The sequence below is a fragment of the Calypte anna genome, chromosome Z, assembly GCF_003957555.1.
Source record: "Calypte anna isolate BGI_N300 chromosome Z, bCalAnn1_v1.p, whole genome shotgun sequence".
Taxonomy (NCBI): domain Eukaryota; kingdom Metazoa; phylum Chordata; class Aves; order Apodiformes; family Trochilidae; genus Calypte; species Calypte anna.
In genome coordinates this window covers 9,052,060-9,196,238 of record NC_044274.1, presented here as the reverse complement: position 1 = coordinate 9,196,238, position 144,179 = coordinate 9,052,060, and the positions used below count along the sequence as shown (strand labels likewise).

General features: G+C 39.0%; 1 protein-coding gene across 1 annotated transcript; it reads left to right on the top strand.

Moving 5' to 3' along the window:
- Window positions 1-29,631: 29,631 nt before the first annotated feature.
- On the top strand, window positions 29,632-130,447 carry LOC103532472 (protein hinderin). Its single transcript, XM_030467382.1, has 7 exons — window positions 29,632-29,753; window positions 73,444-74,129; window positions 76,758-76,853; window positions 96,547-96,731; window positions 102,613-102,721; window positions 127,844-130,364; window positions 130,404-130,447. Exons 2-6 carry the CDS (start codon window positions 73,645-73,647, stop codon window positions 128,055-128,057), a joined length of 1,089 nt encoding a protein of 362 aa, XP_030323242.1. The 5' UTR covers window positions 29,632-29,753; window positions 73,444-73,644; the 3' UTR covers window positions 128,058-130,364; window positions 130,404-130,447.
- The last annotated feature ends 13,732 nt before the right edge of the window (window positions 130,448-144,179 follow it).

Below are 144,179 nucleotides of genomic sequence, written 5' to 3'. Positions count from 1 at the left end.
TGCATGTGTGCTGACCTCTATGCAGAGTCTTTTCAGTAATCCATATTGTTAGCATTGCGTTGATTTAAAAATCTTAACCTGCACACTCTGAGCAACATGGTGGTAAACAAGCTTTGTTACTTAGCTTTACTTTAGACTTTATGTGCAAACTTTTTTTTTAATACCTTATTTATACAAGGTCTGACCTTTTCTGCAGTTGCAAACAAGCCTCCAAATAAATCTTGAATTATTAAACTACTCTTTATATGTTAACGCTATGCAGTTACCATACTACTACATATTTCTTTAGCTTCCATCCCTCTCTTAGAGAAGTGCATCCAAATGGCAAATCTGTCCTTCAGACTGGTTTTGTCTTTTACTCATTAAGAAGAAAATTTAGTCTGAAGTTTCTGTTTGAACAGAAGTGAGATCCTGTAATAAACATTGTGGATGTAGAAGAAAATTCCATTCACTTGTTAATAGGCATATAAGAATCTGTTTCAAGCCATATTAGAGGACTCCTGAGATAATAAAAATTGGGGATTGTCTTCTAAAATGGTAACACCAATCTTGGGACAGAAGCTCGTGTTAAAGTAACTGTGCTGCTTCTGTTTGTGTGAAATCTTGTCAGGTTGCAGTACGTATTTTTATTTGCATTATATAAGGAATCCATGATAGTAAGGGGAAACCCAACAGTCATGGGCTGAGGATCTGCTGTGCCAAGCATAAGTTTATCTTTCTTTAAAGATGTCCATTCACTGGGCTGGAAGTCAGCCTCATGAATTCTTAAGCATGAATTGCTAAGAATCACAAATGAGAGTTTGTATTTTGCAGGTGGAAGGAGAGGAGCTATAGGGATTGGTAAGTAGGAGAGGGATGGGAATGCTTGTTCTGCCTTAAAAGCTAAACTTGCTGTAGATTTTCAAAAAAATTTTGGCTGGGGAAAAAGAAAAGCCCCATTTCAACTTGTCATTTTCGGTTTGCCCTTAAATGCTATCCTGAATCACATTTGCAACTGTTTTTTGTTGAATATTGCAAAGGTTTGACTTGTATCGTTTCCAACAGCTTTTGAAGGATTTCTGTGCTCTCTGAGGGCGTGCTGCATTCATTTATGATATGGCATATATACAGGAATGGAGATGGCCTTTATTTATACTGCTTTACTACATGCATCTCCTTGCATGAGTTCAAAGTCACAGTTTTAAGAATTCAGCCAATCTCCTGATTATAAAGGCATATACAGCCACAGGAAAATGGTGGGTAGTATTTCCCAGTTTGCCATGACTTTTGTTGGCCATAGAAGTTGAGATGCCTTTTAATAGAACATCTCAAAATTTGGGACAGGATACAGCAAGTATTAGATGTTAACTAAATATAATGACAAATATAAGATTGATCATGAATATCTGGTTGCTTACCTGAATATACTGTAATACAGACCAAAAATGTCCCGAATGAGGGAGGAGTTATTAGTGGAACCATTGCTGGAATTTTAGACCTGTTTACAGTTTTTTGTTTGCAGTGTTTATACACTTATTGTATATTTTTGTGTTTCTTTTTTTCGGTTATACTTGAATTTATTTTATTACTTTTAGTGAACAATATGCTGTAAAACATACAGAATATGTGGCAGCATTGGAGTAATGTTAGTACAGAAATCTGAAAGTAACACTGCTTCTTCTTACTTTCCTATTTTGAACCTTAGAAGTGGATTAAATTTTTGCATTTATTTTGACTTAGGTTTTGATGTATTTCAGTGAAGTTGACAACCCTTACATTATTGCCTTAAGAGCCACAGGAAAATGTCTTGAAAGAGACCACTTTAATGTATCGCACTGAAATGCTTGAGAATATACAAGAATTTATATTCTAAAACTATAATTCTCGGCTTGTCATTATTGCTTGTCTAGGTAATAATTCTAGGCTTGTCATCATAGAAAGGCACCTTCACACATCTTTAATTTCTGTAACTAGTTTTAATAATTTCCCTGGGACCATCCTGAAAATAGACCTTTTCTCAGTTATACCCTGGTTATGCAGGTCAAATTGATTTATTTTTTGCTATCACTTTTTTGTGTGATCTGGATAAGCATACATAAACATGAAATTGTGGATATTAAACTGTACCTAGCATTTTATGTTCTTTCCCATGCAAGTTCTTCCTTTTTCAGAAGTGAACTATAAAAACAACCTGATGCATGACCATACTCTCTGGACGTAGTCAGCCCTGTGCAATTTAGATTGCTAGTATAGAAACTTAGGTAATTTTAGGGATTGTTCAGGTAGTAATAATGTCATCTAGAACTCTACATGAACTGGGAAATTGTGTATTGTTAAATGCAAAATTACACTGATGTCTTGAGGAAGAGGGGGAGTCTTGTTGAGGACATGGGAAATCTTGGGGTTTTTTTTTGTTTGTTTTGTTGTGTTTGGTTTTTTTGGTTTGCTTGTTTGGGTTTTTTTGGTGTGTTGGAATCAAATTGTGTTTTTTCCCTTCAGTGATTCTAAAATGCATTAGAATGGCAGTGTGTATGTGTGTGTCTTTAGAAATGTTGCATGCTTTATGAGAGGATTACTAAATTAAAATAATGTAGTTGCAACTTCATTGAATGCCTGCCTTCTTTTGGAATGTAACAAGGAAATGCAGAAATTTCTACTTTGTGTTTGCAAACAGCAAACATGTATATGGAGCCAGTGTATCTACTAAATGGTATACTGTCTTTATTCAACCTTTCAACTATATTTTTGAATAATCTCCTAATTTCTATTTTCTGGTAAATAATTTACGTAATGATGCTGCTCACTTTAAATCAGCTCATTCTGAAGGCTGAAATAATGTGTTGTGTCTGATCTCCTTTCATTCAAGATCAGGGTGGTTTGCAAGTGATCATTATTATGTCCTGATCCTATGAGTTAAAATGTATTTCTGCCATTTCATCTTCATAAAAATGAAGAAAATTAGAGTAGAAATTTAAGAATATGTTCAACAAATCAAAGGAAGGCTGTAGCATAACTGTGTTTAAGACTTGGTTATCTGGATTCTGGCACTTGTGTTTTCCTTTTTTTTTTTTTTTTTTTTTTTGTCTAGTCTCTGAGCTTCCCCAATAAGGACTTTGTGAAAATTGCCTTTACTGAATGCAAAGGGGACTTAATTTAAAAACTCTTCATGGAAGATGGATTTATTGTAAATTGGGGCAACCAGCAGTAGTCTAAAAAATACACTTTTTCTCACAAAAAGTGTCAGCTTGATATTACCTGTTCTGTATGCCTAAGTTCTAAAGATGCTTTGCTTGTATTAAACCTGGTTGTGTTCTTTGCTACTGCTGCAGCCATCTGACAATGTCTCTTGAAAGTTACTGCTGATTTTGTCTCCTTACATTTTCATTTCAGTCTCAGACTTAATCTCCTTGAGCAACATTTGGGCATTTTTCTATTTGTCTGCACATGGACATTAATTCCTTGGACAGCTTTAGGCTTTCTACACAATGAAATGGTGAAAACTGAAGCAGTGTCTTTTGCCCTTTCCATGTTAAGTATCTGTTTGGATGCGTGGATGCTGGTATTTTGTCTTGTTCTTGAACAGCTTCATATTGCAAACTCGATTTGTTATCTGGCTGAGATGCAGTAAGTGCAACATGATACCTGTCACTTTTGGTAACATGGCCATTCTGAATAGGTATAATAATTTACATTACAAACTTTCCAAGGAGGAAAGTCATTTTAAAGCAGCGAGGCTTCTGAGGGACTTCTTTTCCAGTTTCTACCTACTGATCTTGGGTAACTTTGCTTAAATGAAGTTACTTTAGAGTAAGAAACTGCAAGAGTGAGCCCTTTTTATGTTTCAGTCACTACATTTTAATTCCTTCTGTTGAGGTGGGGTTTTTTTCATTGGTTGCAGTCTGTATTATGAAGCTGCATACAAGCTATGTCCTAAGACTTGGAACTGTGTAGTTGTCATAAAAATTTTTATCAATCAAGAGAAAAGTAGTTTTCACTTGCTGATTTTCTTTTCTTGCTTTTTCTATTTTATTTTTTATTTTATTTTTTTTCCTTTTAGAAAGATGCCATTCCTAACTCTGTAGGAAAATTATCTAAATAGAGGGATTGGCTTCTTGCAAATGATTATGACTACTCTATTGAGTTGTTCTGTTTGGAGTATGCTTTTGTAATTGCTTTTTGTACATACATTTATTGTATTCTGTCAATGATTAAGAAGCATTGCTTCCTTTTTTTCTGCCTAGGGAAGGAAAGAAAAGCCTTACATACCATCAGGGAGGGGTTTATGACCCAGTCTGCTGGGTCGATGGGAGATGCACAGATTTTCTGTTTGAGCTGTAAATACCTAGTGGGGAAATTGATCAAGTGGGTAATGCCAGGCCACTTTTCCACACTTAGTTCTCTGAGGGGAGCTACCATGGCAGGCAGACTGGGGTGAGACCCACACCTAACAATAAAAACAAATTATAGACATCTAATGGAGCACTATAAAATTCAAAAGTCTCAGTTTGGCAGAGACAAAGATGTGGTAGTTTTGGGGTATGTAGACAGTTAAAGTTATGAAAAACTTGAATTATCTTTAAAAACAGATTCTCAGCAGGACTTCTTTGCAGTATCAAAACCACAGAATGATTGATTTGGTCTGGCTCTTAGGAGAGAAGGGAGCCAGCTGTGGATAAAAAGTGATCTCAACTGTGTCTAGTTCTGGGGCATCCAACGGAAGAAGAACATGGAGTTCTTGGAGTGAGTCTGGAGGAGGCTGTGGAGATGGTCAGAGTGTTGGACCATCTCTCCTATGGAGACAGGCTGAGAGAGCTGAGGTTGTTAAGCCTGGGGGAGAGAGGGCTCCAGGGAGACCTTATTGCACCTTTGAGTACCAGCTGCAGGAAAGCTGCAGGAGAACTTTTTACAAGGATGCACAGTGAAAGGACAAGGGAAAAGGGCTTTAAAATAGATGTTACATCTAGTCTAGACATTAGGAAGAAATTCTTCAGTGTGAGGGCTTTTGCTGGAAGTGTTCAAAGCCAGGTGTCACGGGGATTTGAGCAACCTGGTCTAGTGGAAGGTGTCCCTGTCCATGGCAGGGTTGTTGGAACAAGATGATCTTTAAGATGCCTTCCAACCCAAGCCATTCTGTGGTTCTTTCCTTGACATCTAGGAAGGATCTCCTTTTCTTCTGGTTGTTAGAGCTTTTTTTGTATGGAGATAAAACCCCATGTATGAATCCATTTTGTGTGCACTTAAGTCCATGAGGATGAAATTTCTGGCACAGAATTGGTGCTTTTTGGGATGTTTTATAGTTAAATGAAAACATGCCTGAATTCTTTTGTTAGCAGTTCTTCTGTACAAATGGTAAGGACAATGACATCCAGTGAAGTCCTTTCAAGTAGTGGAATCCCTGAGTTAATGCCAAAGATGCATCTCGCATAGACTATGGAGTTACTAAAGTTGCAGCCAGTCTTGTTCTGGAAGGAGAAGGGGAGTGACACCTGAATATTGGTTGAGTGAAAATAGTGAGGATGACAGGGTATTCTTCTCTGAAGAGTGAGAAGTGAAGGGGAGTAGGCAGTCCCTGTGCCCTCAGCTTTTCTCTGTAGGTTATGCTTGTAGAAACCATAAAGCACCAGGGGCGAGAGATTATTTGAGGGGAAAAAAATTGCCTCTGTTGCCTTATTGTTCTTTCCCCAAAAGTACCATATGCAGTGGTTGAACAAGAATGCTGTGTTGTATGCTAGAGGCAGGATGTTCTCTTCAAAGGAACAGCTTTTTTTGTTTTGTTTAAAGTAGTCAGTTATTCTGAAATATTAGTTTGGAGGTTAATACAGGAAGATATACTCTGTCTTGTGCTAGATATTGAGAAAAAGCATCATCTGAGGGATATGTTATTCCTCTTAAAAAAAGACTTTCCATGCATTCCAACCTTGCTTTCCATTTGCAGATAGCTGTTATGAAAATAATTGAAGCTAGGATATTTAATACTTGTTTTTCCTATAGTTTTTCCTATAATTCTCAAGACAGTTTTTTACCTGAGAATGATCTTTATCGTTCTTCGTCTAATCATTAAAGATGATGGTCATAGTTCAGGACTCACAAGCAAGTTGCTGGCTATTATAGCTTCACCTGTGTCCATCCTTACTTTCAGCCAAATCTCAGTTATTTACTGAAGCCTAATTTCCCATATTGTGTCCTCATCTCTGTGGCAGATTGTTTTCAGAATGAACAGCTTTGGCTTTATTGCTTTGGATGATGATATCTTCTAGAAAAACAACCAAAGATCTGCTCTTCTTCCCATTCCAAAGTTGGGTCCTGTGTTTACTTCACGCAAAGACACTCACTTCAGAAAGAATTTAGCTTTCCATTGCAGTGGAATGACCCAGTAAGGTCAGCCACGCTTAGCTAAAATTATCCATGCCTTTCTATGTCAAATATTAGAAACATTACGTCCGTGATGCATTAAGTTTATGGAACTGAATTCCCTTTGTAAGAATCTAGAGAGTGGAAGTAGATAATGTGGTAGTATTAAATTTGGAAAAAAACACAGACCAATACATTTGGGAAAAATAAGTTGTATAGTAGGTATATACTAATGGTATCAAAAGTATTGAACACTTGATATTTGTAATAACCTTGAAGGGCTTAGAATGTAAATAGATACTGTAGGTGGAATTTGAGGGCTGAAATGTGACAAACTGCCCCAAACTATGAGGTGATATTTGTCATAGATCTTGTTATTCTGAGTTTGAATCAATACCTCTGGTTATGCTTATCTTCCTGGCAAAGTTAAGTGTTGCAGGACTAACGGGAAATCTGCATTTTAAGAGTAACTTGAAACAGGATGACTGCATTAAACAGAAAAAAGAAAAAAAAAAGAAAGAGGAATGTGCTTAACAAAATGCATGAAGATACTCAGCTGAAATGAACTGCAGCTTCCTAAAGAAGTCGAACTGGGATATGAGAGATACAGATTTTTGCAGCATCCAAGGAAGTTCTTTGTTTGCAATTTAGTGTATGCATTGGGGGAGAAAAGAATTTCTGATCTTTATAATTTAGTATCATGATGGTGATTAGCCACAGAAGAAATCAATACATTTCATGTTCAACATGAGTTTACCGACTTGATTATTACACCCTCTATTTATGATTTACTTTGAAAGCCAATTGGAATATTCTGCTAAAGCACTGCTTGCTGCTTATCATAGCAATGTGAGCTATATTGAGCATGGCACACTGGAGATCTCTGATCTACTGCCTTGTTTCATCTGAAATTTAATTTAAAGTACTGGTATTTTACTTTTCTAGCCTTATATTTTCTGGTTCAAATGTGTCTTGCTTGGGACTGTATTTCTGCTTTTGTGTTAATCATGTGTATTTACAGTTTTCTGTAAGTACATTTGCCTTCCAAAAGATCTTGCAAATCACAATAATTAAAAATGGCATCTTAATATATGAGACTGTAGAGTAACCATTAATGAAGAGAGCAAGCTGATGTTAATTCCCATGCAGAACGTCTTAGAAAGCAGATGTAGGTTCTCTCTGAACTCCAAAGAGCAATTAGAGTCAAGGCTGAAAAAAATGTGGATAGGAAGGTAGAGAAGCAAAGTACTGAAGTGAGAGGAAGGGGTGGAGGAGCTAAGAAGTGACAGCTGAGACAGAGACACAATTGCAATTGAGCATTATATTGAGCTAAGGTAATGGATTCCTTTAGATGACTTAATTCAGGATAGGGTTGGTTCTCTCTTTTTCAGAGAAGGTACAAACTTCAGGAATTGTCTTTATGATCATGATGAGGTGAGAAACAAGATTTACTGCAAAGTTTACATGCAGGTGTAAATTATTTGGAGGAAGTACCATCTTTCTGCTTCATGTCTGAATTTCTGAGGTAATAGAACTTGAACATAGTGAAGCAGGCAGTGGAGAGTGATAGAAGATAACTTCAGTCTCACGGGCTAGTAGAAGAGTGGATGGGGTGTTAGAAATCTGTGTTTAGTGAGTGTGATAAAAAACCCTAAAACTAAACAGTGGTGGAAATGGTTGCATCAAACTAGCAGACCCTATGGAGTAAAACATTCAGTAAGAAGACCATAGTGGTACAGGGTTCCCAAGAGGGAGAACAATTGCTTGTCTTGAGGTTCCAATTACAAATTGAAGAGGACATTACAGGTGTAAAACAATGGAAAACACAGCAAGCTGAATGTGCTATGGAGACCTGCTGAGGGAAAAGTGATTTTATTTTGATTGTTCTCCTGACTTGTGACATTTTTGAAAATAGAATCCTCCAGAATGTGGGTGCAGGGACGTGTGCTGTATTGAAACATGCAGTGAGTTCATAAAGAAAAAGTGTTCTGTTTCACTTAATGAAGAGAAGGATTTTAAAGACCAAGGTCAGCCTGTTTTTTGAGAATTAGAAAAAGAAATAATTAAAACTGCTCAGTGATATTTGCTAGACATAAGGAACAGAAATCAGAATTAGATAGGCCTGTATTGCACCAGTATGGCCTTTCATATCTGCAGTATTTAAATTACTTAGAAAATTCTGTGTGTGCTTTCCCAAGCCCTTCCCTCCATACTGCTAAAGGAATAAGCCTGGCACAAGTCATCTTATTTGTATTTTTTGAAGCTGCAGCTAAATCACAGGATCTCAGTTTTTATTATTTTTAATTTATTTTTTCACTCGGAGTGCTTCAGGCTTGCCAGGCCCCTTCACTTAAAATTCCAGTAGAGAACAGTTGAAACTTAAAAGTTATAGTTGCTTGGAGCCAAGCTTCGAAGAGGATTTTGTGGCTTCAAAGCTTTGTCATTTCTGACAATCTTTGTGGCACCACTGCTGTAAAACTGACTGCGTCAGTAATTTTAAAAATTTGATACTTCAGCTGTGGTATAATTCTTACTACTTTCTTCTTCTAACTTTTGTTCTAAAGTGTACTCTCTGTTGGCCAAAGGGATTTTTAAATAACTATCTTATAACTATGTTGTATTTGACATGAAAAGTGCTTTGCAGAAAGTGGGGAGCTGGGTCTAAGCATCATCTAGAGAATAGGCCTGGGATGCTGCTTAGCTGTCTTTTAACTAAACACTTCATATAACTTTATACTTCATATGAAGCCTGTAGAACATTTTCCAAAAACTTTAACTGGCTGTGGGTTTTGCAGGCTTTTGTTTCTCACTTTCCTTGAGCAGCAAGGATGTGGATGCTGTGAATCCAGGAGGATTGCATGCCTTAGCTGTGGAATGGAGTATTCCAGCTTTTTGCCCCTGTGAGAGGAAAGGGATCCTAAGGGTGCCTGGGGCAACGTGGAGAGAAGCAGGTATGTTGTTCAGGTTAGAAACATGAGCATGAGGTGGGAAAGGACATTGATGTGGCTAGTTGAATTCCTTTGGGAGTCTGATAAAATGCTGAGTAGTGCAACAGTCAGGTGTAATGTTGCTAAATAATACCTCTGAACCTGCCCTTAAGCTAAAACTTCCAAGGAGGAGCTGGACTATAGGGGTTACCAGAAGACAGAATGGCAGTGTATACCTTTTCTTATAGGTAGGTGGAGAGTTGCTGTTCTTACATTTACAGATTAAAGGCTGGAACCTGGCTACTGACCTCTCTTTGATCTGGGTTTGAAGTAGTGTTCTGATGTACACAGCTCTCTGTTCTTAACATGCAGTTCTTGCGTTCTCTCTGTCCTGTCCTCAAAGAACCATCCATTTCCCCTGATCATTTCACTCAGAAGTATTTGTTAAGGTTTGAAGCCCGTTCTGTTGATTCAAATGGTTATTTCATCTCGCTAAGTTTCATGTGGCTCTGTAGGTAAGGTTTGCGTATGTTCTTTTTAAAAAGCTAGCAACTATACCTAAATTCCTTGGATTGTATTTGGATAATCTTTGTGCTGCAGTGTTGCTTGTGACTTTCAGGAATTTTTGTTAATTGATCTTGAAGAAAGCTAGGTGACTTTAGTTCAAATTAATTTTAAAATTGCTTTTTACGTATTTCCTGAAAGTAATGTGCAGCATATTATTCTGTTGAAAGTAGCTGTGTTTGGGGGTGGATTTTTGATTTTTTTGTTGCTTTTCCACCCCCCCAGCCTCCCTTTTTTTTTTTTTTTTTTGTTCATCTTCCCTCAGAAACAGTTTATTTAGACACTTATGCATATCTCTTTATAAAAATTGTGGAAAACAATTTTTTTTTTTTCCAAAATGGTGATCCAAGAGGTAGTAGCTGTTGAAGAAACAGTCTGGCTAATACTCTTGAAAATTGTTTCCTTTGACAGCTAGAATTGCATTGCCATTACAATTGGACAGCAGATGGCAGCATTAGACAACATGTGCTTTGTCCAGGTAGCCAGAAATCAAATGATTGCTTTTTGGGTTTCTTTTGTTCTCCCAGTTCCAATTTTTTTCTTTTATTTCTGCATTATACAAAGTAACCAGGAGCTCCAAATCTGAACAAGCTACAGGCTTCATCCTTCTCTTAAAAATTAATCTGTGAAAGGTTCTGTGTGTGTGGTGCAGTGTGCTAAGGAATTGTTCTCTGGAGCGAAAATGAAATTTCTTTGCAGGAGGGTGCAAAGTGAGGGGAGACACTGCTATTTCACTTGACTCAGGAGGTTTTGTCTTATCCCAAATCACATATATCTGTCCTTCCTCTGCCTACTTACAGCACAAAATGTCATCTGGAAAAAAAAAAATCAGTCATAATGTAGCAGCAAAACTGTTGCCTGGAGAGTGTGCCTGCTGAGAGCCAGACGCAATTTGGAAACAGTAATAAGTTTCCCTTGATATGATTATTTTCACTCTGCTTTAAGGGGGAGAGAGGATGGAGAAGTGTTTGTTCCTAATGGGAATGCCCTTGAAAGAACAAGTAGGCGCAATCAAGGGAAAAATATACATATTGTGCAGTTAAGATTGCAGTTCTTCTATAGAATAGATTCTAGTTAAATTAGAAAAGAGGTGGGTTATGTGCCTAACTAAGTTCGGTGCAGCAGTAGTTGCCCTGCAGAAAATGTCAGCATCTCAGCTGTGATGAGAGGTTTGTGGCATGAGATTATTTTGGGGTGGTTAGTCAATGCCTTCATTAACGTAGTGAGAAATACCACATGTATGCTGTCCTTAATGCAAAGAATGCAGTACGTATGTTTTTTTCAATATGGCTTCTTTTGAGAAGGGCTCCATCATTTTTTTTGGAGGAGTAAAATGAAAAATGCACTTATGTAGCATTACCTACACTGAAAGCTGAAAGTTATCTTTTGGTTTTGCTGTTTCCCCTGGCACTATCCTATCCCTTCTGCCTTAAGGAAACCGAATAAAGTACTGTTGCCCATTATGGCAGCCTATAAATTAGTTTGCTGAAAAGTATGAGGAAATTCTTTTGATGTCCTAAATTGTGTAGTTATATTTTTTTTTTAGGATGAAAAGGCCAGTTGGGGTAGTTCCTTTTGTACTTCGGAAATATATCAAGACTAAAGTGGTAGGCTTTGAAAATGGTTTATAAACTGTGGAATATCAACTTCTCCCTTCAAAAACAGTCCAGATGAATTTGAAGGGGAGTAAAACTGCAGGTGTAAATGATCCTTCCCCAAGTAATGAAAGAAAACAAAAAAGTAGAGACAAATGGTGATTTTAAATGTTTGTTTCTTTTTCACAGTGTATATTCCCAGTGCACTGTCAGTTTTGTTCTGGACCTGGTGGTAATGAATGTTGTACCATTTATCTTTGCCTTTTTTGTCACTTATTTTATAATTTTCTTATTTTAAATGATTCCTGATGAGAGAATCATTGGTGAAACAGGATTGTGTGTTAGAAGTTGTGTACAACGTTAGTATGAGTCTGATGTATTATTCAAGCAAATCAGTAATGAAAAGTTTAAGCCTTTGCCAAGAAGATGTAAGGACTTTTAGCCAAATTTTGAACTGTGGATCAGCCAATGATGTGCTGATCTGTCTTGTCCCTTCCTCTAGCATATGGCAGGGTGAAAAAGAAAGTAGGAATACCTTCCCTGAGCTCTCAGTGAGGTGGCAGCAGTACCAGTGAAAACTGGAGGTTTTACTCATTATTACAGTGCAATAGAAAAGCAAGTTATGGTTTTCCGGATTCTTTGAATTTGTGGCATGGGCTGCTAGATGGTCATAGATAATCCAGTCTAGTCTTGATTAACTGATGTAACTAATTGTGCCTCTGCTTTATATACCAGCTGCAGAAGTGCCAACCTCCATTCATTTTTTTTTTTTTTTGTGGTGTGGTAATGTGGAGTGTTCTTAATTTCCCTGCCAAACAGCACATCGGGATGTGCTGTAAACAGCTGATTTGGATCACATCCTGTTTGGGGCTGAGGTTTAGAAGTCTGCCCTGAAAAGCATTTATTCTGTTTCTGCAATGCATTTCTTTTACCTGTAGTTTGCCCAACTCCTGCCTGTTTCGAAGTGACCATTTTTAGAGTTCGTTCGTTGCCTGTGTGTGTTTCTACAGGAGACATATAAAACCATAAACCCCCAAATATATAAAGCATATATAAATATATAAAACATATATAAATATATAAAACATATATAAATATATAAAACATATATAAAAATGTATATGAAAACATACATATATACACATGCAAAATATATAAAAAAATCAAATCAGTGAAAGAGCATATTCATTAACAGTGTAAGACTGACCAAAATTAGTGCAGGTTAAATTGTATACTGCCTGTATAAGCTAGACTTTATGATTTTTTGTGACATTCTCTTTCAATTTCAATACAAGCTATCAGAAACAAAGAATGGTTTGTAAAAACTTTTTCAACTGAGGTTGTTCTTTGGCCAGTCAGGATTTCTTTTTTGGATTTCGTAATGCATTTGTCTTTATTGTTAATCTGTTATATTGACACTTGCTGGGAAAGGAAATATTGCTGCTAGTTCTTGACTCTTGCTAGCAAAAAAATTATTACTTCTGGTTCTGTGTTTGAGCTCAGGCTCTTCCAAAAATGTGATCATCTTTTTGCAAGGGTGGAGGGTATATGAAGAACTGTGAGGAGAATTTCATACTTCTGATAGCCAGAAAATATTTCTCATTTGAATAAGAACATACAAATCTTTTGGACTTGGCATTATTTGATGAATTTGGCTTCTGGGTTACATGTTACACTGGAAAAGTTGCAAGGACTGACATACCATTGACATCAGAAAAACTGGGCAAACTTATATGAAAAAAGCCTAAAACCCCCAATACTAATACTTTCCCAGCACAGCAGTATACAGACTTACCAGTGTCAATGAATATTGTTCTGCTAGTATATTTCTTATTTCATGCTTCATTTTCTCTTCTCCCAGAGCTAGAAGTGTCATAAAATGTTTTGCATTGTAAGTACTAGGGATATTGTGTAGACAAAGTATTTGCCATGTTCTAAGAAATAGGAGGTGCATAGTGAAATCTAAGAAATTGAATAGACAGTTCTACCTCTACCATTTTGCAAAAGAAATTGGCAGGGAGCAAATGTCTTGCATTGGGGAAAAAAAGCTGTCTGTATGTCGTTGGGCTCCCCCCTTTTCTTTTTTCCCTCATGTAACAACACTGAGAGATGCACTTGGTATAGGTAGGTCTGTACACAGGCTTTGCATATTAGTGTTCATAGTGGTTAATGATATTTAGGATCAGCTTAGCTTTCAAGAGGCAAAGAGGAAAAAAATACAATAAAGTAGTGGCTCAGCTTCTCTCAAATGGGTTTAAATGGAGCTTTTTGTGATGAAAAGCTAATGTTGTTTCCTAGAGATGGCTAATTCTGTGTTCCAGTTTTAAACTGAAGAGATAGGACAGAGAAGGCTGGTAACAAAATATGGGACTAGGCAATTGGTTGTTGACTAAGTGTTTTAAATACATTGAGCTACCCTGGGAGAAGAAAAATAGCTACCTATTTTTGTTACAGGTTATATTCTTAAGGGTAACAAATAGGAACACTGAGGCTTGCGCTAGGCAAATATTTTTAACAGGGCTGTTTTCTGCTTTGGTTCTTGGAACGGGAAGTAAACATTTATATCAGAGAGGATTTGCTATTACCACTGATAATTGCAATGATTCTCTTCTATGAAAGCTACTTAACTCCAACAACATATTTAACTACATGTTTTAACATATTTATATGTTGTGCATACAAATAAGGTCTATTTTCAGTAGTATTCTGTCCCTCCATTCTGCACTGATCTGCCATAATACATCGAGTACTTCTGTGTGTCATTGAAATGAAGGATTTTACTGCATCTTAAGAATAAACATTTATGCTTCCAACTTAGATTTTTTTCCCAAGGTTTCTTTGATCTAGATATGGTGAGGTGCAGAAAAAGCATAGTCCTAGAGACTAATGGCATTCAAAATATATGTCTGAAAATGTTACCTCAGATTGGTAGGCTCATTCAGGCAGAACAAATGAGAACCAAAAATGCAGATTCCATCAATAAGGCTGCACTGCATGTCTTGCTGAAGCAGGGAACATTAGTAGATCTCCTCATGTTCTTCTGTCTGATTAGCTGTATCTAGAAAAAATGAGCCTTGCCAGCTAATGAGTTAGAGGTATTATGCTTCAACAGTCACAAAGAAAATGTGAAGTTGGGCAGTGTTTTCTAACCATTACTATTGCAATATTCTTATTGCAATGTTGGAGTACATTTAAAAAGAGTCATAATGGTTATTGGTGAATACCTGGTGCTTAGAGCTGGGGGATTTCTCTTCTCACAAGGCTTTTAGGGCAGGAAGTGTTAATATTGGCAATAGTGCTCTGTTTGCTCTTGTCCTCCAAACTGGAAAATATTTGCCTTCTAGAACACCACTTAAACAAAAGTGTGGTGTTTTACTTCCACCATTTTACAACCTTGGAAACTCTGGCATATTGATGGACTCAAAACAGTCACACAAGAGTGGATCTTGTTCTGTGTAGCATAAATGGAAGCAACTCTGTTAGGGGGAAAAGCAAAACACACAAAAAATCTTTGTATCAGTTTCTATATGGCTGGTGTAGTAGTGAGCTTCAAAGGTCCTGCAGCCAGGGAAAGTGATAAAATGAAGAAAGTATTCAGTGTGGAAGATCATGTAGAGATCAAGAGAATTGGAAATGAAGACAGCAAAGTAATGTTTCTAAGAAAGCCTGTGTAAAAGAGAAAATAGAAGATAAAATAGAAGCTAAGTTGGAAACTGTCTAATGCTAAAGGTTTTAGGAACAGAAGGCATGAAGGTAAGAGCTTGAAGAGGAAGCAGAAGGAACAGTTAAGACCATAAATATGTGATGATGGCTGTAGCAGGATATGAAGTCAAAGAGAAGCTGGATTCTGTAGGACTGCAGAAGGCACTGGACAGATGAGCTACAGCTAGCACTTAATGAAATCTGAGGGCATGCATTTATACTGGGGGCAGTTCAGCTGTTACATTTAACACTTTGCTTGGCTGTGCACACAGCCACTTTGATTTCGTGCTGATTTCTGGAGAGACTACTTTTCCAAGTGAAACTTATCATCAGTCTGCTGTAAGAACTAAGTCTCAGCAATAGACCTACTTCTACCTCTTCTAGTTGGGAAGAAGGTGGCCCTTCCTTTCTCAATCATTATTCTGCTGAGTTTCATGGCCTATGGCTATGTAGATTGAAAAAATACTGAGGAAGTCTGAACTTCAGCATTCATCAGTGAGAGGTGACTAGATTTCCTTGCATCTGTCCATCCATTCAAGACTAGAACTTCCACTGAAAATAGAAACTTGTTTTAAACATAATTCACAGCATTATAATGAAGCATGTCATGTGGTTAACCTCTAATACAATGTAACATTTAAAGAATAGTTTGCATCTTTTGCTAGTAAATTACTACATAAGTATTTAGATTACATATGAATAGGAATGTGGCATTATTTATGGATTTGTATGTCTCTGGCATTTCAGATGCATGGTTGTATTGCTCCTTAATAAATGCAGACATTAAAAGAACAAGCACACAGAAAGTGCTAATTTTAGAGCTTTGCAGGTCAGGGGAGAAAAATCTCCACATTTTTAAAACTGCTTGTCGTCTCCTGTTGCATGATAGAGAGAAATCATTTAAAACACTTGCAGTTGGATTAAGCTCCCTTATTCCTGATACTTGTCATGGAGTGACATGTCTCACCTGCTAGTGCAGATTGGTAGCAGAGCAGCCTGTCAAATCTGAAGATGTTTTGGTGCTGTCTGTTCCTTCTCACTTCAGAGGCAGATGTGTTATGGTACAGTTACTGCTTTAATTTTTGCCCCTATCTTGCTTCAGTTCTCTCTCACCTTAATCCTTGGAAGGGGAAGGCAAGAATATATGAAATGTCTTACTGGCAAAAACTGTCAAACAAAAAGAGGGAAGTTGTGGGGTGAGGTTTTTTTTTTTCTGGTTTAGCTAGAGATCTTTGTGTTAGGGAGACTGACCACAAAGCTACACTGCCAGTAAAGGACACAACAGTTCAGGAAAAGGTCCTGAAATAATAGCATTGCAAACTGTTGTGGAAGCTCTCTGAGATCTGAGACATGTGAATTCTCTTACTTGTGCTGCACAGACTTCTGTGGAGTTATGTAAATCACGTACCTTCTTTGTAGCTTGCCTTCCCTTTTATGAAATGTGACCTTCCTTGTAGAGTTAGCATACAAGGATGATGACAGCAAGTCTGTTGATTCCTGTAAGCTGTTCGGATATTGCAGTGATATAAACTTCCCATATATTAGCAGAGGTGTAAGTTTCCATTTGAGATAGAAAGGCATAGGTGTTTCCCTGAACTGTTGAAATTAAGAAGGAATACTGAGCAGCTCTGCTGCAGTCTTAGCTTGTAAATTAATCCTGTACTTCAAAAGTTTATTCTTTGGGGGCTGTCATTCCTCCATGGCCTTCATAATGTTTGTCAATGAGAACACCTCTCTGATTGTTCATACTTTTGTGCCTTAGACTTGGCAGAAGTACCACTTAAGACCTGTAGGATCTTATATTCTGCTTCACTGAACTGTTTACTGAACAGTTTCCCGTCTTGTGTTTTAAACTTCTGTAAGAAAAGTATCTCTCTGGATTTATGGATTGGCTTTTATTTTCTGCTTATGGTCCTCTTTTTGGAAGCCAGTCAATTCTAGTCTATGCCCTGGTCAAAAATCATCTTGGTGTACATCAAGTCAAGGTGTTCACATACACTAATTTGCCTTCCCTACTTGTTGGCAAAAAACAGCTGTTCCCATATAGCTTGATGTACAGGTTACTTTGACCTGTTGCTCTGGGAAGTACCCTTAATTTCTCTGGTTCTTATAGGCTGCTGCTGTATAAAATCTATTAATGTTGAATATTTTTCCCCATTTCCTTGTAATGACTCTGGTTTGATGTCTCAGAAATCTATTATAAACATATGGATGTGTTTTACAAGATCTTTTCAGCCTCTGACTTGACTAAGTTCTTAGCATCTGTGGTGAGCCCTGCGTTGTCTGCAGAAACACTGGATCACAGATTTTTCTGGTTGTTTTCATAGAGTGGCTGTATGTATGGAGACATCTGGCTCCAGCTCTTGACTGTATTGCAGTAAGCAAAGAATTTACCTAAGAACTAGTTGCTTACTCAAATATTAATCCTGTAAGATGAGGGTACCTGAGAGCATCTCTTTTCATGCAGTCAGTATGCAAAACTTTATGCAAACTCTTTTCAGCTATTTCTTCATCTGAGGAGCACTTCTGATTTTAGATTTTAGAATCCCTGTCTTCTGGAGTAATGGCCCTCCAGCACTGATACCCTCCAGATACACTTACCAGTGTTTCTTGAAAAGGAGTGGAGAGAGAGCTACAAAAAAGTCATAGACCGGGAGAAGAGGTTCTGTCTCTTCCCTGCTGATACATTATACTTCTTTAGTTTATTCACATCCAGCTGGATATCTTGGTACACTCTATGGAAGAAGAAAAGTCCTGCAGAATGCCAGCTACTCTTCTGTGGTAATAAATGTGAGGATATAGGGAAGAGGTGAATATTTTTTTGTGCAGGAAATTTTGCCTTCAGAGCCTCATGAAACTTGTTTTTACCTAGGGCATGTAAACTTCCAAAAAAAAAAAAAAACAAAAAACATGTCAATGGGTTAGTGTCACTCTGGGAACAGGCCTGTCTGGTCAAAACCCTTTTTGTAATACAAAAACTAATCAGCCAGAAAAAGCATCTTTATCTCAGTAGAAAAATCCTAGGAGATGTAGGTTTGGCTCCTGAAGTTAAGTCTTTACTCTTTACTTTCAATACTTCCCTGTAGAATCATTCCAGGTCACTCATTTTCTTCCTCTTCAATAAATAGTAACTATTTGATTTGGATAGGGTGCCTTAAGAAAGTCAAGTGTGAGGGAAAAGGAATTTTGTTAACAAGCTCTAACAATTTATGAGTTGTCGCAACTCTTTGGATAATTGGGTAAGACATATCTTCACTAGACTTAGTTTTCATGTATTTAACCTATTAATCATACTGTGAGGACAACACAAAATATCTGTAGATGTCAGAAGACCAAGTTTGGTATTTTAAAGCTGGCAGTGGCATCAAGCATGTGGTAAAGCATAGGGACAGGATAAGTGAATATTAATACTTGCCCAGCAAAAATATCCCAGTGTCCAGGAACCTACAATCAGAATGTTTCTTTGTCTTTGGTAGCACTGGTTGTAGTTTTATGTTATGAATTTGATTGTCTCAGTCCATATAAATTTTAAGTGTTTGCAGCCTCCTGTGAAGAGCAGTGCCACAGCTTAGGGAAACTCTGTGAAAAATCTTCTCCATTTCTTTGTCTGGAAGCTGGTGGTTGTAAACACCTGAATCTGTTTGTTCAGTTGCTGAACAAATGCATATTCACTATCCTGAAATGCTTCCATTAGAATTTTTCTGTCTTGGTGATTCCTGTATTTGTCTGGCACATAACAGTTCTCCTGTTTATGCAAGAATAAAGGCCACCCTGGTCCCTTTGGTTTACTGAGAATGTAAAAATATGTATTTTTCCTTATCTGATACTCTCATTTAATATGAAGGTGCATTATACTGGCCTGTCCTCGTATAGCTATGGACATAAAGGTATATAATTCAGGAAAATGGTGTACTGTTTGTACCATACAGCCTCCTTTTCTTCTCCAGGGATCCAGTTCTTTAGAGTTTTTAAATGCCTGTTAATTAAGAAGCTGGGGTTCACTTTGCCTGCTGCTAAATCTAAAATTGTTAGGAGAAAAGAAAATCATTATTAATTTTGTTGGTTAGGTAGAAGTTTCCTGTTTTAAAATATGTGTATGTGCTGCCTTTTTGTCTGTTTGTGAGGGAACTGAAGTCAAGAAATGAAATCCAGAGTGCCTGCAAAACAAATTACTTTTAATTACTTCAATTTTTAAACAGCTCTGTTTAGTTTACTTAGCTGTGTCTTCCATTTTGAGCTGTGGGGCTTATTGTAGTGTTACTGCAAAAAAACCTGGAAGAGCAGCAGAACACACCCCGTTTCAGACAATAATATTTGAGACCTTAGTGCTGTAAATGATCTAGAAATGTGGATGTATTAATGAGGGGTATAATAGGTTTCAGTGAAAGTAGGAGATAAGATGTGTTAATCTTGTATATTAAATAGTCCTACAACAATGAACCTTATAATGAGGCTGTTATTAAATCTTCTCTTCACTTAGTTCAGTGAAACCAGTGCCTTTTGGTTTGGCATGTTTAAGGGCAGCTTTTACAATAAACGACCAACTTTCTGAGGCCTTTGATGCCGTTCTAAAATACTTATCTAATTAAAGATATGTACAGCATGTGATGAAAAAGAGAAATCTTTGGAGCACTCTGACATGGAACATTTTCCTTTTTTGGCTTTGGGGACACCTTCTTCATAATTGGTATTTGTGCATTTGAATGGAGTTTGATGTGACCTCGACTGCCTTTTAGGAAAAGGAGCATTGCATTTCTCTCATCAACAGCATGCAAACAGATTGTGTTCTAACAAGGTTAGAAAGACTGTCAAAATAGCAATAGTTTTAAAAGAAAAAAAATATCTAGAATGACGTGTGATTTTTACATTCTGTGCTGTTCTAGCTCTATGGAACTGAAGACAGTTCCATAAGAAGGGCAAGATTTCTTGGCTCGCTGGTGTTCATTTTTTTCTATTTCAGTCCAGTAACATTTACAGATTTTTCATCTCACCACCTGCACCATTTGCAGATACTCAGATTGAAGTCTTCAGGCTTTAGTCTGAGTACATTCTAATTTAAAGGGGTGGAAAAAGAAAGTTTAAATGCCTAAGGCTGATGCAGACTGTTACAGAGAGGTGAAGCACATGAGGAAGCAGCAAACAAAAGAATTCCCCACAGCCACAAGGTTTCCTTTCCTGTACAGACCTGAATGAGCAATCTCTGAGAGTGGTGTGAGTTTGGCTGAAGGAGAGTCCGCTTTTCTCTGACAGTATTATTCCCATTTGAGGGCTGTAACAAAAAGGTTCAATGGGAGACATCAAGTATATAAAATTAAAAGTGATGATTGATTGTTTCCTGCAAGGAAGCAACAAGACAGACACCACTGTGTATTCTCAGGTGATCCCCATTCTGATAGTAACTGAGACCAAACTTGATTAGCTTTGTTATACGATGAGTTGATGTTTTCTGATGTTACATTCTTATTCCCTGCAAAGCAGACACCTTTTTGATTTACTATGCATGTTCTTTAATTGAGATGGAGGTGCTGTAGCTCTGTTCTCAGTAAGTTGAGGTTTTACATTCCATTTCTCTTTTGCCTCTTCATCCCCTTTTCTCCACTCATCTGACTCTGAGCTCACATTTATCCTGTTAAATAACTTCTTTCACTGTGTCTAAACATAACAGGCTGAGCATCCTTCTCAGGTACCTCAATTCCCATATAAGCTAAAAGCCCCTTATCTCTCCTCTGGCTTCTGCCAGGAGCTCCGTTTTCAAATTAGAGTAAAGAACATGAATGTTTTAATATCGAGTAGCACTGATATGACAAATGGCTTTGTGAAAACTGTAACCGTGGCTACTGTGAAAGATTTTTTTAATTCTCAGAGAGGCCTGCAACTAAACCAGCAAACATTTCCAGTGGCAGCTCTGTCGTGTGGAGCTGTGACTGCTGGCATGGACTGGGGGGTGGAGGGGTGGTATCTTTTGAGGAGGAACAGTGCCAGGAGGGGTGGACGGCGGATTTTCGTGTTTCAAAGGGATTTGCAGGACCCCTCTCTGTAACAAAATTAACCTCAGGATTTGACAGAAGGCTCTGTTCAGTTGTGTGAGGGGAGCGGCAATATCCAGCCAGGTCACTAGGTGGAGCGGCAGGTCCATGTTTCTTGTCTCAGGGGCTGACCAGTGCTTTTGTCGGCTTTGCAGATGCACATATGGTAGAATATTATCATTTTATGGTTACAATTATGAGCAATTTGATAGAAAATGAAAGCTGAATTATGCAGTGTTCCTTTTATTTGTTTAATTTTGCACTCTAAATATGTAAAAGGAAAAAATAGCTCGCTTTTTGTGTGGATGGTGATAGGTGCAATACCTTCTTTTGGCTTCATGTTCTCTCACATAGCACAGGTTGAGATTATTTTTTGTGGTACATGATGAAATGTGTGGTGTTGTTCTCTGATGCTGAGGCTGTTTTTGCACAGAAATTGTATATGGCTGAATCTCCAGTCTCCATTTTTCCGTAAAAGAAGTTCATACATTCACTGGCTGATAGACAAAAAAGTAAGTAGCAAGTTCCTTAAGAGTTTCCAGTAGGAGAAGCTGGGTAGCTGTGCTGTCTAAGCAAATGCCAAAGGAAATCTTTAAATCCTGAAAGTCACTGTAGACATTGGCAGAGTGAGTATGTTCTGAACAAACTCCTGCCACTGAAGTACAATCTCCTGCCAGTTCTTAAGCCAAAATTAAAAAAAATAAAATAAAATATGGCCCATGCCAGAACCAAGAGCTTGTTATGATGATCTGTGGGTCCTGTATTTTGAGTATCCAGGTTCTTACTTTCTCTGTCATCAAAGTCCTTATGTTCAGTACTATGAAAATGCATGTTTACACCAGTCTGCTAGTGGCATAACCTATCTCTTGGGTATTGTGTTCCTCCTTCTTTTTCACTAGAAAAAAGGTTGTTAGCACAACCAGCTTACAGAAAAACTTTATAGTCTTTTTTCTTTGCTTGTAAGTATCCCTTTGTTTGTATTAATGAAGATACGGCCGGAGATGTGATTTCCACTTGGAATGGAAAGTACAAGCTCTGAAATGGTATTTGCATTTATCGATCCAGGCACATCTGCTGGCATATGATGGCGTGTGATATTTTTGTCCTTACCCACCTTTGAACCAGAGGACATGGCAGATAAGCTGTCCAGTTTGATTGGCATATCCTGTGGAAAGGATTTTCAATACCTAGGATCATGTACCCTAAACTGTTTTTGCATTTTCAAAGTATGGTAGAGACTTCTCTGAGTTTGTGTGCTGTGTTGAGGATTAAGAAAGCTTTCCTTGCTCTCTTTACTGGCTTTTTGTTTGACCAGTTTTAGATATAATATTTTCATATTGTGCATCTTAATATTTTTCAGTTTATTTAAAGCAAACTTGGGAACTTCATCATCTGTGTGGAACAGAGCATCTTAGTAGATGACAAAACTCACTGTGTCTATAAAAGAAATTTAAAAAAATTACAAGTAGTAGGAATAAATCATGCTGTAGAATTTAGCCAGTGTAGGAAATCTTGTATCTTTTATTGCTTTTTTTTAGGATCAATTTTAACAGTTTCCCTACAGGTGGTATGGGTGGAGATGGAAAGAGTATTTTTTTAAAATAACTCATTCAGCTCTTTAAAAAGCTGTATTTTTTTATTGCTGTTCCACATTGGTAGAGACTAGATTTGAATTTGATGTTTCATATGCTGCCTGAAAGCTCCACAGGTCTGCCCTGGCTTTGTCCCTAGCTTTTCTCTTAACTGTCTTGCTTTTCTTTAGGTAGGTAACCATAACTTAACTAATTTGTATGCACCCTATGCTGTCTTGGCTCTCTTCAAAGTGTAATCAAGTCATGAACTAATTACAATACCATATTCCCAAAGAATGTAAATTTAATTTCCTTTCAAACAGAATGGGAATGTATTAAGCAATTCCTTTATATGAGAGCTGTGGCATTCAACAATATAATGCTGATGCTTCAAACCGAAGTGAAGTTCTTAACATTTGTGGACCTTGTGACCTTTTTCCCTATTCATCCTCCCTTTTTATTCTTGCATCTGTAGTTAATTTACTGACTGGATAACAATATTAAAATATTGAAGTATAAATTAAAATGTAACTGTTGGGCTTCAGATTGGAGATCACTCTATCTTATTGTATGTGACTTGCTTCTTTATAGTGTTTTCTGAAGAGTGCTTCCTGAGGATTTTGGATGAGAGAGAAACTATGTTTTGAATTGAAAACTCTTAAGGTTCAGACCCACACCAGATGATTTCTTTAATACATTGAAAACTGGAAGTGCAGAAAGTTCCCTACAGGTTCTTAGCATCAAGGAGTCCACATAAACTCAGGTATATAAGAAGGAGTGAACTGAAGTTGTTCATAAAACATTTTATTACCTTCAGTCTTTGCAGCATCTTCAGAGTTTAGATAATAAACCTTCATAGAAGTTACTAGTCTTTACCCTTACACAGAACAATGATTCACATAGGTTCACATAAAAATTATTTTATTTGTCTTAATTTTAAAGGCAGAAGAGATGTGTTACGGTTGACTTTGATCTGTGCCTGGCCAGTGTGATTTCTGAAATGCATCCCTGTTGTTGCTCTTTTGAGATGAGACTGTCAAAGCACAGGACTGTATATTAAGCCCAAGTTGTGTTTTAAAATTAAATGTGGATTAGCTTCCAAGGAAGTATGTAATTGTTTAGTGCTAAAGGAAGGAGCTTAGAATATCTTAGTTTATATTTTAAAGTGTTCCTTTTAGATGTTAATTCATTAATACCACAAGTTTATTTTTATTCATATGACTTTTCATATGTAAGTAGGTGAAGCTGCATTATTTTAATCCTTTCTTTGGTTAGGAAGAAGAGAGCCTGCAGGTGGAAATCAGAATGACGTACATATTGCTTCTTTCCCAAGAGGCAAGGTATCTTTTTCCTATTGATATGCAAAATATGAAGGAAAAAAATAAAGCTCATTGCCTTTTATGAGAAAGTACTGAAAAATACACACTTAGGTGATGCATGGAGAAACGTGGGCCCACTTCAAACTGAGCACACTTGTAGTGGAGTTTGCCACGAGGCTGTTGTGGGCTGTGCAAATTTTTTTCCCTTGTATTATGAGCTTTTGTAGCTTGAGCCTTGTTAGCATTTAGAGACACACCTATGTTGGGTCTTAGCCCTTGTTTGAGTTTGGTGAAATTCTTTTCTTACTGTTGCAGCAGCATTTTAAGTCATTTTTAGGCCAGTGAGAAACAGTGCAGTGGGATGCCATAGTACTACAAGGTGCCAAAGCCATAGATGCAGAGATGTGTCTATTAAACAGATGTGAGCTCTCTTTGGCATTATTCAAGTTGCCAGGCACAGTCCAGATGCATTCTGGAAATGGTGTAGCAATGGTGTTGCAGCCAAACTAAGGAAACTCCACAGAATTATCAAGGCAAGGTAAATCAGGTGAAGTATGGAGTGCTTGATGCAGTGCAGTGTGGCTGTGCACAGCTGCTTAAAAAGATCTGTCTTATGTGCACCTAGCCAGGGTTAGGCAGATGAGCTTAGGTCTGCTTGCACCTCCTCTGAATAGATTCTTTGGAGACCCAACATCTCTCTTTCTTTTAGTGCCCGGCTTAGTATCAGCAATTAAAAAACAGTGGCACTTCCTCACCATCTCCTCAATCTACTTTTTTCACAGCCTTTGTCTTGAAGGGACTTCTGGAGGCAATGGAGAGAATGTGGTTCTTGGTGAAACTGCCAACAAAATGATAACTAGTCAGCCTTGTAGATGAATATCCTCAAGCAGTGATTAAAAAAAATAAAAAATAAAAAAAGCATTTTGTGACTACTAAATCATGATTGCAGATTTCAAAAAGCTTTCTTCATCATGTCCCATCATATCACATCCCAGGTTTCTAGTATCTCATCTGCAAAGTATAAGTTATTTCTGTCTTATATAAATTCAAATGTAACTTGTGCCTATTTGACTTTTCCCTTCCTTCAGTCATTTTTGCATATCTCTAATATCTCTGAGTCTCTAGAGAATCTCCCACTGGGTATAGATACTGGTGGGTGAATGCAAGCAAACTTTCACTCCAAGCTAATCAGGTGAAAGAGGAAGCTGTGCCTGAGCTGTGCTAAATTACCCTACAGCTACAAGGCTTGAGTCTTAGTGCTGGTTTGTGGAATGACTGCTGGGCTGCAGGCATGCCCAAGGACTCCTTGTGTCACAGTTTCTCCATGTGTAAAACAGAACACCAGAGCCCATTATTGTCCCAGAAATGCTTGTGAGAAACTATTGAGGAAGTGTCACTAGGTGAGAAGTTGTCAAAACCACTCTGAAAATACAAGGCTTTTGTTAATTAATTGACAAAAAAATCTTAATTGTGTCCTCCATCCTTCATGAGAGTTGCTAGTAAGCTTTTTCCAACCTCAAATTTCTGTGATTGGAGGCTGCTTTAATTTTTTTGTTTCTTTAAAATAAAGGGAGATAAAACCCAAACAGTTGTCCTTGCATGTTACAGGGTAAAAGTCCTTCTCTCTAGACAAAATGTCCTCTACTTTTTTTTAGCTTTGTTGTGTCTTGTCTGTTTGTTTGTTTGTTTGTTTTCCTCTTATAAAAAGTGGTTCTGGAAAGGTTGAACTTTAGCCAAACTTCAGCTCTTGCAGGGTGGCATTGCATTGGCAACATTTTGAAAACCTTGACTCCCAATGAAGAGATCAGTGGGTGTTTGAACTACTGCAGGGTGAACACAGCCCACAGAAGTGTGTGTGGGCTGATGTGTAGAACTTCAAAGCCTTCTTGGAAATCACTGGATGCTCCAAACCAAAACACTTCAGATCTTAATCTGGGCTTCACTTACAGCCAAGGAGTCAGCTGAAACAGTGTACTGGGACCAGTACAGGAGGTCAGTGGGAATGCTGAGATTGGCTCTTTTTCTCCCACCTTTTTTCTCCTTGCAGTTTCTGGGGAAGAAAGCAGCTGTAGTTGTCTGTCCTACTTCAGAGTGTGAGCACTGAAAGTATTTTAGCAATGAGTAAGATGGTAAGAGTTGGTGTAGTCATACAGCAAACTTAAAAGCCTGAGGCTGGAGAGTGGAGCTGGAGTGACAGCAGGGTTGAGAATTTTAGGTGGATGGACCCCACCAGACATATCTCTGCTGCTGTAAAGGGAGGCCCCCTCTCCCAGGAGCATTTTCCCTCTTCCTTCATGGCAACTCCTGCACTTAACTGACCCTCAGCATTGCTTTTTCAGCTAGCTGAGCTCTTGGAGTGAGAGTGCTTTGGAAGAGCTGCAGAGCTGGTGCAGATGGAGAGAGTGAGACTCTGTGGGGTGGGTGGGAGTGTGTCTTTGGCAGCAATTGAGCATTATGTTGGCTGTGCCTCTCCCTAAGAAAAAGCTCTTTGTTCTCTGCCTAACATCCCTCTGCCTGGAGATCTGTTTCTGGCCTCTGTAAGTGTGACACTGCTGCATGTTAGCAGTCCCCCTTTCTCAAAGCCAACTCAGTCTCCACTGAGGTTATTATCTCTTAAGAGCCATAAATGAACTCTTAATTCTGTGACTTATATTAAGTGATGAAATTGAGTAACTTAGTCTATAAAATATATACTACTTGCAGTATGACATGTAAATGTGGCTGTTGAAATCTTAAACTTTTCATTTCTGATTTTTTCCCCCCCCCTCCATGTACAACCTTAATACTTTACTAACCAAATGCATAAAATGTATTACTCAGACATACTTAAATTCCAGTTTCTTGGACATAAAACTGCTGTTCAGTGAAAGGCGAAGTACCACTTCTCTCAGGTAACTAACATCTTGTAAATCCAGTATCTGTGCTCCTGAACACATGAAGAAATATCTGATGTGAATATTTAGGCACAGTACTTTTTCTGTGGAATGCCCATCTGTAGGACTTGTTGTCCTGTAGACTTTTTTCACCTATGTAACTTTTTTTTTAAAAAAAGATTCTAGAAATACTTATCATCACATACGTATTTGTCTAGAATGCCATAGTACATGTATGCCCTTGTTATTTCTGAACCACTTAAGTGTTTTTCTGGCAATGTTGTATATTGCCTGGCTAAGTCGTAGGGGGAAAAAAAAAAAGAGATCATCTTTCTGCTTTTAGCAAAAAATTCAATAGAATGGAAGACTAAGATCTAATATTAAAGCTTTTTTCCATAAGACCACATTGTTCTGTAAATGGACCAGCACATTATAGAGAATTATCATACTTAGAGCTATTCAGCATAAGTCTTAAACAAATGAACATTTTTTTTTCCCCTATTTGAAGCTTCATGTTTACTTACTAAGCGCAGCAGAACTTTGGACTCTTAGACTATGGTGGCTGCAATGATGGCTTACTGTAGGGTGTTTGTGTGAATGAACAAGGTTTTAATCTTCCAGCACAGGGAGTTTTAGCAGTTACTCTGTGGAATGAATATTAGAAGACTTTCAGGGATACCATGGCTGCCATTCAGGCTCATGTTCACTATTGCCCTTCCCACTCATGATCACATAACTGACCCTTGAACAATCGGGATTTGCATGCACACTTTCCTAATGTTAATTTTGCGTGTCATATTTTAAGCTGTATTTTCAATAAATCTGGCAGCTGCAAGCAAGAGGTGGTGGCATCATGTGCGCAGCAAGGGCTCTGCAGGCTGTAAACCACAATTTGGGCATCTCTGTTGTGGCATATTTGTACCATGCATGTGCTAAGTTTGTGAGGGAGGGCAATCTTGCCTAGCTTTCCAGCAGGACTGATATTAACACTGGCAAGAGTGATGGGTGCATGGCCATCAGCTGTGTGCCTCAGGGCCACTCAGGGTACACATTCCTTGTGCCAGCAGTATGCTATCTGGAGGGAGAAGAGAGGGTAAAATCTGTTCTGTGGGGAAGGGGTTGCTGCAAGCAAAGTGAATTAAGAGGGCTGTAAGAAATTGATAAAGATAGAACTATCTGGTTTTATATTCTGCCACATAACATGGGTTTCAATGAATTTCCCAATAATTTGTCTTCAAATACTGACATTTAACTCTTAGGCGGTATAAATGAACTGGCTTTTTCTAGAGTAAAATTCATGCCCTGCGTCCAGACTAATATGTTCACCTACTATAAACATTACTGCCCATGGTTACAACCAGAATAAAAATTTCCTTTTATATACATCATAGCTTGCAGAGACTCCTGAGACCACCACAAATCACTTCATCCTTTTGGTTCTCTCTGACAAAATGACCTGAAATGTAAAACAGTTCAGGCTTCAGGCAGACTGGCTATGGAAAGCAATTAGCTTGTTTAGACCATTGTTAGTACCCTCCCTCTCTCCAGGTGCTGAGCAAAGGTGTTTTAGGAGCTCTCCTTATTGATTTAAACATTGGGGTTTAATAAACCCCCATTGCTTCCTAAAATGTTTTGTTTATTCTCTATGTAGCTTTTTATTTACTGGAAAGAAAAACAAACAAAACCCTGACAAGTTCACCCCACCCTCGGGTCTCCCCTGAAAAGAACAAGAAGGAGAAAAAAAAACCCCTAAACCTCAGGGTCATAACAGGGAATAACAAAGCAGTGAGTTATTTATGCAGCCATGATTGGCAAAAATGATTGCAACATGAATTTGCCCAGAAGCAATGATTAGATCATAAAAATGTTAAGGAAATCTGTAACTCAGCACCATTTTATAGATTGAAGAAGTTTTTGTTCCCTACCTTAATTGCAGTGACTTGTTATTAAAGTATTTATTTGGAATAATCTCTTTGGACAGCGAGCCCTTATCCCATCTGCATGCATAATTAAAAATGAGGGGGGAGAGAGGGGAGCATAAATGGTTTACCATGCTACATGAGCAAGGGAGGGAATTACACAATGACAGGTGAAGAGCAGATTTATCTCCTGTTGGAATTTCAATGCTGCAAGCAAGGCAGGACACTACTGCTTGCTAATATCCTTGCAAACACCACAGTTGCTGCTTCTGGAGATTACTGTCCAAAAATCATTGCTGGTCTCTGAAAGGCCTGTAGCGCTGCATCTGTGGCTGTGCTTTTTGGAGCCACTGGTGCTCAAGCAAAGAGATTGGATTTGGATGTGGGGACTTGTGAATCTATGTCTGTGTTTAAAAATGGACTATTTACTTACTTGGCTGGCTGTTTATTTATTTATAAATAAACACTGGTAGTGCCTGGCTTTGAATACAAATCAGAGGGTTGTAATTGTTCCATCTGAAACAATGTCATCACCTGCCTCCTGCTGCTGTCCTTTTTTCAGTGATAAAAGAATTTGGTGCAATTCTTCTTTTTCCACTCTCTGAATAGAAAGAAGGTTGTACTTGAACATTCATCTCTAGGCAGATTTATCACCATTAGGCAGCACTCAAACACACAGTATCTGTTTTTAAATTGAGCTGTTATGGATCTAAATCAGATTTACACAGGATAAGTTGGTATATATTTGAGTCTAACTATTCACTAAAGAATATTTTTTCCTTAACTTCTGATGGTTCACCTCTGCAGCAGCAGTACAGAGAATGCCAGGAACTTCTGGGCCTTTATCAGAAGTATCTAGCTGAGCAGCAGGAAAAACTGTCACTCTCCCTTTCAGAACTGGGTGCTGCCAAGGAGAAGGAGCAGAAGGTAAGCTCTTTTCTCCACTGTTCTTTTTTAATGATGTCTTGGAAACATCTTTTCTCCCATCCTGGAACAGCGACTTTAAGAGTATTGTCTTACTTTATACAGTGTCAAATACCATTTTGTGATTGGTTTCTCATTAATTCTTCCCTTAATACATGGATTGGAGAAAAAAAAAAACCAAACCTAAATGTTGTGTCAAAATGTTGTGTCGATAAATGGGTGAAGTTTATTGACAATACCATAACGGAGAAGGAATCACAGGCACACATGCCTCTGCTAAGGGGATGGTGCAGATGCTCTTCTGTTTTCTGTTTACTGGCCTGTTTCTTAAACAGTAAAATAATCACTGTCACTGTAGATACAGCCTTTCAAATTTTCACTGTGCTTTTTGAGAATTGAAAAGGACATTGCAGATGATGTATTTGGTCAATAAGTACTTCCTCAAGTCTGCAAGACAGCCCATCTGATTTCAGCTGTTTATAGAAGACCTATAATTATAGATGAAGTTTAAAAACAGAAAATGTTGACTGGAGATACAACATGTTAAATTAAGTGGTAAAATGTTTCTCAGATGTGAAGATTCTCTTCCCAAAGACTTGAAAACATGGTTGCTTTAATTTTTTTCTGATAGCTAGGTATTTTATTTGCATCCCTGCTGGTAGCAGATTATAACCTGGGAATGAAGACTCCTTATGCAAGTGCTCTACATAATGTTGTTACCTGCTATTTTCTTTCAGTAGCTTCCATCTGCAGATCTCCAGAGTTTATTGTTCCTAAGGCTATGCCTTTTTAATAGATTGGTCAATGCCTTGATAATTTCTTTTTCTGGAGGAGTCTTGAAGGCTTCTAAGAGGTCTAGGAGTACGGTCATCATTGCAGAGTATCCAGCAGGTGATCTGATTCTGGCCTCTTGTTGGTACCCTACTGAACAAATGGCATGGACAGATCCTGTCTCTCAGAAGGAAGTGGGCTATTTTATCCTTCTGATAGGTTGGGTTTTTTGTAAAATATATTGTTGGGCATTGAGCTGTTTGGTAAGGGTTTTAGCCTTTATAAACAATTCCTTTCCATTGTATTATATTTTTATCTGCCATCTGTTCTGTTATGGTGTTGACAATGGATGATGCCTGTATTCTTGCCTAAAACATGCTGGGGATCTGCTCAGAAAAGTCCACAGGAGCTCATGGAGTCCAGCAGCACCATGGCAGCTGTGAATGGGATGGTGCTGATACTTCTCTCAAGTTTTTCGACAAATAATATTTTCCTTTTCACCTTTCAAATTTAATTACACACATCTTGTACTAGGCTAATCCAGTGTAATCACATCTACAGTGTTCAAGTGTAGAAGGAGATGACAGGAAACCTTCAGCCCATTAATTGTCAAATCAACACCTGATGGTACAGCAGTCCACATTCATGTTTTCTTCTTCCTAATCTTCCTAATCCTCCCTCAGTGTATACACAGAGACTTCTCTGAACATGTTTTCTGATTGCATGTGCTTACCAAGCTTATCTTTGATTCCGTTAGTTATTTTCTCTATAGTTACAGGTACTTCTATCCAGAAATGCAAATTCAGATATAATATTGAATTTTCCCTTGACATTTAATTTATAGTCAACTAGTCTAGAGGTCCAGTCTAGCAGGTCTGAAATTACTCTTGTCTTCTTATCATGTGCAAAGCTTTGTAGGCACAAGTAAAAACCTGTCAAAGCATGCTTTGACTAGATTTTTTAACATCTTGCAAGATATTTCTAATGTTTCTAGCTTACTTCTTAAATTTTTTCTTTCTATGCAGCCCTGATAGACATGGAACTGTTCATATCCTGGATGCATTTTGCTTTATAAATTGTTCCTTTTTACAAACAAGCACTTCATGCTTTATTTCTCCTCACAGCTCGGACACTGTGCAGACTGCCTCATTGTGTCGATTCTTTCCCTAACACACCTTCATGTGATAACTATCAAAACCCAAGAAAAGTCACTGCACTGCTTCTTGTTGGGCTTCTGTGTTATTTTTACACACCTTATTTGTTGCTGTCTTTTTGTGTCTTGCAAGCTCTTAGGATGTTAGTAGGTTTATTTTGGTCCTGTTTCACTGTTGCCTTAAAGAAACAGTTCAGGCAGACATAGGGCTTGCATGCTGGAGTCTGCCTCAATGGTCAATGCCACAGGGGAATGCAGCAAGAAGAATCTTTGGGAGGTAAGAACTGGAAAAAGGACAGAGCTAAAAACCTTTCCTTATGCTCTGAGGGTTGCCCATGCCAGCTCCCTCTGCCCTGTAGACGTTCTTATGCTCTCCCTCCTTTTGTTTTAAGCTGGACTTTGAAAGAAACCATTTTGTTTAAATGTAAGCCTGAAAGAAGTCTTCCATAGTTCCTCTTGAAACCTGACCCACTAGGAATCTTTTTCTATTGTTCATTACTGTCTGAGTTTAGGAAATCCTGGATATGTCCTGCTTTAAACCAGTAGATACTAGCTAGCTACTTAGTTTTCAGGTTTTTGAACTAGGAGAGGTAGTCCAGGTCTGGGAGAGGTAACTGACTTTTCCTCCTTCAGGTGATTGCAGCTGATACTGGGACATATATGCTTCAGTGAAAGATGTTGTTCTGATTTTCCTGTGTCTTTCAGAAATATTATCCTCAGTACTAAAGCACTTTTTTGTTCTGTCTCTTATGAGCTGCTTTATCTTATGTTCATTTTCCCCTCTTTTTCCTCCTTGTTTATTTTGATTAATTTCTAATGGTACATATACCTATATCTTAACATCACTTCTGTTTGTCTGTCTGGCTTCCTCTTTCTCACTGTACAAAACTGCTGACCATGAGCTGTCACTTTCCCCTGGGCTCAGACAGGCATTTGAAAGCATCTCCTTTGAGTGTTTAAATGCTTGGCTTCAAGTTAAAGTGAGACAATTAACTGGTCAGGAGACTTGCAGCAGGTACCAAACACCTGTGGCATTGCTGCAAAATGAGGTGGAGTTGTATGGAAAGCAAATGACTGTAGTAGTTATGTGAATTTCACAGGGCTGTGAAATTCATCCCTGGTTTGTAACCGTATTGAACTAATGCAGCTACTTTGATATTAACTTTTATTTTTGTCTCTTTTAGCATCACCTAAGAGTAGCAATAATTCTGAAATCTTTTCTCTTACCTAACATTGCTTCTTTATAACGAAAGTCAGTTCCCAAAATTTAAAGAAGCATTCTACTAACAGTGAAATAAAATTGCTGGGAAGATGGTGGTGAGATGATTTAAGGCAGAACTCTGGTGGAGTCAATAATAAGTAACTAGAACATGGAGCTTCCTTTTTTTGTGAGATAAAGTTAATTCCATTTGAAAAGATACTTAAGGTGACATGAATTGAATTATTCAAACTGGCCTTCTCAGCATTAACTCTAGGTTAATATCTCATGATGCCTCTGGTTTCATTATAGGAGTTTTAAGTACATAACTTTTTATAATAAATTCAATACCTAGAAGCCGAACTGAAATTGGTTTACCTTCTACTAACCCATAAAAAGAAGCATTAATTGTAAAGTGAATGTTAAAGTGGTCACTAAAGTTGACTCAGGCAGATTCAAAGAGATAGCTTTTGTGTAAAGGAAGAGCTCTACTGAACAATAGGCTTCTGCCCTGATGTTAATAGAAAATACCATCCATATTAAAATGTAGTTAAACTTTTAATATAAAAAAATATTTTTGGATCTTCTTCCTGCAGCTCCCAGATGTTCAGTCTTTGCCATTTTAAGAAGCTTCACACAGAGATGTACAGAAAATTGCCCTTGCTCTTGGTAATCAGGTCTGACCTAGTTATGTAGCTGCTGCTTCACTGCCATCTTAAACAGTGGCAAGAATCCAGTTTACTTTGGCAAGTTGATGGCTGATGAATTTGTAGCTATTCTTCAGTGTAGGACAGGACTTGAGGCACAACAATTGGACAGGAGGATGATTTTCTGCAGGTCTGGGACTCTTGGGCTACTTCACCTAGAAGAGATCTAATACCTGTAGTCTCAGCATTGCCTATAAATGTTAATCTTTGAATTTACAAGTACATCTGGCAGCTTTTGTTTCTTATTCATGGAAGATTACCAACGCATCTGCTAATTCCTGTGATTTACGTAGATTCTTGTTGTGTATGTGTTTTAAGCTTCAGTACTTCCACCTGTGTAGAAACGGCACAGATATGAAGTGGGATTGTAGACAGAAAGGAACATGAAGAATTTATTTTCAATGGGATATCTGCTCTCTTCTTGCCTCGTGCATTACATCATCTGACTCCTGTTTGGTGTCTGTATTGCAGCAGTGCCAGAGGCCCTCATCAGGAATGAAGTACTGTTGTGTACTAAGCACTGTGCAAGCATACTGAAAGATACAGTCTGCTTGAGGAAGACTGTAAAATCTTAAGAAGATTAACTTTTGTGTTTTCTTTTACTTTTTATGTTACTGTTCCCCTTGAATCACTTATCCACCTTCAAAATTGTTGATACTGCTGTGGTTTCACTTCACAGTGGAGTCTGAAGTAAGCCTGTTCCTGTAAGGACCAGGAGACCTCACATTCTTTTTATGTCAGTGACGAAAATTCATGTCCATATAATTTTAATTTTTTGCCTTAGTAAGTGTGACTACGTACTAAAGTTTCAAACATTGGTGATTTCTTTTTTTTTTTTTTTTTTTTTTTGAAAAGGATATTGAAACAAACCAGTCTTCAGGAGTTGTTTCTCTCTGATTGTCCCTGAACTTTCCTCCTATTCTTCCTTTTTTCAGCACTGGTCTCCTTTAAATACAATCTTAGCTTGGCTGAATAAAAAAAAAATCATCCACATAATGCAAAGAGTTTTGAATGCTATAAGGTAAACCTGCAAGATAGAATTGACTTTGTCTGTTTACCCAGCTGTATAGGAACAATGCAGGAGACCATAAGAAAGATACTTGAGAACCGTGACAATATGTATATATATATATAAAGAACTAATTTGGGTGTAGAGCCAAGGGTATTGGAATAATATTATGAGGTCAGACAGAGAGTGGTTTAGCATGAGTAAGTATTGGGAATGGCTTTGCCTTACCTCTGTTACTTTCAGCAAGTCCTCTGATCCTTTTCTGTGGCTTTTCTATTTGTGAAACAGAGATAATGTTTTTGTTCTCATTCTTTCTGTGTTCTAATGAGAAAGCCAGGTTTTGGGTGCTTCTTTGTGGTGTTTCAGGTATTAGTGATGATATTTCAAACTTAGGGTGGTTGGGAGTAAACTACTTTGTAATGGGTTGAAGAAAACACATTTCTTCCTTTCACCTCTGGGTTACTAAGTCATAGTTGATTTGTCTGTCTTTCCTGAAAAATGCTAACACAAAACAGCAAGGCAGATGGACATAAACATTTCAATGAAAGGGGAACATTAGTATTGAAATACCTGTGTATTGCAAGCATTCACAATAGAACTCCACCTGCACTCAGTCTCCTGGAAATGTGTGCCCCAGTAGAACCATTTGGCTCGCATAAAAGCCTGGTCTCCTTGCATGCTGAGAAGGATGCTGTGTTTGTGATGATAAGCACTTCACTCTCAGCTCACTGCTTAAGCGAGGTCTGAGCAGTTCACTGCTTAGCTGAGACCTGTGCCAGTTCACTGTCTCTTTGTTCTATTGTCTTTAATCAGCCTTGTCTCTAGCCTCTTTAGGGTCTTTTGATTTTCTTTACTTTGAAGGTGCCTCTTTTGGTTTCATCCACTTGGCTTTAAAACCTGTCCCTCCTGTGGAAGTCTCTTCCTTAGGAGGACACTGGTGTATATTTTTCTGTTGGGGGATGAATCTGGAAAGGAGACAGTGTCTTCCTTTCCAGCAAAATATTTTCTTTCCTTGTCAATGTCTAAATGATATTGTTACTATTGTAAAATTATAACTCTGGATCTTTATGGGAATTAAAGAAATCTGTGGCAAGAAATCTGTCTGTCCTGGAGAAAACGCTTACATCAGATATTGCAATTTCTTCAGTAGAATTCTCATAGTGTTTCCTTGGAGAGACCATTTGACAATTCTAGCATCCTCTCATTCTCCCTTTGAAGTGAGAGTAAGGCTTCTCCAGTGAATGCAAAGCTTTGTAAGACTTCACTTGCAGTCAAAGATTTTGTATTACACCACAGGTCTTGAGAAAGAAAACCTCTGTTCTACCCTTCACTTTCTGGAATTACCTGTTTACCTGACATTACCATGAGGAGTGCAGGTGTCCCAGCTGCCCACAGAAATGCTGGTACTTCTGGTTGTATAGTCTATATTTGACTTATGCATATGTCCTTTTATTCTTCTGGCTTTGATTTTTTTCAAAGTTATGACTCCTGAAAATCATGTGCTTCTTATCTTCTTGGTTCATTTGGTTCCTGGTAACAGAGTTCTTGGATCCCTCTAAGTGTGACAGGTCCTGTGTACTGTGATGAAGATTATATCCTTCAGGCTCCTGATTTGTGGAAAACCAGTGCTCTAGACGTCCAAAATCTGACTGAATAAGCAACCTAATGAAACTTTGAAGGTGACTGTGTTTTGGTGAGGTTTGGACCAGATAATTAGCAGAGTTCTTTTCCAACCTGAATTTTCTCTGACTGTTCTGTAATTTCTCTTCACCAACTCTACTGAGGAAAGAGATCACCTTGTGAGAACCTGTTTCTCAGTAAAAAAAAAAGAAGCTTTTGGGCAGCAGCAGTAGGTCCAGCAGCTGGTCCTGCTTTTCTTAAAATGGAGATTGCTAGAATTGCTATTTCTGGCTCTTGAAACAAATAGAGACGCAGACTAAAACTTCATAACCTAAAAACCATTTTTTCATCAGTTTAAACTACAGATAATGTGATATTAATGCTTGTTATATTGAGATAAATTGCTTACCATCTCTTGCACACGTTTTTGTGTGATAATCGGGTTGTTTAATTAGAAGTGTCTTTTAATGAAAGCCAGGTGATTATCAGTTCAGGACACTATAGGTTGGTCTTTGTATGGCAAGAAGATTTTTCATAAGAGCCAGGGATGTAGTTTTCTTCAAGCTAAGAAGGTGGAAATTCGTTATCTGTCTGTACCAGAATGATTGCCTGCAGAAATATCTCTTCGAGTTAGCTCTGAATACCCTAAGATTTAACTTGAGTTTTTCATTTTGAGCTGCAAAAAGTTAAAACTTAAAGTTTTTCCAGTGCACAGTTTGCCATTTGAAGTTTATAAGGACTGTTGTCTGGGGATTTTGTCTACCACAGGACAAATTTGTAAAGTTCTTCAGACATCTGGGCTAAATTCCCTATATAAGCAGAATATATATGTGACGAGGTGGCATCATCACAGGCTGTGCATCTGTTGCAAGGCTGCGTACACATTACGTGTGTATCACATTTCATGTGATTATGGTTTTGACCAGCCTGGTAACCTCTCTCTTTCCAGCAAATGCATTAAGTACCATGTCATGACATCATGCCAGTTTTTAGCTTCTGTCTATTCATGGCAGATGCCAGAAAATATTTGAAACTCTCTCTTTGTTTTGGAAACTCACTCTTATGATTCTAGAGCTTGGGTCGTGGGTAAAAAAAACTATGCAGACAGTCAGGACTGTCATGTGCCGATGGTGATTCATAGTAGATACGTGATACAGAAAGATACATGAGTTTCTCCTGTCTCTCCTGTTGTCAAAGTTGATCATACAGATACATGGTTTCTGAGGGTGGCTTACTTCCATTTAAGAATAGGGAAAAGCAAATTATGTCTTCTAGCCTGTCTTGGAAGTCTGGAGGCTGTTCTTTGTGTTTAAATAAAGTAATTTCTAGTCAATTTGTAATAGATGCATTGGTTTCCATGTTACATCTTTCACCACGTGTTCTCTCCATAAGCAGCAGTATTCTTGTTACAAATTTCCAGGGTATCTTCTGTTTTCTGGTGTGTAACTTCAAAATCTCCTCATACTTATTGGTACTGGGTCATGAACAAGAGTATCTTAGTTGAAGACAGTCATTTAAAGTGCTCTGATGAATGCCTCTGCTCTAAACCTTCAGAGAGAGGACTTGGGACAAAGAAGACATTGAAGCCTCTTATGGCTAGGTCAGGGACTCACTCTTCTAGGCTAATGTCCCTTTTGAACCTCGTCAGAGAAATCTTAAAGTCATATCAAGAGCATTATTTGAGTCAGGAACTGGTTTTATTTCATGGTTGCAGAAAATGAGAATGAAAATTTTGATAGAGAACTTGTCTCATTAAATAAGTGTGTGAGGCTGCAAAAACAGAACATCCTGTGAGCAGCTTAGGTATCTCTTCTAGATTTCAAGTGGCAACTTGAAAATGCAAAATCCTTCTCTTCTATACACCTGGAAGCATGTGCAACAATCATGTGAACACATAGACAGATTGAATTTTAAGTAATATCATGTTTTTCAAACCAGTACATAGGACCCCTGAAGACAAGAACTGTTGCTGCAACACCAGAACTAGCTCAATATTCACACTTGAATTTATGTGCATGTTAGCAGGCCTTGAATAGAATACTGTCTCTGCTTTGAACTGTATGAATTTCTACATTTTATAAATCTCAACACAGAAATAAGTGCCAGTTTATTTTTTAAAGGTGTTTAGTTTTAGCTCGTACATTCTAGTTAATGAACAGATGTCAGCCTTTTGAAATGTTATCTTGGGTCCATTGTGTAGATTCTGAAGCTTCAGGTAAAATAAGACCCAGTGAGGGGTTTTCTGGAGGAAGATCTTAATTGAGTTTACTTGAGAAAACCAGAGTTCAGACACACAAGCAAAAAGGTCCTTAAATATTTAGGCGTTTGTTTTTCATTTTATCCATGCTGATGTCATTAAAGGGACATAAGAATTTTTATTAATATTTTTCATTTCTTGTGATGATCATGAGAAGTTTGCATACAAGGGTGTTACTGGGACTGCTGCTGTAGTCCACCAGGTAGTGAAGGCTGGAAAAGCAGATTAACTGGTATCAAATCCTGTTGTATTACTGTCTTGTCATCAAGTTTTTTTGATTTCTTTCAAGCTTAGTTTCTTGCTCTTTAGGTAGAAGGTGATACCCACTATTTGTTACAGCACGTAAGCTCAGTGAATTCAACATTTATAAATGCAAAAATGAATTGTTGGTCTAGTTATGAGATGGTATAAGGAGAGCGCAGTTTGTCTAGGACTTCTCCACAAGTTAATTCTTGTAAAAAGTAGTCTTTCTGCCCCTGTGCTGAGTTAGAAGTAACAAACACTCAATGTAGGGAAATTAGCTAGACACACACCTGCACATTCTTAATTTGTTTCTTTAAGCATTAATTCTCTTATAACAATATATCCAAAGTACTGCTTCTCTATCAACATGCCTGTTTGCAGAAGTAAAAGATCAGATTTTATTTAAAACAAAACAACTTGTGGGTTTTTGTTTTAACAGCCTTATCAGTCAGGCTAAGAACACCAGCATATTAGAAAGTTGGTCCCCGATTGCTTCTTCCTATTGATATGTATGATAGGAGTCTAAGTTGGGTCCGTCTTGTAGAAAGCAAGAGTGAAAATAGAAGTTATCTTCAGAAGGTGAGTCAGATCCAGCTGCTGATTCAGTTTAGAAGACTCTGGGCACCTTTTTTTTTTTTCTGAAATCCTCATTTTTTAATCAAGATACTCCTTTTTCTTGAATGATTAGATGGCATCCGCACTAAAATGATCAACACTGAACACCATGCACAATCCTAAGTCATAAGTAATACACTTTTCTTTGGTGTGGATTGTGGAAAATCCTTTCCTTGATTCTCATATATATCATTAAAACTGCTTACATGTTGAACTAGCCCCTTGAGTTAAAAATCAGTAACTATTCAAATAATTCCTTTTAACATGTCTTCAGCCTTTTTGAACTCGTGACTCTCAACTTCTCTGTGCAAGCTTATTCCAGGGACCAGGCTGCCAAACAGACATTTCAAAAATGGGGAAGTTCATTATAACTTTTTAACATTTTTTTCCTTACAGGAGGAGGTTAATAGGTTGAAATAAGAGGCAAAAATTTAGAATAAGCTAGGAAGAGTTTAAGGATATTATGAAGATGTTTTGAAATGTCAGAAACACGTTAAAATGGTGAGGTGGTAATTTTTTAAGCAAACAAAATTCCAGGAAATAATTCTCCTTATTCAGTCAAAGTGCTGGTGAAATCACCAATTTTTTTTCCTCCATGTTGTTGAAAAACATCTTTCTGTATCATGGTTTGACTAACAGGGTGACTTTGTAACACCTGAGTGAGTGGGGATGTCCATCCTTTGTGTTAGATGAGCAGGGGGAGATAAAGCTTGCATCCATCCTACTGTCTTCTGGGAACAAATGAGGTTCAGATACTCGGGTGGCAGATGTTGCCTGAAGTAGGAAAGATCTCACCATCTTTGCTAGCAAGTGTGGGTCAGTGCAAGGCCAGGAACTTGCTGGTACATGTGCCAGTCTCTATGGGACCAGAGACCACTGTCCTCTTGGTGCCTGCACTGAAGCTTAGTACACAGCTGGGATGTGCTGCCACAAAGACAAGCAAAGGACAAAAAACCCTTCCTTTCTGTGATCTTTATATTAAAGCAATGAAGATTTAGATACCCCTAACAGAAAGCTGTTCCTCCTAGAAACTGGTCCTCACAGTCACAGTTTTCACATGTATTTATCTCTTTTCACAAAGGGGCAATTAAACTCCCATAAGTCTGCCAAATTTATTACATTCTGTCTACCTAAATATTTCCTGTCATTTCAGTTGAATGTGGCATTTTCCGGTTCTTTTTATCTTGCAACTGCTTTACTGTCACACGTTCTCTCTGAGCTGGCTAAATGTCAAGGGTGGAATAAATTATTACTTGCATACTGTTATTTGTACAACTGTAGTATTTGGGTTGGGGACCAGTATCCTCATACTAGGTAGGCATCTGAATCTGAATAATGGTCACTATTCCAAAGAAGTCATAATGCCAATGTGTTCAAGCATTTTTAAAAATCAGTTAGAGATGAAAGCTGCTTTAAAGATAAATGTAGGGTGATTATATTGAGTATTACTTACTGATATATATTTCTTGCATAAATTTGATTTTCTATTTACATTGCTTCCTGAAAATGCCATTGTTAATAGAGTTCTGACATCTTATTTCCCTTATTGCTGTCTCAGTAGCATTTTATTTCTGATGCTTTAATAACTCAGTGAAGACTGAAAGGATAAAATGGAGGGAATTGACTGAACTAATTAGACCTTGATTTGTCTGGCTGTCCAGCACCTGACAAACATGTCTTTGACATAAACAGAATAAAACATTTTTGCCATTAGCCACTTACAAATAGCTATTTTGGCAGAGCTTTGAAACTATTTAATTCTCGGGGCATATTGTGCTCGATAAGGTGCCAATTCAGGATTTTTCTTTCTTTGTTGTGACTCCTCCTTCCTGTCTGTGTTGAAATAGAGTCATATTTAGTAGCTTCACAAATACTCAAAAGCAGTTAGTGCAGTTATCATCCTAACAAACTGAGTATTTCTGAGAAAGTGGAAATGTTCCCATTTCAATTTCTCGTTAATGACACACTTGAGTATGGGATCTAAAATGTCAGTCTTTGTATTTTCAAACCTGTAGGAACTTGAATAAAGCTTATACATAAGAGCAATCAACTCTGATAGCAGTAGGCTAAATATTAGTTTCTGAAAATAAATTTTATATGAATCTATTCTCCAGACAATTTGACTTTTAAATGTTTAAAAATGTGACATCTTTATATAAGTGAATACAGATTGAGACAGGAGCTATAAAAACCTGAAGTTTCCATGCATCACCTACTTTTCACTATCACCTGTTAAACAGCACAACTGGATACAATGCAAGCTTTACTACTTTCCATTGCAATAATTTACTGCCCTTCTGACCTATAAACAGATAACCATTAGTATGACTTGATACTGTTAGATGTTTGGATACATTCTCAAAGGTAATTCATGGTTTTAAATATTGTATGTGTGAAAGGTTTTATAACCCAGCATTTGGGAAACGGGAGCATTTTATTTCCTTGAGCAGTGTTCTGGGAGTAATGATTTGTCACTGCAGCCCGGTTACAGGCTTCCTGAGCAAGTGTCCTCTCCTCTCACCTCCTCCTGGAATGCTGTATTCTTACATAAAGACCACTGAAAAATTCATTAAAAACTTCCTTTTCTAGAGGGTGACTTCACTACTGTCTGCATGTGGAAAGTTTTCAGTCATCTCAGTTACTGATTTACACTTAAAACTTCATTGCAGTAAGACATGGATGCTCCACCAGAGGATTTGGGACTGAATGTAAGTGGCTTCTTGTCTGGCATCTACTACTGACTCACTCTGTGACCTTTTGATAATTACTCCAGCTTTCTGTGCCTAAGTTCACTACGTGTACAGTGAGCTGTGGGAGCACACTGCTTCCCACCAGTGCTTGTGAAGCTCTTCAACTTTCTGCATAAAAACCACAGATACAACGCATTGTCATGATTCATAATGGCATAACTCCTTTGCAACAAAACCCTCTGTTGCAATAAGCACATGTGCTGATGTGTGATGATTTTTTTTTTCTGAGATACAAAATAGCTGTAAGAAACACTCATGCAAAATGGCAAACCATTTAAATGTAAGCCTTGTTAATTTCCTCGTTTTTGCAGCTTTTGAATGCTGCTTTTCTTTTTGGTCAGAAACAAGCCCAAGAACCTCAGGGTAGAACCCAGTTTTTGCATCTCAGCAAACTGATCTTGCAGCAATGTGCCTGAATTGTGCCTGGTCATGGAGATTAAAGTATTAGCAGCAGGTAGTGCTGCTGGCTATGTAGTGAGCTAATGACTGGTGAGTATGTGGTCAGGTCCACTCCATCATTGTTCCAATGAATGTTCAGAGAGGGTAGGAGGAGGGGAGTTAATCCTGAAGCATGCCACCTGAGAGAGGTGTCCCCCTCAAAGAAGAGTGCATGGAATAATCTTGAGTCACTTACTAAAGACTCAGTATGTTAGTGAGACTTGATGTGCTTAATCCTCATTTATTTTATTAACTTATTTCTTTAAAGCTTGTTTTAGGACATAAGTGAGAAGAAGGCTAATAGTAGTCTGCAAATAATTTACTTGATAAGCCAGTATAGACAAAGAATGATTGAAAATAAGCAGAAGACCTCTGACATTTACATAATATTTACCTTGAGCACTCAGTGTAACTTGTTTGTTACAGAAGTCATTATCTTGGAGATTAACAGTAAGGAGGGGAAATCGAATTTAAGACTAGAATGAGAAAAAAACAAAGGGTAGAAATGGGGAGATGTGTTCAAGCAGAGGAATGAGGAGCTGATGTAGCCATAATCTGTTGTTGATCTTTATGGGCTATGATAATGCTATCTCAGTAAAAGATCTCAGGAGAAGAATAATTCATATGGGTTATTGTTTCTTGAGAGTGTAATCTTTGATAAGCCTTTTGAAGATTATCTATATGTACACATAGTGTTAGTAAGAGGACTTTGTGAAGGTCCAGAATTCATAGTTCTCTCAAACCTGGAAGAAATTCTGAGTAAGTAAGGGTAATTGTATGTCTTTCCTATACAGTGGATGTCATGAGTCTGACAAGCTCAGCTGCCCATTGAAGATGAGAGCATTTAATAAAAAAAAATAAAAAGCCTTTATGTTTTTGTGGTAGGCTGTTGAGAGGATGTGGGAAGACAGTAAAATGATTGGAAGAACAGCTGAAAGTTTGCAGCACAGGTCAATGAGAGGTCCTCTATAATGACAATAATTGTTAGGAACATTTTAAAATACACTTAATCAGTATTGGGATTATAATATATTATCTGACAGGCAGAGATTTCCACATAGCTGTAATTAGAGAGTTTGTTTAGGCAGTAGAAGCTCTCTGCTGAAGTAATGAAGATTGAGTTAGAGTTTGACCGTGGCCCAGTTTTATGTCTTTAAGATTTTAGAGGCATGTTGGGATTTGAGGATGCAGTTATGCTGGATTACTGAGTTGAAATGAGCTTTTTGTACATCAGAAGCCAGTACTACACACTTGTAGTTTTACTGAAATATTAATAAAAAGACATCCTTTCATTCATCAAACACTGTTAAAATGCTGTTTCTAACAAGTTAATAACTGTAACCTAACAATTTTATGTGCATAACCTTTTGTAGGCCATGCAGCATGTGCAACCAGAGATGGCAGGTTGTAAAAAATTGTTGTAGCTGTTTGTGTTGTGATGGTGCTTAGAAGCTCAAGCTCCATACTTTCATGTGTAGCATGAATATCAGAGGAAGGTAGAGACTTCTGGCCCATGCTGCGGTTTTGCAGAAGCGCAGCTTGGTGCTTGTAGCAGCATGTAGGCTCAGTACTAGGCAGTCAAGCAGTGACATCTAACACTTTGGCAAAGGAGCTGGTGGTGTTCTGCAGCTAAGCATGGTGCCATTCTGGGTGACTAAGTCCTGAGCCTGGAAATATGTACAAACTGCTGAGAGAACTGTCAGGGTTTGTACAGAACTGCTGTAGTAAAATAAAAGCAAAACTCAGAGATTTTTCTGGTTTGCTTGTGTGGCTCCAAAGATACTGAGAAATTGAGGAAACATAGTTGTCAGTCTTTGACACATTTAGGCAGATGCTGCACATGTAAATAGGAGGTCCTGCCCTGTAAATCTTAAAATCAGGGGTACAGGCAACAAAGAAAGTAAAGAAATATGTACTGATGGAGAGACAGGGTGACTGCAGAAACATATTGCCATATGTCCTTGCTCGGTGCTCAGTGGTGCTTTGTGCATGCCTTGCTGTTATCTTCTAGCAGTAGTAACCAGCAGTTGTTATATGCCCTAGCAGGGCTTGCTATTCTGATTACAATCTTGCTTTTTTTTGCTCTCAGCTTAGATTCCAGTGTAATTTTAGCAGCATTCTTATGGAGAGCTGTTAGCGCAAGATAGAAAACAAATGTTTCATGGCAGCTGAAATCTGTGCTAGAAAATGGTTTAGAGCATTATCTCCTAACCTGAGCACTTAGTACAATATTTGTGGCAATCAAAAATGCAGGAAATTAGGATGCTTTGTTGAGAGTTAATGAAGAAGATTTCAGTGTGTGCAAACCCTTGGTTGCAGTTTCGGCTTGCGATCAGAGGGTGCTTATTTTCCTGTCTTTCAATAAGTCCTTCTCTGCTCAGGCACTCTTGTGAGAATGTTTTCAATATGTGGCAGATGAGCCACGGAGGAGGGGGCCTGTGGGGGATCACATGCTGGGTCACTGCTGATGAAACAGAATCTTTATTTGTTGTTTGATATCAGAAAGGGCACGCTAGTGCCTGCTTTGGTCAGGTACCTGAGCCTGCTCCAAGCGGGCTGATAAGTTGTACCGCATAGTGGTATTAGCTCAGCTCCCAGAAGCAGTAGAGCTGCATCAGTAATTAGTTCTTCTCAGCAAGCTTAATTAGCAGGCTCAAGCAGATACTGCACTGACATGGATACTTAGCTCCTGGTTCCCGAGCCAGCTTAAGTATGCGTGCAAGAGCCAAGCCCTGTGCAGTGTGGACTTAAAAGTTTTTTCCATCTCTGCTGTACTTCAGAACTTGAATCTTTTAGAACTTCTTTCCTCAAACTGTTCCTACAACCAGTGCCTTTAAATCTCCTTTTTTGTCTGTGGCAATAAGTACTGCTTTAAACAAGGCCCAAATGTCTGATTAGGAGATAGCATTTTTGATTAAAATCCGTTGGTTAATTTTTCAAATGAGTTTTTATTGGGTTTATTACTTTTTTTTAAAAATCAAATTCCATTTCAGTCATCTTCTTAGGCAGCAGATGATTTATAGAAAATGATCTTTGTGTTTATTTGAACATCCAAATGCAATAAACCTGCTCAGTATTTCAATAGCATACTTATTAATAGAACACATTATTCTGTTCAATATTGCACTGTCTTTAAAATTTAGCAGAGCATTAGTAGTAATGAAACTAGTTTAGATCGATACATCCCTGTTATGAAACCATCTATGTGAGGAAGAAAGTTCAAAAATTTGTCTATAACACAATAGCCTGATGATAATTGCAAAAAGATGTAGGAGGAAGACTTTCAGGGGAGTTTAAGTTTGTAATTTAGGATTTGTGCAGATTACAATGTATTAACATTAATTTAAGTATAAATACTTTCAGGAATTATAAAAAAAATTACCAGAAAGTACCTCTGTTGCAGAAAATAAAATTTTGGTCTTACAAGGAATAATGAAAAAGCTCCAATTCATTGGAGTAGGCTTTATAACTACTCAAGATGCAACAAGTAAAACGACTATTGTGAATATGGTCCCCAAAAATATCACAGATATTTTTCTATTCTGTTGCAGAAATTGTGTGAAAAAACAAGCACGCAAAGAGAAACTAAAATTAGATTTAACATTCTCAGCTTGGCGATCGCATGCTTCCATTAAATGGCCAGAATTTTTATACTTATCTAAAATTAGATCCTTGAATAAAGGACCTGATTGTAAAAAATGCTTAAGCACAATATTTGTAGAGAGATGCGTGTCCTAATTCTGAGAGTTTAATTTTAGGTATTTTTTGTGAGTTACTGTCAGTTCGGTTAACTTGGTGTTGCCAAAAAATGTCTGATTCTCTTTACTTTAGGTGTGTTGAGCTCTGCTGAAGTGAGTGCAGGACAGTGCCCTGTCAGTGTGCCCTTTCAGCACAGGCAGTGAGGTAGGTGGGACTGCACCGTACAGATGTGGACATTTGTCTCACCACTGAGTGTGTGTGAGAGGGAAGACCACTTAAAGTTGGACCACTAGTACCACTTGAGAAGCTTTTAAAAATATAACCTGGTGTTGCTATAAAAGGCTGTGGGGAGACCTGCCAGGCTTCTGTTTTGTGAGCTAGGCTTCTACACAGCTTGCCTCTCTGATTCCAAAAAGGCAGTTCTGGTTTGCATCTCGATAGAGTGGTTGCTAAGAACACTCTCATACTGAGGACTCTGGCTTTTTATGATGGGGTGGGGTTGTTTGTTTGTTTGTTGGTTGAGGTGTGCATGCACACAGTTGTCTGCATGGATTTCAGCTTGCTTAAATCCTTCAAAAACATCCACTTTCCCACCCAAACAAATCCCACACCAGAAAACCCAACTCCGGATAAAACCTGCCAAACAAAACACTCCCCCAAAACATCGGTGATGCTGTCAAGTAGAGGAAGTAATTTGGTCCTCTGTTCTCTATCATCCTCCACCCAAGGAGCTGAAGGTGTTCAGAAAACATTGTCTCACAGTGCTTTTGTGAGATGGGTAAGTAGTAAACTGTTGCAAATGGGTATCTTGATAGGCTGAGTGATTTACTGTTGGGATATCAGTGGAAGAGACAGATGAGTGACAGCATTCCTGCTCATGAACTCGCTAGCTCTTTCCCCTTCTTAAGATGTTGAAGTGTAATGAAACTTAAACGTTTTTAAACAACTTCAAGATTAAATTTTAATAGGAATGAAAAATGAACAATATTCTTACAAGTAAGAAATGGTGTTCATTATTTTTTGAAGTCCGTATCATAAGGAACAGCACCATTAATAAGAGCCATGAGGTTTTTTTATATTATGTACAGTGTTCAGATAGAAATTTAACAGGGAATTTTAATGAAATGATGGCAGAAATCACATTTTTATTACATCCCTTTGCAGAATATTTCCTGTGAGACCAAGATAGAGAGAGGGCAGAATTAATGGCTTTTCATAGGAACTGAGTGATAAGTTATGGAAAGCTTATAGAGATAATAATTTTAGGCTGCTGTTTGGATAGCTAAACAGCCTTATGGAGAATTGCTGCTTAATAGACATATCATGGGAATTAAAGACATTTGGATGTTAATTTGTATACATTTTTTTGGTATAGGACCGTAAAGAGAAATTAATTTTACAGATACTTTGTTTGCTGCTCTGTTGAGAGGGAAAGAATTCACTTACTGGATAGTTCCTGTCATTCTACCACTTAAGAGAACATGGAGAGTTGTCAGGGGGCTGCCTCTCTTTTCCTTTTTCTCCCCTCTTGTGGTTTTTAATCTGAACATAAGAGAGCATGATAAGATCTTACCATGGTTTTGTTCTCATTAAAAATTAAAGAAATTGTTATTTTGGGAAATGAGAGTTATGTTTAGGGAAAATAAGCACCAAAAATATTTATGAAAATCTAAGCAATCTAGCATATTATGTTGACTTAGAGTCAAGCTTGTATTGCCCACTTGGCAAATATATTTTACCATATTGCCATACAACTATAATAATAAATGAACATATACTAAAGCCCCCTATCTACTATGGCAACTGGCATTTTAAAAGCACTTCACGTGCTTGGTTTCCTGTATTTTAAATGCAGATGTTCATCCAACTTTTAATACCAATGGGAGGCCCTGTTCAAAACCTGCATTAGAGTGAAGCACAAGGTGGCAATAAACTTAATTTGGGCTTTTATCTTTCTTGGTTCCACCTCAAAGCTTTTAAATATTGCAGTTCTGAAGTGTGAATTTCTTTTGTGTTAGTCATTTCTGTGAACACCTGTGAGCGGCTGAGTTTAATTGGACTACAGCTGGTGCTGATTGTGTGTGCAGGGGCTGGGGGAGGCACTGCCTGATCCGCTGCCTTCGAGATGGGCATCATTATCTCCTCTCTTTCCTTTTCAGCTTTTTTTTTTCTTTCTTTTTTTTTTTTTTTTTTTTTTTTTTTTTTTTTTTTTTTTTTTTCCTTCTTCCCTGAATGCAGGTTAGAAAGGTTTAGGGATTAGGGACTGGAAATAAAAGGGGCTCCGGTGAGATTTGATGCCTCTTGGATGAAGTAATTTCAGCAAATGTATCTGCATGCATCAACACCCTATTGGACAAGTCAAGCACAGATTTGCTAATCTTGTTAGTCAATTTGCAATACTTCTGTAGCTTTCATAGGGGTGACTGTGCCAAGAGCCAGGGAGGCTGAAGTGCACAGCAGTGGAGAAGAACGAAGTAAAGATTTTAACAGTCTCTTCTCCATGTCAGCTGCTAGGAGTTTAATGGAAGTATCACCCTGTGTATGGTTAAAATGCAACGCACAGACTTGTGTATAAACATTTTTGATGGGATGACTTTGCTTTAGTCATTGATGCTTTCATTTCCATCCAGACTTGCTCGATTGTAATATTTCAGTTTAAATTAGAAGTCTTGTTTCCTTGAGAGTGCTGTGCACATCCTCCTGCTTTGGAATAATTGTTGCTCTGACTTTACTTTTTTAAAAGTTGGTTTCTGAATTCACTAGTGGCATTAGCTACAAGAAACTACTGCGGATCACTGGTTAGCAGGTATGTATTTCAGAAGAAAAAAATAGTTCTTTACCCATTGTTGCTTTGTAATAGATTGGTATGCTGTTTTCTACCTCTAGGCTTTGCAGATGAAGATGAATTATATAACCTTCAATTGAGAAAAAAGGAGAGAGAGGAGAAATGCAGCCAAATCACTTGGACTAAGCCAGAATGTCTTAAGGGTCATACTTCCCGGTGCTAAGAAGAAGAAAATAGTCTCTATATGGAATAATATGGAATATTTTATTCACAACAGGAGAGAAACTGAAACTTTCTAAATTTAAATTGAAAGCTGTGAACAGTCACCAGCCTGTAACTATTATATTATCCAAAGCCTTTTGGATTATAATAGGCCTTGTGGTCTTTGTGTCCATTATAAATGGATTGTAATTAGAAGAATTCTGTAATTTGTGAATCCAAGGAGTTTGCTGCATATTCAGTTGTCAGATCTGTTTCCATTAGGCATTCAGTGTCTGTGGCCTGTAGTGTCCCCTCATGTCACTGCACTGAGAATTCTCTTTGCTTTGGGGCTTAAATATCTTCTGCTGGGTGAGGCTTGCTCTAAAACAGGAAGACCACTTAAGAGGCCACAAAAAGTAAGGACACAACTTTTCACTTTCAAATCGAAGCAGCACAGGTCGGACTCCAGTTAAATTTCTGCTTTTACATGGACTATAATCTTGCAGATGATTGACTTTATTTCAACAAGATGCGTGCAAGTCTATTTTTGAACAAGTGGCATTTCAGAAAATAAGAGCATGCTGGGTGCAAAGTGAGTACTGGAAAAGTACAGTAATTTAATAAGCTCTCCCAGCTTTAATTGTCCTTTTTTTCTGTGCTGTTTGTTTGGGATTTCACTTCCATTTATGTTGCTTCTTGCATTCCTTTGAAATGCTTTAGTAGAGTATCATGCTACAGAAAGTAGCATTTCTAAACAGAAAAATGACATACACTGGAAAAAAAGAAATGGCAGCTGCTTTGGGACTGAGTGTATATCATGTACTCTGTTCAAATACATAGACAATATAGGTGAGATAACCTAGGTTGGGGGGAGCTTAAAACAGGAATTTTTTTTAGTCTGACTTATGTGTAATGTCTTCTATCCTTCAAGTTTTCAGTTAAACACAGTCACTGTGACTGACAGCATGCCCAAGAAAATGTAGCAGCAGCCCTTTAACTTAAATGCAACTCCTTCGAGTTTCCATTTTATGTTACCCTGTTTTGTTTAATTGGAATACATTAATATAGCAGACACCTTGCCTTCCTCTAACCAGATTTAGGGCTGAGAATGAGTGGAAAGGTCTTATCTTAATGAAAATGAATTTTCTTCTGTCTGAACAATAATGCAATAAAATGATCAACCTTCTTTTTTTTCTTTTTTTTTAAGCTCTTAATTATCTGCATGTGTAATGCTACCTACCAACATTTCTAGCAGTGCTGTGTGAGGGGCCCTGCTGTTGGTCAGAGACTTGGGGGGAGTGCAGAAAGATAACATTATTAGTAACAATTAAGACAAATGTTTCCTCTGTGGCTTAAAGAAGGCTCATTTAGCAAAATCTCTCAAAGGCAAGGCACTAAACATTTGTACTTTTTAATTTATTTTGTAGCAAAGTAAATTGTTTGAAGGAGGGGAGGACTTGGAGCACACATTAGACTCTGCAGTCAAAAGCATTCCAGTAATGATACCAGTGCAGGCTGGAGTGTGGGGTGGTAGGATGTGTGTTTCATATAGTGTAAGGGTGAGAAAAGCTACCTCAAATATTCTTACAGTAACTGAAAGCTTTAGTACCTGATTTAATTAATCAAAGGCCCTAGACTGCAATGTCATTATGAATAGTCAGAGCATTTTCAGCTTGGTGCTTGGCTCATCAGTCTGGCAGGCACTGAACTCTGTCAATCCCTATTGAAGCTGTGCCAATCTTCTTAGATGAAGCTGATTGATGTGAGCCCTTTCCTCACCACTCATTTGGACAGCCAGACTGTGTGTGACTAAATTTTTGGCCATCACAGACAGTCAGATGAATTCATTTTGATTAGTTCTATTTGAGACTTTGGGGAAACATGAAAACAGAATTGCCACACTTTTTCTTCCTTCCTCCTTGTCTTTCCCAGGCTCTTCCCTTGTCCATCCACAGCCACTATGCTCATGCCTGCATACACGTGAATATACATGCAGACTTTTCTGTTGCTAGGCATTAATCCGTGGGTCCAGGCAGAGTTCAAGAGCTTTTTTATACTAATTGTCTTTTACCGAGCTACTTCTTTTCTCTATACAACACAATACTGGAAAATGATGCTGTTTTCTCATTCACAGCATTTTAATGATTGCTCTGTCTTCAGCTAATTCTTTGCTTTTTTCTGCTATCTGGTACAAATTTAGTGTAAATTAAATGACCAGTTCATTTTTTTGCGCTCCATAGGCTGCAGCAAGTAATAAACAGCTTATGTAATCTCCTAATCATGAACTCAGCCAAAAAATGTCATAAAACTCTGCAGTTTACAGCACCTCACAATGATTTTTGTAGCCTGCAGAAACCATATATTATGAATATTGTTTGTGATTTTTTTTTTCCATTTGAATTGTCATCATCCTCCATTTGCAGTAAAGACAAAGACTTTCTTCTCTTATTAGATGTGCCACTTTGAATCCATATTTACTGCTTCTGTGTGTGGTTGTTAATTGTACTTGGAGATTGTTGCTTTCTTTCATCAAATTGGAAAAATTATATAAAAATCAGAAATGTTAGAGACAAAGAACTTCTCTGCCCTTTTCCTTTTCTGCCCCTCTCTCCCAATTTTCTTGGTTTCTCCCAGATTTTCAGTTTTAATTTTGGTAATTCATTCAGTCCTTGTCATTGGCATCTATGTGTGTAACTCAACTTTTTATCTTCCCCTCCTTGCCCCTACTGCAGGAATTTTTTTCCTTCCAGATCTTTTTCTAAGCTTTTTTGTCCAGCCTAAATAGCATGAAAGTTGGCTTCCAGTGCTTCCCATGGAAGGCTTCTTATGTGGTATGCCATCAGAAAGCACTTTTAGAGCCCTTATTTCCTGTTTCATAGTATTACACCTGTTTTTAGTATCCTCTATCATGGCTGGCTATTTTTTGCTTTTAATTTATTAGTGCATACTGTGATGTTTTACTTCTGAAGAGTTGGTCTCTGAACTGGTACACTGGTGTTATTAAGTAAAGTCTTATCATTAATACATCTTAAATTTTTTTAACAGTAGTACATTGAAAGAGCATTTCAGAACAGCACGCTCTGTTTCAAGCTCAGTGCTATGAAACAGTGTTGAGCATTTTCTTCTCAAACCCTTTTAGAGGTAATTTTTCAGTTTTCATGGTGCTGTCATTGATGCCAGCAGTATCTCAGCCAGTCTTCCTTAGTGCAATGCATTGAAGAGAATTGATTTGAACAGAATGATAGATGTAGCCTGAAAGTTTCTTTGGGGAGACTTCTTAGGGTGATCCTACAGTATCAGAAAGGTTAGAGATAGGTTTCTTTGCCTTCATGTGTGAGGGAATAACTGGCTTGGGATCCTTTTGAAGGACTTCTTGGTTAGCCCTTGGAAGGGTGATTTGCTACTATGTTGTAGGTGATCCTCTGCCTTGGGAGAACTGGCAATCTTAGCTTCTATATGCATTTTTTTCCCCAGTTATATTTGTAGCTTACCTTTCATGTTTAAATGTATATTCAGATAAAATATTTTGACATGGGCTTTAGCTTGTGCTGCTGATGCTGAGTGTTCTTGACTGTTTGAAATTGGTGAAAGCTGTGAGCACTCAGCACCTTTAAAAAGTACTAAGTTGCTTTAATGTCAGATGTATTTTATAGGGCCAGAAAAAAAACTGTCTCATGGTGAACTTTCTTCTTTCTTTGTAATTTGAGCTAAGCAATTGCTCAGTGCCATTTGATCAAATTGTAGTGAATTATGATGTTTTTAAGTTGCAACTGTATTTTCAGTCGCCTCCATTTCATGTAGGGAAAAAAGCTTTTAAAATGAGCTGGTAGGAGTCTGAGATGCAGTACCATATTGCTGTGATTCATTCAGGAGAAGTAATGCAACATGCATTGAGGAGGAAGTCTAGTGGGAATAGTTTCTGAAAAGGAATTGCAAATTCCTGCATAATGAAAGGAAGAAGGAGAGAATCCTGGGCTGTCTTCTTGTGGTGCTGTATACACTAGCAGAGAAATCTACATGCCAATTTCTGTGTCACCATTTCCTCTGGTGCCTTAACAAGTACCTTAACAGAATATTATTTGTAAAAGAACACAATTTTAAATGCTTTAGTAATCTAGAGAGAAAGACTGAAAAGGGGGAAAATCTTGGTGTTCCAACTACCTACAGTTTTGGCACCCTGTCTGCTTGTTTAATTACTGTAACGCATTTGACACAGTTGAAAACTTTTGAGTTAAAATCTTTGTGTCTGTTTATGTCTTATGTTTTATGTGGAATGATGTCTTATGTGTTTTCTCTTCTGGATTGATAAGTCATTTCTATTTAGGCTTGATGGCTGTAATCCAGCGGTTGGTTATTTTTCTTTTAAATGCTTATCCCTTTAAGGGGTGGAGGAGTAGATCAAAATAATAATTTTTCTTCTCCAAACATTAAGATATGAGTTTTTAAATGACTCAAGCCAATTTATTGCAGGGTAGATTCATTGTGGATACACTCAAAATCTATAGAATTGATTGACGATGCTGCTCTATTGATATGTCTGTTCCCAAAGAGAATGTGGGATAATAGGCTGAAGATTTGATGAATACCATTGTACTTAGAGAAAATTATATTTTGGTTCATTCAGTATGTTTGTAATGCAGGAAAGATTTTGAAAGTTACCTTCAAAATGGTGACTACAGGAAGGCTTCCATCCTGAGTTCAAATGGAGAGTTTTGGCAGGGAGATTCTACTACAGGAAAAATATAAGCAAAATGCATCTCTATGGGTTTTGTAGTCTGAAAGTTTTGAAAAAACCAATATATGCAACTCTGAAACTTCCATTTGTTACAGCTTGTTGAATCTCAGATGAAGTTGTTTTTTTTTTTTCCTTGAGTTTTCTGTGGCCTGGCATTTCACCGAGGTTAAATTTGCCCTTATCTTATGAATAGCTCTCCATGTTTCGAGATGCCTGGCCCTACCTTAGGCCATCAGTGAACAGAAAAAGCCCACCTCTGCAATTAACATATTCAAGAAGAATGTTTACTATTACACAGAGGAGTTAAGAGCAGGGCAGAGGAGAAGGGTGAGGTGAGAGAAAGCAATACATGGAAAGAGAGAACGCCACCAGAGGAGAGCAGTGTAGGAGCAGAGAGATCAGGGCTGATGATGAAGGAGGGGGAGAAGGTGCCTGAACAGAGATTTTTCTCTGCATCCCATGGTGGAGTAGACCCTGAAGGATGACATTGGAGCAGGTATTGTGGACCTTCTACCCTGTGAGGAATTCTGGTTGAGCAGCTGTGGACCTGCTGCCTGGGGAGGATCACGGAGCAGATGTTCTGAACCTACTGCCATGGAGGGGACTGTTCCTGAAGCAGTCCATGGCTCTGGGCTGCCTGTGCCGGAGCAGTTTGCTCCTGAGGGACTGTACCTTGGGTTGGAGGGGTTCATGAAGGACTTTCTCCTGGGGAATGGACCCCATGTTGGATTAGAGAAAGACTTGAGGAATTCTTCTCCCTGAAAAGGAAAGAGTGGAAGAAAACAAACTGTGACAACAGACTGTAAACCCCACTCCTGTCCCCCCCTGCCATTGAGGGGAGGAGGTGCAGGTGTTGGGAACAAAGGAACTTGGGCTCAGGAAGAAGAGAGGAGAAAAGTAGTTAAGCTCTGGTTTGTGTTTTCTCTTTGGCCTGTTTTGATTTGATTAATGATAAATTAAATCGACTTTTTTCCCCAAGTTGAGTCTGTTCTGCCTGTGAGCAGAATTAATGAATGAAAACCTCATAGCCCTTGTCTTGACCCACCAGATTCTAGGTGGATTTCCTCCTCGCCATCCTGTAATGGGGGGGGGGTATCCTTTGTTACCAGCCAGGCTTAAACCACAACACCAGTGTATTTCAGAAGCTTTTAAACATGCAGAATAATTTTGAGTAGTAGTGGATGATGCTGAAAAAGCCTTCTGTTCAGCAAAATCAGGCAGGATTAATTGTGAAATGTAAACCAAATGCCTTGAACAGGTGTCACTCAGGATACAGAGTAGTTCCAGATAATGTCAGGAATCAGGCATTGGAATGATCTGCCCAGGACAGTGGTGTAGTCACCACCCCTGGAAGGTATTTAAAAGGCATTTGGACCTAGTCCTTGAGGACATGGTTTAGTAGTTAGGTTATGAGGTTGGCCAAAGGTTGGACTAGATGATGTTGGAGGTTTCTTCCAACCTAAAACATTCTGTGAATCTAAAGCTTAGGAGACCAATAGATGTGCATCTCTGTAAGTTGGCAAATAGTAAATATGTAGCAGAGTACCAGAACATACACCAGATAAAAGCCAAGGCAAGTGAATGCTAAAATATAGCAGCTAAATAGGCCCTGTGGTTGAAGCTTGGACCAAACTTACCCATTTTTTACACTGTTCTGCTGCATATCAGAAATAAGGTGAAAGTTATGGCAGGGATGATTCTGGCAGAAAGCTGAGGTAAGGCAAGAGCAGTTACAGGGCCTGACAGGTAACCTTTGAAGGAAGAGTTCAATTTCAGATATCTGTTCCAATTTCCCTCTTCATGTGGCCTGAGAAAACCCCCCATGCCTTGTTAGTCACCTGCTGCCTTAAGCAGGGAGCCAGGAGAAAAGTGATTCCATTCCATCTACACAGGGGAATGGGGATGCCAGGGTGGAATGTCATTCTCCAAGAGACAACAGCTTCGAAGTGTTATTTAGTTCTTGTACCCCCCATTCCATCAATCATCAAAACCTGATTTATTTTCCACCCAGCTTTGATATGAGGACTGTAGCTTTCCGTTCTAAAAGAAATTATGACTATTACTTTGATTATTCTACTTGGGTACTACTAATGGTACAGTACATGCAGGTGCCAGTTTTTTTTCAGAGAATTGACTTCAGAGGTTGATATTGGTGCAGTTGAACACAAAACAATTTCCATACAAAACACGAGACTCATATAGTTCTAGTTAGTTGCTTTTGATGAATTAAAATAAATTCATATTCGCTTATTAAAAGCCCAGAGAAGAAGCTGAAATGCAACTCTGTATGCATGATTCTTTTTTAAAATGAAGGCTAAGAAAATCCCATATGCACAAGACATAGCTTTTTAATTTATTTCTCAAGCATATGCAAAAAAGGCATTAATTTTCAGTAATATAAAATTCTTGATATGTAGTTCCTGGAGCCATGGTTTTGAACCTAAACTGCATGTATTTACCAAGCTATGTAGCTCTGCACTGTGGTAAATGGAAGCGCATTTCAAATGCGTGCTGGGATTGACGTTACTAAAACCAGTGGTAATTTGAATGTGAGAAAAATAAAGCCTTAGATGGCAGACAAGATACCTGTATTGGCTCCATATGCTTGACTTCATGAGGTGTGTTCCTAGAAAATGGAAGCAAGTGTCACATTTTAAGGAATTTTGGAAGTCAAGCATCAAGGGGTAATAGAATTGACCTCTAATTTCAGAAATCACAGCCTAACATTTGAAAGCATTTCACTTCCAAACTTTATTTAAAGCTCTGCTTAGCAATCAGTTTTATAATAGGAAGGATTTTTGTCTGCCAGGCACATTGGTTATACTCTTACCTCATAAGACTTTTTCCACTTAACAGCACACCAGTGGTCTCCAGGAGTGAAGTGCTGCTACTTCAAACTCCATATAGGTGTGGTTGTTCTGGCCTTCTGTCCTTGCTCTCACATGTGTGGTTTTGCATCCTCAGTTCTTTTTACCTTGAGCAAAATACAGTGTAGTTGGTCGTTTATGCTTCTAACAGGAGATGTTTTTTCATTCTTAAAGGTTTACAGTCTCCTTGCTTTTGAAACATTTTAACTGGCATTTTTCTATCAGCTTCTTCCTAGAGTATCCATTATCTGTTGCTGCAGTGTGTTATCTAGAGGCTGTGTCTTGGAATTCTCAGTGGGTAATTCTCAGCACGAGTGCTACTCACCTTTCAAAGGTGTTAAGGAAATATAGGTTTTAGATATATATTTAGTATAGAATTGATTCCACCCTGTGTTCTCTCCACCTAAAAGTAAAGATTCATAGTGAACACAGCATTGCTCTTTCCAAAGTGATAGAACTTTTGCTTCCAGTACAGATTTGTAAATTCTTAGAAAAGTGAAATTTTAAAGTGCTTTTCCCTTAGATGCTCCTGCACAGATAAAACTATGACTTCCACACTGCTTGATACCTGTTTTTAACTTGTCCATGTTCCTGTATGTCTGTTGCTTTCAGTATGAATAGGAAAAGTTTTGCAGGTGTGGTAGCTGCCAGCAATAACACACATGAAGGCATTTAAACATCACTTTGCATGTTCAGAGCGGTTGCTAATGGCACAAACGATGTGTCATCCTTTATGAAAAATGGAGGGAGGAATTTAAATGTACTTTCTGTAATGCAGTTTTTTTAGGTTATTCATAAAGAGGTTCATTCTATATTCCTTTCTGAGTATAGAATTTCAGAACTATTAATATATAATCCATGAAATTGTACAGGAGCAAAACATTCTTTTATCAGCTGGACTCTGAAAGTCATAAGTTCAAAGAAGATGCACATATACACGTTATAGATGAGTAAGGCTTCTGTTTTAAAAAATACAGCAAAATAAAATAAAAGCAAATGCTGAACAAGAGCTCTGGGTAGACATAATATCTCTCATTAAATGTGCTGGTATGTCCAGCAAAATTAAAAAGGTTCTGAGCAAGCAGCTAAGCCTTTTTGGGGTGTGAAATGGAAAGAAGTGATTTCAAAGCTAAGTGCAACTTGAGCACAATTACAGTTCAGTTAATATCTAGGTAGAATATTTAGGTGATTGTCCATCTGAGTGTAAAATCCTAGTCTGGAGTTACTCAGCAACTTATTTACTTGCAGTCTTAAATAAATGTCGTGCATAGTACGTAGGGTTTTTTCAAGTGTAATTGTGTTGTACAAATATCCAGACAGCTTTTAGTAATCAGTTTTCATGCCTCTGAGGTATTAAAGGCTAGAATGCCATTTACAGCTCTTCTTGTATTTGTTTTAGATTTGGAGGGAAAGGGGGTTTGCTTCCACAATGCAAGGTCATTGTTGGCAAAGCCACGAAATATTTTCTGGTGAATTACCTCCTAATGTCAAAGGGGCCATTTAGTTGCAAGAAGGCTGTTTGGACAATTCAAATGAACTTGAAATAGTCCTGATACTTCAGCACTGTAAATCAGAAAAGGCAAAATAAGAGTACAAGAGGCACAATTTTCATCCTAAAGTTCCTCCTCTACTTTACTGCTGAGGAAATGAGCTGACACATCTGCTGTGCTGTGACAAGATCTGGACAGGATATGTCCAAAAGACTGTATGGGAACTAGAATACAGGCAGATGATGGAATTGTTTGAGCTGTAGGCTATCTCTGCTGTCACCTTTAATGGCATATGTTCAGCATCATCACAGGCAATAGTGAGGCAGAACACAAGTATGTGAAGCACCATGTTGGTTTTTTTATTATTATTATTATTATTATTTTTAAAAAATGAGTTTCTTATGTTTAATAATTAGGCTAGTGCCTAATTATTACCAGTTTTGCTGATACGGTTATAACAGCAATGGCAAGAATATGGCAATTTAACCAGTTTAAAATTTAGCACAGCTTACCCAAAGCTGAATAAAAGAGGATACTAGAAATGAAACCAGAGAATTCCTGGTAGATATATTTTTATCTTTTTTTGCAGCAGCAGCATTACAGTGCGAGCAATATCAGTATAGCTGATTGGATTTGTCTTCACAAATAAAGATTCTGTTGTTTAGGATCTGGATTGCAGGTTTTAAATTTTTTTTTTTTCCAGTGACTGCATATTGACATTCAAATTGATACATAGAATCAATTTCAGACAGATTAATTTATGAATGATTTTTTAAAATTTAAAAATTGCTAGTCATTCTCTTAACTCTTTGAAAGTACTAACCCAGGGTAACCCTTCTGTGACAGCACTTCTGTAGGACTGTAACTGAAGCTATGGGTTTTCTGTTTCTCCAAAATTTTGGCTGCTTCAGCTGTGAATTTTTTAGTCTCTGTCTTTGAGCAATCTGATTTCAGTCCCTAAGATTCAGGGAGGTCCTATGTATTCCTTGACCTCAGTGCCTTTGTCTATAGAACAAGGATAACAGTGCTTAGTTACTGCCAGGAATATTCAGACATAATGTGTATAAATACCTCTAAAGGTTACAAGTTCTCTCAGCATTTCTGCTCATGCCTCATATTTCTGCTGATTTCATGTTAAGTAGAAAGCTGTGTGTATGTGTGGTGGTGGCAGGGGGGGAGGGGTCAATCATCAGATGTCACATTTTCTTTTATTTTTCTAATGATTTATGAAGTTGTTAATCAGCAGCTTACTCCTCAGAGGAAACTTCAGGGAGATCATGTATTTAGAAACAATCTGGCTTCTAGTATTTTCTCTCCATTGTATTTTTCTTCCTTTGTTCTTTTGTTCTCTATTATGAAGGACATTTGCATGAAAACAAGATTTTTGTTTCTTAAGAGTTCATCTGCTCCTGCTGCTTATTCCCCACCTGGCCATAATCTTCCATTTGTGACATCTCAATTGATGGCTGTGCAAATGATTATGATGTCAAAGACAGGATTATGACTTGAGGTGAGAAACAAACAGCAGGAACTGGTGAACTCTGGAGAAATACACATCTAGACTTTTCTCTAACAATTTTTATGCTAAAAGCACAAGAGAAATGCAGACAATAGATTATGTGTGCATATATAAAATAACTGATGTATAAGCAAATTGTATTCTACTAGTGAGTAACATGACAAATTTTTCTTTAAATCATCTTCAACTGCTCTTATTCTCTAGTTTCATCTACAGAAAATTATAATAGTAGGACAATATCCAATGACAGAGTGATTAGGACATAGATATTTTGGTTTTACCATGTTACAACTCTCTTGTAAGGGTTGTTCTGTACATCTATGTTGTAAAATGATGTTCTTACTTTGATTATGATAAGGTTTGATTAAAAACATAGAAGCCTGACCCAAACTATGGACTGTCAATGACTTAAATGGTGTGTCCCTGGTGAGAGTGTGCTTTTGGACTAGATCAAACTGCTTCGTGATACAACGGGAGGTTCTTGATATTGCCCAAGTTCCCTTGCTTGGAGGTTTTTTTCCCCCCCCACTTAATTTTTGTTCCTGAGCAAACCCACTGAGCACTGCCCCTGAAAACTCTTTCCCTGAAGGTTTTTTGCACAATGTCTTCTTTTGAAATTTCTTGTCTGCAGTTGGAGTGCTATGACAGTAAATTGCTTTCATGGCTCCGCAGTCATTTGCTACTATGCCTTGATTAGTGGGAGAAAGGTATTTGCTGAAAGAGAATGGGTATGAGAATTATACTGCAAGGAGGGTGCATTTGTTGCAATAGTAGCTGATGCAACCAATGTCAGAGATTATCTGCTTCATAAGTTAGTGGTGGGTTCTGAAGAGATTGCTCAACATAAACCTAATGGAAGGAATCAGCTCGTAGGTTGTTACTGTTGTGATTGCCAGTTCTGATAGGTAAACCTGAAGTCATTATGTTGACAGTTTTGAATTAGGAAATAATTTTATTTCAAAAATGCCTACTTACAGATGCATTATGGGTTTCTTTTGGTATATTCAGCATTTTTTTGGTGCAGTTTGTGAAATGATATGGAGGATATCATGTTATCCTATGTGCATATAATTATGTCTTTTGTCAGGATGACTAGGTGAAAATGGGAGGGAAGGGAGGAGTTAATAATCACAGAATTAGAGACACTGAAACTCATCTTAATCCTCAAGTTCGATATTTGAAGCGCTCCCAGCTTCAGAGAAACCATGGGGAGTGTTGTTTTTTTTTAAAAACAGAATTGAAGTAGTTATCTTCAGGAGCCCAGTAATTAAAATTAGAAAGTTGGTAACATTTTTATTGCAGGCAATTCTAGTGGTGAGATTAACATTAGATAATCTTATCATAAAATAACCAGGCACCCTATGATGATCTGACACATGAGAGGCTGCACAGAGCTTCTGGTCCCCCAAGGGCTGTGATTGTTTTATGGTTTTATCTTATGATAGCTGTGCTTTGGTTTTGCCCTTTTCTAAGAATTTCATACAGCACACATTCCCCACCACCCCCTTGTAAATTTGTAATTTAACACCATTCTAGGAAATGGCAAATCAGCATGAAACTATTAATCTTATCTCGTATCATGAAACAGACACTGATCTAAGAGATCTGATTACTTTGCTTCTGGTCATTATCCTGACTGAAAGCTGGGCTTGGGCATTTGTAGCATCAACAGTTCTGTCATCAGAAAGCAAAAGATTTCAAAAACAAAGTGAAATTTTACGATCAATCTTGTTTAACATCTCATGGCAAAAATATTGTGTGGCACCAAATTAATTTTGCTGGTCACTCTGCAATCAGCTGCGGTATTAAGAGCCCTTCTTTTCTGCCCTATGTCTCCAGCTTCTTTTCCTAGGCATTTAGAGCATAATAAAGGACCTAAATGCCAGGCATGAGAGCTTTAAATAATCTGTAGTGATTTTAATGAGTTCAGTCACAATTGCCACAGGTTTGTCTTGCTTCATAAGTATTTCTGAGATGGAGCTTGCAGTCAGACTCTGCTGCCAAGTTGCTTTTTGGTCTTTTGAGAAGGATGGAAACTGGCTCCTGTTCAGTCCTGCAGAACTGAGTCTGTTTTAGCTTGAACTGCTCTGGAAATAGCCAGCTGCATCCCCTCCCCTCCAATGAATATATTGTGAACAAGAAATTCAGTTTTAATTTGTATTACAGTTCAGCTAATTAAAGAAAACCCATTTTAAATACCTGACTGAACCAATATGATTTGGCTTTCTTCTTTTCTTTACTCTTAGCCCTTCTTCCTTCCTTTCCACCCCCCCTTCCCCTCAGTTTTTCTGAGTATTCACAACTGTGTATCTAAAAGTTTGTAGCACTTGAAAAGATGAACTCATTTAATATGTAGCTGTCAGGGAGGCTCAAACTCTCTTTTTTGCTTCTTCATTGGAGCAGAACTTTCTGCTTTACAATAATATTTGGAAATAATTTTTTTTTCCTATTTGCAAATCCCAAGGGACTTTACAGATATGGAAAAACATGGTGAGAATTTCTTCTGTGCTCAACTGGATAGTTCAACTGTATTCCTGGAGGGAGTGAATTTTACTGTTGACCTAATTCTGCTCCCATTAAAGTTGTTGCTGAGTGATTTTAGAGATTTTCAGCCTCAAAGCTTTACTATTCTTTGTTGAATCCAGAATTTAGGGATGGCTGAAGTGCAGCTTTTTTATATGGAAAAAGGAAGGCTTAAGTCTGGTACTCATAATAAATTTGTTAATTACATCTATGCAAAAAAGTGACCTGGGAACCCAGTTAGAGGAGCCTTCCACTCAGCATTAGAATTTTTTCAGATCTTGCAAAAATTCATACCTTTTGGCATCATGAGTCATTTCTGCTTTTTACACTTGTGCAGGCTTGTACAGATTGAGTTCACAAAATGGGGAAAGATAAACGAGACCAAAGATGAAATACAAAGCCTGAAACTTTTACAGTTTTACTTGGGGAAAAAAACTTGGCTCCCTACTTGAGAATAATTAATGTCAAACTGTGGATGTTGCATATTTGCTGCATTAATTGTTGTCAGATGGGGAGCAGATTTTTTTGAAAATGGGCAGCTGTTAGGTCACTGGCTAGAAACAGAGCAAAAGCAGTGTGTAATATCTGCTCATAGCTATATAGACTGTGCTCTTGTATTGGCACAGCACAATAAAAATGATGGTTATATATGGAGAGGAAGGTCTACAACTCCATTCTGTCTTGGAGATACAGTACTCTAGGGGGCTGTAGTTGGAAATTGTCCCTCTCTGACTCCACTCCTGCTTGTAAGCAGGACACAGTGTTTTGGTTATTATTAGAGTAAGACTATAAACCCTCTTAATTTTCTCCTACTTTTGTGTGCTTATGACAAAGGCCCATCTTTGTGTAAGGATTTCCTTTCAGGCTATTGCAAATGCTGACACTTGTGAGCTTTCCAAGGCTAAACTCCCTTTAATAAACTTGTGGGTGGGTTTTACTTGGTTTGTCTGTCTAGACTGTAGTGGCTCAGAGTGAAGGCGATCGCCTCACAAGGTCACTGCTGCCCTGCAGTACTGGAGGGCCTTTCAATTTATGCTTGGTCATGCCCTTTTAACTTAATGTTCTACTTCACACAAGCTGGTAGTGATGGATGTCCATTCAGACAACCTAATGGCCTATGGTAACTCTAGAAGAGCCTTTACATCAATATTCTGTAGCTGAGACCCATCAGGATGGACTGTCAAACTGTTCTACACGACATCTAGGACCATTTTATGCAAATAATAGCAGTGATAACATTGCTATACTTTATGGTGTCAAGCAGGACTATAAAAGACCATTTCCATGGGTCAAGAGGAAGTTGATCTTTGTAGCTTGATATATCAGAGGTCATTTCCCTCTGTTAGCTCTTACTGCCTTCAGCAGTACTAAACTTACTGTATACTGACCTCAGCTCTTAAGGAATCTCAACGATAGATGACAGGTGTGCTGGGACATCCTTGGTGGCATTCCAAGTGTGGCTAGAGTATTCTGAAGTCAGGTTTTGCATGATGGGCTTCAAAAGGAAACACCTGGCTTACCCCTGTGGAATGAGAGATTGCTATTTGCTCCATGCCTGCTCCTTTTTTCTCTGATTCAACTTTTCCCACAATTTTTCACTAGTTAATTTATGTACCTGTTTGAGATACTGCAGGTCTGACAAATAGAAAATATTTAATTTTTTCACTGAAATCACAGCCTGTATGCCAAAAGGACCTTGAATTTTTATGTCAAAGGAGCAAAACCTTCCAGACTCAATTAAATAATTTGCCTCTGTTGCTCAGAAACCTCAAAGGACACCTGTCCAATGAGGAGACTGTCAGATTAGGTAAGAGGTTATGAGATATCATGTAAGTTTGCTTAGGTGACACTTCCCCAGGGGTGGTTGTATTTTGCACAAAGCTTCCAGCTGCATGTGCTCTTAGTTGAAAAAGTTCATGTCCTCTCCATTTGAACAGTGCCATTTGCACTTCCACAGCCTTCCTATAAAACTGTAAACTAAGATGTTGACTTCTGATAAGAAATGGAGTGGTTGGTAATGCAAGAGAATTTGACAGAAGTCTCATTAAACAGGGATATGAACTAACTGCAGAAAGACTGAAGCAGGAACTGAAAGCATAATAGATATGTAGTAACTGCCTGTGATGGAGTTCTGCCACTATTCAGAGAAGACACAGCCTTTCATGTGTCTTGGTAGCAATTCTGTTGCTACCCAGCTCATCCACCCTTGTTTTGTGTTGTACGTGTCATCTTGGGAATATACATGGTTTTTTTCAGTGTTGCTGCAAAACCGAAATTGTCTGTGCTCCCATTTCTATGTACTTTAGCAGGCTGGTTTGTAGTTTACTCACTCCCATGTTTAAAAAAGTAATTTCTGGTAATTTAGTCACCTTGGCATGACAGCAAGTTTCTCCATGTCAGCTGCTCTGGACTGGCTGTTCTATCTCTGTCTCATTCCCTCAGTCACATTCCTAGTGGCAGAGACCTAATCTAATCTACCTCATACATGCTGTCTTGTGTTTGCTGTGAGTTAGTGCTGAGTGTGAGCATGTGAGCTGTGATCTCAGAGCTGATGAGACTGTAAGCAATCAGTGTCTAAGCCTTTGGACATCTCCGTTCTGATAAAGGGCATACATGCTTTTTTAAAACATGGAAGGGTCAAGTACCATGTTTCTCAAGGATCTTCTTAATCTTCTCCTATCAAGACTATTTAACACCTAATCATCAGGCTGCCTGTTGTTCTGTCATGCACTAGCATTTGGCCAGTTAATGGAAAGCTGTGTACCACTCAGATGCTGGTGTGTAAGTCCTGTCCCAGCCTTTGTTCTGAAGAACAGCATCACTACAGAATAAAAGAGTCTGTTTACAAAGCCTTTATTTCTTATGTGGAACTGCTTCTTTGACAAGATGAAGTGAGTCAGCCTGTCTTTAATGGGATTGCACTGAAATGTCTGCTTACATGCAACTCTTGTTGTCATTCCTTGGCATGATCGTTACTTGAGGGGCAGATTAGAGGTCAATCAGCCAGAGCCATGGGGGCACCCACAGCTAGCCTCAGGATACTCCCTACAAATGTAAGATCAAAAGGGCAGGCACATGAAAATTACTGTTTACTTTTTATGAATTATTTCCCAGAGATGGGATCATTAGCAGAATCTAAATGCTGGCTGGCTCTTAGTGCAAGGACACTCCTGACTGAATATGCTTGCTTGGAAACACCTCTCCACTCCTTTAAAGTCAAAAGATACTCTATATTTGATTTTGTGGCATATCTGTATTATTTAAATAACTTTCTTCCTCTTTTTCCCTAGAATACTGTCCTTATTTCTGCACATGCTTTTAATTTTTTGGTGTGGTCTGTTTCGTTTCTTGGTGCATTGAAGTTATTTCAAAGCCTATGTTCACACCTCAGAGACTCTGCAGGAGATACCTTCTGAGGGTTAGTAAACTTTCTGATAATCTTTCTGAGAGAACAGTGGCTGTTACTTACAAATTCATCATAGCACAGTTATCCCTACTGTAAATACAGGGGAAAGGTGATGTTGGCTGTTCATGGTGAGGTGAATGTTGGCAAATGCTGATTCAATGTCTTCATCTGCTGAAATCTTCACACATCAAACTCATGTCCACATCTTCACATTCTTATCCATATAAGTATTTGGCTTCTGTTTGATCACAGTAATCAGGGCTATTTTGAAGGGTCAAGGAATATTTGCCCTCCTGTCCTATGACCAGAACTATGAAAACATGACTTTGGAGCAAATTTTGATTAAATTCTGAAGAGACTGCTGGTAGCTGGGAACATGTGTAGCCCCTGATATGCTAAACCTGTGATTCCAAGAAGAAAACTGTTTGCTTTTTAAAATAACTTTGAAAAAGTAACCTTTGAGGACCAAATAGATGGTTGACATTACTCTTTAGCAAAATAAAACGTGAACCTCTCTCTTATCATCCAACATGTTACTACGTTTAATGTGAAATAATCAAATGCTGCCCAGCATAGGAATGTAACTAAAACTGGCTTGTAACCAAAATAAAATCCCTTACAGCTATTCTTGTATGTTCTTAAAATGTGTGCTGTGAGATTAGGCAATTGTCTTTTTTTTCTACCTCTTTACTATTTTTTCTTTAAAAGGTTTTTTTAAAAAAACCCAAAGCACTCTCTTACAGCCTCCAGTGGTAAGGTTGAGGGCAGAAAATCCAATGGTATTTCATCTAAATCCTCATCCTCCCCAGTGTGGCTAGACATTTTGGATAGGTGTGTTTTTACTTATTTGGCATGATATCTTCTCAACATCATTGTTTCTTTGGCATTCATCTTGAGAGGGGCAGCTAGAGAATTTCTTGCTTGTGTTTGAAAAGATAAACTGAGCATTTCCCTTTCCATCTTCTCCTCTTGCTGTTGTATAGAGCTCAGGAATTTTTTTAATCCTTGCAAGGAAGTCAAAGGGCAAAGGAAGTCTCTGTGCAGAGGAGTGAGGCTGCTGAGTCCTCCAAGATCTGCGAGTCTGTGGGAGTGCGTCTGGGGTTTGTTACAGCCGAAAGTTGGGGCACAGGCAATGTATACATAAGTCAGTTCATGCTAGACACAGCTTGTGCTGGGCTGCATGCAACCTCATAATTTTTTTGCTGTATGTCTTGGGCTTCTTAAGCAAGAACAGCAGTAGATAAAGGGTTTGTTATGCCTCCTTCCATTTGTGAAGCCGTGTCAGAGGGCAACTAATTTTGAGTCAAGATGTAGCACTCTTGCTGTTTGTTTCTTTACATTTAGACAGAATCAGATACCTCATTGTGCTGTTCATCTCGGGTACCTTTGCTGTTGGTATTTTATTGTTCTTTTTCTAGCCATCATGCAAAACAATGGTTTTCATATATCTTTTATTGCATTTGTGCTTTAGAGGCTGTTATATCCCCTCTCCTTTTTATAATGTGCTGTGCAGGTCCTTAAACCTTTCCTCTGAACTGGTGCATTGTGAAGTCAGTACCCAAATCTGAGCAGGTTCATAGAGCAGTGGTCCCTTCTCTACCCACTTGCTAAGGAGTGTGAGATACACCTGTCAACTTATAGCTGTTAAATTAACGTTTCCGTTTCCCTGTGTTTAGCCTTATCTTTACAGGCAGGTATATATGTATTGGGAGAAGGGCTATTTTTGGCTATACTGTAGGAAAGCCTGAAGGTAATGAGTTGTGCTCAGTAAATCTTGCTTACTCCATAATTTCCACTACATTTCAAATTAAGGGCCTAAATTAGGGTTAGTGTCAGACTTGCTCTTTTGCTATGTCCTAATTTTGTTTTAAAAGCACATAGCTAAGGACTTTAATATGTTTTAGATTCAGTGCTTGTAAGTTATACTAAAATCCCTAAGGGAGCCAAAATAACTTATTAAAACCTTGCAAATGTTTTTGACTGCTGCATTCTATTATTTTCTATTCCAGTGGTAGCATACAGCCTCTGCTGCTGATGGGCGGAGGAATGCAAGCCTCCAGGGCCCATTAGACTTAACTTGTTTACTGCATTGATATCTATATGTTAAATGACAGGAGAGTTCAGGTTATTGAATAATTTAAAATTCAGCTCTAATTGGTGTCATATGACCTGGAAAAGGCCATGGATGACGCCAGGAGCATGCTGTGAAATTCTTATAAATAATTCATAATTTAGATCATTCATTTGCCTGGATGTCTTGTTAAATGCAGAAGTTTGTAAGTAATAACTGATGATATAACACCTGTAAGTATTTAGTTCATGTGCTGGAAGGTAATCTACCTTGATGATCTTCTAGCAAAACCTGCCAGAGTACGAGAGTTAATTGCACTAGGGAGAATGCACTACATTTATTTGGGATGGGCTTTGGCAAGGTGTACCGTGCAGATGTTGCATTACGCATTCTCTGTCAGCTAGACAACTATTCTGTGTATGCCCATGTTAAAAATGCAGCTCATCACTCTTCTGCCCTTATTTCACATGAACTCCAAATGCACTGGGAAATGGTAGTGACCTGCTCTGCTCACAAATAGTATAGTTTCTGAAATATTTATCTAGGTCTTGAACTACTGATTCTTCAGTAAAATAAAGGGCAGAAGTAAAAAATGGAAGTCGGCAGATTGTGATTTTTTTTGTTTTTATAATGTTGGCAGCACACTGAATGTTAATAGTTAGACCTGGTGCCATCAAGATTCATATAGTGGCGCTTTCTCCAATGCAAACAGGTCCCATATAGTTTTGTTTTGGAAAGTAGGCATGTTTGCTTAATTGTAGTGGTCAGGTATTGCATTGCCACAGGTACTGTTTGGGTTTAATGGACACTGTTTGCAGTGACTTCTAAGATTTAGCATACAGGCACCTCAGGTTTTCCTGGAGCACTGTGTTATTAAGGACTGCCTGATCAGGCAGTGTCAAACCAGTTTGCTGATCTGCAATGGAAGCATTTGTTAGAGATTATCTACCATATTCGTGTAGCTGGAGAAGAACCGTGGCATGTTTATGAATGCAAAAATATACACTTAAAGCTGAGTGCCAGTGAATGCTTACATGCCACTTTGAATGCACGTTTTTTGTGCACCTGGCATCTGAGCTGTGACTCCCTTAACAAAGAGGAGAAAAAAAATTGAAAGCAACACAAACATAGGAGGTGTTCCTCTGCTGTCAGCTATAAGCTATAGAACCAGCTTTTTGTGTTGTGCTCCTACTTTATTTTGAAAATTTTTTTCTACACCTGTTCAGTATATTGAGTTCAGTAGATTTTCACAGGAAAAATACAGGCTTCTGGCTGTCATTGACATAGCTTCTTTGATTTGAGACCACTTGTTTTATTCAGCGGAATACGGCAATCATAGCCATACATAATTAGTACAGAAAATAGTGCTTTATTGCTTGCTTGAACAATGGTCTGTTCAGTGGTACCTTCTGAGTTACCTACTGCATTTATCCAAGCTACTGACAGAAACAGTTGCTGAACTATTATTTTGTCACTTTGTAATGACCGATATGAGGTTACTTATGGTAGAGATTTCATAGAGGATTATATGATTATATTTTTTTAAATTATAGACTTCACTAGATCCTACTAATTTACTTTAAAATCTTTACCTTTTTACATTCTCCTTAATAAATTCTTGCACACTCTTGGAAAGAATAGCTTCTCAATCACTCATAATGCACTTCAAATAGTCCTGTCATTTGAAATAATTGTTCTTAAAATGTCATTTCTGTTGCCCCAGTCTCCTACCTGATCTTATTTATAATGCATTCTCTCATAAGAGCCAGTGCTTATACTGTCAATAGACTTGCAAACCCAAAGGCAAGCTTTATGTAGATGAGACCTACACATCAGCAATGCCTAGTGAGTGGTGGCTGAGTTCCAGGTTTAGGATTTACAGTAAGTAAAGTAAGTAAGTAAGTGCATCAGCCAGGTCACTAATATGCACCCTTATCTTTTAAAATGTCCCTGCATATGGTACTCTTTCATTTGTCTATTTAGAATTTTTTTGCTTCACCTTTAATTATCTTTAGATCTCTGCATTTCTCCTCTGTTTGCTGCTTCTGTTCAGTCTTCTTGGCTTCCTCCAGGGTTCACACTCCGATCAGTGTGATGGACTAATTCTGGACCTGCATGGTCCAGACCCCACCAAAAGAAACCCCAGAGATGAAAGTCCAGGTTAGAGATTTCCCAAGACTTAACTGAAAACAATTTTAGTTCATTGTCTCTTTTTCTGTATTCATATACTTCTCAGCTACAAACTGCAAACCCAGGTGGTATGGCTTAAACTCTAATGCTGTTAACATCTACAGGAATTTTGCTGTTCATTGTAATAGCACTGTATTTTGCTAGGACCCTAACTTTTGTCCTCAGAGTACAGCACTTCTCAGGGTAATGCTTTTGGGCTACTTATTAAACATGTTTTGTACACACAAAGCTATCAGTGAAGTATGTCAGGACCTTGCCTGTGTGCTGAAATTGTGATGTATGGTCAGTTACTGGTTTGTCCTTTGCAGTAAAAAGCCTGATGTGCTGGAGCTGGTCTGTAAATGTGTCCCTTCTGCCAGCGATGGGAATTAACACTGCAGAGCACAGAAGTTGCATTTAAGAGGAAATTGCAGAGATCATAATGCTACGTGCATAAAACTGGTGTGCTGTTTGCTTGTAGGAAGTTTTAAGGACTGGATGTTTGTTTAAGCTTTGCTCTGAATCCCTAAGCAAAAATTACTGGGGATGGAATAAAGAATTTGTAGAGCTCTCCCCATGTCTTCCTCTTTAGTCCCTTCTAAGGATTATTTGAACTATTTCTTAATAACTCCTTGTTTCTATGCAGGAGTTGCATATCTGATCGAGTCTTATTAACTCCATATGTTTCAAGGAGCAGTCTGAGTTTGTTTGTTTGTTTAAGCCTCAGTTAAAGGAAGTTGTATCTTTAAATACCTTACAGCAAGCCTGGAAGAGCTCCACAGAGGGGAAAGCACAGCTGTTCCATCATGGTCCATCATGGCTTCCATGTGTCCCATAGGCAATATCTTTCTTAAGCTCATCTAGTAAAATTACCCAATTCCTTATGCTTATGAGTCTTTAGACTCACAGTAGTAGGTGAGTCTTGGAATTTTATTTATTTTTTTATTATTTTTTTTTCCCCTTCACCTGGCCTGCATCTTGCAGATCTGTCATGGAATGCTCTGGTCTTATCTGATTGCTTATAAGAGTAAATGTCAGTCAATTTTGCCTGCAGCCTCTACCATCCTGCTGTAGTTTTCAAATAAAGAATTAACCAAGAAAACACAAATGGCTCAGAAAGTTGTTGGCTAGCTTCTGAATCACAATAGTTAATTTTTCTTTGGGGACAGGCTCTTCAAAGTGCTGAGTAGCCATCAAAGGCACGTTGGAACTCAGTATTCTGCCTAACATGACCTTCTTCTTCTAAAAGGATTTAAAAAACCTCACTTGCATTCAATGACATTAATAAGAATTTCCCCCCCTGCAAACATACTGTAACTGTGAAATAACATTAAAGTTTCTCTGCCTTGTTATGAAGTCTTTAAATGTCAGTGCCATTTCTGAGACCATCAGGGCAGATTTAATGGCAGCCAAGGTCAACAAATGCTAACTGGTACCTCTCTTTTAGGGCCTTCAGGGACTCTTAATAGAGTCTCAGCCATGAAGTTAATTTGTGATGTGAGCTTTTATTCTTAAAACTGCTCCTGATGATTATTTTGTACCGTCTTCATTCATGTGCTTAGATTTCTTAACACTCTCTTGTCTCTTCAGTCAATAAAGCAAACTGCTAAAATAAAACAATTCTCAGTTATTTGTTTTTTTTCAGCCTTTTTTGGGCTGCAGAGGAGTAGGTGTAGGCTTTTAGTAGCACACCCTATGCTGTAAGTAAGGTGGAAAACCAGAGAACAGGTAACCTCAGGATTCTCTCACTTTCCTTTTTTGTATTAGTTCTTCCTGTTGCTGGACATCCCTTTATGTATTGTATAATTTATATTAAATGAGCTTTGTATCCCTAGAAAATATTGCTGACAAGGATGGCACACTACAAATAGTAAATAACAAAGCTCTATCTTTTTGGCAGCGTGTTGAATTTCTGCTTAGTAGCCCTGCCAGCCCTTGTGACTTTAAAACATTTTAATGTCCTGAATTTTTCACCCAGTCCAAGCTCCAGGGTTTCCTCAGACATTTAGCACTCACATTAATGCAAATGCCTCCAACTCACTGGGATGTTTGGGGTACAACATGACATCCTTTGCTTTCAGTCACATGTCAGAGAGGATATATTTGTTGCCAGAAAACTGGAAAGAGTCAAATATCAGTATTCAGGTGCTAATCCACACTAATTTACATTCTGTGAAGTCTACAAGGAACTTGTAATTGGTTGTCTTGAAGGGCAGCAGAGTATATTTAGTATTTTGTTTATTTAAAAGAGAATTTAAATTATACATATAAACACTGCCTGGATCTGGATTATACCTCTGTTTTAATCATTGCTGGATACTTGCTTGCATTCCTAAGTGCTACTGTTCTGGGGTTTGCCAAGTGTCTTCCTCTCTGTATGGAGAATACCTGTTTATTGTAAGCAGTAACAGAGTGCAAATAACACCTTTTCTTTCCATCACTGGATACCAGATTTCCCTGCTAAACCCCTTTCACTGCAATGGGTTTGCTGTCTTTAACAGACCTAGCTTCTGTAACTAAAAAAATTAGATCTCTGTGGAAGGTCCCAAAGGCTGTAGGAGTTGAAATTCAGTATGTTGTTGAAATTAATGCACAGGTCTAGCAAAAGCAATGCAAGTTCCTGATGCACTGCTCTTCTGATGTGCATAAAATCTCAAATGATCAACTGCTTAGATATGAACCATAGTGCAAAGATAGTCGAGGATGTGAGTAGGATTTTTATGCTGGTTACATAATATCCACAAGTATAACAAAACCACTACCATTTGCTTGCACTGGGTTGACAAATGTGAATTACAGTTGCTTGCTTTCTTAGGAGTTTTATCAGAGTATAATCACTTGCCCAGCTTAATTGGAAAATCACTTACATTTATAGCTAAATTTAAACATGTTTTGTATTTAAATGACAGCTTTTGATGTACAACCATTTTTTACAGAAAGTAGTTGGGTTTTATCTGTGTTTCTGCAAAGATATTTCAAAAACTCTCATCAAATTTCCACTGGTAAGTAATATCCCATTCAGTGCAAGGTGAAATGTTTTACATCAAATCTCCTGCTGTGTAATGGCCAATCAAAGAGTATTTATAGTGGCGGAATGGATTTTTTGGCTCGGTATTCAAAATTAAACATTTTCAAACATTAACATTTAATGTTTTTTGCCACTCTTCAAGTTGATTTTATGTAACCCTAGATGCTCACAACTACTTGATACTCTGAAGCGACTCATTATATGCTGAGGATCCTGCAGGCAGTAGTTTTACATTTATTATACTTGTGTAGACGGAATGAAACGTAGATGTGATAGCAGAGTTTTGTCTGTCTTCTGATAAACATTTTCTTGGATTCGGCAGTATGTCCATCAGCACGATGCAGCAAGCCTGTTTCTGAGATCCCACATTTAACAAGTGAAATTAATGACCAAAGATAAATTTTGATAATTCACAGGAAATTGTTTCTTCTTGTTGCAGGTATGCAGTAAGAAGAGCTCATGCCAACAGCTGTCTCTAGAGCTAGATGGTTCCTACTTAGGTACTGGGGGACCTCCGACCTTTTATAAGAACACCAGAGCATCAAAATCTGGAAGCCCAGCCCATGTTGTATTGTCTCAGCCTTGCAGGAATAATCATCATTATGGGACTGAAAATCATTACAATCATCAGGAGTGTCTGATGGAATATCCAGTAGAAAATGGCCTGCACAGAAAGTGTAACAATGTGATTTCCTCCGTGAAACAGAGGAGCCCTGGTCGTGTAAAACCAGCTCAGGAGATAGACCAGAAAGCAAATGAATTTCAGAGCTCATGCCCCCAGCAAGTGAGTCATGAATGTACCTGCAGGCATGTAGGGAGTTCAGGGAGCATGCAAGAGAGCCACCATGTCAGCCAGGTACCTAGAAGACACTCTGAGCCAGTTCACAAACCCTGTGATTATTCCAGGTGCTCTCGAATTTCTGGGCTGAATGACAGTGAGGACTCGGGGTCTAAAGAAACACAGCAGGCTAAAAGGTTGTATGAAGAAAGAAGGCAGAAGCTGCTTCTGCAGAAAATGGAGCTGGAAATTGAAAAGGAACGACTCCAACATTTGTTAGCAAAGCAAGAGGCAAACCTGCTCCTAAAACAACAGCAACTACACCAGTCCTGCATGGATTATAACAGGTGATTTTGAGATTTATAATTTTTATTAAAAAAAAGTATCTAAAATTTCTAATGAACATATGGGCAGCAGTTAATTAAAGTGGGAGAATGGAAGTGATAAAATAAGGTAGGCAAGACCTGTGGCACAAATTCCAACAGTGATTTAGAGGAGGGGAGACTTTTTAGTATATTAGCATATACTGTTGGGAAACAGTGTGACAGCTGTGGAAAGCAGCAGAGGAAAACAGTATGTGGTACAAAGAAAGGCACAAGAGAAGTAATGCTAAAAGACTAGATAGGAAAAGAGGAGCAGTGGAGTAAAATGAGAGTCTGATCTTAGTGCAGCCACATGAAAGAATACAGACATTTGTCAGGAGTGCAGTGTCAGGGTGGACATCACAGATGAGGCATTCTCCCTTCCTTCCTCAGAGAAGTCAGTTTTGAAGTGTTACATCTTCCTAAGTAGGGCTGGAAGAAGTGTGTTTTGCAGAAAAGCTGGAGATAATTTTGTGTGTGTATATATATATATATATATGTGTGTGTGTATATATATATATATATATATATGTATGTACAGATATATATAAAAAGTACTCTTCCTTGTGTAAATATGGAAAAGAGAGGTCTATGTAGCAAGGACATTTCTTTCCCATGGTGTTTGTGGAAGGAAAAATGCCAAGACTGAGGCACAATATGTGCTTAAGACTAGAAGAAGGGAAAGGCAATAACCATAGAAACATGAGGTGTGGCTTGAAAGCCCATGAGTTGTTGCAGAAAGTGAGGTTAACACCTTCCTGACAATGTAAATGGTGATTCTGGGAAGAGGGAGAAACTGGGCTAGTGGTATCATGGTTCTAGAGTGGAGAGGAATAGTGAAAGGGAGCAGGTCACAGCAAGTTGAACTATCCAGCCTAAACTGGATGAGTACTAGAATTTCAGCATTAGGAAGGTAAAGTAATGGGGAACAGTCCAGCCCTCTTTTAGAAAAGGCAACAGGAGGGTTTCACAAGAGTGCTTATTTAGATACTGCCTTAATATGGCAAGTGCTGACAGCATCCCATGAGTCTGCATTATGTGACCCACTTCCTACAGTCATGTATTTTAACCACTATGGAGTAATGTATCACTTTCTTAGTCCCAGTCCCCTGCTTACTTTTCAAACTCTGAAAGAGACTACTGTAATTTAGTGATCTTTTGTTTGCTGTCTTGGATTGTGTTTTACCTTGAAAATTATGTGGTTTTATGGCTTTAAAAATACCTGTCTTGAAGACAATAACAATTGTGTGAGTTGAAAATGACTGAGTTGAAAATGACTGAGGTTACAAACAAAGGATTATGACTTCAGGTGAGAATTAAATAGGAACAGATGGATTCTTAATCATCAAATACGTTAATTCAATGCATGAATCCTCTGATGAAAAACAAGCAGGATATGAAGGACATACAGACTGAGTTTTCTACTGGCTTTGTTTCTAATGGTTATTTTTCAGCATTTGAGGCATCATAAGCCCAGGAAAAAAAGGACCTTAAGTGTATCTATAATAATGTGCTTGTTAATGCCATTATGCCTATTTTAGCCATTCTTTTTCTGTAAGAAATTCTATGGTTTGCAGAGCTCTAGCTACATAAAAGAACTTTATGAAGGAAAATCATATATGATATATGATCAACACAAGGACTCAGAATTTTTGTGATCTCTTTTCAGAGATGCTGGTGAAAGCATGTTTGCCATGTTCTCTTAAGAAAAGCAACTAGAATGAAGTGTGTTTGCTGTTAAAAATATGCAGTCTCTTTAGAATTAAATGTTTGATATTTACAGGTAAATATCTTAAGCATCACAGTTCTATTTCAGTTCTAGATATGTAATTCACTTTTGCACTTGACAACAGAGTAATTTTATATACTACAGACAGCAAAAATTTGTTTAGCTAAGCTCAAATATATTTTCCTTCATTGTCAGGATGATCTAACAGTTTCTCTCTTAACATCATGACAGTTTTAAAAAATACAACAGAAATCCAGTGTCAGGTAGCATTTATTTTTGTCTGTCCTTTTCATGGGTGAAGTGACTCGTCCTAATGCCAGCTACACCAGAGAAGACAAATATGGGTAAATCCTGGAAACAGGAATTTTATTAAAATACAAATAGGAAATTTCCAGCATTATTGACCTTTTTGTCTTCACTGGAGAGAAAGAAAAGCTTGGGATAAGCAATTAAAAATGGACCATCGTATCATCAGTGGACCCATAGTTTCAGGAGACACAACCATATCAAACAGATTCTACATTTTTTTGCACTTTACACCTGATGCCACTGAGCTCTGATGCTGCTGGAGCTATAATCTAAGCCCTACAGGGATGTTTGTTATTGGATATTGTGACCATTTTCTTAAGGGAGCTGGTCCTTGGAAATCAGTAAATGAAATTTTTCCAATCTTTTTTTCCCAGTGGAAACCCTTAGAAGCAAAGGCATGGACCAAAGTCAACCTTCCAATAGAACAGTGTATTTGAAAGTGTGAAAACAGTCATGGAAGATTCTGCATATCTGATTAGATGCTCTGTTTGTAGACAGAAAACTCACCTTTTTGTGGCAAGTTTCTGGCGTGATGATTTGACCAGCTGCAAAACCAGATAACTTTTCTTTTTCAGGTTTAGGGGCCGTGTACCTGCTTCAGAATACACGCACACTGATGAAGCACTGGGAGAACTTGCCCTGATGATGAACAGCAACAGCATGGGGCTAAGGTAATTTCTCTCTTCACTTCTAAGTACTTCATGGTGTCAGTATATCTTCTTGACAGTGTGATGTTGGCTGCCAAGTGTATTTGTTCATGTGTTTGTTTCAGATCAGGAACATTTTTTTCTGCAGGAAAGGTAAAATTCATTGGCTGTTGCATTTTATGAGTCAACTCAGTAGTTATGCTGACCTGTTATTACTCATGGGTTAGGGGCTGTCCCTCTGCAGCAGTCTTAGGTTTTGATTGGTGACTCCCAAGGATACTAACCTAGCCCAGTGCAAAATGGAGTTTTCACAAAATCTTAGCTATTGTTTTTTATTCCAGGTACTGCTTATTACTTGTTCAGTTATGGTCAGAACATCTCTTCAGTCTTGATTTGGACCTGATTTAAAAAAACAACCAATCTTTTAACTCCCAGATAGAAACGATCTGTTAAACTATTTATAAACTAAGGGTCCAATACTTTCTTTTTTCTTTTTTCAATTATCAAGTGATACTAACTTTATTTTGTATTTTTGAGAGCCCTCTTCACTGGAAAGGGATAAAATCTTTTTTCTCCAGAGCAGCAGGAGTTGTTAGTTTCCTTGGAATATGCCACTCCTTAGCCAGGTGTTTTGCTGCTGTGAGTTAATGGCATATCCTCATTGTATTTTGATGCCTTTTTGCTTCGTTTTTCACACAAGCTGAAGTGATGGAAGTGTGATCACTGTAACAAAAGCTAGAGAGTCATGATATATTTAAGATGGCAGTAGCATTAAGCTACTGGAAAAAATATAGACATTAGGAAAAACATAACCTAGAACATCTGTAAGGCTTCTTGGCAACAGTTTGCCAAAAACCTGCAAAAATCTGCATAGCCTAGCAGGGAAAATGAGGAAAACCGACACCATTAAAAAAATGAGTGTGCCAGGTTTTGAAAGGTTCCCCACCCTCTCTCCATTCTCCTGCTTTAATTTACTGTAATTTTTCAAAGTTAATGTGTTCGTGCAGTCTCAAGTTGCCATACCAGCTGGTTCCCAAGTTTGGCAGCAAGACACTTGGATTTTTTTCTTCCTATATGCCATCTTCAGTTTTGTAAAGGTTACCAGATGAATGCACCCTAAATAATTTACTCTAATGTAAGGCTAAAAGAGGCTATGGAAGACAAATCCATTTCTCTTTTATGCATTTGGATACATAAGTGATGTTTTCTTCACTGTCTAGAGAAAATGTTGCAAATATGTGGCTAGATATGGAAGGAAGAAGGAGGCAGTAAGAATACAACCTTTTTTAAACTCTTTAATTTTGTGCATGGTTTTTTTGTTATTTGCTTTTTAATCGACCTACCAAATTGTTCTTCTTACATCAAATGCTATCGTAAGACTACTGGAAAATCAGTAAAACTCTCTGACTTCAGCTCTTACGTGAGAGCTCCTCCAAGAAACCTCACAGCATGAAACTTGATTTCAGTCTTTAAATAAGCAAAACTTAGCTTAAAAATATCCTGGTATTTTAAAGGAAATGGTGAAAGTCCTTTAAAATACTAAACTTGCTAAAGTGAGGTACTGGAGTTTAGAAGTAAATAAATAATGTAATCAAGAACTGAAAAACATAGGTTTTTTTTTTTTATAATTAACAGCTCATTTTGAGTTAATTATCTACAATTAGAAAATCTAATTGCAATTATCCTCTACTATCTGTGGGAAGACTCGCAGGCAAGGGAATGTGCATCACTGCCAGGCATAAATGCTATAGGGTGGGTACAAATAATAGAGGAGCCCTTAATGAAAAACAAAAAGCAAATAGGAGTGTGCAGCTGTGCCAGGCTGTTAAAAGGTAATTGTAGTCAGAAATGAGATATGTACTTTAAAAGGCATCTTGTAATCTCCTGTAGGGATTTATTTTTCCCCTCCTTTAAAAAGGTAAAAAAGGTTTCCATGAGCTAATATAATACAGGGTTTGATTTTTGATACAGATTTTGGTCATACTCTGTGAAAACTGTTAGCCTGGGGACTACTGCAAGCTGTAGTCAACTTTTCTAATGGGTGTCTGTTGGTTTGGTTTTTTTTTTTTCCCTTCTAAATGTGCCATTATATATTTTTTTTCATTATCAAAGTCAGCAAATGTTGTCCATCTGAGCCCCTTTGAATGGACCCAGTATGCATTAGAAGTGTTGAGTCTGTCACTTCTCTGCTGGTTATGTTGTGGAGCTGTTGGGAAGAAATGTGCGTGGGACTGGAAGAGCTTTCAGATGCAAGGTCTCCAGTTCTCTGAGGTGCAGCAGTCAGAGCAGGTTTTATTGAGCATGGCTTTCAGTTCTTGAAGTGCTCCAAAGTGAGCCCACAGCCAATTACCAGCTATGGAGATAGTAGCACTTAATTTATGGCAAGTTTTCAGGTTGTATAATTTCTTTTCAAGTCGGCCCCAGTGTGCAAGATGCTTTAAAATATTCAAAATAAAAACATAACCTGACGCATTTGTTTAGCATAAAACAGCCTTTAACAAACTCCTTTCCATCTCCCAGACACAGGTGCTTGGTACATGCTCAAGTACCCACTCCATGTGTATTCAGTAGGATCAATACACCTGGCACCCACTTTTGTGTGTGCTCCCAATGTCTGCATCTGGGAGAGGAATTTTATACCAATCCACTCTTCTCTCTTTTCTTTAATCTGAACCATAGATCTGAATGTCATGGAAATAAGACCTCTTTAATAACACCAGCTCCAGAATGGCGTGTGTCTTTTCAAGCACCCGTCCCCCAGGGCTGTGCTGTGTGCCTAAATCTTAACATGCAAGCTTCTCTGCTTTTCCTGTTCTTAGGTTTCCTACACAGCTGAGGCTGCACAGCTTTCTGCTGCTTTCTCTCTAAAGTGCATCTTTTCCTCAGGTTTCACAAAATGCTGCCTCTCCACCTCTGTGCAGACCTGTCCAAAATGTTATAAGTAGCTGCTGTATCCAACTGTTCCTATCAGATGAGTTTACAGCTATTGACAGGCACTCTTTCAATGTATTCTACCTGGTTAAAGGATTTCTCTCCCAGAGTATTAAAGATTTGCAGGTGGAATTTGGCACCTTTAATTTCGTTGAAGGCTTTTTATGTTTGTGTGCTTCGTTCTACATCACCCATGTGTATTTTTTCCAATTTGTATTTTTAGTTAGTTGAAAATATCAAACACAGAATTCAGCAGTACTTTCCCCCTATTTGAATGCTCATTGCTATGGTGATAGTTCCAGGAGGGAATGCTGTCAAGGGTCTTTTAAAAGATTTTTATGTTTGTGGTGTAACTATTTTATTATATTGTAAGAGAAGGTGACAATTATCTTTTGCTCCATGTTTAATGCTTTGTTATGAACTCAATTTTTTTTGTTGCTTGTTAGACATGCAGGCATCTTTCTATGGTGATGTGCAAGCATACTTCTGTATTTTTGTCCAAATACTCAACACAATTAGATAGATGTGCAGAGGAACGCAGACTTGCAGCTCCCCCTGCTGTCCCAGGCACATCCAGGTTTGTTCACACAATCTCAACCTCCACATAATTTTAAAAGAAAATAAAAATTGCATGCAGTCACCTGGCTGTGCCACCTCTGACCTGACTTGTGTTGGCCCCATAATTCCTGTTTTTTAATAGAACAGATGTTTAGAAACCAATAGCATTGGTAGCACACATTTTGTTTCCTGTTTGGAGTCTTCTTGTCAGTTCATGTGTCACCTCCTGCTACTTTTGTCCTGAGCCTCCTGAGGAGAAACCATTACTGGTGCCACAACTGGCTCGTTAGCAAAGACCTACCAGGCTTCAGTTTTTCTATGAGTTCTCCTCGTTTTCTTGAGATGAGTCTAGATAGTACTTGGCCACCTTTTAGGAATGCATTGAATACTGTTAGTTGGGATTTTTTTCCAGCTATTTTCTGTTTTGGCGGACTGGCACACTAAATGAGGATGAGATCAAGTGTGCTTGCAAACGACCATAAAATCTGTGTGTCTGGAAGCTACTCACCCACTTGTTACTGCTTCTTTTAACACCTGAGTTACTTTCCTGTTCTGGATAATTTTATGTTGAAATTTGTATCATTTTTAGATGGGATATTTGTGAAGCGAACACTTTTTTTGATGGTGCTTGCAAATGTGCCAGTAGTGCAGATGCTGAATTAGGTGTGGATATGTGTTTTTCTATCTCTCATGGTGTGGTCTGGTTACATGTAGGCAAAGCATCTCTCCAACAGCTGGCTGACAGGGTCTGCTATGATGTAATGGGAGACCACGTTTGGAATTAAATATGCTTTTTTGCATCATTAGTGCCACATGCAGCCTCTGAAGGAAGTAGGTTTCCTTATGCAAGGTGAAGGATTGCATTCTAATGTGATTACTAAAAGCTTATTGCTGAAGAGGAGAATGTGAAATATCTATGCGTGCATACTTATTTTTTTCTTTAAGTTAGGCAGTGGTCCTTTATGGACTGGGAGGCAAGGAGTTAATTTCTGCTGACCTGGTTGCTTCACTAATCTCATTTTCAGGGTTATTTTCAACTGCGACAGGGTTTTGAAGCTGCTTGTCTTACATTTACCTGAATTATGCTGATTCTGTTCGCATGATCACATATGCTGCACACAGCAGTATTACATCATTTTCACTACAGTCCAAAGTAACCTTGAGCAGGAAGCCTACTGATAGACTTGAGGTATAAGGTGTAAGTAAGAGATACTATAAGTAGGCTGAGTAGGCAGATGGAACAAATCTATAGGTGAGGTCTTCAAAAACCAGTGGAACTCTGGTGTTACCACAGAAAGGCAATCAGTGAAGACTAAATTCAACTGCTTTGCTATTTTCACAAAACTTGCATTTCCAGCCAGTCTTCTGCATGGGTATAGTTCTGTTCTATCACATGTCAGAACTTAAAATGCCCAGAGATTTTTTTTTTCTTTGAAATATTTAAAATTCATACATCTCCTGAAGGAGTTTGTTCCTTGCCAACACTTGCAGACAGTGAGAGACATCTTTGCAAGTCATATGCAGATGCCTCCTTTACAGCAAAATGTAGACACTGTTAGTTTACTAACTAGAATTGAATTTTGAAAACCTGAATGCTATTTTTATAAATTGGAGTGGATTACTTTTAATTTTTACATGTAATCTTGGATGAAGAAAAAAATATGTTTAATCTAGATACTCCTGTGTCCCAGAAATTTGTGAGTTGGAAAAGTTAAGATGAATCTTATAAAACAAAACGTTCTGGAAGGTAATTTTAAATTAGGAGATTTTTAAACCCACACACACAACTTCCACACCATTTAGAAGCTTATATCAGAACTGATGGGGCAGGACTAAGAACAAAAGCTATTGGTATTACAAAGTTAAGCAAGAAATCCTCTGTACCCTGCTGTTCTGGCCATGATTACAGCTGCACTAAGCTAAAACCCACTCCCCCACCCCCCCCTTGTGACCTTGGCTGCACTTCAGCACAGAAAGAATTGAAGCAAAAGGCAAACTCCAGTGAATATTAGATTCTGCCATTTGCAGATATACAGACTATGTAGAAAGATAACAGCACACATGCTCTTGCTTCCTCTTGAGCCCTCCAGTCCAGAAGTGGACTTCGTATATTTACCAGTGAATTATTCTGACATAAAACTTTTCAGACTGTACTGGTGTGTTGAGCTTGAACTCCGTGGCTTTGCATGGGTGCTGAAGGTTTTCAGAACTATCCATTACGCTTATAACAGTGCTAATTTTTGAGAGCCATGCAGAGAAAATTTTAGATTCAGCCTGGCTGATTTGTTCTTCACACTGCTCCTGCGGTGAAGAGGATTGATTTTTGTGTTTCTTTTGATATTTGGCTTCCTTTCCTCTGGTACTCAATGCTTCAGGCCTTAATCCTTTAACCTTGAATATGAGCATCAAGACTTCAGGAGGGATCAGGCCTTTTGATGGAGAGAGAACATCTTTTGTTGTACCAAATGGCTGAGAGTGGTATAAGGCAAGACAGCTCTCCAGACAGTATATATTTCTCTGTTATGTTAAAAGATTATAAACAGAGGGTGGGTTTATCAGGGATTAAAAAACATCTAGAGAAAGGTGGGGTATTAGAAGCCATGGAAAAGAGTTAATTACTTTTAACATTTCACCAATAACCAGTCTATCATGACAGATGAGTACTGGGTTGCCAAATGCTGTAGTTTGATTTGGGTAATGGTTCAAAGCTCAGCATGTCATGGAAATGGCAGTGTGGTCCCTGATGGAGCAGGGGAAAAAAGCTTTTGAGCTTCTCAAAGGGCAGTATTTGTGGAAGCAGATGCTTGCTTGCCCTACCCAGCATAAAGAACAGTTCTGTGGGCAGCCGGGAGAGTTCGTACTGCTGGATTTTTTTATAGGATCATTAATTATAGGTTATAAGGCAGCTAAGCATGGCATTCCTAACTCGATGAATTCCATTATGAATGGCCTTTTCATATTCTTCATCTCATTATATTAAATGCATGTGACCTGAAGTTTAGCTAAAGTTATTGTTCGGGTTAACTTTCATTTAGTGGTTGCCCTAATTTTAGAAACAGTATGATCTTTAGATTTTATGGAGAGACAGGGGGTTTTATGCATGTTTTTGCAGCACTATTTTAGATAATTTCTTTTAGAACTAAGTAGGAACCTCTGTGAGGTGTCAGGGAAGGGATTTAGTCACTCCATAATTTGCCTGGAGATTTCTGTACCCATGTCCCTGGATGACAACATCCAGTTACATGGATTTGGCTATCATCTCTCTGCCAGTAACTCTTAAACCCTCTGCTCCATTCCATCTAGTCTTGCATATCTGACTGCCTCCCTGACACATAATCCTGCTTGTTTTCCCTTCAGATCACTCCTAATCTGGGCAGAACAGAACTCCTTACTTTTTCTTCCAAATCTCTCTTCACTTCTGGTTTTGATAACTCTACATCCTCTCTGTCACTCAGACTTGTAACCTTGGGGTCACTCTCCTTCTCCATATGCATCTGGTCTGCTGACAGCTATTGCAGCTTCTTTCTCCTTTGAAGCAAAAATATGGCTCCAGTGTCTCTATTGTGAAAACACCACTGTTCACTCCGGTCCTTCCTCTTGCACCTTGACTATTCTGCAGTCTTCTTCATTCCCCGCATTCAAAGTAAGCTCTTCATATGTTTATTTTGTCTGTTTATTCAGATCTTGTCACAGTTGCTTCAAAGTTGCTTCCCTGAGATCCTCCTTCAAAGGCCAGTTGTCTACTGTATCAGTCTACAGGACTGGAAAAAGTCACAAAGCTACTTCTATTTTTTTACTTTATACATCACCCTTTCTTCTTTACTCCTTTAGTTGCATGAGACTTCACGTCATTTTGGGTATTGCCTGAACTTTTGACCATGTTCTCCTAACATTTTTCTTGACTGTTTCTGACTTCTGAAACCACTGAGCCATGTGATGGTAGCTCCTTCATCTGTCTGTCTGTTCTGACTTCATCTTTACTGTGTCATCTTACATCCTTGAAACCTTTTTCTTTTTTCTTTTTCTTTTTTTTTTTTTTTTTTTTTTTTTTTCCAGAGTTAATTTTTGAAAGTAGGATTTTTTTTCCCATGTTTTCAGTGCTTTTTTTCTTTCTCATCCCAAATCCTAATTTGATGGATTTCAGACTAGTCTGTTTCTTTCCACTGACCACAGTAAATCCAGCTAAATTCTAAATCATACTCAAATGATAACCGCAGTGACCGAGAGAGAAGTATTATAGCTCACCTGCAGTGATAAATCATCAGCTCTTCTGTGTAGAGAAGTTTACATATGGCTTCTATCACACACAAGAGTTTGAAACAAAATAATACGCAAGTCTCTTTAGTTTCCTGTCAATAGTACCAGGCTTCACCTCATTGTGTAATACATGCCCTTCTGTTTGATCAATGAGTAGTTAATCCTTTTTTTTTCTTTTAACTCTATGCTCCTTTAATTGCCATCTACATCTTCCATCCTTTTTGACAAAGTCACATCTCTCAGAGTTGGACTAAATTTAAGTACTGGGCTAGACTCAGTAGGGCTGAGGTGGTTTGGTAGCACAAACAGTTCAGTTCTCTAAACCCACACCACAGTGTCCAAGTGGCACTGGTGGCAGCAGCTCTGAACAAACTCCATAACAAACATAACAACCTCCAAATAGGTTATAATGAACTTGTTGAAAGGTAGGCTTCCAAGGCTTAAGATCAACAGTGGTAGCTGTTTTCATAACTTTTTCAGAGCATTCATAACAGTTTCAGAACTGTGGCTAGCAGTAGGACAAGGGGAAATGGTTTTAAACTGAAGGAGAACAGGTTTAGACAGGATTTTAGAAACAAGTTCTTTAGTATGAGGGTAGTGAGATACTGGAACAGATTACCCTGAGAAGTTGTGGATGCCCCCTCCCTGAAAATGTTCAAGGCCAGGTTGGGTGGGACCTTGAGCACCCTTGTCTGGATGAGAGGTGTCCCTGCCCATGGCAGTATGTGATCTCTTAAGATCCCTTCCAACCAGACCATTCTATGACAAAAAATGGCAAGAGATGCCTGTACCTGGGCTAACAGAAGTACACAGTGTACTTGTCATGTTCAGTTCCTGTGGGCAGGGAACCAGCAGCCCAGAGCTTGGGCAGACCCCACAGTTTCACTGATCACAGTCTTCTGCCAGGATCTCTTCTCTTTGTGTGTTCCCTCTGATTGTAGACATCAGAGCATGCCAGTAGGTATCTCCCTGATACATACCCCTTAGCAAGGTAATGGTTTCTATCTGGTTTCTGTTCTATTGTGTCTTTTTATTTCCTGAACATAAGAGTACAAAAAAGTGTTAAATCTGTTCTGTAAACATCCTGGTTGGGTCAATATTTAGTGGTGCTGTCACATTCACATAAAATCAATTCACTGAAAGGAAGGCTTTAGTGTGTTGTTTTTTGTGAGGCCCAGGCAATGTTTTTTAGACTTGTATGTCATAATTTAGGCATCTAAGTCTGTATTGTCATTGCAATATATACCTGATTTTTCAGCCTCTAGCCATTAAACATGCTCTGTGAAAAAATTCAGTAGATTCAAGGCAAATGAAGTGTCCAGAAGTGATATTTTAAATCTTTACCTAGAGCTGCCTTGTCAAGTGTACATCTGTTGGGGATGGTAATCCACTAATCTGAGTGAAGTTCAAAGTCTAACTTCTCAATTTTCTTCTTTTTGTGCTGCAAGTATTTTTTCACAAAAGCAAATCAAAAAATAATGTCAGTGTTTCCATTTTAGTAAGTAATATAATATAGAGGAGTGCTATATATAGAGGAGTAGTAAATAATTTATATAATCCCTAATCCTAAAGTAACCATGTCCCACAAACGTGATTTAATCATGGAAAAATGACCAGTGAAGTGCCAAGATGCATCAGCATGGGTTTTTCCAACAGAAGTGGGATAGTATATAACACTATTTTAAAAGATCTAGTATGAAAGCATTTGAGATGCTATGTATATTTATAGTTGCAGACCTGTCTGTGTTCCAGTCTGTCTCTGGTTTTGATCACTTTACAAACTAAGTGTCAGGTTGGTATTTGGTATTAGAAGCCAGTGTGTGGGGTGAGAAGACGTGTTGGGATTTTGTTAGATCTGTAGCTGTACCTCAGCAGAGTCTGCACCAACACACTGATCCTCTGATGGCTTTTTGGAATAAGAAAAAGCATTACAGTCTGTGGGTTCAGTGATTCCAAGATTTGTAAGACTTCGACACTAACAGACATAAAACCCTAAAACCCAGTAGTTATCTGTGCTTACCATGCTTTATTCAATGATCACGAGATACAGATAAAGATGGTTACAATAAGATAAGATGGTTACAATTTTAATGGAAAAAGATAGGTTCTTTAAGGGTGTTCTGATTTGGTTTCAGTGGTAATTGTTTCTAATCATTAGAGAAGTCAGATTCAAGGACAGTGGCCTCAGAAGAACAGGAAAGGTAAAACTTCTATTTGTGTTTATTATGGAATTTGATATCTTTATGAAATTTCTCTGCAACATATTCGCTAATCCCAGGGGACCTCTCACTGGCCTGGAAGTTCACCTCAGGCTTTGTAGAAGTATGTGTATTTCCCCAGTTTAGTGGTTTTTAATTTTCATTGCTATAAATGTGTGAACTTTGTAACTTAATATTTATTTCCTCACTTAGGAACCAGGGGATGATAATTTATTGTGCCCGTATCCTGAGTATTGGAAGTTATCATCTGGCAAGTGCAAGTTTGTCAATGAACAGAACCAGCTGTAGATGTTATGTCTATTATAACTCTTCTGTCTGGCATAGGCACCACAGCATCCTCCAAAGTGTGTGATTTTCTGTGCATATGTAAATCTTTATAATACCTGCATATGAGAGGGCAGTCTTAAATACCTGTTGCTCTAACTAGGCATCTCTTCAAAATGGCCTCTTAGCATGGCACACTGGAAACCTGGTGAGTACTTGCTTCCCAAGTCTTCTTGTGTCCTTATTAAGCTATATTGCCACTTATCCTTAGCAATTGATTTCTCCATGATCAGAAAGGGGACATTTGCAGTTACTGCTCATCTACTGAAAGCTCCTGTTATCAACAACTATCAGCTTCTCTGGAAACTCTGGAAGGAGAGAGTGCTTATGTACCAATAGTCTAGTGAAGGATAATGTCTGGACTCTCACACCAAGCAGGTGGTTACCTGCATGCTCAGACTGATCTCTGCAACAGTAACTTAGCAGGAGCCTGCTTCGCAGTGCAGCCCAACTACCACAAAGTCTTTTGTTCTAGGATGGTGCATTGTTCCTCTACATATTTATCACAACTAAATTACAGTCTAGTTTGAGGCATGTGTGGTTAGGAGATATCTTGCATATGGCATGGAGATGGCTACCCTGAGAATGGGACTGGCTCTCAGCTGAGCAATAGTGATGCTGGTAAGGCACTGAGAGGAATGCACTTTGCATGTGATTCTCCTGAAGGAGAAAGTGATGCTGCTTGATCTATTGGGGAAGTTTGGATTTGGTTGAAAAACTTTGTTTGTCTTAAACAGGCTTTTGAATCAATCTGTATGGTACTTTTATTGGTGACATCTAGGCAGGCTTTTCAGATATACAGACACTGTTTTGAAGGATTGTTTTTATACCTATGACTTGACATTTACCTGACTTTATTTTGTGAAAGCTGACAGCACTGCTTGCTGGAACGACATCTGCTCTGCTCTATAAGAAAGGCCAAACACACAATCACAACATTTTGTCCTGCTAAAGCCTTGCCAGTCTGTTTTCTATGGCCATTTCTTTATGTCTGTGTGAAAACCTTTATGTGGAAATTTTCTTTGGGTTCAGAAGAGAGAAAAAGAATCAGAACTCATTTTTTCGTGTATTAGGAAAACTAAGATAGGTAGAAAAGAGGCTGCCAGGGAGCTGAAATATAGCTGACTTAAAGCTAAATGAGGACAGGGCTTCAAAGGAGGGAATGAGTATAATTTTAGGTGAAATTTAGCTTAGTATTTGCTGTAAATGGACCTCTAACTGTGTATATTAAGTGAAGTCCTGACTTCATTGATGATAAAGGCAGTATTCTGATTGATTCAATGAGACCAGGTTTTCACCTATGGCTGGGTATGATTTATTAGGTCATTGCTAATTAAGAATGTATGTTGCCTCACTTTCAGCTGGTGGAATTAAATACATGAGCACCAGCCACTGTGGGAATGGGGTAGGAACTAGTCTCTGAAAAAGTGGTCTGAAGAACCCATGCTATGGATTGCTGTACCCTGGTGCCACTTGTTTATGGAAAAGTTGTTAGCATAGTGGCCTGTATAACACCTCCAGGGTGATAGAAACATAAACCAAATGCACTGCCTCCAAGAGAGACAGTTCAGCAACAACAACCAAAAAACCCACAACCAACCAACTTAAAAAAAACCAAAACAAACTAAACAACAAAGAAACCTGATATAGCCACAGGCATTACTGGATTCGAGGGTGCTGAACCTGAAGAGGGCTGTAAGAGATGAAAGCTCTGCATTACTCCCAAGCAGTTTATTGTGTGCATAATAATGTGTAGATTGTAGGCAATCACTGTCTATTTTCTGTGATGAAAAATCCTTTCATTGCAAGTAGATTTGATATTATTTATATTTTGGTTCCAGAACTCTCAATGTCTGCTGTGGTGTTACCCTACCTATACCTGCTGTCCTCCCTTTTGCCTAGAAGAATATGTAATAAAAGGGATGGACTCAATCTTGAAGATTATGGACCTGTTGGAGTGGACTCAGGGGAGGCCACAAACATGATTAGAGGATTGGAGGACCTCTGCTGTGAGGACAGCCTGAGGGAGTTGAGGTTGTTCAGCCTGGAGAAGAGAAGGCTCCAGGGAGACTTATTGTGACCTTTCAGTACTCCAGGGGAGCTGATTAAAAAGATGGGGACAGATTTGTTAACAGTGCCTGTAGCGGCAGGACAAGGGCGAATAGTTTTAAGCTAAAAGAAGGCAGATTCAAACTAGATGTAAAGAAGAATTTTTTTACCATGATGATGGTTAAGCACTTGAACAGGTTTCCCAGAGTGGTAACATTCCCTGGAACCATTCCAGGACAGGTTGGCTTGGGCTCTGAACAAACTTGTCTAGTTAAAGGTGTCCCTGCTTACTGCAGGAATTGGGCTAGATGACCTCTAAAGGTCCCTCCCAACCCAAACCATTCTGTGATTTCAAAATCTGAAATGAATGTACTCTCTAGAAGGGAAAACAGCATTTTTTTTATTAACATGCACTGCATCCCAGCAGTGTCATTAGCATACTGATGCTTCTAACATAAGCCTCAAAATGCCAACTTTCATAATTGGGCCACAAAATCTCACTTGAGTCTTGAATCAGGCCTTCAAGGTCTGTTTTAGAATAAAACTTTTCCCTAGTTTTTTAAAGGAGGGAAAACTGTTAATCTAAGATTCTTTTCATGCACTCTGTGTTTCAGTATGATAGGCTTTAGATTTTTAACAGTGTTTTTAAGGTGGTTGATTTGCTGACATGAGCAGATTGGTTTTCTGCTGAGGAACGGAGGGGTGGTCGCGTTCAAGGATGACAGATTGCTCTGAAGTTCACGCTGTGATTCTCCTCCTTGCCTGCAACTCTCTTTTCTCCCTTCTATCTCTCTCAGCCACCCTGTAGATTTGCATGCTCTACACAAAGCAGGGCTGGGTGTACCAACTTCCCTCACCTTTCCTATGTACCACCCCGCTGGCTTGTACATCTGGATGTGTTTCTCCCCAGCTCTGCTGGAAAGAAGGGGCAGGCTGTGTACCCTCTGAAGAGGTCTCAGTTTGCAGATGGAGATGTGCTAAAGAGGGCTGTAAGCTCCCACTCTGTTGTCAGAGTTTTCCTCATGATTAGCCATTAGCTCTTAAGTGGACACACTGGGGTAATGCAATAATTTCAGGTGTCTCCTTTTCTCAGTGAGCTGAGTCTTCAGGAGCTGGTCCTAGTTCTCTTCCACCTCTGAATTCCTTGCTGTCGAAGGGCCCAGCTTCTTTACTCCATTAGTTGCTTATCTTCTCTGCCTTGTGGATTATGGTAATCACACTGCCCTATCTAACACATCTTTTGAAGAAAACTCTTGAGAATTTTGAGTCTTGGTACTCAAACTTGGAAGTACTTCTTCTTGGTACTTCTGGAAGTCGGGGCTTACAAGGAGTAACACAGTACACTTGAGAAGAATGGAAAAGTTGTATTGTTGCTTCTGAGATCCACCTGTCTGAAGCCTACAGGTCTTCTTTTCTCTCTGTATATATTTGATTATTTTCCACGCAGACAACAGACTTCCCAAGCAGTCCTGCTTTGGAACTGCTGGGTTTGCTAGGTTCATTTAAATTGATATAAATTGGGACCCTTGCTGAAAAGAAGATCCTGTGATATATTGACACCTTCTTTGTCCCTGCACTTGTGATAATGCTTCTTAGTACTGAGCTGGCTCTAGAAGCTGATCCAACAGGAAAGTCTACCAGCCAGAGTTGGGAGGGAGGAGGGGAAAGCAATTTTCAGCTTGTTTGTCAAAATGCATCTGAAATGACCATATAGGTTCCAGCTACAAAAACGTATTGCTTGGGACGTCTACTTATCACCAGTTTTGCATCATTAAGTGTTATGTGTTCTTGGCCTGATATAATTGCAACAGATTGCACACATAAACTGTTAATTATTTTATTTTTAAAACAGAAATTGTGGAACAGGAAAATAACATTCCAACATGTTTGTTTTTGGAGCTAACCTACCATGGCAATTTGTTAGTTTGATAATGGTTAAACTTGCAAGCCCTTGCCTCAACAGGGTGCAGTAGGGTACCATTAAGGCAGCCATCTGTTGAACATATATACTAGAGGCAGAAATTGCCTCACATTTTATGTTTCTGACTGGTTATAGTGTAGGCATGTTCTCTGGATGTCACTGATCTGCACTGAAAGATCAGATTTCAGTGAAAGGCAAGCATCCAAATGTGGGTTTGATAATTGAGTGCTCATCAGATGAGCACTAGGTGTGGAGCAGGGAAGAGATGAAACCTCATGGGTGCACACATGCTGATACTAAATGCAGCATTGTGGCAAGAATCTTAGCTGCTTGAGTCTTGTAGCAATTCAGTACATCTGTGAAACTCCATTTGCAGACCAAGGCCACCATTATATTGGACTGATTTACCAGGATGAGCAGCTAAACCGAGTTAAATGCAGTTTTCCTGCATTAATTAAAAAAATAATTTAGTAATTTCTAAACGGACATTTGTTTTAGTATCTTGAAGAAGTGACTTTCCTCTATTAAAGCAGAATAATGTATCTATATGTTGCCCTGACTTGAACAGTACATAAAGATTAGTAAATAAGACCCCATTAAAAATACTTATAATGTAAGTAACATGGGTCCCAATAGCCTTTCTAATGTCCATTAATGCTTATTCTGAGGATCAGAGCTCATTTTACTGAGCCATTTAGTCAAACCGTGTGATTATTTAGAAAGTTAATTCATGCATACTAAAATCTAGCTTAAGTAATGCAGAGGGTAGGAGGTAAAACTCTATGGAGACGATAGTCCTTTTTGTTATTTAATGATCAGCCATAATTAACTTGCAAATTTGAAATAATTAGAACAAATTAAAGGTATTTAACTTTGCCTCCCTAAAGAAAAATTCAAATTGCACCAAATGCAGCTTTAAATTATTCAAGTCTCAGAGGTCTGTGCTGGGTTTTTTTACAATGCCTTTTCTATGATGAGAATACCAATCTGCTTTTTGTCAGAAAGCATCCTATCAAGTAATTGTTCTTTGTGTCTAATAAATGACAGCTATTCTTCTTTGTAAAAGTATTTCAGTCTCTGAAGACTACATCAGCATTTCCATGGCATTTTAATTCAATAAAACAAAAGGTTAATGTTTTTCTATTTTTTAAGGAATGCAAATAGTAGCAGTATTCAGTGGGTCCTGAATGACATTTAAAATTTGCCATTCACACTCAGCAGGGATATCGCGATACGAGGCTCAGACAAAATGGAAAAGAAGTTCAAGGTGTGTTTTCCTTTGTTGTTGATGCACTTCAATATTCATAAGGAGGCAGAACTGCTGAGGCTCACTTTTTTGCTGGTGAATTTACTCCACAGCTTTTGCCTTAGCATGTAAGTTAGGTAGGTTAGTAAGGTCTTTATTTAGATAGGCTTCTGTGTTGGGTAGTTTCAGGGAATAGCATGAAAAGTCATTGGATAGCATAGTACCCTGCCACCCATGCTGCATTTCAGTGATATGATGGATTGTTGGATTTGAAAATAGAGAAGGACCTGTTCTGTCATTTAATCTCTCTATACATAACAGACCCCTTGGACAATATATTAATTTTATAATTTCCAGGTTGCAATAGTTACATCATTCAGTTTATTGATTATTACACAGGTGAATGGGTAACTATATTCTGAAATAGTTTTCCCTCCTTATGTTTTGTTTAATTTTGATGTGTGGTTAACAGTTGAATCTTTCTGTCCTTCCCTGTATCCTTCCTTGGTCTTCACACAATCTTCTCGGATTGTTTGTCATTTTAAGTTTGGATTCTGTATGCTTACATGAGCAAAACTTTAGCCTGAGCTTTCTTATATTAAATATTTACAAAATAATCTTTAAGTAATTGTTTAGTGACCTGTACATTCAAATATGCTTGCTTTTGTTATTTCTTCACAAATTAGCTTCTGTAACTTCTTGGTGTATGTTTCTGTGTGAATTGCTTCTTCCATTGTGTTATTTAAACCAAACTCATTACTCTAGAGATAACCACACCATGTGAAGTGTATTGCAGTGAATAATCACCTCCACTTCTACAAGCCAAGGATCACTGTCATTACAGATCGGAAGGCTCTTACTAAATCTAATATAAAAACTCAGAAATCATCCAAATAATGACAATTTTGGATTTTTAAATGCTGTTAATCATCTAAGTACAAGCAAATGGAATATCAAGTCCTGTGTTATCAGAGAAATCTGGTCATGTATTACAATTTTAAGCATCTTTAAACAGTTACTATAGTCCAAACCTGCCTCTTGCTGTACCCTGGTTTGCAGGAATTTGTCGGTCAGTAATTTCGTATAGTTTAAATAAGATACTAATTTAGTCCACCTTAAATTTTAATAACACTTGACATTATTATTAGTGGCCGCACAGTCTGAGTAAAGTAAACGGAGGCTATTCAGAGAAGTTCTATCCAACACTTCATCCAGTTATTACAAGTCATAAGCCATTATATAATGTTCTGCATTAATAATACAGGAGTAATACTAATTGCCCAACAGGCACAGTGGGCCCTATTAAACAATGGCTTATACAGCACATTGATATGAAACTTTTAATTTAGCTATCATTTTCTGATGAGAACATCAGATACCTTCTTTTTCCTCAGACATAAAGTAACTTCAGTAGTGTAAGATTTCAGGTAAAACATTCTTGTGAACCAGCCTCTACAAAACTATACCCTGAATAATACCAACTCAGTGACAATCTTTGGATTTCCCATGTAAAATTTGTACTTAAACAGGAAAAGATTAAACAAATCTTCTGTTAACTTAGGAAAGATGTATGATGCTCCCATGATTGCAGGTAGGCAGTGCAATCTTGCAATTAATTGTATCCCTTCATGTGACTAATCCAAATACAATTTTTTAATATGTTCTTCGTTGATTTTTGTAATGGTTATGGGACTAATAGAATAAACATTGGGAATCCTCACTTAAAGCAGTAGTTATTTCCCAGAGACTGGAATCTGAACTCAGTAAGTTGTCTTTACTGTGAGAGGTGGGTCTCTATAGCTGTCTGTCATCCCAAAATGTTTTGTGATAGCCTGGGTCTGCAGAGACTGAAGTCGTGCTTGCTCCATATCACCAAATTTGCCTCTTGGCTCTATCTGTGTAGTATTTACAATCTTGGGCTTAAGTTCATCTTGAACCAGAGTGGTTCTCCCTAGCTTTCTTTTTCTCACTCTACATAAGCTGCTGCACTTGCTGCACCAGTTTCTCTCCCACCAGTTTGCTCATACATTCTTTATCCTGCTTACAAGTACTGCTGTTCATTCATCTCTCCCATGAGAGATGGAAGAGATCCAACTTTCTTGTTGAATAAATGTATCTTCTACTTCCCCTTAGCAAATCAGAGCTCCAGTTTTCCCTTTATGTAATCTCTCTTTCCTCATTATCCCAGAAAACTTTAAAAAATTGTGGCTAGAAAAGACCTTTAAAATCTTTTAGACCAACACGACTAAACCAAGTCCCTAAGCACCACATCTATATATCTCCTAAATATCTTCAGAGATGGTGACTCCACTACTGCTCTGGGCAGCCTGTGCTAGTGCTGACAATCCTTCAATAATAAAAAAAAATAATAATTTCCTAATATCCAGTATAAACCAGTCTCCTCTGGCACAAACTGAGGCCATTTCCTCTTGTCCTGTGTCTTGTACCGTGGGAGAAGAGATCAACACTCACCTCATTTCAGGCTCCTTTCAGGGATTTGTAGAGTGATAAGGTCTACCCTAGGTCTCCTTTTCTCCAGACTAAGCAACCCCATTCCCTCACCTTGTCTTGTGTTCCAAGACCTTCCACCAGCTTCACTGTCCTTCTTTGGACATGCTCCAGCATCTTGATGTCCTTCTTGTAGTGAGGAACCCAAAACTGAACACAGGATTTGAAGTGTCAGTGCTGAGTACAGAGGTAAAGTCACTGCCCTACTCTTGCTGGCCACAGTCCTGCTAATGCACACCAGGTCCTGTTTGTACTCTTGGCCACCTGGACACATGCTGGCTCATATTCAGTCATTCTCTACCAGCACCCCCAGGTCCTTTTCCTCTGGGCAGCTTTCTAGCCACTCTTCCCAAGCCTGTAGAATTACATGGAGTTGTTGTGACCCCAGTTTGTGAGCCAGCCCTTGGCCTTGTTGAATCTCATACAGCTGGCTTCAGCCCATTGATCCAGCCTGTCCAGGTCCTTCTGCAGACCCTTCCTACCCTCAGTCAGATCACCACTCCTGCCCAGCTTGGTGTCATCTGCAAACTGACTGAGGGTGCACTCCATCCCCCTGTACAGATTATGGATACTAAAGAGAACTTGCCCCAGCACTGAGCCCTGGGCAACACCACTGGTGACCAAACACCATCTGAGTTTAACTCCATTCACCACAAATCTCTGCACCCAGCCATTCAAGCAGGTTTTTTTTACCCAGTAAAGTGTACACCCATCCAAGCCATGAGCCACTAGCTTTTCTAGGAGAATGCTGTGGGAGGTGGTGCTAAAGGCTTTAATAAAGTCTAGATAGGCATAATCCACAGCCTCTCCCTTTTCCACTAAGTGGGTCACCCTGACATGGAAGGAAATCAGGTTTGTCAAGCAGGACCTGCCTTTTATAATCCCATACTGACAGGGCCTGATTGCCTTGTGGCCCTGCATGATAGTACTCAAGATGCTGAGTTCCACAACTTTCCTCAGCACCAAGGTCAGGCTTATAGGCCTGTGGTTCTGTGGATCCTCCCTCCAGCCCTTCTTGGAGATGAGCATCATATTTTCCAATCTCCAGTCTACTGGGACTCTCTAGTTACCCAGCACTGTTTGCTAAATGATGGAAAGTGGCTTGGTGTGCACTTCTGTGCGCTCTTTCATTACCCTTGGGTGGATCCCACCCGTCACCATAGACTTGCATGTATATAAGTGGTGTAGCAGACTGATAACCATTTCCCCTTGGATTATAGAGTCTCTATTTTGCTCCCTTCCCCTGTCTTCCAGTTCAGTTTCCAGCACACAACTGGTCTTACTACTAAAGACTGAGTAAAAGCCACCTAACAAAGGGAATATTTTTTAAATTTCTCTTTCTTCGAACCAGCTCCACTGTACTGGACAAAGTACTTTTTGTACCTTCATCCCTCTTGTCCTGTCCTACCAATCAGAAAATCCAAGGCATAGTGCTTTAGAGATTGTACCCAGTGCCACAAAACTCCAAATATAATTGTCAGTGGGTGCCAGCTGCTGATACCCAGAGACTCCTGGTAAAGTAGGTTGGTAACTTTCCAGTCCTTATGCATCCTGCTTTCAGGCATTGTAAATGGATTCAACAAGAGCTGAACCAGCAGCATGGCTGTTACACTTCTGGAGAGTGAAAGGGGGGGACAGGGCTGGGTGAAGTATGTAAAAGGGCTGAATGCATCATGTAATAGTGTGATCTTTTTTTCCTCCCAGTGTACCGGTGTTGAAACATGAAGATTATTTTCCGAGAACACCTCCAGTGAGCAAAACCTCCAGAACACCAGGGAGCAATGGTGGGAGCAGTTTGGAGAAAAAAATGGTTGGGTTTGGTGCAAACATGGAACATGGACAAACACGTCTCATGCAAACCAAGAGGGAAGGCACGAAGTCAAGGAAAGGTAAAGGGAAGCATACTTTATTGAAGGGATGAGTATGCAGATGGCATTTGGAAGCTGTAGATATGTATTCAAGAGAATACCAGTACAAGGCATAGTTAGGGGGAGAGGATTGCAAGTTGCTTAAAACAACCCAAGAAAAGGTAGCTGCATTTAAGGTAATAAAAAGCCTAGGCCCTTACAAATTATCTTCTTGGCTGGTGTTCCTGATGAAATGGAAAAAATAGCCCTTTAATCACAAAAAGCTACTTCAACAATTCTTTTTCCTTTCCCAATAAACAGAGAATAAGTGCAGTGGGGCTTGTTCTTGTAATGTAATCTTCTTCACTTTCTTTTCCTCCCCAAGTAATGGCTCCACCATCACAACCTGATATTTTGCCACATGGGGCTGTCTCAATGGCTGGAATCTATCTTGCTCTTAGCTTTATAACTCCACTTAAGGAGAAGAGAAACAGTCTTTCATAGGAAGAGAAAGGGTTGGGAACAAAAGCAGCTCGGATGTTTCACTGCTGAGCCTTGAACGTAATCCTTGGTTCAATTATGACCTAGCTTTTTTTTTTTTTTTAATTTTAACCTGTCAGCCAGTTTGCCGTATATGTCAGCATAAAAATAAAGAAAATGGCAAAATGAGAAGAAATGTGGTGCAGTTCTCAAAGGAACAAATAACTTGTGTTATTGGTTAAGACCGTACCAACATTAAAAAGCAGTCCCTGTGAAGAAACTTTCAAAAGGATATCATCAGCCTGGACCCAAACAGTGGCTGAGGTTAATCTCTTCCAAGGCACAGCTACAAAAGTTGGAAGCCTGTAAAGGGCTTGTGTCCAAAAAAATCAATTTCTAATTTGAAACAAAATCATTTTTGACTAACAGGGGTTCAGGACCCATTACTTTTGCTGTATAGTGTGCTGACATTTCACACTTTCTGTTGTGCACAATGAATCCTAATAGTCGTTTTATAACATTGCTACACCAATCAATTTAAGCAAGAGAAAGCCGTTACAATTCTGCAAAGTTTCAGGGGCAATTTTCACTGATGGTTTTCATTTATGTTTTTTTTCAGCTATCATTATTTTTTTTCTTCTCTTTTCCTCTTCCTTCAACCCTCTCCTTCTCAATACTGTAGTGATGAAATTGAGATTTTTCACAGTTGGATGGTGGGTTTTGTTCCTTGGATAAAGATAGTCCCCCAAAAGTAATTCCTTTTCCATAGATCTGGGGAAATCTGGCCTCTCCTTCCTTCATTCATTTTGTTTTGTAGTACTTAGGAGAAGTTACAAGCTGCATCTGGCTATTGCATGTAGCAACTGAGCTGTGCCTATGCTGATTTAGGAATCATAGTGGTCAGCATAATGTCTGAAGATGGTGGGTAGCTTTTGCAAACACTTACTGGGACTGCTACCTTTGAAGATGTTGAACAGCATGGTAAAATTTAACTTATAAACATTGGCATTGCTGTGATACCAGATAAAGTTCAAAGAAATGCTTTCAACCTCAGGTCTATTACTGATTTGAATGGCTTGTTTATCACAAGGCAAATTACCTAGCACTAATCACTGAAGTTGAAGTCTTCTGTATTTAGTACCTTTTTAATTGGCTTCCCTCTGTTATATGTTTGGAGTCCTTTAACAAGCATACACATATACTTGTGGTTTTTCCATCTTTGTGTTTTTTCCATCACCAGGGCACACTCTCAAGCTTCTTAATTCTAGTTAGCGCTGGACTGCTTCTTCTTCTTCTTCTGAATCTTTTCATCTGTTGCTGACCTTGGATTTGTGCTTTACAATTATTATTTTTTTATTAGGAAGCAATTATGTAGCATCTCAGAAATATAAAACACTTTTCTGTGGTGAAATTTATAAAAATATGGTATTTTCTTGCTGTATCAGAGTGCTGAACCAGCAAGCTGGGGGTCTGTCTTAGACAGAGTTCAGTAGCTTTTTTTTTTTTCAGTATGAGAGAGAGGAATGAAGTCAACAAGATGACTGAGGTATGAAGCTTGATGTTACCTAGCCACATAGCTTAAAGTGGCCATTTGGTCAGAAAACAGCAGTGCTGGATCCTGTACACAGGAACACGTCTACCGAAAACTTCTTGAGAGTCAGATGTTAAGCTGTTACTACAGAAGTTTATTTTTGTCATGCCTTTATCTGTCTTACGTATTTAAATTTTTTATTTTTCAGGATGGGGACCCTCTCCAAGCACACTTTAGTGCTTTGACAAGTGCTGTTTTGGGCCTTTGGCCTCACTATATAATCTCCCTCTACCACTGGGAATAGTGGATGTACCAGGGGGATGATGCAACCCATGGCAGTGTACCTGCATGGCAGCATAGCCAGTTGTACCATATTTTGTTGCTGTCTTGCTCAGCTACCTTTGTTTTCTTTACATTTGCTTTTATTGGGGTTTTTTGTTGTTCTTTTTTATGATGTGGGGGTTTTTTATTTTTTTTATTGAGAGAAGAGAAAATTACTAATTAGGAGACCATTCCTATGGAATGATGGAAAGCTCTACTGCCCACAGGACTGCTCACTTACTCTGAGTGATTTTAGAAAGGATGATTTCTTAATAAACCCAGTTTTCCTTTTTCACTGCAGATGCTTAGTAATGGGGAGAGGAGCACTGTTAACCTGATCCCATCACCTCATGAAGGGACAGGGGCACTTCTGCTCTCCTTTTAGGATTGAAGCTTATTGGGTCAGTTTAGGCAATCAGCTTTTATTCCCTCCTTGTTGCTTTTTGTCTCATATTTATGTTTATTCCTTAACTTTAATTCCTGTGCTTTAGCAAGTGTTTGTTTCTTGTAGCCAAACTTTTTTAGTTTTACCAGCAAAACTTTTAGCAGACTTAGCAATCCTGAAGTCTTAGATTTTTCCAGCAGTAAATTGTTTTTATTGGTGTCACCAGCAGCTATGTCAATTTGTACTAAAATCTAACAACTTGTCTAGTTAAAAAGCTCTGGAGTACAGAAATGTGTGTTTCTCTTTCTTTCTGCCCTGGAAAATTTTGCTTTTAGACTGCGAAGCTAAACTAGATTCTACCCATTGCATTCTGCAATATTGGACAATTGACTTCTCTACATTTCTGTTTTAAATCTTCCACTTCACACCCTTTCTGAAATAAAGAGAGATCTCTTTTTGCATCCCTTTGGGGGACATAGAATCTACACGACTTGGCATAGCATCCATAGCTTTCTTTTCCATAGTTAGAGAGAACAAGCCAGAGAAGGAAAAATATTTTAGCTCAGAGAATTTGTACTTTTCCAGAGGCTGATTTTTCTGTACAGTGTTTGTTTTTCAGTCGGTTTTCTAACATAGCTTCTTAGGGATTCAGGATCTGGAATGTCTTCTCTTGAGGGAGGACTTTCCTACAATTGAATAGAGCAATTATTTAATATTAGTGAACTGCTTTGAAGATGTGAAGTACTATATAAATGTTAAGGATTATGAATATCAGCATTATTCAATTCATAAAGATTTCTTTCATGATTATCAACCTAGATTTCCCTCTGCTTACTTTCATCCCATTACTTTTTGAACCAGCCTTAACTGTATTTCTTCATTCTTAGTGTTAGCACTTTCAAAATGCAGACTGCTGTATTTCCCCCCTTTCTTCATGTTTTAGTTGTCTGTTTCTTGAGCAGAAATATAGAGCTATTTGAATTTTCTCAAATGAGTCTTTAATCTACTTTAAATCATTCTTAGACCAAGTTAACCAAATTGAAAATTGTATTCTTAGCATTACCATTTAGAAGACATAATTACTTTGGGGTAGCTTGCCTTGCAAGCTTACATCTAGTTATTTTTTTGCTATTCTTTGCTGCTTCAGGTTCTGTCCATTGCTGTCAGGATTTAGATTATCATACCATATATGAGCTTTTTTTTTTATCCAAGGGTGAATGTGTCTATTCTTTTTCCATGTTTCTTGCTTCTCTGGATCATCTGCAGGGTCTCTAGTCTCATACTGTCTTCAAACACCTGCAAATCTAATTAATTTGCTGTCATTTGTATCACCCGGTTCTCTATGACTTTTCATAATAATTACCAGTCACTTTATAAATTCATTAACTAATTCCCTTTAGCCCTGAAATATATATCCTTCAGACTAAAGAATCTGCATCTTTTTTCTCCCTTGATAATTTATTTTCATCAGCTTTATATAGGCAGGTATTATACATCAACATGGTCTTCATCATCTCATACTTGCCAATATTCCTTTTTTTTTTCTCATAGTATATTTTGAAATTATTAGTGGCTTGGCCATTTTAGAATCATTATTGATTTAATGTTCTCCATGTATTCATAGGCCTGCTTGCTTTTTGGTGTTTCTTTCTCCTTCAGTTGATTTTCGTGCCTTTTTCAAGATGTATTTTTAAATATTTTTTTGTTTGTTTAGGTATGCACTTACTCAGGATTTCTTGCTACCCTTGCTTTAGGTCTATGCAGGCTGACAGCCTCAGTGTATTCCTGCTTAGTATCTTTTCTTGTTTTCCATTTCTAGCCCCAGTAATATTTTCAAACTTTTTCTTTGTATAGTCCCCTTGAGGCTGTATTGGCCACTTCCAAATCCATATATTTTCTTTTTTTGAGAAATACATCTACTTTGGTATGAATGCAGTATGTGGACAGTGTGCTAGCATTTCTTGTATTAGGAACTGAATATATTCTCCCATGCTCACTAGACTTTTATTACTTTAGTAATAGTTTCTTAAAGTCCATCTGCCTCGTTCCACTGTTCTATGAAATGATTTCTAAATATGTGTTATTTGATCATAAAGCCAAAAGTCTAAGCAAGAGGCTTCCAGTCTTTTTATGCATACCTAGTTTCTCATCAAGGATTGGCACACTATCAAGTTACCAGGGACATAAAATCAACATATACCCCCATGGTATTTCTAAGAATTCCATCACTGATAATTAGCTCCTTGTTAGGTGACTTTTTTTCATTGTCTGGTACTGAAACACAATGCATTATAACAGGGCAGTAAGAACCCATTTTTTTTGTTAGCTTTCCTAGAATACATCTTAAAATATGTGGGGTTTCTACATTGTGTGTATTTGTATATATCTTAAATCAATGCAGTATTTTGTATAATCTTAATCCTTTGGACATCTGTAAGTTTTGCACTGAAGCTGGAATTACAACATTCCTGTATTGCTTCTTGTTTCAGCATGGGTGATAGATTATGTTGCTGTTCACAGAGCTGAGAAATATTTAGGCATCACAGAATTACTTAAAGTGCAGAACACTGATTTGACTTTAATTTTTGCTGAGACTTGTATTTTCCCTATACTTGCTGTTTTGTTGTGTGATATTGGTTGGACAGAGGTAATTAGCCTAGACTGAAAAACCCCAAACCCACAGGCTTTTGTGTAGTAGATCAGACTAATTCTCATTTGCCTATTCCACTTACCTCCGACTGTCTGTATGCAAGCTGAATAAGTAAATCTTATCTGTAAACCCCAGTTCTCAGGTTAATGGATGAAAGGGGGAAGATGGGTGTAGGACTGGCTGGCCCACCATTCTCAGGGGGCTGTCATCAATCCAGCTGACAGCCAGCTCCTAGTGGTTAAATGCTTAACATCAGTAACCCTGGACAGCAGGACAGGATGCACTTCACGAAGTTGCAGGCAACACTGACTGCGGTAGCAGTCAATACAGTGAAGAGTGGATTTATTCTGTGTGATCCTAATATTAGTGCTATGCAGAGTGCTGTCATCTGATGAGTTCTTTGATTGTCATCTCACTGTATATATACAGCACCCCAAATATGTTGAAAAAATGTTGACTTTGAACCCCGGTGTTGTGTAATAATGCAGAATCACAAAACATCTGTTCCAAGCTTATTAGCCTCTGATGTCTGCCTTGTCTTCACTTCATTCCACAGGGACAAGTTCAGGACCTAGTAAGGATGCAGCCACATTTCGTGTGCTGATAGGCAGCACTAAAGAACCTGGAACCACAGCCACATCACCAGTCCAGCATGACAGTTTATGGTAAGCCACTAGGTAATTTCTGGTTTAAGAATTTGCAGACACAACTATCATATTGTTCTAGAAGCTGTGAAGGGGCTCAATTTCTATGATATTTCATGTTAGCATGAGCTGGGTAATATAAACTAAAAACTGCCATATCCTTCTGACATTTATAGTAAGCCTTAAATTGCTTGTTAGAATAAGAAAAGTAGGAATATGCCAAGTTGTAACATTTTAATTTTACTTAGATTTTGAACTGAAAGCATTTTATGTTCCAAGTCCTGACATATTAAATACATTTGTAAATAATTTGAATGAATGGTTTTAACCCCTGTTTGGTTTCAAAGCTGTTTGAAGATTTTAATCCCTCTGTATTCAACCCCTGTCCCTCCCACCTCCCATACTTTATCAAATGGCCTCTCTTTTAACAAGTTTTGTACCAGAGTTATTTTATGTTTAATGACAAGCAACAAAATCACATTAAGTCAGCAGTTCCTGATTATACTATATATCTGCAATAAATGCACTGGAAAAACAGCATCATCACTTCTACTCCAATGAAGAAACAGAAAACAGCATTGTTGTCAGACTTAGGAGTCTAAAACCAACTTGCATTCTTTAGACAGGATTACAATTCTAGCAGTAAGTGCCTGGAAAAAACATCACACAATCTTTGCTTTTCTTTATCATATCCCACATTTTCTCATAATAAAATCTTTAGCTAAGTAACAAAGCAAATGCAGACTGAAGTATGAATTTGATGTATTTTACATCACTGGTTTGATAATTTTGTGCAGTAGGATGACAAGAATATGTGACCATTCATAAGAAAAGTTAAATGTTTCTTGGAGAATGAGGACTTGAGTCAGATTTAATCTTCTCTTGGCCCAGTGGACTAGGAAAATGTATGCTTGATATCATCCCTGTATTCTTGGCAGCAGCTGGCAGTTTATTTCTTTCTGTGATACATAATAGGTAAAAAACCACTATCAGTATTGACAAATTTGTACTTACTTGCTATGGTAACACTTCTTATTTTTTTCTTTGGAAGGAAGGGATGATAATTCCGGGAGGATTTAAGAACTGAGATAGGTTGGGCTCTGTTTCCCTCAAGTAACTGTATTTTTAAACAAACAGAAACCACAAGATCACCTAAGCATTTCTTGTAGAAGCCTGGTTTATCCTTGTAAGCTGGTAATATCAGATAAAGAGTATGTAAAGATATTGCTTGATACTGGCTAATAGTGATCCTGCGATTCTGTGAACTTGACATTCCATTCAAGCACTGAGGAGCAGATATAATTATTCACATCATACAACAACTCTTCAGAATTTTATTCAAGAGGATTGATGGCCCATTCTTTTCCACAGAGGGCAGTAAAATAATTGTTGAAATGTGCTGTTAGAAATCATATCAGATAAAGTGGTCAGTAAAAGGAGTCTGATTAGCTGTCATCCTTAAAGGTTTATTTTACCAGCTGATGACAGATTTTGAAAAATACTGTATTTCTGGGGTGCTTTCTCCCATTCTTTCTCTCTGTCTTTCTCTCTGTTGGTGCTGTAAGTATAATTGACCAGTTTAAGCAGCCATGTTGTGCTTTCCCTTACTCATGGCCTTCTCTAATTGAAAATGGTAAATGGACAAGTATTTCTGTGGAGACCTAAAGCTGATCCTATCCTTCATCAAAAAACCTGCTTGGGCAGCAGGTCACTCTCAATTTATCACTGAATGGTTATAAGCTTAGACTGCAGGTTTAACTAACTAAATTAATCAATATTGAGAATTATTGCTGCTTTTGTGCCACTAAAGTTAGGGTTTGTCAGCATGTTTGTTATAATCTGTGATTTGGAGGGGGTTAACAGCCTAACCACAACGGTTGGCACGGGCTTCAAACTTGTAGCACAGAGTCCTAGCCTGAGACCAAGTTTATTTATTCGGCAGTACGTGTAAACCTAATTACTTTTGACTATTTAAATTTATAGGACTAGATTCAACTCATGTTTGTGCCAGCTTTAACTAGCACAAACCCTGGCACCCGGCAGTAGCAGCAATGGAAAGCCTGCCAGGAAGAAGGTGTTGGAAAGCGACAGAAGCTCCCTGCCAGCTCAAGGCATTAGGGTGCTGGTGCAGCTTCTGGGGAGGGCTGGCTGGATAAGCAGGCATGGCAGGTAGAAGATGGGTTGGCTAGATAGCCTGTCTTGGCAGGGCTCAACCAGAGGCTTCAGCATGTTAAAACTATCTGCTACTTGAGAAAATCGCTGCAGTCCTACTTTCTTCTCTCTCTTGGAATGAGTGACATCTGGGATGAGAAACAAGTGTCCCCAGAAGGTAAAGGCATGTGATTTGAGAGAGCCGTAGTGCTAGACCTGCAAAAGGACCAGACTCACAGAATGAATGTGCAAATGAATGAAAGTGCTTTCAGTGGTATCTCTGAAAGAAAAATAGCATTTCTTCACCTGGCATCGTGAGTTGGGTTAATAGTGGATTTCTTTGCCCATCATGATTTGACTCGTGACTGTTGCTGCTTTTCAGACTACTACCAAGCATTGAATGTTGGTTATCCAGTGTTCTGGATAACCCCAAGTGGCCACACCTGCATGAGTCCCTTGAAATTGTGTGCATAGGAGGTCTGGAGAACTTTTGTACTCCATGTCCATATTTATCTAGACCAAAACTGGTGTGTTTAGGGAAAAAAAAACCAACAAAATACCTCTCAGGCAAAGTTGGAGCTGGGCAAATTTGGAAGATTAAATTTGTTCCTTGCCCCGAAGTATAGTTCCTCTGATTATTTTAAATGTTGATTTTTTGGTGACAAAGGACATCTCTTTTATAACCATTGTTTTGCCTGGCTTTTTTGCTGCTGGAAGGGAGGATTTTTTGTGCTTTCATTTAGTAATGAAGAAGTTTTTACATAAACTACATCTTACCTTAGGTATAATCAGTGTGCTGCTAAAAACAAAGGAAATGGTTCTAAATCAAAGAACTAAGCCATTCTTTTATTTAAACAAAAGTGTTGGAAATTGTGCTTTGTGTAAGGCCATTTAATTTGATTAGGGTCCTGGTGCAGTTGTCAAATTCTCCCCAAACAGAAACAGTTGAGTTGATTTTGGCATAGTAAGTCCTGTAACACTGCAGATAATCAAGCACTTAAAAAGACATAGGCAAAGGTTGTTCTGCTCACCATGGAAACAGATAATTCTCCTGTAACATTTTTCACTTCGGGCATCTAAGAAGTGAATTTAAGAACAGTTAGGTAAATTAAGGGGTTGAGTGATAGTCTGGGATTTCAGCATTAAGCCTATGTTTTCTTGGTGCAGTTTTAAATCAGAGCTTTAATGCCCGCTGAATGCATTGTCTTGGAGTAAGTTTTGTGTAGCCATTAAAATAAATGATTTTGAATTTCCTGCAGTATGAGTACTACATTTGAACTAAATTATTATCTGTTACACTACAGTGGCCTGTTGGAGTTTTTATAAACAGATTGTATTGTGTAAATTAGTGCTTAGGGATATATTCAAAAACAAAAGTATTTACCCAATTGCCCTGCACATCTCAGGTGAATGTGTATTCAGGGACTTTTAAGCAAATTAATATCTGATGTAAAATATAATGTGCAGAGTTGTATACTTAATAATGCACACTGGAATAGTCTAGAGAAGATATGTTATGCTGAGTGTTAGGAAATACGACAGCGATGAGATTTAAGCTTTTGCCTTACCTTATACCTTTCAGACTTGCACATTGGATCCTTAAAGGTGGTTCTGCTTTTAAGATGATAATATGGACTTCCTTCTATTGCAAGGTTGAAGCAAGCACTGCCAAAGAAATAGATTTTCTTTTTCTCTTTAGGATAAGATGCCATTTGAGATGCAAAAGGAAGATGAGGAGGAAAAAATTTCATTCCAGATCTAATTTAGGAACATTTAAAGGGATCAAAAGCATGTTTGGATAGGAATGATGAGTTAGGTGTTGAACATGGTAGGCAATGCAAGTTTTGCCTGCTCCCTGAGAAAGCCAGCAGCACAAAAAGTCCAATATGGTTCCATATGCAAGTGATAAAACCAGACGTTGGCAAATTAATCTCTCTTATTCACAGTGTAGGTTGTTAATTGTTCTCTCTGCTGGCTGTCGATATAATGTGAAATTTTCATTCCCCATTCAAGATGGAAAAAGTTGTGGCTGAAAATGTTAACATTTGCATTTTTATTTGTTGATTTATTTAAAGGACAGCCTCTCTTAAAGCAATCCATCACTCAGTGACACCCCAAATATGAATAATGTATTGTAGACTTGTGGTTACAATGTGTAATAAGTGCCAGAGACAGTAGAAGAATGTTAACTATGTTGCAAATGTAATATTTATCGACTCATAGTTTATTGCTTTCGAGGTTCAATAATACTGACCATAGGACATTAATATCACTTATCTTGATTTTAGTTGGGCACCTCTGTATGTAGAAATAACTCATCTATCTCATACTTACAAAACAAATGTGAATTTTACAGCGCTTTGTAAGAAGTACATTATAGGTTTCTTTGCTTAGTGCTCACAATTCTCCTTTTCTGCCTTCTCATTTACTTATATCTGACATTGATCCCACTCCAATTGCCTGACCCAGATGGTGAGCACCTCAGCACTATTCTAGAGGCTTTATTTTCTGGCTGCATTATGATTTTATACCTCTGATGGTGTTTTGATCAGGGTTAACTTTCTGTTAAAGACCAGTTTGAAAAGAAACTTAGTTTTCTAGTGCTTCTGTCTGCAAAGATAATAGCTGAGTGTCTAAAACAGAGATAACTTCTCTTCAGGAAAGGCATGCGTAGCAAATATAAATTCTCTCTTTTTGGAGAATTGTGGCTATCAGAAAGAAAAATGTTTAATTGTGGCATTTATTTTACAGAAAAATTTTAATCAATTAATTGAAATACATTATAGCCATTTTTTAAGATTGGGATTTAAAATTCAGTGGTTTTGCTATCCACTGGTTTTGAGAGACAAAATTTTCTTGATAATCTAAGTTAAAAAAAATAAAATACAATAAGGCAGTGAGATGGTAGGAAATCAATCAGTAGTAATCATTCCTATCTTTAGTACTTACTCCAGAGTTTTGCTTCAGAAACTGATACAGACTGGACAAACACTATTCCTTATCTCTGCTGTTCGTTTATGTCAACTAAAAGTTTTGATGTCTCGGGGGTGAAATGCAGATGTGAACCCAGGACTGGGACCAAAACCAAATTTAACAATAGGAGATTTCAAGCTTGTGTTGAAATCAGATTTCAAGTGAATTTTGAATTGACATTCTGTATTTATATCTGAGTTTATCAAATTGAACACATCATCAGCTTCTCTTTCTTTACTGTGTGTAACAGGAACACTTATTTGTGTCAAAGCAGCCTATCTTATTAATAGCTGCTTTGCAGTAACAGTTTTGGTGTGTCCGTTGCTAACAATAAAAATCATATTGGGAAATTCCGACTTGCAGTGCCAAAGGATTAATGTTAATTAGCAACTGTTGGCTGTAATTGTCACCCTCATTAAAATGCAGAATTATGTATTTCTTAGTTATAAATAACCTTTCTAATTGTACTTGATGTATGCCAGTTTAATCAAAAAGTACACTTGCAAACAGGCAGATATTTGCATTAATCTAGCACTGAATCTTTGAGTATTTTTGATCATCTTTTATTCTAAAGTTGCCTTGTTGGGGGAGGCCTTTTACAGCTACATATCCTTCACACCTTTTTTTTTTTTTTTTTTTTTTTTTTTTTTAATTCAGCTCTGTGGATCTGACAGGATTTTGTATTAAAATGAGGGGAAATGTCTTCTGGGAATGTTTGGTGCAACAGAAAAATTGTCAGTTTTGAAGTAGTTGGCAAGGTTTCCATCACTGAGTGGTATGACAATAACTTGACTGTCGTTTGAAAGTAATAATAAGCAAAGGAAAACAGAGAACAAATTATGTTATGAAGCTGACTGAACTCTTCTTAAGTCTGTTTCTTACCATCATTTCTATTGTTATCTTAATTACTTTTTTCCCCTTGTGCCTTTACAGATTCTCAAATACCATGTTAAATATTAAGTGTATGTTGCTTCATCGAATGTGATTCCTGTTAGCACTTCTAATCATAGCAAGGAGAACTTTGTCTCAAAATACTCTTAAAAAAAATGTTTTTATGTTCTTTCTGTGCTGTGCTTTCTGCCCTGTTGTCAAAGAAACCTGATTCTCCCACGGATGCTTTGAATATGCTGTGTTGTAGCTTTTACACATTTGCTTGGAATTACTGTAATGACACTTTCTACAGAGCTTGCCAAATTAAGACCAGTCTTGGTTCCTTTCTTCACTGTTCTCTAGGGAACTGTTCTGCATGGTTCTCTTCCTTGTGCTGTTGTCACTTTTCTTCTGTTCCTTCTTCAGAAGAGTGTCCTCTAATTTTTTTTTTTTTTTTTTTTTTTTTTCTTTTAGAGGTGGGAGGAATTGAGTAATAATATGTTCAGAATAACTGGATCTTACTTTAAAAAGCCATTCTCCCAAAAGATGGCTCTGTCATACCATGCTGCTTATGTATTAATGTATTCCCCATTTTCTCTCTCCTTCATCTGCCTGGACTTCTCAGGCTGTAAACTCTTCAGGGCAGGATCCTGGCACAGAGCAGTTCCTTGCTTGATTGGTCTATTTAATAACAATGATTAACTGTGATGCTGGTATAGTTAGGGTGGAATTCATCTTGCTTATCTTGGGACAACTGAACTAGTTATTCTCAGGCCCTTTTAGGGTTAATGACTTATATTAGGCTCAGCTAAATCAGCTTTTGGTGATACCTGTCTTCCTGTGGACATAAAGTCCAATAAGCCTAAAGTAACATGCACTGATACCTTATCCCACTTGTAGCTGAATATGTGGAATGAAAAAGTTGTTTGCCATTCGTATTTTGATTATGAATTGGAGGTGAATGCAGGGCAAACCTGCATACTCTATGCTCAGTATCTTAATTTTTAGCACAGTTTTAATGCATTGTATATCAAAGGGCTTAGTTACTGAATGCTCTGAGAGAGGGAGTATATATGTAGGACTGTGAACAGGCAACATGGAACAGTGGAAAGTAATCATGGTAACATGCTTAATAAAAACTGTGGCAGTGAAAGGCTGGAAGGAATCCTTTTTAAAAGTTACATTAAGTGGGGACATGGCAACTCCAACAGAGGTGGCTAGGATATGATAGTGTTTTTGAGATCTGAGCAGGGCCCTATACTCACCTGATAGTCAAACAGAGTGTGCATCAGGATATTTTGTCAGCAGACAGCCATAGCTCTATCTTCTCAATGATTTCCAGCTGATGAGTTGCCTACTTACAAAAAGAAATTCTCACCTCTCTGTCATTTAAGTACATTAACCAGCACTTTATATTATTTGATTTGCCCCATTTCCAGTTTTTAATGTCCTTTTTTTTTTCCCTTCATGATAATCTAATTCTCTGCCTCAATGAAGATCTCCAGATTTTGTTTTTACTGTCATGAATAGTATAGTATTAGCAGTGAATGTTGTCTCATTATTTGTCCTTTCTCGAGGCCACTTATGAATGCATTAGAGAGTTCAGGCCCTAACAAATTTTTGTGAGGCTTCATTAATGACCTTCCTGGCCACTTTATAGCAGGACAATATTAATGTTTTCTATTTATTTCCTGCCTTTTAACCAGTTATCTGTCCATTAATAGATATTCCTCCCAGGTTTTGGCAACTTAAGTCTTTGGTGATAGATTGGCTGGAAAGCTTTTGGAACTCCAGCTAGGCTATAAAAACTGTCTTTTCCAAGTGCATAATATTTCTACAAATCTTGTAAATGTCTGCAGTGATTTAATATAAAGATTCTGCCAATATGTGATATTTATTGATTCTTTATTATAATATCTACCAGTCTGCTTGTGCTAAACATAATTTCATTTGTAGATTTCTGCATCACTCCAGATCACTTAAAAAAAAAAAAAAAAATCTTCATTTGTCTCAGAACTGAGGCAGTTTTTGGGTAGTTACCTGCTACAGTTAATAGTTTAGTAGTTTCATAGCTGAGCTCCTTCAGAAGTGTGAGGGAGTACCAGCTGATCCCAGCAATTTATTATTGTTCACTCATATTGATTTCTTCCCTAACATATTTATACAACACTTCAACTTGAGACAGGTCTTCTGCTGTGTTCTCTGTGGCTTCAGAAACTTCTTAAGTTCCTGCATGGTGAAGATGTGTCATCTTATTGAGCCTTTCTTATCAGTCTTACATGGGTCTTCATTAACTTTTCCTCCTCTTGGCTTTAACAGATACTTAGACTTCCTATTTTGTATATATATTTAAAGTGAGATTTGTTATTAGACCTTATGCTTTTAGCAGGATAACTCTTAGCTTTTCACTAGTATTTATGGGGGGGGTTGCTTTATGGTTGTTTGTTTGGGGGATTTTTCTTGTAGGTTTTTCTGATTGGTCAGTTTGGTTTGGTATTTTGTTGGTTATTGACTGATTGATTTATCAGTTTCTTCTTTGCTGTTTTCTTTATCTGGACCTGACTGGACATGGCTGTCTTCTTTACTGCTCCACTTAACTGTTGTCTGCCCATTTCATCCTTTAGAAGTTTTTACCCCTAGGCTGTGTCTCCTTTTGTGGAGCCCTAGTCTGATGATTAGACAAATGTGTCTCATTTGCAAATGTTTTACCCTTTTGACTGCCCTTTTTTAACAGCCTTTCTCATTTTTTTAATGTTGTTTCCATTTCTAAAGTGAAAGACTGCTATAGGAAATTTTTGTTCCATAGAGATGTTGAATTTTATGTAACGTTTCTTCAACATGTGAACAGTCCATTGCACTGTTTAGATGTGGAGATTTCCTGGAATGAGGAACTCGACAGATTAGGACTATTCAGATTGTAAAAGAGGTAACTGTTTAGAATACTTAAAAATTTCATAAAACCTGAATTATCAGGGAACAGTTCTTTATTGTCTTATCTATTGGAGAAACTGGTAGCCATCAGATAGAAATACAAAATGGCACATTCAGAGTGTGCAACAATTAGGCAGAGACCAGAAGCCAAATTAGCTTGTATCCTTGATTCTTGTTGTTAATTGTGTTCCTAACTCCACATGCTACCAGATTGCCATTGTGGTTTTCTCTTATACAGCTTTTTAGCTGAAGTCATCCCTAATGTATGGATTGTAATAATGACTTTTAAATAGCTACATGTTCATCTCTTAACATCCTTGTTTAGACATGTCTGATGTGGGAAAAACAGTATCTGGGCTTAACTCTCTATCTCATCATTTTACATATTTGGAATTTGTTCTCTGACACAAGTGGAAGTAACACACGAAAACAAACAGATTGGGCTCTGATTTTTCCTGGGTAGGGTAATGAAATAACAAAGGCATCTTCCACATTTGGGTAAAGAAAGTCATGGCAGCATTTCAGTATAAAGACTATTCAACTGTTAAATACATTTTTGGTTTGTAGGCTTTGCAATATTACATTTGGGAATCCTGAATCATGTAACTTAGATTTTAGTTTTCTGATTCAGATTTGAAGGAAATAAATTGTTGTTGGGGTAGTCCCTGGTTATAGATATTTTTCAAGCTGAGTGCACCAAGTTTTACTGTAGATGTGACTTTCCTCTCTTCCTAAACCATGTTTCCTTTTCAAAAATGCACACTATCAAATATTGTTGTTAAGAGAAAAAATTAAAAACATCAATAAGCTGAACATTTGAAGATTTTACTAAGTCACATTTAGCTGTATATTTCTCTGTGTTGTTATATGTTTCTGTATGCTTCTCTGTGTTTCTCTGCCTTGGATCAGAAGGATGAGAATCCTGCCTTGTAAGGAATGAGCTTTGCACTCTTAGGCTGACTTTTTCTTTTGTACTCCCAGAAGAGTTACTGGAAATACATTACCAATAGTTCTTGTGCGTGTAACTTCTGTGCCTGTGATCACAAGATTGTGGTTTGAGATGAGCAGGGGTAGTGAAATCAGATTTCATATGGCCCCCGGCATATTTCAGACCTATAAATATATTTTGTAGAACGTGTGCATGTCTGTCAGTCTATAAGATATCTGTGAAACATCATAATGTATAAGCAGCTTTATGATTTATGAGTTTGCAGGCTTTTTCATACTTCTGGAAATAAAATGCTTCCTACTCCATGCAGATTATCTGCTAATTCAATTGTTTCACTGTGTATGTGTATTTGTAGTATAAAGGGTGTAGTTTGTACCTTGCTTTGCAAGTCTTAAGTCTGATGTGGCAAATTCTTGTAATTGTGTCTGTGTCCCTCTAAGTGGATCTGCTGGGAATTTTTCAAGCTCCACTTTTGTTCCAATGACCTTGTCCTTGCTGAGGAGCCTATGTTGTTCCAGCACTGCCTTCTCTTTTTACTGTAACAGGTGAAGCAATTCCTAGAAGGACTTTAACAGTGCTCCAGCTGCTGCTCATCCCAGCTTCTGCTTGCCTCTTTTAATTGCTCTGTGCATCCCTGTTCCTATCCATATGCTTGGAATTTGGAACCTGCACATCCACCTCATTTCATAGGCAGCAAACCAACCAAATAAGAGAGATGTCCTCTTCCTCCACATCCCCTCCCCTCCCGAGCTTCTTTGCCAAGTTCAAATCTCTTTCAATCTTCCTTTTCCTATCTCTTAATGACATCTCAGCTCCTAGATCTCTAGGCGTGAAAGAAAAGTATGCTTTCTTAGCTCAGCCTGCAGTGACAGCAAGGTCCTACTGTGATGAGCATCTTAAGGAATGTCTAGATCACTAGAATGTATAGGCCTATTGTGATTATCCGTATAATTTTCTTGCTTTCATTCCTTCTGCTTTGTTACGAACTTTTTAGCAGCAGACCATTTCTACCAGTGCACAAACCGTAACATCACATGACATTGACTTTACTCAAACCAGAAGATTTTTGTGCCAAGGTTGTAATATTGTATCATTACTTCATTGTATCTGTGTGAAAATTTTAATTTCACGCCCTGCGGACTTCACTGTCTCTGTGCACTCTGCTCGTGTTGTTGCATAGAAGGGTAAGTCCCTGGGTCACATTCATTTTGTAATGTGTGGTGCTTTTTTTTTTTTTTCTTTAAAGTCAGAGTTCTGTTTCCTTTGAGAGCTGTTGCCATAAAGTTAGCTGGGGATTTCTGCCAGAAAAAATATTTGGAAGCTTTAAGTGAAGATACTAGAAATATTTTTACTATGTTTATTACAGTGTGGATATGGCCATCTTATTAAAAAAGAAATTGAGGGGGGGGGGACTGTGTGTTACACTATGATATATTTGTGAATTAATTGATGCCAGTGACTTGGTAAATTATGTGGGGAGGGAAGGAAAAACCCTTGTTTAAATATGTTATTAGTTTTACATACAACTGGTCTGGTTTTACCAAGTAGCAAACCTTTTGGGGAAGAAGCCCTTGGATGATGTTTGGATTGTTTTTTGAACTTTCCTGGCTTGCAGGCATTGAGATTTTAAGCTTCCCTTGTAGCACCATGCCTGTACTGTATAGATAAGTCAGAGTCTGGCCCTTGCCCTTTTGTCATATGCTGTCCATGAGGTTTCATGTGTTTATGAAGAGAAATACCCCACGACAGTATAACAGAATAGCTGAGGCTAGAAGGCACCTCTGGAGAACATCTCTGAGCTCCTGCTTAGATTTCAAATATCCCCAAGGATGGAGACTCCACACCCTCTCTGGGCAGCCTGGAGCAGCATTCAACCACCTGCATAATAAGAGAGCTTTTTTTCTTCCATTTGAATGGATTTGCTTGTATTTCAATTTGTGCCCATTACCTCTTGTCCTTTCAGTGGGCACCAGCAAGAAGAGCCTGTCTATCTTCTTTACTTCCCTAATCAAGTCCTCATACACACTGATAAGATCACCTTGATCCTCCTTGGCTCCAAACTGAGAAGAAAGAGCTCTCTCATGTTCCTTTCATGTCAGATACTTCAGTTCCTTAATCAGCTTTGTTGCCCTTCACAGGACTTGCTTGAGTGTGTCTCATGTTTCTCAGGAACTAGAGAGTCCAGCAGTGGACAAAACACTCCAACCATGTCCCACCAGGGTGGAGTCAAGAGGAAGGTTCACATCCCCGAACTTCTGGCAGTGCTGACCTTCACTGACTTATGCTCAGTTTTTTCTCTAGCAGTAACAGCAAGTGTCCAGGTCTTCCTTGCAAAGCTGCTTTCTAGTCAGTCATCCACAGGATGTACTGGTGCCTGGAGTTATTCCTCCCCAAGTCCAAGTGCAGGGCTTCATGTTTCTTGCTGTTGCATGTTCTTGTGGGCCCATTTCCTCTTCCTGTTGAGATCTCTGTATACATTTTGGCCCCTGTCAGCCAAGAATATACTCAGAAAAATGTGGGAAAGAGACAGCATCAGTACCTTGAGCCATTAAGTGCCTTGCCTTATTTTGTAGCATATCAATGACCTTATATAGTTTCTGACAGAAGTGTGGACTATCTGCAGGTGTATAGTTATCAAAAGTAATCCTGCAGAGCCCAAGATCATCTTTGCTAGTTACTGCTGGGAATGAACAAACTAAAATTTTTCTTCCCTGCCCATCTGTTCAGCAGCTGAGAGTAGGTAATTTATCTCAGTGGGACACCTACCACCTGTGTAAAGTTTTTGAAAGAGCTTGTTAGCGTGCAGTGGCTACAGCCAAGGGACAACAGGCCTGAGCACCTTGTACTCTGTTCTTTACTGCTGGCTTTTTCTGTAGGATGCCTTCTAACTTGGTACTTGCACAGTGTCAAGCCCATTCAGGGCCTGTGCCCCTATGAGGTTTACAACAACTTCATCTCATTTACCATATGACAGGCTCTTGTGCCGACTGCGTGCAACTCCTCGCCAGCAGTCATCCCTCTTTGACATGCTGAACCAGACACTACCAACACACTGTATTTTTTACAGCTACTGTTTTATCTCAGTGACTTCTCTTGAATTATGTATCCTCATCTTTGATGTATGAAATCTCAGCTGATTTAAAGATTACCCCAGAGAAATTCAGCACACCTGGAAAAGAATGGAGAGAGATAGTCCCAAACCTTCCACACCAAATGCCAAGTAGGAAGTTTTACAGCAACTAGGTACTGGAATACAAGTTTTCTGGTAGTAATGTTTCTTCACTTGTGGTCTGCACTCAAGCAATCAATGTGTTTGGATGCTGAGGTCTTTCAGGCTCAATTGCAATATTTGTTCTCATGCAAACTGGAGTCAATGAGTCCAAAGAGCTGGCGAACAGGGAGATTGCCAGCTGTTCTGTTAGGGATAGGCACCAAAGGTTTCACTAGATAGTTTACCTGAGACCATGTGTGCCTTTCACTGTGAGGGGAGTGGAGCAGAGCAAGTGGATGCAAATCTAGCTGAAAAGCAGTTGCTATCTGAGGTATGTTATGAAGGAAAAAGAAGACACTGAGCATAAACTCTATGTATAATGTCAGCAAAATACAGAACCACAAAGCATATAAAACTTAAGTGCCGTAGCCTGTGAAGCATATTTCAGTTTCCTCTGTGGGTGTTGTGGTCACTCTGCTCCCTGCAGAAATTAGACTGCAAGATTCTATTCACCTCTCTTATGCTAGCATAGCTGGCATAAAAGATTATGCCAGTTACTGTGCTATTAGCATTAATGAAGTGATAGCAATTAAAAGCTGAGAGCAGCAAGCAGAGCTCATGTTTGTACTGCAGTCTGGGTTTTTTGCAAGGCAAAGTAGGTCCATTCTCTGTATGTTAACTATTACTATACTTAAAATTTAAATTTCTCAGGGCTTCTAGCATTTGAGCCCCAATACCTGTAAAGGTATTCTCTCCTAACTTTTCTACCATGCACCCAGCTTATGAACAGAGAACAGCAAGACTTTGTTTTTTTTCTAATAAATATTCTTTTTAAAATCGAGCCTCTGACTGAACACTTCCCTCTCACTACTTGGTTACTTCTGCCCTTTCTCTTTTTCTCCTCTTCCTGCCAAGGGACTGCTAGCAGGAGCACAACAGCTATCATCATGGCCTTGCTGTTCCAGGGATCAGGAGCTGGAAGGTGTTTGCATTTATCTCTGGAGTGTAATTCTGACTGATAGGTTCTTATCAGGTTTGCCAAGTCCATCCATCCAATTGTCTATTTCTGTTTTGAAGACCAAGCAACCATAAAGTTGAAAACCGTGTTGTATTTTTGGAATCTGAAATTTCAGACAATGCATTTATGAATTATTTATGGGAAATGTGTTTTCAGTAATGTGTGGCATAAAATGGAATGAATGCGTATCCATACTTGCCCTGAACTCTCCAAAGTGCACGCTAATAAACAGAATGATAACCTACCATCACTTTTGCCCTGTAAGATTTACAGTGCAAGCACTTTTTATGTGGCTTAATTCAAGTCAGTTTGTCAACTTAAGGCTCCAGTGTTTTGTTTTAAAGTACAACTTGGTGAATGATTTTCTCTTACTTAAAGAAATCTAACTGTGTTCTCCCCCCTGTTTAAACCAGAATTAGTGTCTGTAATTTTTTCTAGTCATGCTGGCACAAAGCCATACTAAATTATGCTTTAATTCACAATTAGAAGGAAGTGGCAAGTGTGCAGAGCAGCAAACTTCATTTAAAATGTCCATTATACAAGATCATGATTCTACAGAATGATTAAGATATTGAAGAAGAATAATAAAGATATCTTTAGGGTTTTGGCCATTTAGAAGCACTGGGCTTATTTAATTTTTTTTTTTTTTTAAAACTCCTTGAAACAGCTTTTTCTGTAATGACAGTAATACAGGACTCTATATTATTATAACTTGGTGTTTATTGGTATCTCAGTTGTCTAATGGTAACTTGTTTTCACTGATATAACTGACAGGGCAGAGATAATTAGGAAACAGAAGAAAGTGTGCACTGGATTTTGCTATTAAACACTCAGTGCCAGAGTAGAAGAAATGAAACTGACAAACAGGAAGATCTTAGAGATGCAGAGGAAGAGTTGGTATTTAGGTGCAGCAATTGACTGTATGTAAGTTATTACACCAGGACAGAAAAAAAGAAAAGAAAAAGGTAAAATAACTAAATTCCAAGTGTTTGCTGAGGTATCTCATTTCAGGTTGTAATATTGAGAGTTTGCAGTACCTGTTCACCCTGACACAACAAATGGCTTCAGTCGGGGAAGAAACACAGCCCCAGTGAGCCAGTGGAAGAACATCCACTGGCTTCCATAGGGTCATAATTCCACCCCAACATATACTTAAAACTACTGCTATCTGATTTTGTTCCTCTGCTCAATGAGGTTTTAAATCTTGCATAGCTAGTAGCAGTTCTTGCCACAATGGTTAGAAAGTCAATGAAAGCTCACAGTTCAGTAACTAAATGATGAGATAAGAAACTTTGGAATCATAAAATGGTTATAAATGCTTGACCTAAAGCTATGCAGATCTCCCAGTGACTGTACAATTGAAGCAAAATGTTGATTTATTATTGGGCAGGCTGGGAATTTGGACTGAGCATGTGAAAAAAGTCAGATTGCTAATCCATATAAATGTTGATGGGCTTTACAAACTGGATGTCATGGATTTTTTTTTTCCCCCAAAGCCACGCCCCTTAAAATTGTTTTGTACTTACTTAGTACCCACATAGTTCCAAAAGCACACTAAGAAAAATAAATGAAACATGGAAAAGGGGCAACACTGAGACTGGCAGTGAGGAAGTGAAGAACTGCTCTGTGACTTATATATGCAGCCTTTTGTCAGAGGCATTAGTACATGACAAAAGAAAGAGTATGATTTAAAAGATATTTCATAAAATTGGAGTTTGCTTTGAGGGAAAAGGACAAACTTGTAAAAGCAAAAAATCTAGAAGAAAGGCTTTTAAGGCAGGAGAAGTAGGAGGATGAGGTATGGCAGAAAAGATGATGACAGCTTAGTTTTGGCCCAGAACAATAAGGGGTGAAGATCTTCCTGAAGATTAGCTGTGATGACAGAGTGCTTCAAGGGAATAAAAGCTAAGCATGATCTGAAGTGTAAAGTTATTATGTAATATCATAGAAGAATCAGGGCCCCAGGTGCTGTACATATACTGAGGTTCATTTTCTGATCTGAAGAGCTTTCAGACTTGATGAGACAGAAAAGGGTGTGTGGGAGGCAAGAGAAGGACAATACAAACAGAGTGATTGCAGAGGTGGTTGTTAAAACTCCATGGTAGTTCTGTGGTTCTGTAATTTCTTTTTTTTTTAATTCTAAAACTTCATTCTAAATTATTCTTCTGTCACCGGGAGATCTGATTTAAAAGGTTTCTTTACTTCTCTGCACTCATGTCTTTGTTCATCCACCCCTTCCAGAATTACAACCTTAGTTATGCCAGTTCTGCCTGCAGCCATACCTTAAAAGAAATGATCTGGGATTTTTTTGTTGTGTTTTTTTAGCTACTAAAACCACACAGGCAAAAACAATGAAGAAGCCCTTTCAGCCCTGCCAGTAACATGGCAGGAGGGTCTGAGCAAAAGGGCAGTGAGGAACTAATAGGAAAGGTTGAGTTATCAGGAGCAAAGAGATTGGCTAACTGAGGACTGGAAGCACTGGGAAAGAAGTGTGGACAGGTGAGAAAGGCAGGTGTTGGTCTGTGACTACTGGGTAGGTGAAAATGGCCTGTTTGTGTAAAAGGGAGGAACAAAGGCAGCAGTAACTCATATTGCAGTAATGATAGGTGAAGCCAGGATGAAAAATGAGGGAGAAAAGTCTCTTACCAGGCCTGCCTTGGGGAAAAAGTTTTTTGAGATGCTTTTGCTGGACCTAGTGTCCTTTAGTGTGCTAGCTTTCCTTGATATACAAAGGGCCAGGGTCAATCCATCAGTGCTCAGCCTCTTCCTAAACCAAGCCCTCTTTAGCTCTTTACTACTGTTTTTCACACTGGCTTGGGAGGTTCATCCCATAACACAACCAAGCATAGCTCAGTTTGGTCAGCAAAGATGTCATGTTTACTATTTTTTCAGATTCTGTCCAGGTTCTCCCATGCACAGTCTGCAATCTCTGATTCCATTTTCAGGAAGGTCTAATAATAATTTTTAGCAATTGTACAAAATGAGGCATTAAGTTCATATGTGTTGTAGGTCCTGAAGCATATAGAGCTATGTATCTGTGTGGTGTGTCAGTACATACACACGAGAGAGGGACTTGCAGAGGAGTGGAGCAGCAGCAAAAGGGCCACAGTCATCCAAGTCCACACAGACAAGCACTGCATGAGTGCTGGAGGAGCTGGTCTCCTCCCTGCGTCTATGTAACCCCACCAGGGGAACGTGGTTCTCATTTCTGGGTGATCACATACTGGAAAGATGTCAGAGATCGGAGGAGAGCAGCAAAATCTGTTGCTCTGCTAGAGGTATTGATTTATGAGAGAAGATTAAAATACGTGTGGCGCAGATAAATGTTGACTGAGACTGGAGCAGAAGGGAGGAATATAATATTGTTCAAATACTTAAGGAGTATTTACACCAAAAATGAGACAGATTTCTCAGTACCATGATAAATCTCTAATAGCATGAAGCCAGAAGGAAGAAAATCCTCTTTGTATATCTCTAGCTGGCTATCAGAAACATATCCCTGTTTGTGACATGTACCTTTTCCTCTTCCCAAATTCTTAAGGAAAAACCCAAGGAACATTTGCAGCACTTACAATGCGATTATGTTTTCCTTAATTGTATGCTATATCTTTTCCACTGGACTTTGACTTATCTATTTAGACTGTGCTGTTTTGGACAGAAGCTGCTCTTAGACGCATTGGTCTCCCTGATCCTGATCAAGGCCCTTTAGGTTATGCTGTAGCCTATAAATAAGTAATAATGGTAATGATAGTGTGAGATATATTTGGTTGTGGAATGGCTTCCCAAGGAGAATAGCAAGAGGCTGATTGTTAGTAGCAAATGTGAGGAAGCACACTATGGGGAGCAGTTCTCCATCAGCAGGGAGATGGCTGGATGATCTAATAAGTCTTTTCCTTCTCTAGGTTATGATTCTGTGAATACTGCCTCAGAAAGTTCTCTGATACTGTAAGCTCTCTATTACGTGGGTGTGGGTTTTACAGCACTCTGGGAGGCTCTTGCTGAGGACACTGTAAATATATTCTCTTTTACATTGTGTGATGTATTTTAAATAAAAAGCTCAGATCTTTTTTTAATTGCTTTGAGATATTCTGCAGTCTGATCTTTTTCTCTAAGAATTAAGAAATTTTGAGATTCCTTTGGAAAATACAGACCCATTACAGACAGGAAGTATGTCCTAACCTGGACTTTAAATACATGTATATCACTGTTGAATTTGTTGCCTCCTGTATCCCACAGTGAAGTGTCTACTCCTGAGTCCAAACCTTCATGAAAGTAAAATGGGAGTCTTTGGCTAACTGGCACTGTCCCTTTGTCTCTAATTCTTGATTAATCTTGTTCATCCTTTTCATATTTCAGAATTGCACTTTTTTGTGTTCTGTATTTGGCATCTTGAGACGCAAGGCATGGAAATATTCCCTGAGATTGTGTTTTATTTACTGAAGATACAGTTCACACATGAAAGGCAAGATCCTCTGTCTTAACTTGACTGCAAAGTCAGCTTCTCTTTCTCAGCTTGCATTTTCGGTCCAACTAGTCCCTAGTGTTCATTGACGTGTTTATCTCAGGCTTACTGGGCCACATAGTGTGGAGGTTAAAAAACCTGGCTTATGCTCATGGAAAATACATGTACAGAGAATGAGAGACCACAGCTCAGATCTATGGAGCCTGGAAAACTGGTGACACAAGGAGGTTCCAGTGGACATTGGTGTTTCAAAGGGCCTTACCAAGGGCCCATGCCAAAGGTTTTTAAAGAAACCAAGTATCTGCAGGACTGGAGGAAGAGTCCTTCCATGGATTTTCTACTGATTAAATGGTAACAGGCAAAGGGACTTAATGTTCATTTTTCATGCAGAAAAACCAGTGTTGAGGTCCCCTAGGAACCCACTGAGCTGGTTCTTCATCAGTGACCTGGAGCAAAAAGTAAACTGCAAAATCTCCTGGGTGACCTAGTAGCTTTGTGGATGACAGTAAGTTCTTTGAGAGACTGAAATGCTTTGTCAATAGCAAGAAACTCCAAAAAGGCATAAAAATGAGTGGACAAAAAAAAAGTAATTTGTCTAGGGAAGAGTCATCAACATGATGCCTATGTGATACTAAACTCAGAGCAGCTGGTGATGATTTGTGATCAAAAGCTTCCCAGACCTTCCCCAGAAGCCTTTCTGTACCCACATTTTGATTTGTGTTTTTGGTCTCTGCTTCTCAAGTGAGACATGGTGGGAGCTGGAAAAGGTTGCACAGGACAATTAAAATGATCAAGGGAATTAAGAAGCTGCCATACAAGGATATACCAGAAAGCTTTTACTTTGGAAAGGAGAAGACTGCATGAGAAAATTGTCAGGGTTTGCAGTGTTGTGATGGGAAAGTTCAGAGTGCAGCTGTTGTTGACCAGATCCCACCATGTGAGGGATCTAACTACAGTCAATCCTTTAAAAACACTTGATGACACTAGCAGGATATCAGATTAAAATGGGTGAACAAAAGTATATCTTTCAGTAGCAAAGAACTTCTTGAGTTTGCTGTCGCAGGAGATTGTGGAAGCAGTATGTTGAAAAAGGAATTAAATTTGTGGATGACAGATTGATACATGGATGTTGAAAGGATGAGCCAGGGGCATAGTTCTAGCATCCCTAATGCAACAATTCTGGATGCACAAATAAAGATGTCAGAAAGTGCCAGATGGACTCTTCGATTTGGTAGAGTTCTGCCCTTCCATCAGTAGAGCCTGGGTTAACTTGACTGATCAGTCAGCACAGCCAGTTTTTCCAGATAACCTCAGAATACATCACTAGTGTGGTGTCTTCAGGTTTGGGGTTATTCAGCTCCTGAGGCCACTTCTTATCTGCATCTGTATTTTCTCTACTTTGGGTTGCCCAGTTAGTTCCATTTGAGTATAGATTTGATATTTGCTTTATGATAACAATAAGCTCAGTTTCCTTTTCTGTAAAATGGGTCTGTTCCCGCGGTCTTGAATGTGTTTTTAGCTGTATTTAGGATTTGTAAAGTGCTTGGAGGCAGGCAGTGTTTATGAATACAAAATAGTGTTAGGCTTTGTACTTGGGCACAGTGCTGTACTGTAATTCAAAGGCAATTCATGTAACATTAGTAAATCACTTTGAACTTTATGTTCAAAATATAAGCAGTAGTATAAAAATAAACCTTTTTTATTTCTTCTGCTATATACAGTTAAATAAAGTAAGCTCATACAACTACTAATCTCCAAATCTGTATTACCAGTATGCTTTGTGGAAATGCCATCACCTTGCAGAAGAGACATTCTGTGGGTTTTGTACACACTTATGGTTGAAGAATAAATTTCAGACACTGTAAATGAAAAGATGTCTCTGAACATAGTGATCAAATAATATCTGCCATTGCTTGTTTAAAGAGATATACATATATCTCACTGCCAGACTGTTTATGACCCTAATAAGTTTTGTTATTTTGCCTCTTAGGGAAATTCCTGCTCCTCCAAATATCAAACTTGTTTGGGGTTGTGCGGTTTTTTTTCAGAAAGGAAAAAAAAATATTATCAGGTAAATGGGACTGTGCAATATGAAAATACAATATTGTAGCTTAAAAATTGAACAGCGTGTAAGAAATATAATACATTTTATCATCAATGAGAAGCAGGCAAACATTAAAAATTCAATGACATGTCCCAAATGTCTGAATTAGTAAGTGAACAAATATTCCTGTTTGGCCAATGGATGCAAGGATACTCTGTGCTTACCTTCAGGTGCACCATTTTTTAGGTACTGTACATTGTGGGACTGTCTGAACTCTGATGGCCTAGTAATTTTTATTAAAGAAAATAGCAAGTGGTTTCAGGTGATTTCCCAGCAACCATCCTGGGAATAAGTGGTCTTATGGTTCCCAGAACATCTTTGCATTTTTGTCATAAAAATGTGAGTCTTACTTCAGTTGGGAGCACAGTGCAAAGTAAGAGGCACCTGTAGATGTTCAGAGAGTTGTGTTCCTGTTGCACAGTCAGTGAAACAGAAATACCAAAGAAGGAAGGATTGGGCTCTGTGCCAACCTGTGTTTGTTTTTTCTGCTGTTTTTAAAATGTGAAAGCTTAATGAGCTGTTCTGAACTGTAATGCTTTCTGATGTTTCCTGTTACCTTAGTTAATTTTCCATTAAGAGTTTATAAACTCTTCTAGATACTTAATCAGGAGCCAATGATGGAAGTTTGTGATAAAATTTCCAGAACCACTGTGGTGACCAAGGGGCCAGATTTCCAGCAGCCTGTGTTATTTGTAGAGAGGAGATCAAGGGATTATGGCCAGAGCACTGTGCAATGCCTTGAGTAGGTCAGGTGTCTGCACCTACCTGGATGCTGGCTTGATTCTGGTGCTACCCACCCCTCAAATAGCTTGGGTATCTCTGTGCTGCCCTCTGAGCCATATTTGGAGTATTACGTTCTACATTAAAAGCAAAGTTCAAACTTCTTCATTGAAGGAAGTGCTTCAAATCTTACTTCTGTTTGCATGTGGCCCTGCCTTCATCATGCTTTGTACACAAATTCTTTGTTTCCTCTCCCAGTGGAATTTTTTTTTTTTTTTTTGGTCCTTTATGATGAGATTATTTTCATCAAACTTTAGCTGTCTAAATAGTTGGACTTCTAGTACAAATTTGGAGAGTAGACTTTACAAATTTTCTTCTCCTGTGATTAAACATGCAGACACTCAGGCTCATGAAAGTTAGATGAAAAAATACACACAGAGGAAGTGTCAAAACCAGTCTTAGAAAAGAAATTGTTTTCCAGTCTGTTTCCAGTTGACTTTCCAACACTGGCAAATGTACTAAAAAGGTGAAGACAGGCTGAATTATCACCATCCTTAAAGGGACAGTTTCCCACCTCATTTTCTTTCTGTTGAGGGGGCAAAACCCGTAAAAGAAAATGTAAGTATCTAGCACCAATGGGACATATGGTTGCTTGGTTGAACATCTATACGTAAGGAATTTCTGTATGTGGCTTAAGGTACAGTGCTGATACTTCTGCAGAACATTTGGGAATTTTTTTTCTCCTTAGGCAGCATGAACAATACAAGAGCACTCCTCACTCTTAATTTGCATTTAAAGAATATAGACTATGAATAAGCCAGATTTGCCAGATCAGTTTTTCTGTTTGAAATGTGAAATGTTCTGACTCTTAGGTGCATGGTTCTGCAGCATTGACTTTACAGAAGCCACTAAATAATATAATGATAGTAACAGTAATAATGATAACAATAATAATAATAATGCCTAGTTTTATTTATGCATTAAGCATGGAATTCATATCCTGGTTTTAGTGAAAGTTGCATTTCAGTATTTGAGCATTCTGACTGTGTCTCTTTAAATATTTGGATACAAATAAATGGTGAAAAATTGTCTGCAAGCTTCAAACCATTCTAGGTTTACTCTGTTGCCTCCAGCCAGATGCTGTCTGATGTTGCCTAGACAAACCAGGGCAAACCATTATCCTGGGATTAAACACTAAATACCTGCAAGGAGCATTCTCTTTATCAGATAGTGCTCTGTTAGCAGAGTTCATTCACTTTATTGCATATATAACTGTGGTGTCAAATAGACTGATTTACAACACCTGGTCTTTTACATAATCTTTGCTATTTGCTGTGCTTGTAATCTGCCAAATCATTTAGTCTTCCTGATAGCAGAAATGCTGTAAAACTTAGATAAACTTGCAGAAGAAATGAACTTGAAGGTACTGCTGAAATCTAGGGCCTGCACATTTGCTATAAATGCACTGGCTGGTTTGGTTTCCCCCTCCCTAATCTGTGATTGAATGCGGCTGCTGGAGAAATTGAAATTTTATGATAGCACTACAGTCTAGGGAGATAAGCATTTGTATTCTAGACTAGATTAATCTAAAAAGAAGTTTTAGGTGTGGCTAATGAAACCAGTGTGTATATTAACAGGGTTTCTTTGGGGTTCAAAGCATCTGTGTATATCTGTATGGAGTTCAAAACTTTCTATACATGAAAAGTCTAATACAGCTGTGTGCTAGTTCTCACTATCACTGTGGCTTTTTCCATCTTATGTTGGACCTATCTTTAATGAGTTTCAGTTTTACTTTCCAAATGCTAATACAAACAGCAGACCCCTCTAAAATGGTCTTGCTGGGCTACCCAAAACTCCTATGTTCTGAAATGTTTGGTTAGAGTAAGTGTAAGGCATTACATTTGAGTAGGGTTAGCTGCTTACATAGTCCAACTGAAAGAAAGCTAAAACTTTTTTGTTTGTTTGTTTCAGTCTCTCTTTTATGGCCATTGAGGTGATTGGAACAGATAGATAATAGAAAGGCACATATACAGGCTTAAAATGTGAAAAATAAATTTGCAAAATGGTGTTCTGATTAGGTGAAATGCAAGCTAGTACATTCAAAGGAAAAAGAAACCATATATAGAGGACACAGCCCTGTGAGGCAGTAATATTGAATTGGACTGTGTTAGAAATTATGGCAACCCTCAGACTGGAAGAAACAATGGAAACTGAAGGAAATATAAGAGATGTCTTCCCAGGCAGCTATAGTGTCACTCCTGTGGTTGCCATCAACATCAGTATTAATCCATCAGTACCACAGTTAACTCCTTTGAGCTGAGAAAGTATTTCTGTCTCTCAGACATAACTATGTGATACCTTGTCATTTGTGGTCAGTTTTGTGATGATGGGTGGGACATAACACTCACCACTGGAGCTAATGAAGGATATTTTGCATGGCATTGCTAATTTAAGAGAAGGAAGTCCTGATGCTGCTGGACAGCACGGCTGGTATGGGAAATACATTGGCTGTTGCTAATCCTAAATCAATAAACTGTTGTGAATATTTGTAGTTAACAGCTGTTTTTCAACAAGTCTGAGTTGACTTAGTTGCTTAGTCTTCCTAGACTCCCATTGTTGTGAAAATAAAACCAGAGGCTTTTCCAGTCAGGACTCCAAGCAGAAAACGGAAATGTTTCCTCACCCAGTGGGTGAACTCTGTCTTACAGGAAAGGCATTCTGTAGAAACCATCCAGCTACACTGATACCTTAGGCTGAATGCTGTGAATAATGCTCTCTGCATGGAAGTCATTGAATGCATGCATTATTTTGGTGCTGGGAACATGGGACAGGTTGGTGCTAACAACAGCATGGAATAAAGAGGTAAAACTTTGGAGAACTTTGGGGTAAAACTCCTTGAGTGATATCTCTTAGGCTGGAGATCAGCCTCCTTGGGGAAGCAGTGGAAATGGTATTGTTTAAGGCATTTAAAATTGGACAGGATAAAATATATTGTAATGATCAATCCTGTGCTGGTATTTAGATCAGGTCTTGTCTCATGTGAATAGGCAGTCACTCTCTGCAGGAACTGCCATTATTCAGTGTGCTTTAGCATCTAACATTGGCTTACAACCTCTCTCCACATCTGTACTCACACTTAAAAGGACAGCCTGACTAATGCTGAGCACCTCTGCCTTCTCTCTTGGTTCCTGAGCTGTTGGTTTCATATTGCCTTGCTTAGATCATATTCTTTCAGTGCTTCCACCAGACAGACTCCATACAGTGCATAGAGATTTACAGGAAGCACGTGTAGTTTGTGGCAATAATAATAAAGTCACCTGCTATTTTCAGATCCCTGGGAAACTAAATCAAGTGTAGAGGTCTGTTCAGAAAAGTGCAGCATGTATATAAGTCACTTTACCATTACCTGTGTGGTTCTGTCTGCCTGGTACCTATTCAGTGTGTCTGGCTGTCTGTCTCTGAGGTCTCCCATCAGTCTCCAGAATGCGACCAAGACATTACACACCTCAAATGCAAAAAACTGATGGAACAACTTAAAATAACCTGAGCACCCATGCTTCTCTTGACTCTTTTTCACTACCACTGTTGACATTCTTCATAGTAACCCATACAACAAAATATATTCTGTGCTGGTGGCCAGCATCAGACAAGTGTATGAATTATGAAGGCAGGAAGAATTGAATTGTATTGAATTCCTGTGTGTTGCTGTCATGCTTAATGGAACTCTGGGGGTTTTTTTGGTGTGTTTCTGTAGGTATGAAGCCTGTCACCTTGATGTGGTTGAAGCTATGAGTCCTATATCTGCCCCAGGACACCTCTGCAGAGAATCTTACAGCAGGAACAAAATGCAGACGCCTCGTCATTTGATCCACAGGCCATCATCTTGGTACCAGATGCCTCACAGCTCCAGAAGCAGAGAAGATGAGCTGAAGGAGAGTCAGCTCCTCGAGGAGATTTTCTTCATTTGACCTGCCTCATTGGGCTACAGCCCTTCTGTAGAATTTTTTAGGTTTTTGTATTGCTGATTTGTTTGGGTTAAAAGTACCATCTTTAAATTATTGAAGTGGCAACTGCTTGTCTTCCCTGTACTAAAACAAAGCTAATTAGCATTCAGTTTCATTTTGGGTTTAGAAACCATGGTGCAGGAACTTGGTTGTGGTAGACCAGTCAGAAAATGTAAACTCTTTTTTTCTTAAATCTTTCATGTGCCAAGTAATCATTCTAAAATAGAATTTTTTTTTATTCTACAACATATTCTAATAGATTGAAGTCACAGTTTTGCCAGCCTCATAACAGAAGTATATTTCATTATTGATTTTTATCTCTAAAGCAGTTTGCCAGAACTGCCTAACACTCAAAACCCACCACGTTCAAAGTAGATTATTTTCTAATTAAACAAGCCTGTTTAAAACCTGGCATATTATAAAGGTACAAGCACTTTAGTACTTTTTCCACTGATTTTATGATCTACTTTATCCTTCGACATTCTGATATTTAACACACTGGGTTTTTAGGGGATGTATCATAAGCTCAACTATCCAGTGTCTAATAACATTAATAGATGATGTTGCAGCTTTATATACTCGGCATCCATTTGAAATATATTCCTCTTTAAATCAGTGCTATTTAACAGAGTTTATGTGCTGGGTAACCTAACCCTGAAATATCTGAACACAGTCAGACATTTTAGTGGTCCAAAACCTATCTGATGTGCTTTTCAAGATGAAATATATAGTAGTGGTAGTATAAGAACAGTCTTAAGACATTTTCACTAACTTGCACTATTTTGATCCTGTATCCAGGCTCCATTGTAAATAAGACAAATCAGTAATTATTTCCACTAGCAGCTCTCAATGCACATTTCCCTGCTGGCTTTAATTATTCATGCTGTATCTATTTCAGTTTATTTAAATGCACTTCCATCTACTGCATGTACTTGGTTATTTAAAGAAAAGTGCCGAATTGGTAAAAATGACTGCAGATTACAGGATTAATGGTCATTTTCTCCACAATGCAGTGTTCTTATTTTATTGTAGCAGTAGCCACCGGCATGTGTTCCTAGAAATATGAGGATAAAATACTCATTTTGCACGGTAAAATTGCAGTGAGTGAAAGGTAGAATTGAGCCACTCTGGGCAAGTTCTAGGCCATCTGCTCCCAAACACTACTTTGTGGGCCAGTACAGCTTTTCTGACAATTCTCTTTAGGCAGCCCTGCTTATCTTAACGGGATTGAGTTGCTGTACTGATGCTGGGGGTATCATGACTTGGCAGTGAGGGCTGTGGTGCATCTCTGATGAGAGCATCAGTGCAGGGTGTCTAACACCCACCCCTGGCAGTGCTGTGCTCATATGGCAAGGAAATCAAAGCAGAGTGGAGGGGAAAATGAACCCCAAGTTACTCCAAGCTGTTTCATGAAGGCACAGTCTTAATCACAGGTTAGATAATAGCCTTTTCCTGCATCCTAGATGAATTTTAAAAGCTGCTTGGAGGAGTTTAAAGGAGGGCAGTGGTATTAGTGTACCAGAAAATTACTACTGTAGAAAGGCCCTGCTTGGTCTTTCCTGCTGTCAGTGAGGTATTGCTGCTCTTTCCAATATGTCTGGCTGCTGTTGAATATCCCTCTTGTTCTACTCCCCCTTCTAAGGCACAGGTCTAAAGCCCCAAAGATGTAGTCTAGGCTTTAAGAGCTGGGTGTAGCTTGTGGGGAAATATCCTCCTTCTGTTGGGTGAGTAGTCTGCTTCTTTAAGATGGCAGTGAAAAGGAAGAGTAAGGAATAGGAAAATGTACAAGAAGCAGCAGAAAAACTGTGGAAATCAGTGAGGAAAGGTCCATCATATACATCCTAAGCTTTTTCGGTTGTTTTTTGGTATTTTTGTTTTATTTGGGTTTTGGTGGTTTTTGTTTGGGTTTTTCTTTAGTGGAGGTGGGAGGGCTTAAGATATGGCTTTTGTAAAGGAACAGATCTCCTACTTCAGCCCAAAGACTTCTCTTCTCTTTTCCAGTTTGACTGAAATTTTAATTGCCATTTCTACTAAGTGCTAACTGACTTTTTGAAGTAGTGGAAGTACACATCTATTTCTTGAAAGGTACCTTTGTGTAACCAATTGAGAAAACTGCTTGGGAGTATTCTGTTCTATGGTTCTTTGTGGGTGCCAATATTTAACTGCTTTAAGATTCCTTGTGATTCATTTTGTTCATTAAAGTTATAATGTTGATGCCAAGTTTTGAATCTATATTTTAGTTGTAACTCTTTAAAAAAGGGCATTGTCAGGGTTATGGGCTTTGTGCTTAAGGTGCTGTCCCTCAGTCAGAGCTACACAGGAGGAATACCTTTTATGAAGCCAAGAATTCTAGAATGAAGGTGATTGAAATGTCTGTGAGATGTGGACAAAGAAAAAAAGCTATTAATTTGGTAGCCCCTGTGAAAAATATTTTTTTATAATGCTGGCTTTTACCCTAGTTATCAGCAGTATAATAGAAATAGTGTTCAGCAGTCAGTGCAAGCAAATATATTTCGCCACAAGGCACTACAAAGTTGAAGTTATTAAAACATTTATAGCCTTAGAAAAAAAAATCAATGGTTGTCAAATAAGAAAGGACAAAATCAGTAGTTGGGACTGGGAGGGGAATTGTTTTCCATCTGCTAAAACAGTAGAGGAAATGCAAAAATTAAACTAGCAAAAGCAATCGCTTGACAGTGTCCTTTTAAGTTTAAACTCCTGTATTAGGAAGCTGCCACTGGGGAGTTCTGCCAGCTATGGATTGTTTGTCCAGAGTGTTCCCAGCTAAATGTGCTTCATCTACACATCAGGCTGTGTTTTACATGAGACTTTGTGGAGCTACATAACTTCTGCTGAGGCTCCTACTCGTGCCTTCTCGTTGTGTTCTTCCTGAGTGGCTCATACACAGCCATTTGCTGAGCGTTGCTTTTGTGCACCTTCCACATCATGGACCTGTAGCAGTCACACCCTTCCTGCTTCCAGCCTCTCCATTCTCACTGCTGAATCCCATCTTGAGTCTCTATTTATACATCAGAGTTCTCAACCTAATAAATTGTCCAGGGGTTTCCTTTAATCTTTCAGACTTCTGTTTATTTTAATTATCTCCTAGTTTGTTTTGTGCAGCTTAGATATCGATTCTGCACCTGACTATGTTACACTTTCCACATCATCATATCGTGCATATTCTGACTCTCCAGTTTGATAAGGTGGGTGAGGAACTGTGTTTGGCTGTGAGAAGCAAGACCTCTTTTGGAGCATGAAGTGAGGGGAGGCCTCAGAATGCAAAAGAGAAGAGGAGGGGGTCAAAAATATTGAATTAAACAGTAAGGAAGAAAGGGTGCAGGTAAAGGGAGGAAAGGATGAGGATTTAAGGCTGAGAGCTCTACCAAAAGATGACAAAAGGTATAGGCTGAGTGAAGCTGAGCCAGAAGGTACAGATGAGTTGCTAAAATACAGTAAGTTGATGAATACAATTTTATACTTATATCCCGGAGTGAGAAATATCTTAAAATTCACAAAAAAGGCTTTGACTCCCCACTCCTTTTCCAAATCACATTGCTGCATTTGCAGAGCTACTGTCCAAAGAATACCTGGTAAATCAGGAAAAGAAAAAAGTGACCTAACTTTAGCTGCTTCTTTTTACAGTAGCTAGGCAGGGAGGCCAGAGCATCCGGACGTAGAACAGGGAATACAGCGTAGAACCTGGGTATAACTCAGGCTTGGACTCAATGTGGTTTTTAGTGTTGCAGGAATTTGAATACGGGAGAAACACGGAAAACAAAATTTGCAGTGATCCAGTGAGCTATGGAAGTTTGGTGTTAAGGAAGGGCTTATATATGCTTAAGAAAGAGTGAGCCTGACATATCTGAAAGATATCCCTTGAAAGCCCGCATGAGCCCAGGGTTAAACTCTAAAAGTTGCCGTGGAGATTTTCTGAAATATGACCTCCAGGCAGTGTTTGCATTTGTACAGTCTGAGGGGGAGAGAGAGCACAGCCTGGTTAGTTAGAAACCTCCTTTTTCACCGTTACTAAATTTATGAAATTGTGTGCTAATTAGTGTATGATTTATAAATTTACATAACTGCATGCTACATAAGACAACATGGAATATTCAATGAGGTGATTTAAAGCAGCAAAAGCACAGAACTCCACTCTAAATGGGTGGCTTTCCTCTGGAAAATGGCTCTCCTGATCCATAGCTGTTCCCTGCATCTCTGGAAGTCTTATCTGCCCACAGTGGCCATAAACCTTTTACAATGCTGTTGCTCCATGTAGCTGCTAGAGAGTAGGCTGCCTGGACTGTCTTGGGCATGGTTGTGTAGCGAAGCTTTCACTGCTGTCCTTGAGGAAGGTCTTCAGAAGCACAGTTTGGCTAAAAAGGAGCAGGACACTGAACTTGGTGTGGTCAGAGACAGTGCTTGGTGACTCCCACAACTGGTCATAGGAGATGCTACTGCATTGCAAGGGCAGAAAGAAAATGGGGACATGAGGGAACTGGATTTGATTCCCAGGTATGGGAAAAGCCATTTTGCCTTTCTCCACAGCACACTTCGGGTTATGATGGTGAAGTATGTTTGCTACCACATCTTGGAAGGGTTGTGACTTATATTAGTGCCTGCAGCAGAAGGCACTGGACAGATCCACCAACAATTTGTCACTGAACTGTAAGCTGTCAGAGAAGAAGCATATCAGCCAGTAATTTCCATATAACAGAAGCCAAAGCTTTCATACTTCATATATTTTGAGGCTTGAAGGGGTCATTTCAGGCATTGGGGACTAAAGTGGAGAAACTCAGATGCTGCTGGCAGATGAAGCCCTGACATACGTGAGGTGAGAGATAGCCAGAGAGTCCCTGGCATAGAAATCAATCCACAAGCTGCAGCAAGAGCCATAAACTCCTTGTTTTCTTAATTGAGGAATCATTCTGAAGATGTGAAAAAAACCCCAACAAACATTTTATTCACTCATAGCATTCAGTAACCAGTCTTAGAGCGTAAGTTCATTCTTTCTGGTCTCCTGCCAGCAGAAGGAAGGAAAGTGAAAAATGGGAAAAAAATCTTTCCTGATTGCTTCCTGGCAAGTACCTTAAAACCTTGAAGTGCAGATTTTATTAAAGCTATTGTCCAAACACAAAATGTTAAGTGTCATGAGCATTAAGGACAATTTGGGAACTCCTCTCCTCTGCTAGACCTGGTAAGGAAAGAAAGGACGAGGGGGATTTACCAACACAACCTGGCTCTTTCTCAAGCTAGAGTTGACAACAAGGAAGTTTCACTGAAATCTTAAAAACACCTCTTCAAAATTCTCCGGTGTTTCGTTATCCTTGTTGCTGCAAAACTTTCTCATTTTGAGGCTGAGTTTGTTTAACTCTCATTTCCAGCTGCTGGACTTAGTTGCCCCTTCAGGAACAAGACTGCAAAGTTCCCCTATTGTCAGACAGTAAGTACCCCACACAGTGAAAAAGTCCCAGTTCAAGCGTTCTCTGATGAGATGAGGTTCTTTACACTTTGTCCCAGTCTTTGTTTTCCAGCCCCTGAATGAACTGGGGATCTGTTTTTAAACTTTCTCAAGCATTTATGTATCCTGAAGGGTTTACACTAGAGCAGGTGCTGTTGCTGTGAATGATGACAGCGTGGCCTCATCTGCATAGTATTTCCCTTCTGGCCCTTCCAGGAGCCCTGAAAGGGGGTGTTTGGCTTGGTACCTGCTCTCATTGCACTTCAGAATATGGCTCTGTTTCTTGGAATTGGAAAGTTTGTGAGCAAGACCAGGAGATTGTGCTAAATTTAGATGGGTTGAGGAGGAAGAAATATGGTGAAGTAGAAACCAAGCAGGAAGAAAAAAAAAAGAAATAGATTGCAGGATTCAATTTGGGACGGAGCATGAACCTTGGGTGCAGCATCTGTGAGTTCAGCCACCTTGAAAACAATCTGAAAGACACATGCTTGATGGGATGGGGGAGACCCTGACAGCAGAAACCCTTAGAAAGAGAGAAGTGAACAAAGCATAAGGCGATGATATCTGATAGCAACAAAAACAGACGAGAAAACTTTTGAGCCGCAGGTGAGAAGGCGATGACATCTCCAAATTGCAGAGGAAATGGCTCCTTGTCAGTAGGTCTGGTGCCCCTCTATTTGCACTGGTGCCTTTAGCACAAGGATCTCATTACCAGAGAGTTTACTGGCAGATTGGAGGGATTTCAGTGAGGAGTAATAAAAATGATCAGGGACTGCTAGAATTGACATAATGAGGAAATAAGATGAGAGGAGTCAGATATTTATATCTTGGGTGAGAGAGACAATTAAAAGGTAGGGTGGGAGATGGACTGGGTGACCTGAAAGCCTTGTCTGTATCTAATCACTTCTTGTCATCTGCTGAACAGAGGACTTGAATTTACCAGGGCTGTCAGTCTGACTCTCAGCAGCCCAACCTCCCCATGCTGAAAAGCTCAGGTGGGTGTACTATGGCTGTATTGACACTGTCAAAATGTCACTGGTGCTGTACTTTGTTTAAAAAAATAGTCATCAGCCATGATGTGGAAAAATTGACACACTGACAGTAAAGGGGAAAAAATTAGACCTTCATAAAATAAAAAAACATTGCAGACCTTGATGAGAGCGAGGCTGATTGGGAAGGGCTCTCAGGTTGATTAGCTGGTGGTGCTGAACCCTTCTTGCTGTCCACACATTGTCAGGTGGAAAAGTCCATGCAAAGGGACCAAGTGTGAGGCTTTTACTGTGCAAGGCAGGTGCTGGTGGTAGCTGGCCATCTGATGAGCCAAACCCCTGTTTCCTAGTAGGTAGAGATATGCTCAAGCTGTTGTCCCAGAGCTGCTGAGCTCCATGGGCAGCTCTTGGGCCAAGCTCTACACAAGCCAATTCCCTGCCAGTCCCACTGATGGCTATGGCCATATGTGAGGTTTCCTATCCTAATGTCCCTACAGAGTGGGATCCAGCCCTTGGGGACAGGCAGGTTCTCACCTTGCCATGTCCTGGCTTGCTGCCTTACTCAGGGAGATCCCTGCTACGGGGGTGGGTGGAAGGGTATTTGTTATTTGTACCTAGACTTTTTTTTTCACACCTATATTCCCCTATAGTTTTCCATGAACCCACTAAACATGTTTTCTTTTTTACACATACGCTGCCAAACATGGCCTGCCACTGTGTTTTGGTTTCCCAGAGATAGGGGACCCCTGAGCAGAGCGAAGGTGGCATGCTGGCCCCATCTGAATGATTTACTCAGCAGCCTTACTGGGAGGGGGACTTAGAACCAATCCTAACTGGGACCAGGCTCCCTTGCAACACCCCCCAGTGCTGCAGAGGAGGGAGCCCTGGGTTTGCTCTGGACTTGGGAGACCAAAGGCAGAATTGGAGGCAGCCAAGTTGGAGTCATCTGGGTTCCTGGGTTTGCAGCCCAGCCAGCTAAAACGCTGCTACCAGAAGCTGTGGGGCCAAAGTGAGAGGCACTTGAGGGGAAATACCAGGGCAGTGTTTGTTGGGTCTGATGGCACAGAGTGGCCCTTGTGTTTTAATGATACCTGTGTGCAAAGGCCGCAGCTGCTTTCATCCATTTCACATTAGTCTGACTTTCACGGAACAGACATAGCCTAGGGTGGTGGAAGGGAAAGAAAGGTGACCAAAAAAAAACCCCAAACCTAAACCCATCCATTTTTACTACTTTTTCCATCCTTTTGAGCTGTGATACCAGGCTCTGGCAGAGAAACAGTAATCTTATCCAGCATACTGTTGATTTAAACCTCTTGGATTTATATAACTTTGGAAATGGTAAACTATATTAATTCGCTGTGTTTTCAAGGGAAAGTTATTTATTGAGAGACATTTTTAACTCAAGTGCCAGAAGCTTTAAATCATTATAATAAATTCATGCTATTCAGGGTTTCTTACATTGTAATAAATTTGTTTTAAACATGAATGAGGAGATCCATGATTTCTTTAATATACTGTTATGTATTTCCTTTCAAAATGACACTGCTCACTATATCAAGTGGGAGAATAATAGTGGGAGATTTACAGTACTTAAGAATAACACAGTCTGGGAATGTGACACGTGAACCAATAGTGGACAGGAGGCTGGGAAGAGCAGGGAGCCCACCAGTGTTCCTAGTGGCATGGCCAAGGGTTAAACAAGTGAAAACGGGTCAAGATCATTGGGCCAGACTCACAGCTGGGCAGAAAGCTCCCTGCAGGGTGGGAATCACAAGGCAGCCTTATATTCACCTCTGTTTCACTGCACAACACGAATGAAAACACCCAAAAGGAGACACAGGGCATCTGCCTGCTGTGACCTGGGAGAGCAGCTGCTGAGCTGCCACCTCAGTGGAGCCAGAGGATTGCTTCCCAGACAGGATCACCCTCCCCTTCCTGCCCTCGTGTACCTACCACAGCCTTTTCCCAGGAACCTCATCCATCCTGGGTATGGTGGTGTGTGGGGAGCAGATCCCTCAGCAGCTGCCAGCACCCCTGAAGTGCAGGGAGGGGGTGCCAGGGAAGTACTTGGTTAAATTTCAGTCGCTGTTGTTCATTCTTGACCTCTCATTAAACCTCTGCTGGCCCTGCTATTCCCGGGTGTGCAGGTGGATGGCTGTGAACACAAGACAATAAAACCCCTGTCTGGCTTTACATTGCATCCTCGTGGCTTCACAGGGGTCCTTAGGGACAGGTGGAGGAAAAACCAGGCACAGGCATCACCAGCCTTGGTGATGCCAGCATCTGGAGTCTCAGACAAATCCACTTTTGCAGAGTGGTTGCAATTTCCTTGCAAAGCAGAGACCCTCTCCACTGTATAAACATCTACCAGGTGCTTGTGTCCCAGCTTGCTTCATCTCTTCACAGAGTGCTGCAGGAATGGGGTCTGGTGTTTGTGGTGAGTTTGGGATCAGGGTTGGGTGGGGCAGAACATCCCTGTGCCCAAAACAGCAAAGTCCAACTCGTTCTCTGCTAACTAATGAGAGTGATTAGCCCCCGAGGTACCTAAAAACCTTGCATCTTCCCAATGAACAGCCTTGTAGAGAAACAAGGAGCTGTTCAGAGGCATTCAGGCCATGATGTGAAAATCTGCCTGCAGGATGCCCATGTAGGCAGACAAGGGCATTTCCTTGGCTCCGAAGAGTTAATGGGTCTTTGGAAGATGTGTCTGCAGCAGGGGGCAACTGAATGCTGCTGATTCTCTGGTGGGGACAGATGGCCCTGTCTGGCTGCAGGTATAGGACACCCAAGGACTTCAGCTGCCCAGGGATGGGGCTTGCAGTGAATGAAGGATGTCCGTGAGCTGCCTGCACCACAAGGCTGGATGGCTCAGGAGAGTGGAGGAGGGGCGGAGAAAGAGCCCCGTGTGCTCAGAGAAGTGATGGCAAGACCTCATCTGTCAGCACAGAAAAATGTCTGGCCAATAAACTTGCCAAACGTCCCTAATAAAGGGCTGGATGTGTTATCATGTAGAATGGTTTTATAGGGGACGGCCATAAAATGTGCACATTGCCCTTTAAAATGCCAGGATGAGGATTGATTCCAGCAGGGAGGAGGGAGAGGAGGAGGGGGAAGGAGGCTAATTGGAAAAGGGGGATAAATCCAGGGGCTCATTTCTCTGCCCTGGGTCCCCAGGGTCTCAGGGAGCAGTAACAAAGCAGGAGTCACTGCTGGGCTAGCCCAGGCTGTTCCTGGACCTGGAGTGATCTGCTCTGTCCTCTCCACCCTGAGCAACATCAAGTGCCCTTTCTTGCATCTGCTTCTGTTGCTGGCCCAATCCTGCTCTTATTCCTGATACCCAGCCCAGGGAAAGCTCTTGAGATACTTCCATCAGCCTCTCCACTTGTTCCTACTTGTTGGTGCTTCTCCTTTTAATCCCAGGGTTCTAATTCCCATTGCCTTCTCCTTGCCAGTTTCAGTGTCCTGCCTCCCCAGTGGCTCCATTATCATCATCTCATTTCTCCTTCTCCTGCCTTGTGACTCCATCTCCCTGATCCCCATCTATGGAATTCTACCACTGCTGAAAGATGAACCACAAAGCAGCAGTTTCAGGTCTCCTGCTCCACGGACAGGGGACAGCCCAACCTGGTTATGCAGAGGTCTGTGCTCTCCAGGTTCCACTTGAATAAACAGGAGAGGGGGAGATGGAGGAAGATCCAGAGTGTGTTTAGCAGTGTTCAGTAAATATATTGTACCCCAGCTCACTTTTAATGCTTAAAAAAACAGGCAGTGATTTCACTTAATAAATGCAGACAGCCTTGCAGAACTACAGGATGATGTATTCTGCTAGACAATTTCTGCACAACAGGACTGTGCATGGCCCAGCGCCTGGTGTTACCTGCAGCTGAGGCTCACAGGATGCCCTGGGTGGAAAGGTCTGCCTCTGATTTTTCAGTTCCTTTTTTTAATTTCCCTGAACAGAGATACACCAGATCCCATGAGATCTGGTGGAGAGAAAAACTAAAACTAAAAGGAAAAAAAGAAATAAAGGAGCTTTCTTATAGCCACTGAAAGCATTGTGCAGTTGGCCACTGGGTGGGAGGTGGGCAGGTATGGAAAAAGAAAGAGCCAGGAAAAGTCAGATTTTTGTTGGCAAGCTCTGTTTCAAAAGTGTTTTTTAGTGATTTGTTGGTGTGTGCCAGATCTTGCTTGCCTGCACGCTCTGCTCATGTGGTGCTGCCGAATTTCAGATTTGCAGTGGCTCTGGCAGTGCCCATTGGAGCGAGGGACCTGTGACCAGGAAAGGGGGTACAGGCGGTGCTCCTGGGTTTGCAGTGTGTCCCTGGGCTGTGAAGATGCTCTTTGGCCACCCTTGGTGACTAAACAGAGGCAAAACTGGAACACCTGTTCCACAGGAGTTAAAAAAAACAAAACAAAACACTTTTACCATCAAAGTTAGAGGCGAGTCATTATAGTATGGTAGAGACCCACGTGAACCAACAGGGCAAATGGATGTGGTGTATCATGAATTTGGGTGAGAGAATAGTTTTTGGTGTTTAACTGATTCTTCTGGAAAACAGAGATGATGTGAAACACAGCCAAAGCTGGTGGGTCTCACCTGACTTTCTCATAGTGTGGCCCCACTTCATGCAAAAGTGTGTTCTGTTTATTCAGATGAGGATCTTCAGGTCTGCCAAGGATTTTGAGTTCTCCAAACTCATGTCTGGGTTTTTCAGTCCTGTTGCACAGCTGTGAAGTTCAAAGCAACCTCCAGGCTCACATCCTGAGGCACATCTCTGAGGTATGGATTTGCTTCTTTGCTACCTTTTGGCTCAGGCCCATCTCTACTCTACCCACCATGGTGAAATTTTCATTGAACACAGTTTTAGTTCTGGATTTGTAATTAAATTTAAGGGCTGGTAAATTTTACTATGAACATTTTTCTGGCTCCCTTCCTAAGCATTTGGTCTATTCAACTAGTACTTAGTGTTTTGCAGATGCTGTTGTATGCTATACTGCCAAACACAAGTATGAAAAAATGTATGATATAGAAAAATGCTAATACATTTGAGATTTTGTTTTACTTTTATGATCACACTTCAAAGCTTTGCTTTTTTGCTTTTTTTCTTTTTTTGTTCTTTGTTTTTTTTCTTTTTTTCCCCTCCCCCCCAATATTTGCTAGAGCTTTAAACTTATGAGGCAGGTGGGAATATCTTCCTACCATTTGACTGCAAGAGCTGTGACCTTTCCACTTCATCATCAAGCTTACGATCCAACCATGAACATGACAGTACTGCCTGTAATTGCTCTCTGAATTAAAACATTTCCTCCAATATCTAGCAATAAGGAAAATGAAATCTTCAGATAGGGTTTAGTAGCTCATCTTGAAAGTATTTCATCTCATGCTAAACATTAAACCATGTAGTGATATCTGGATACTTGTCAACTTTGAGACCCATGGGAGACTTAAGTTAAATTCATTTTTAAAGGGGATTAATTAAACTGCATCAGGACCCTGTTTCAGGACTCGGAATTATTATAAGGTGAAGTAACACCCCTTTAATTTACCTTTAAGGGAATGGGCTGAACGATTTGAGACCCCTTTGACATCAAGCAAAGATGTCCAAGGAGCTGCTGGTGTGGCTTGAATAATCCATTTTAAATTACACCTTATTTAATTCAGACTGAATGGCCTAATTGGACACAAGCCCTGGGATGTTAAGATGGGCTATGATCATACTGGGAATGTCTGCCTTCTCAGCCATTTTGTGAGGGGATAGGAGGTGTGTAAGAGGCAGGATGCACTATAAAATGAGACCATTGATCTTGTTCTGTATGGAGCCATGGTGATGCTGTGGAGCTTTCACAGGCTGAGCAAATACCTTGGCTGTGAACTATGTCTCAACCCTTGCCAAGATTTTTGAATGGAGTTGGTGGTGTGAGATTTCTCAGCCTTTTGCTTCCCATTTCAAGACAGGAATGTTGGAGACAATCTGCAAAGTATCCACAGATGCTTTTATTTACGAGGAAAACTGGTCTACTCACCTTTCTGGGCCAGAGGCATTCAAAGTAGGGGAAGCTCAGGAATTTGTTTCTTTGTTCCTTTGAGCCTTGTGCGATGCATATTCACATCAGATTTCCCTGATTTCCAAACACAGATACTAAGTTCATGTGTTTGAATGCGTGTGGAGCATCTGAGGAACATCATGTGGCTTGGTCCTCAAGGCTGCTTGTTGGATAGGCTGTCTGAGCTGCCTTCTCCAATGCTTGACTGTCCTCATGAGGAAGTTTTTTTTGTACAACCAGTCTGTGCCTTTCCTGTCTCAGCTTAACCCAGACTGGTCCCTCTAGTCTGAATTCATCTGCAAAGACTATTGCCTTCTCCAAATCATTGCTGAAGAAGTAAAAAAGGACAAGTCACAGAATGGATCACTGCAGTACTCTGTTTATCATTGGCTTCCATGTAGACCATGACCCTTTTACTGGCTTTTTAAGCTCAGCCATTCAACCATCTTTTTACCTCCCTGACTGTATCTATTCAGATGTTTTCACTTAGATCCAAGCAAAGTGATGTGAACTGCATCTACTGCTTTCTGGACAGTAGAACATCGTGTTGCTTGGAGATAAATGGAGTTTTGAGCTCATTTGCTCTCCAGATAGACATACCTGTGCTTTGCAGGGTGACTTGCCAGGTTTCCAGAGCAATCCTAGAGATATGCTGGAGAAACTAGATTTTACCCTCATTCTGGGGAGGAATGGGATATGGGGACAACTCATCCATTTATCAGGTGGGATGGGCTCATCCAGACAAGATCAAGAAGATCCCTTTTTAATCAGTATCCTTAGGAGCCAGGAAACAGTGATGCCTGTTTTCACCATCTTCTTCCTCACCCTCATTCCCTCTGCTCCCTCACCAGCAAATAAATGAAGAAAGAAAGAAGGAATGCACATCACAGTGACAGCTGTGACAGCCAGACTGAGTCACAGCTGGGTGAGGCAGTGCTTGTTTGGATCAGAGGGTGAGGGAAAGCAGAATGCAGAAATGCTAGGAAGGAACTACAATTGTTCCCTTCACTTTTTTGGTTTTTTTTTTTTCTCTTTCCTCTCTCATCACTGGTCTTTCCTCCTAGGTGTTGAGCTCTTTTCAGAGGCAATCGTTACTGTTAATGATTTTAGCTTGTTGGCTATTATCACATTTGTTCCTGGGGACTGCAGCCAGCTATCCGGGCTCTGTCAGGCCTTGACAGCAATCAGCTCCTTCCTGCTTCACACTAATTTTCTCAGGGGACCTCAGAATACACTTTTTCGTTAATTTTCCCCTTCTTTCTGTGAGTCTCTCCTTCCTCTGCATCTGGCCTCTCATCTATGGGAGATGTACCAGGAAAGGCCCACATTAGGAAGGATGGTGGAGAAAGCAAGGTGTGAGGCACTGGGATGTAACCAGGAGAGGAAACATCTCCTGGGGAGCAGCACCCTGGCTTTTGTTATTCATGTTGTGTTTGGACCCAGCACTGGGTTTGATGCTGATCCCCCAGCTGTTAACAGAGAAAAGAAGGGACCATTGTGGTTATTTTATGAAAAATGTACTTGGGTCTTTTTCAGTGGTTGAGGCTGAGTGCAGAGCTTTTACAGCCTTGCGTTTATATTCTCTTTTTTCCCCTCCATCATCATTTTATATTATTCAAAGCAAATCAGACAGCCTTTGAAGAACAGCTCAAAGCCTTTTTTCTTTCCTTTTTTTTTTTTTCTTTTTTTTTTTAAAGGTGGGAAAGAGTGGGAGCCACCTGGTACATTTCCTTTCTCAATTCAATGATTTTATTCACCGGGGAAGAGATCGCTTTGCATCTTGTTCTTTAAAGAAGTATAAAAGGCAGGTAAGATCTGTATTTCTAAAAGCCCCCAAAGTGTGTGCTTTTCTGGAAGAGTGACCATCATCTTCTTCACACGGAAGCAGCCTGGCCAGTGGAAATTTAACTCCTCATCTGTGGAAGGGCTTGGTCTTGGAACTACCATTGTACTCAAGAGCTGCTGATCAAAATCATAGCTCTGAGACACTCTGGTCACAATTCAGACTCATCCTGCAGGCTGAGATGGTCCAAAGGCTTCTGAATTAAGTGAGGTTACCACCAGAGAACAGGTTGCCCAGATAAAAGTTTCCTTCTGAAGGGTTTTCCATGCTGGGCAATGCTTCAGGAAGGTGACCTCTTCAAGAGGAAAGTGTCTTCCACTCCAGAGGAGATGTGGCCTGCAAGCAGAGATCCCAGGTTGCAGCTTGGAAGGGGTCAAGGCACCAGCTCCCATGTTTGTCCTAGAACCCACCAGGGTGCTTGGTAAAACCATCACCTCCACGCTACATAAATGACAGCTTGTGCTCCTCCTGAAATTTGGAGCTCAGAAAGCAGAGAGGCTCTATGAAGGGATTTTACCCAGCTCTCCAGTTCTCAGGTAGACATCAGTACCCGACTGGAACATTGTCAAAAGAGCCAACTCCAGCTCAGTCCCACCTAAAACATGCTCCTTGCTCACAGCCTGCAGGAACCCCCCATCACACCCTTATGCGCAGCCAGGAGGAAATGTAAAGTTGTACTTGTTTTACAAGCTGTTGCATGGCTCCCACCTATTACAGATGCTATGAGCAGTGTGTCCCAGCACCAGAGGGTGTCCTGTATGCTTTTGTTTAGTTGCCACACCACTTTTGCCCTATTCTGGGGATCATAAAGCTCCTTGAGACCTCTCTCCTTCATTTCTGCTTGCCCCTGGTTAAGAAGCTTGGGACTATCCCAGGGCACACGATGCCTTTGTGTGTACACCACTGCACTGAAAATGTGAATCTGCAGAGATGTAGATCTTCTTCTCTCACTGACTGGGGAGCTTCCAGACTTTCTGATCTCTGCTGCTCTCACCCCTCTGAGAGAGGCAGCATAAAACAGGTCATCAACCCCAAAGGTAATGGCCTCTCTGGGCAGGCTGCCAGTCATTTAATACCTTTGCTAATCAGCTAGAGGTGGAAGTAAACAGCATGTTAATGAAATGTGTGGGTGAAGCTGAGCTGGGAGGAGCTAGAGGGGTTGGTTTGGGCAGAGGAAATAAAACAACTACATTTGGGGGGTTGAAAAGACAAGCAGGGAATTACAGCTTGACATTTGGGTTTGGGAATAATTTGAAGGAGTACAACCAGGCAGGGAAGCAGAGGTAAAAGGCCACACTGGGATATTTAGGTGCCTGGGGGTGGAATTTGAAGAGCAAATTCAACTTCTCTCTGTTGTAAAGCTCAGACATAAACTTCTGAAATTTGGGATCCAACAGTCTGTGTTCATAGGGTGGTGGAGACAGAAGAAAACACCTGGAATAGCTCATGATGCCTTCATCCAGGAAGGCCTTGGGAAGGCTGGCAGGAAGGTAGAGAAGAAAAATCAGAAGTAATGCCCAAAACACTGCTGAAAAGATCTGTGTCCCACCCAAGTGGCCTTTGATAGAAGGCCTTGGAGTGAAAACCACTGGCAAGCCTGTTTGAAATTGCAGGACATCAGGAAAAGAGTTACCCTGAACAAAACAGGGACCTTTAGAAGCAGCTGCAGGAAATCATGAAAGGATGCATTTATTTTGAATGCACCATTATTTCCTAATGGCAGCATCTATTGAACTCTGGGCTATTAGAAG

Excerpts from the sequence above, each read along its gene's own strand:
- LOC103532472 (XM_030467382.1), top strand. The coding sequence starts at position 73,645 with ATGGAATATCCAGTAGAAAATGGCCTGCACAGAAAGTGTAACAATGTG. Across the intron at positions 74,130-76,757 it reads TCCTGCATGGATTATAACAG|GTTTAGGGGCCGTGTACCTG; the intron begins GTGATTTTGAGA and ends TTTCTTTTTCAG. Across the intron at positions 96,732-102,612 it reads AGGCACGAAGTCAAGGAAAG|GGACAAGTTCAGGACCTAGT; the intron begins GTAAAGGGAAGC and ends TTCATTCCACAG.